General features: G+C 43.1%; 1 protein-coding gene across 1 annotated transcript; it reads right to left on the bottom strand.

Moving 5' to 3' along the window:
* Window positions 1-66,410: 66,410 nt before the first annotated feature.
* On the bottom strand, window positions 66,411-142,183 carry ATXN10 (ataxin 10). The gene is made up of 11 exons (XM_087722229.1): window positions 141,662-142,183; window positions 136,469-136,660; window positions 132,238-132,320; window positions 116,542-116,638; window positions 114,161-114,325; window positions 112,201-112,281; window positions 105,165-105,309; window positions 102,533-102,641; window positions 97,977-98,143; window positions 85,519-85,582; window positions 66,411-66,692 (listed from the first exon to the last, which is right to left on the bottom strand). Exons 1-11 carry the CDS (start codon window positions 141,805-141,807, stop codon window positions 66,502-66,504), a joined length of 1,440 nt encoding a protein of 479 aa, XP_087578355.1. The 5' UTR covers window positions 141,808-142,183; the 3' UTR covers window positions 66,411-66,501.
* Window positions 142,184-144,179: the final 1,996 nt, after the last annotated feature.

Genomic DNA, 144,179 nt, shown 5'->3' with positions numbered 1-144,179 from the left:
TATGAGTTTGCAAACTTTGCTCGCACGCGCCCCATCCGTGCATGCACTTTGGTTTGAAAATGTGCCTAAATGGGAGGTCATATATCTGGGGGAAAGTGGGTGGCAAGTGGGTGGCCACGATTTCCACTACTGGTTCGGGGGAGCTGGTCTGAACCGGCAGAATACCATCTCTGTACTGGACCCTCCATATCTCACCCTCAAGATCTCTCTCAACTCAAGAATGGACATTGAAAGTTACAAACTTAGCCGAGATGGCTAAAATATCGGCATATCTTAAAGATCACTCAAATGAGAGATATAAATGAGACTGGAAAAAATTGATTGACTATATACAAAATAAATACGGGACCAAGAAATTCCAGTTAGCCTATGCTTAAGATCAGAAATGATTTAAATTGTTTAAAGTTAGTTCAGCAAGAAGAAGCTAAGGTCAATGTAGAATGTCATTAATTTCTTTATTTCTTTTTTTCAATAGATTTTAGACTGTGTTTGTTAAAAATCCATGCCGTGTACGGGTTCTGGGAAGTCGGAGGGGGGGAAGGAGGAGGGGGGTTGGGGGGTGGAGGGAGGGAGAGGCATACAAAAAAATTTTTTTACTTTGATGTTTTATTGATTGAGGAATGATGAAATATTTGTATTTTAAAAGAAATAAAACTTTTGAATTGAAGATCTCTCCGTCCTTTTTATCTCTTCTCTATGAGCATTGCACCTAATGTTTTTTTTAATACTGTTGAAATCAGCTTTCTTAAAATCTAAGTTGCATGTCTGACCATGTTCCCTTTTCATTTATCTCACTATCCTAGGAGATTTTATTAATTATTTATTAATTAGACTTCTATAGTCTATACCGCTTAATAGGGCTTTCACCCTCTCTAAGCGGTTAACAAATTTTTTAGCAAATTGAGTCAGCAACTTGCCCCCACAGTCTGGGTCCTCATTTCACCCACCTCGGAAGGATGGAAGGCTGAGTCGACCTTGAGCCGGTGAGATTTGAACCGCTGAACTGCAGATCACAGTCAGCTGAAGTGGCCTGCAGTACTGCACCCTAACCACTGCGCCACCTCGGCTCTTAAGATTGGAGCTCATTCCACCCGAAGCTCCCATCACTTTTTGTTTGGCAACGATGAGACGATCTCATCTTTTCTTTTGCCTTATTCTGGAAAATCTAAATACCAGCAAAGCAAACAATTTATGACAGTTTCCTCATTCGCCTAATGCTAGAGTTCCAATAGAGTCCAATTAACCTTTGAGCTTCTTCCTTCCTTCCCTCCCTCCCTCCCCCCTTTCCCTTTCCCTTATTCTCCTTCCTTCCTTTTCCTTTCTCTTCCTCTCCTCCTTTCTCTTCCCAATCATCTTCTTTTCTTCCTTTCTTCTTTCCTTCCTCCTGAACGCCCAAGTGAAAATTTCAATATTCTTACAAGATGTTGTTGTTTTCAGTTGCGAAGTCGTGTCTAACCCATCGCGACCCCAGGACAACATTCCTCCAGGCCTTCCTGTCCTCTACCATCCGCCGTAGTCCACTTAAGCTCATGCCTACTGCTTTGGTGACGCCATCCAGCCACTCCTTCTCTGCCATTCCATTCTTCTTTTGCCCTCCATCGTTCCCAGAATGAGGCTCTTCTCCAGTGAGTCCTTCCATCTCATCAAGTGGCCAAAGTCTTTGAGTTTCATCTTCAGGATCTGGCCTTCTAAAGAGCAGCAGTTGATCTCCTCTAGGACTGGTTTAATCACCTGAGCAGGGGGTTGGACTAGAAGACCTCCAAGGTCCCTTCCAACTCTATTATTCTATTCTATTCCTTCCTTCCTTCCTTCCTTCCTTCCTTCCTTCCTTCCTTCCTTCCTTCCTTCCTTCCTTCCTTCTCCCAGGATATAGACGAAAGCAAGGACTGGATTTGCGCCTGGGGAGGCCATCCTGGGCTTTCCCAGCAGACAAGAATGGCCAGCCAAGCTCTCTGATTGGCAGCTGGGCTTTTCCTCTTCCTGCATGTGAAAAAACATAGCAGGGGAGCAGCAGAGCAGAAGTAAGAGGGGTTTTGTTAGTTGTTTGAAGCCCTGGGGTCCGGAACCGGATAAGTCCTGATATTACGCCTGGATTGAGCAAAAATAAATCCATTTTGTTTCCCTACAAACATTTAGCCAGAAAGAAAGAAAGAAAAGGGAAAAGAAAAGGGAGGAAAGCAAAGGGAGAAAAAACAGCCCGGGCTGTCTGCGTGGCCTCCTTGCAAAGCTTGTATTGTGGAGGTGTCAGAATCATTAGCTCATTTGGCATATATTTCGCAAGTTAATGCTTCTCCGTTAATTCTCCCTGGGGACAACGTGTCTGCCTCTCCAAGGGGAGGGGGCAACCAGGCTGAAGGCAGCGGGGTGGTGAAAGCAGCGCCACAGCAGCGCCAGCGACAAGCTCAGTGGCGTTTGGGACCAAGAATTTACTGATGAAATATGATGACTGATTCAAGCAAAAAGGGAGGGGGGGGGAAGGGAAGAAAAATACATACCTATTCTAATCCAATGTACCCAGAGACATGTGGGAGTGTTTAAAATGCCCTTAGACATTCTTTGGGTGTGGTTGAAATACATACCTTTACAGTAAGAGCTCTTCTGCACCTCTTAGACAGATTTCGTTTTGTTTTTTTTTTGAAAAAGAAAAGTGATTAGGATTCTGGGCATTCCGCGTGCGAGTGCAGATTGGAGACATTTTCTAAAATGAACATTGTCTTTCTTTTAAAAAAAAGAACCTTACTTGTATTTTTCGGAGTATAAGACCCACCTTTCCCCCCCCCCCAAAAAAGAGGGCGAAAATCTGGGTGCGTCTTATACACTGAATATAGGAGGTTTGGCCTCCCAAAACCCCACCCTCTTCAACAAAATGGACGTGCAGAGGGTTTGGGAGGCCTGCAAAGTGTTTCTGGGGACTGGGGAGGGCAAAAAGGAGCGGAAAACGGGCCATTTTTTGCTCGTTTATACCACCACCACCCAGACCCCCAGGAGCACTCTACAAGGCTCCTAAAGGCTATGCATGCCTATTTTTGGCAAAAAGGTGAGCCAGTTTTTGCAAAAAACTGGCCATTTCTTGATCATTCATACCACCACCACCCCATAGCCCAGAGGTGGGTTCCTACCAGTTTGCACCTATTTGGTAGAACCGGTTCATCAAATCTACCGAACCGGTTAGAAGAGGTTCCACCAGTGGACCCGGAAAGCAGGCCACACCTACAGAAGAGGCTCCAAAAAATTTTGAAACCCACCACTGGTCCTTGGATATGATTATTCTACACTATCAGGCTCATATTTATAAAACTCAGTGCCTCTGTGAAAGGTAAGGATGACTACTGTGTTTGTGGTGCAATCAGAACATTGCGTGTGTTGAAGTTGTTTTAAGGCAAACCAAAGATGCCTTTTAAAAAACAAGTTTACATCCTATTCTTATGCATGCCAGTGCTGTGTGTGAGGTAAGTTAAGGTGGTTCTGACAAGTGTCGTCGGCATTTTCATATCCGGTCACATGGGCGGCAAGCCACTCCCACAAAGGAGGCCACACCCACAGAGTAGGTTCGAACAATTTTTGAAACCCACCACTGCCACAGCCCCCCAGGAGCACTCTACACGCCTCCTAAAGGCTATGCATGCCCTTTTTTGGCAAAAAAAATGAACTCATTTTTGCAAAAAACTAGCCATTTTTGCTTGTTTATACCACCACCACCACCACCCAGGCCCCAGGAGTACTTTACAAGCCTCTCAAACTCTCTGCATGCCCCCTTTTTCACAAAAAATGAGGCGTGCAGAGGGTTTGGGAGGCCAGCAGTGTGGAAAAACGTTTCTGCGACCGGTTCTCCGGTACTGGTCAGAACCTGCTGAATACCACTTCTGAACCATACTCATTCTTTATCTGCTCATGACTTACTGTATTTTTCAGAGTATAAGATGCACCGGAGTATAAGACGCACCAAGGTTTTGAAGAGGCAAATTAAAAAAGGTTTTTGCACTCTGCAGACCTCCCAAAAATGGCCCATTTTTCATGAAAACGGGCCCTTTTTTCATAAAAAGGCATAGCCTTTAGGAGGCTTATAGAGTGCTCCTGAGTCCAGGGGGGAGCTAAATTGAGCAAAAAAGGGCCCATTTTTAACTCATTTCTGCCCTCCCCAGCCCCAGGAGCACTCTGAAAGCCTCCTACAGGCTGTTCATGGCCATTTTGTTGAATGGGGTGGGGTTTCAGAAGGCAAAAAATACTGTATTCAGTGTATAAGATGCACCCAGATTTTCAGCCTCTTTTCTGAGGGAAAAAGGTGTGTCTTATACTGAAAAATACTGTAATACTGATATACATAGCATATCTGATACTATAACAATCCTTTTCTTAAATTATTTAATTCTATTAATATATTTTCTATATTTCACTAATCTACTTTCATTTCTAACTTTCTTATTTGTTCTCTAACCATCGGTAGAATAGTTCCCATAGGCTATAATATTCGGTTTGCTTTGCTCCTTCTCTTTAATTGCACGTGTTAACCTATTCATTTCTGAACATTCTAATATTTTCCTAATCACATTCTCATCCGTGGGAATCTCATCACTTTTCCAGTGTTGTGCAAATACAATCCTGGCTGCTGTTATTATATGGATAATCAAATAGTGCTCTGGTCTTTCTTGAAGGCTGATCTCCATCAGGAAAAAAAAATCCTAGCTCAGAAGAAGCTGAAAGTTCAGTTAGAAAGTGTTGGTGTTGACTCGGTTGAAGACAGCAGCACAATGTGGAAACCACATAACATTTGCCACAGCTCTATAAATCACCCCCAACGTATGCTGAAACACTTCCCAAAGTCAGCCGAAAGAAGTCTACAAATCCCTCTGGATGAAGAATCTCTTTGTTTTCTGACTTTAGAAGCGCATTTGCCAAACCAGGCATGATTCACATGGTTTCTGGTTTAGTACCAAACCTATTATTCCACCCGAAAGTGTTTGGGACCTTCTGTGCCGCGAATTGACATAGGAGTCCCTGTTCTCCCTTCTGAGGAAGATGCCCAGACTGGCTTTCAAGTCCATCAGCTCTTAACTCAGGAAATATCCCTGCAAGTCCAGCTTTTCACAACAAAAGATTTGCCCCTGATCAGATCCGGAGTAGCAGCCAACAAGTGGAACCTGCAAAGCATCCTTCTATCACACTCACTTTTAATGCTGGTTGCAAATGTAAATATGCAGTATAGGCCTATAGTTTGTAGACAGGCTTGTAGTTCTTCCAGTCTCCCAGAACCTTCAAACAAGTCAAGAAAATATGGATATATACCAGGTGGTATTTAGCCGGTTTGGACCGGTTCGGGCAAACCGGCAGTGGAAATTTTGAGTAGTTTGGAGAACTAGCAAATACGAGCGCTGGTTGGCTCTGACCTCCCACCCCTGTCGTTTCCTGTCCTATATTCCCTTATTTTTTTTAGTTCAGCTGATTCACGTGGCACAGAGGATTGCCACACCTCAGCTGAGCTTAAAAAAAAACAGCTCAGCTCACCAGCGCTGACACCGAGGGCGGTCTTTGAGTGCTGTGCACACGTGTGCGAAGCGCGAGTGAGCGTGCGAAGTGCTCTCTCATAGGACCGGTAGGAAAAGCTTTGTAATCCCACCACTGATGTATACAAACCATGATTTAGAAGCCAACTTGAAACTAAGGCTTGAGAAACCAACAATAACTACTTTCTGGGTTTCATACGATAGGAAGCAACAATTAAATGTTTCAGTGCTGGCAATTTCATTTCCCTTTTAGTATATTATCTCATTTCTGAAGGAAGGAAGTATGTGTGGCTTCAAGGAGCCTGCACATTGCCTGACTCCTTAGAGCAGGATTTAATGATCCAGCCCATCCCAATTTGCAAAGAGGCCCTAAAAGACTAATGATAAAGCCATCTTTTTAGCTGTACACATCTAGGACATTTTTTTTCACACCAGCAGTGATATTTTTGACAGGACTCCAATCATGGCAGGGACATTCCGATCTAACTTGTGATAACCAGATAGTTATCTAGACAAGGAAGCACAAATGCAGAGTACGTCAACACACAACTACTTTCAATGCCCCAGATAAGGAGCAGTGAGAAAAAAGATTATTCTCCTTTGGGACAGTGCAGTAAAAGAAAACCAAGGTTATAAAGTATGTATTTTGAACCATCTCACCCACCTGATAGCAAATCGTTAACTGTTTGCTGGGATGAATAAGGCCACCATATTCTGTAATAATTAGAAACAAGTATCCTAGCTGAGACATTCTTGTCTCTAGAAGGAACCTGAATATTTTAAATTTGTGTTCTTGCTACACTCAAGTCAACCAAGCTATAATCTATCATCTGCCATCTATCATCTATCAACTATCATCCATCATCTATCAACCATCATCTATCATCTATCTATCATCTATCATCTATCTATCAACTATCATTATCAATCATCTATCATCCATCATCTATCTATCAACCAACTATCATCTATCATCTATCTATCATCTATCATCTATCATCTATCATCTATCATCTATCTATCATCTATCATCTATCATCTATCATCTATCATCTATCATCTATCATCTATCATCTATCATCTATCATCTATCTATCAACTATCATTATCAATCATCTATCATCCATCATCTATCTATCAACCAACTATCATCTATCTATCATCTATCAACTATCAACTATCATCTATCAACTATCATTATCAATCATCTATCATCCATCATCCATCATCCATCATCTATCAACCAACTATCATCTATCATCTATCAACTATATCTATCATCTATCTATCAACTATCATTATCAATCATCTATCATCCATCATCTATCTATCAACCAACTATCATCTATCATCTATCTATCAACATCAACTATCATCTATCTATCAACCAACGATCATCTATCATCTATCATTTCTATCTATCATCTATCATCTCTATCATCTATCATCTATCTTCTATCTATCATCTATCTATCAACCATCAACTATCATCTCTCATCTATCATCTATCTATCATCTATCAACTATCATCTATCATCTATCAACCAACTATCATCTCTCATCTCTCATCTATCTATCATCTCTCATCTATCAACTATCTATCTATCATCTATCTATCAACTATCATTTATCTATCATCTATCTATCAACCAACTATCAACTATCATCTATCATCTATCATCATCATTATCAAATGCATAGGGCCACACATCTCACAAGAAGTGACTATGGGTGGCATTAAAAAAACCTATGATGATTAAATAGGATAGAATAGATTATAGAAGGAAACTTTAAAATATAATTGTACTTATAACTCCTGCAAAGGAGATTGTAAAGTACTTCTTCATTTTTCTTTATATCCTTCTTCCTTCTATTTTCCTTCTATTTTTCTTCTTTTGGCACTTCTAGCTTTCGTTTCCCCCTTTCACTCTTTTTGTTTGCATTAAGTTATTATTATTATTATTATGAAAAATTTCAATAAAAATCAGACAATAGAGGCCTTTCCAAGAGAAGGGAGATATTTCTTCCCGGGATTTACTCTATACAGCCACCTGTCTGGGATGATTTCCTTCAGATTCCTGCATAGAGCAGTGGATTAAACTCAGATCTAATGGATCAAGTATTATTGTAGCATCTAGATGGATACCCACGGTAAAAAAATCCACCTTTGTGTGTTGACAATATTTGTTAATCCTGGCGTAATCCTCGGAATTGCACAACGGTTTAAGGAAACACAAGAGCTGGGTACTAGGCCAACTTTGACTTCTTTGGAATCAATCAATAATTTTAGCTGCGGCTGCTCCTTTCTCTCAAGGCAGAGGGGCGAAAACCTGGATGCTTTCCATTTGGCAAATAGTTGCTCTTGGCATCCAGCCAGATGTCAACCCTTCCCACCAAACTTTGTGGCTAGGAAAACATAACATAACAAACATTTCCCCGCTGCTGAAAATTACAGTGGCTGCCACTTTATCATGTTTTACTGCCTAATTGAATGTTCAGCGTACGAGGCCTAAGCATTTTCCTGGCAATCTAATCCCTTCTTTCTAAGGGTTAGTTAGTAGTCCTTTAGGAAAAAAACTACTATTAAACCATGGTTTCTGATCTGACAGATTAAATACTCAGAACGAGGAAATTGGGCAGATGACCCAAGCTGGCTGGAGAAACGCAGTTTTGTAATTGGATTTGATTAAGCAAAGAACTTGTTCTTTGAAAAGAGATGTAATCCAAGATACTCACGACGTCTTCAGACAAACTCCGGAGGGAATGTAATGGGAAGGAGGACCTTGGGGTTTATTTGGGGTTTTTTGGAAAAATGAAGCATGAAGGTTTCACAGAGAAAGATAGAGGGAAAACAGTGGACTTTTGGGAGCCCAGTGAGGTCAAAAAAATCAAGAGATCAGCTCTAATTATGCAAGGCTGGCTGGTGCGTTCTAGGAGTTGAAGTCTTCAAATCTTAAACTTGCCAAGTTTGGTGACCCCCCCATTTTAGAGAAATTGTCAAACTCTGCACAATACCAGTTACAATATGCTAGACAGCGTGACCCATCAAAACCGCGGTCCACTAAAGCGTGCCCGATCAAAGCGCGTACGTGACGTCATCAGCAGCGCGACAAATAAAATAAAAATAAATTAAATTAAAATTAAAATTAAATTAAAGCAAGCCGATTCACATAAAGGTAAGGGTTAGGTTTAGGGTTAGGGTTAGGGTTAGGGTTAGGGTTAGGTTAAGGGTTAGGGTTAGATTTAGGGTTACGTTAAGCGTTAGGGTTAGGTTTAGGGTTAGGTTAAGGGTTAGCGTTAGGTTTAGCGTTAGGTTAAGGGTTAGGTTTAGGGTTAGGGTTAGGGTTAGGGTTAGGTTAAGGGTTAGGGTTAGGGTTAGGGTTAGGGTTAGGTTTGGGGGGGTTAGGGTAAGGTTTTCACTTTAATTTTAAATTTACCGCTCACAGCGTGCCGTTTTCGTCGCGCTGTGATGACATCACGTACGTGCTTTCATCGAGCGCGCTTTAGTCTACCACGGATTTGTGGTGGAACCGCTAGACAGAGAGTTGGGTGGCATATAAATTTAATAAATACCCTGTTTCCCTGAAAATAAGACCTCCCCGGAGAATAAGCCCATTTGGGATTTTGAGTGTATGCACTAAAATAAGCCCTCCCTGAAAATATTGCATCACAGCAGCAGCCATGAGGTGACCACACTCACCGCCTCCTGCACCTCAAAAATAGTAAGACCTCCCCAAAAATAAGGCTGTGATTATTTCAGGGGTCAAGAGAAAATAAGACCTTGTCACAGTAATAACTCAGCATTTTAACTGACCTCAAAGGTGAAATAAAAATAATTGGGATGAGTTGCATAGAATAGTAACGTTATTGGAATGAATGAATGAATGAATGAATGAATGAATGAATGAATGAATGAATGAATGAATGAATGGTTTACTCATATCCTGCCATTATTATTTTTGACAAATAACTCAAGGCGGAGAATATAATAATCTGCCAAATATAATAATCCGACAAACAAGATTAATTCACAAGACCGTGATTAATCCTGGTGCCATCCTTGTTTAATGGCTGCATCTTTCTCTTCTCCTATTTACACTGGGATTCCAGCAAATATTATGATCAATCAGGCAGAAACTCAACAGGTTCTCTGTCCATTCACAACCATTTCCTAGAATTACACCTACTGGATGTTTTTTGTTGTCATGGATGCTCTTAGTACGGTGTTCAACAGTATTTCAGGTATGAACACAATATGTCATGGGTAGATTAAAAGATGTTTGTGGTCTCTGTTGAAGTGGCCATGGATGGAAACCTGTCCCAGCACGTAGCTCCTCAATTTCTCTTGTACACCAATGAATTTCTGCTGGTGCTACGTAGAGTTAAATTGTTATTCCTAAGTGATAGTTGGACTGGGCCCACTATGTTTGCAGCCATAGTAAATCATGACTTTTTAGAACACGTTGTTGTTAGTTGTGAAGTCATGTCTGACCCCTCGTGATCCCATGGACAACGTTCCTCCAAGCCTTCCTGTCTTCCATCATCCTCTGGAGTCCATTGAAGCTCACACTGACTGCTTCGGTGACTCCATCCAGCCACCTCATTCTCTGCCGTCCGCTTCTTCTTTTGCCCTCAATCTTTCCCAGCATTAGGCTCTTCTCCAGTGAATCCTTCCTTCTCATTAGGTGGCCAAAGTATTTGAGTTTCCTCTTCAGGATCTGGCCTTCTAAAGAGCAGTCAGGGTTGATCTCCTCTAGGACTGATCGGTTTGATCACCTCGCAGTCCAAGGGACTTGCAGGAGTCTTCTCCAGCACCAGAGTTCAAAGGACTCATAGAGCATCTAGGCAAGCAGAAATTATACCAAATCAGCTCCTAGCAAATTTGGACTCTGATTTCTCAAATTGTAAAGCATCCAGTACAGTAATTAACTTGTAGCCAATCATCTGGAAGGGGAGGGGGAATGCAATCCAGCATTGGATGGTTCCTTTGATTCTACAAGAGGGGTGTGATGGCTCAGCAGCTAAAACCCTGAGCTTGTTGATCATAAAGGTCAGCAGTTCAACGGTTCGAATCCCGTAATGGAGTGAGCTCCCATTAATTCTCCCAGCTTCTGCCAACCTAGCAGTTTGAAAGCATGTAAAAATGCAAGTAGAAAAATAGGAACCACCTTTGTTGGGAAGGTAACAGCATTCTGTGCACCTTCGGCCTTCAGTCATGCCGGCCTCACGACCACGGAGACGTCTTTGAACAGCGCTGGCTCTTTGGCTTTGAAACGGAGATGAGCACCGCCCCCTAGAGTCGGGATCGACTAGCACATATGTGCGAGGGGGAACCTTTACCTTGATTCTAAGATGCAAAAGGTTATAAAGTACAATTCCTGGAACTGCCTAAACTGCCTTTTGAGGGTATTAAGGGTAAGGAAGTTATATCTGTGAATTGATAAAGGATAATCAGCATGTATCGAACAATTGAGAGTCCGCCTGCTGCCAATTACCTCCCACAGACCCATTAGATCTCACAGGGTTGGCCTCCTCCGGGTGCCATCTACCAGCCAATGCCACCTGGCTATTACCCGGGGGGAGGGCCTTCTCTGTGGCAGCTCCGGCCCTCTGGAATGAACTCCCCGCAGGGATTCGGACCCTCACCTCTCTCCAGGCCTTCCGAAAAGCCGTCAAAACCTGGCTTTGTCGGCAGGCCTGGGGGTGATGAGTTCCCTCCCCTCTCGACATGTATGGTTGTGCGACTGTTGCCTACTTTTATTATTTGTATTTTGTCTTTTATGTTCCCCCCTTTTTTCCCCCTTTGAATTGTTCGCCGCCCTGAGTCCTCCCGGAGAAGGGCGGCATACAAATAATAAAATACCAATACCAATACCAATTAATCAGTGGAACAGTTTACTGTCACAAGTTGTGAGTGCTCCATCACAGGAGGTTTTTAAGAAAAGATTAGCTAACCATCTGTCTGAGATACAAGGTCTCCTTATACAAGCTGTGAGACATGGAAGTACCTTTTCTGATGGAGGTTCTATTAACTTAACAATAAATATTTTGGGGTCCATCTAAAGGCAGATTGACCCGCTGAACTTTGTTGTGCCTGCCACTTTTCTTTAATACCTTGTTACAGACAGTGAAACTGCTAAAAGCTCATTAAACCAGTTAATGTTCCTTTAGTTAATTCCAGCCATTGCTTGGTAATCTCATTCTTAATAGGTGTCTACAAACACCAGTCTCTGAGGATGTGTGCACTTTTGAGGCCAGAATGTCTCAAGCACCCCCTTGAGTGGTAGGGCAATTCAAAGAACACATTAAATAGATAAAGTAGAATAAATAAAGAGCTATCCAAACTCACTTGACCACTTTGGAGAGGCTAAGAAACCTCCGGCTGACTGCACACCCAATTTGTCTCAACCGCAGGTTATTCCTTCAGGTTTCACAACCTGGTCCTTGATGCCTCATTAAGGTGGTTGAGTTCTTTGAAAGTGTCAACAAGCGTGTGGGATGGAAGTGATCCGGAAGATATTGTGCACTTGGACTTTCAAAGGCTTTCAACAAAGACCCTCAACAAAGACTCCTGAACAAACGTAGTAGCCGTGGCATAAGAAGAATAGTCCTCTTACAGGCCTGGTACTGATTAAAAGGGGGATGGGAACCAGGAGGAGGAATAAAAGGACAGGCTTGCAAGAGAAAGAGACTAGAGCAAGGGTCTCCAACCTTGGCAACGTTAAGCCTGGCGGACTGCAATTCTGGGAGTTGAGGTCCACCAGGCTTAACGTTGCCAAGGTTGGAGACCCCTGGATTAGGGGACTGCATACAGCAGGGTGAAACAGCTGCTTTTAAAATCATGAGTTAGGAGATGGTCAAACTGGAGATAATTCTCCGTGTTGATGAACAGAAACCATCACGAAGACTTTCTCCACCACCAAAAGAATGAGACCAATCACTGTTTGATGAGACCAATCACTGTTGTATCGTCTGCAAACTTCAGTAGTTTAACAGATGGATAGTTTGAGATGCAGTCATTGGTATAGAGAGAGAAGTGGAGAGCGCACACAACCCTGGGGGGGGGCTCCTGTGCTAATTGTACAGGTATCTGATGTGGTTTTGCCTAGCTTCACCTGCTGCTTCCTGTCTGTTAGGAAGCTTGTGATCCACTTACAAGTATGTTCAGCTCCTGCTAGCTGATTTAGTTTAGTTAGAAGAATGTCCGGTATGATGGTATTGAATGCTGAACTAGAGTCCACAGAGAGGGCCCTTGCGCCGGTCTTTGGAGATTCAAGATGTTGTAGGATGTAGTGCGGTGCATTATCTGTCGATCTATTTGCTCGGTATGCAAATTGCAGGGGGGTCTAACAGCGGATCCGTGATGGTTTTCAAGTGGGACAACACTAGTCTTTCAAAGGTTTCGTAACTACAGATGTTAGAGCAACTGGCCTGTAGTGATTCAATTCCTTGATGGAGGATATTAGGGTTCAGCAAAACATTGGAAAGAAGGGTGAGACACCAGTCCTTGACCCATTAAAACAGCCGCCTCTTTTGAAAGACCAACGCCATCATTTCCAAGTTCAAGAATTCCCATGGGTTGACTAATATGCTAACAAGCCTTCCAAAGGAGGTGTCTGCTTTAATTTTTTTCAGATGCCTCAAGAAGTCTATAAGTTGCCATGAACTCACTTCAGCTTGGTGGTAAACCCTCACATGCTTGGGGCAGAGGTGGTATTCAGCCAGTTCTGACTGGTTCTGGCGAACAGGTAGTGGAAATTTTGAGTCGTTTGGAGAACCGGCATATACCACCTCCGACTGGCCCCGCCCCATCTATTCGCTGCCTCCTGAGTCCCAGTTGATTGGAGTCCCAGCTGATTGGCTGGGTCTTCTTCTGTTGCCCTGCACAGGAGAACAGAGCTGGAAAACTGGTCAGTGGGGTGGGGAAGGAAGGGAGATTTTACGGTAACCTTCCCCCAGGAGTGGGGAGGGAATGGGGAAGGGCCAAGTGTGATTGGACACACAAGGAATTTGTCTTTGGTGCATAAGCTCTCAGGGTACATAAAAAGACAAGATATATTCGTCAAGAATCATAAGGTACAACACTTAATGATAGTCATAGAGTACAAATAAGCAATCAGGAAACAATCAATGTCAATATAAATCGTAAGGATACAAGCAACAAAGTTACAGTCCTGCAGTCTTAAGTGGGAGGAGATGGGTGCTAGCAAAGATGAGAATAATAATAGTAATAGTAATGCAACCTTAGTGAATAGTTTGACAGTGGTGAGCGAATTTGCAGTATCCTTCCCCCAGGAGTGGAGTGGGAAAGGAGATTTTACAGTATCCTTTATCTGGAGTGGGGTGGGAAGGGAAGGGAGATTTTACAGTATCCTTCCCCTGCTATGCCCACCAAGCAATGCCATGCCCACAGACCCAGCAGTAAAAAAAATCGAATCCCACCACTGGCTTGGGGTATGTTCTTGCTGTATCATCCTTCTCTACAAACATTGTCAGAGGTATTTGCAACATATGAACATTGTGGACTCAGCTGGGACGATTGAAAATTGTGTGCCCTCTTGTTAAACTGTCTACAAAAAAGAAAGTTCTAATACGTCGCCACATTCAGATATATCTTCTTATATCCAGTGTGTCTCAACCTTGGCAGTTTTAAGATGGTGGACTTCAATTCCTAGAATTTCCTAGTCAGCATACCTGACTGGGGAATTCTGGGAGTTAAAGCCCACCCATCTTAAAGCTGCCAAATTTGAGAAACACTGCTATAAGACAGTCTAAATTCATGTGCTGAAAGCAACAGCCGAAAAATGTCTATCCATCCTGACATTTCAATTACTGTATTTTTCAGAGTATAAGATGCACTGGAGTATAAGATGCACCAAGATTTTGAAGAGGCAAATTTTTCAAAAAAGTTTTTACACTCTGCAGATCTCCCCAAAATAGCCTGTTTTTCATGAAAATGGGCCCGTTTTTTGTCAAAAAAGGGCATGCATAGCCTTTAGGAGGCTTATAGAGTGCTCCTGGGGACTGGGGGGCAAAACCGGCCTGTTTTTCACTCATTTTTGCCCTCTCCAGCCCACAGGAGCACTCTGGAATCCTCCTAAAGGCTATGCATGACCATTTTGGTGAAGGGGGTAGGGTTTTGGGAGGCTAAAAAAATGCTGTATTCAGTGTATAAGACGCACCCAGATTTTCAGCCTCTTTTTTGAGGGAAAAGGGTGCGTCTTATACTCCGAAAAATATGGTAAATGTTTATGTTTTTAAAGTTGAAATATTTTTAATACTTTTCAAGGTATAAATGGAAAGTATTCTATTTTTTGTTGGTTTTTCTGCTTTTATTGTACTGAGGATCTGATTTTTGTATATATCATGTGTAATTTTTCAAGCTAACCTTTGGCTGCTGCTCAAAGGATCCAGGTTTTTAGACACTCTGGCTGACTTCTCCACAACTCAAAAGTCCAACAAAAATGTTTGATGGCCATAAACACGTCTGACTGGTGGCTGGGTTCTTGGCAAATTTGTAATTGCATCATGGTGTGTTTAAAAGCTGTGCAAATAACTTGGTCACCTTTTCAACTATTCCTTTAAATGCTGTAAAGTCAACTTCTGATGATGAATGTCATAATCCTTAAAATTTTCACATTAAAACAAGAGAAGAACTCAGAATATTTTAGTTCCCCGAGGCCTGGTAATACTAAAAATATTTACTATTTTAATAATATTGGTAACAATAAGAGAACGACTCCAATTCATTTACCGCAGTCTGTATTTAGAAATTCCATAGTTGGCTGTGCAAACTCCAATTACAAAATGGCTGCAATAAAAAAATTGCAAGTAGCATTATAGTCCAGCTTTCCATACAATATTCCCTATAGTGTTTAAAAAGAAAATGTTCTGAAGACACAAAGGTCAGTTGTTCCCAATTGGTTTTGCTACAGCGGTGTTTTCAAGCTAGCAATAACAATAGCACTTAGACTTATATACCACTTCACAGTGCTTTTCAGCCCTCTCTAAGCAGTTTATAGAGTCAGCCTATTGGCCCCAACAATCTGGGTCCTCATTTGATCCACCTCGGAAGGATGGAAGGCTGAGTCAACCTTGAGCCAATAAGAATTGAACTGCTGGCAGTCAGCAGAATTAGCTTGCAATAATGTATTTCAACCACTGTGCCACCAGGAAGGAGAGAAGGAAGGAAAGAAGGAAGGAAGGAAGGAAGGAAGGAAGGAAGGAAGGAAGGAAGGAGAGGGAGGGAGGGAGGGAGGGAGGGAGGGAGGAAGGAAGGAAGGAAGGAAGGAAGGAAGGAAGGAAGGAAGGAAGGAAGGAAGGAAGGAAGGAAGGAAGGAAGGAAGGAATAACAATAGCACTTAGACCAGCCTACCCATCCATCCATCTAGCTATAAATAAATTAATATTAATATATATTAAATATTATTTAATACAAATTTGGTGTGTTCAGTTTTAGTAAACCTAGAAATCATCTGAAGCTGTGCTAGACCTTCTTTAAAAAAACTGAAAATATAATTAGAATCAAAGGGATTCCTTTAATTTATAAAATAAAAAGATGAAATCTCAGAGAATCAGAACACCAAATACAAGTTGGGCGGAAACAACCTCATAGATGACCCTCACTCTGTCAAGGATTTAGGAGTACTCATCTCAAACGATCTAAGCCCTAGAGCTCACTGTAACAGCAAAGGCACTAAGAGTTGTTAACCTAATTTTGCAAAGCTTCTCCGGTAACATTGTACTGCTTAACCAAGGCATACAAAACCTTTGCCAGACCAATTCTCGAATACAGCTCGTCTGTCCGTATATCAGATATTAATACAATTGAACGGGTCCAGGGGTATTTCACGAGAAGAGTCTTCCACTCCTCTGCTCGCAACAGAATCCCTTATGCCACCAGGCTCTAAATTTTGGGCTTGGACAATCTGGAAATACGCCGTCTACAGACTGACCTAAGCATAGTACACAAAATTGTCTGCTACAGCATCCTACCTGTCAACGGCTACTTCAGCTTCAACCTCAACATGGGCAAACAATCAATACAAACTCAAGGTAAACCGCTCCAAACTCGATTGCAGAAAATACGACTTCAGCAACAAAGTGGTCAATGCCTGGAATGCTCTACCCAACTCCGTGGTCAAAACCCCACAGCTTCAGCCTCAAACTGTCTACTGTGGATCTCACCCCATTCCTAAGAGGTCCGTAAAGGGGGGCGTGCAAACGCGCAACAGCGTGCCTTCCGTCCCTGTCTTACTGTTCCCATTTATCTCTTTTTATTTCCTTTGTTCATGTCCATGTTCATACTTACACCTGCTATCTTGTACATGTTTGACAAACTAATAAACAAACAAACAAATAAAATAAAAACCCAGTTTAAGGTAGCCTACAATCCTCATTTATCTAATGTAGATTTTAAACATGCAACGTCCATCAAATTTACATTCATATGATCTGGAGGGGGGGCGATTAATTGCAAATATTTACAGATTCTCAGCCGTGCTTGATGTGCCTTCTATTTCTCAGCCAACTCAAGAGGACCACATGGGATCAAATTCAAATTAAATGAATGTATTTAAAAACAGAATTAAGAGAAGAGTTGGGAAATGTGTGGAACACCCTATCCGATCCTATTGTTAGTTCCTCTAACCCCTTTACTTTAAGCTGTCTACCGTGGACTTTACGCATTGCTTAAGAGGTCCCTAAGGGAGTGTGCATAAGCGCACCAGAATGCCTACCGTCCTGTGTCCTACTATCCCCATTTATATGTACTCTTTTTATGTGTTTATGGCTATGTTTTGATTATTTATATCCATTTATTTGTGCCATTTTTTTCTTGCTTTACGTGTTTCTTTGTACTTGTTGACAAACAAATCAATAGCAATAGCAATAGCAGTTAGACTTATATACCGCTTCATAGGGCTTTCAGCCCTCTCTAAGCGGTTTACAGAGTCAGCATATAGCCCCCACAGTCTGGGTCCTCATTTCACCCACCTCGGAAGGATGGAAGGCTGAGTCAACCTTGAGCCAGTGAGATTAGAACCGCTGAACTGCAGATAACAGTCAGCTGAAGTGGCCTGCAGTACTGCACCCTAACCACTGCGCCACCTCGGCTCTCAATCTCAATCAATCGATAAAATAAATCAATAAATTGAATTGCTTTTACACAGTCCAAGCGGCCTTTTTTAAAATCTATTTTCTTTAGAAAAAGTTTTTTATCGTTTTAATTGAACAAAATAAAATAAAAAGAATCATCTTTTCATTGCATCTTGTAGAAAGCATGTCGATTGGTTACAAATAGTTTTCGTGCATTTCTACCACAATCATTACATATACTTCCTTCATATCGACTTGTACAATTTACATCTGAAATCTTCATGTATTTTACTACTATCAATGTACCACAATTCTCATTCAACTAAAATTATTTAAACGTGCTTTTTATCTGAAACCCTTTGTATTTTAAAAACATAACAACCTACTAGCATTTATTAGCAATTTCAATAAACCTCCTGTAATATTACATCTTGTGACATATTGTAACAAAGAAATCAGTTAATAAAATATCTAAGCATTACCCCCCACTACTGCCAGCACATGTAGTGGCCTTTTGAAACCCAACATTGGAAGCATAACTAAGGCAGAGTCATTTCTTCTTTTTCCCTGCTGCAAAGCTTTTGAAAACTGAATTGCAAAAAGAATGGAAATACTTAAAAGACGGCTTCTCGAGGCCATTCCTTTTCCTGTGGTGTTTCTCTTCTCTGATCATCTGATGACATCATCGGCTGTTATTCCCCTCAGTCTCTCCCCCCCCTTCTCCATCTTCTACGCCCTGTTTTCCCCTGTCTGTCTTAGATGCAACATCTTCCTGTTGGCTTTGGATCTGATTTGTATTTTTATTGGCCAGAACCTGCAACCTTCAAAATCGGAGGCTATTTCAGGCAAGAGTGCTCTCTTTTTTCCCAATGTTTTTTCAGAGCCTGCAGCCACACCCCTGACCTTTTCTTCCAGGCGTCCCATTTAATAAACAAGCGGAAGGAATTTTTGCTTCTGGTCGCAGTGCTCTGGAAAGGTTGCTCATGATCATAGGATCGAGGTGAGACCAAGCTTGGATGGCACCAAGAAAGTCACAAGGAGTCAAAAAACAAAGGCAATCTCATCAATTACATTCTTCATGGCTTTGAAGAGTAGGCAGAGGTGGTATTCAGCAGGTTCTGACCAGTTCTGGAGAACCGGTAGCAGAAATTTTGAGTAGTTCAGAGAACTGGTAAATACCACCTCTGGCTGGCCTCGCCCCCATCTATTCTCTGCTTCCCAAGTCCCAGTTGATTGGGAGGGAATGGGGATTATGCAGTATCCTTCCCCTGCCATGCTCACCAAGCCATGCTCACCAAGCTGTGCCATGCCCACCAAGCCACGCCCACAGTAAAAAAAATTGAATCCCACCACTGCGTGCATTTGTCGGGTCACGATAATTAATATAATAATATAATATAACATAACATAACATAAAAAGCCAGCACACCCCATCTGCGTCTAAACTGAGGAGGTTTCCTAATCTGGGAACAAAACATTTGGAAGAAAACACCCAAAATCAGAAAACATCAAAACCTCAACAATTCAATCCTCAGTTGGCATATATTCTCCACCCTCTAAATATTGGTCTCCATGTCTATGGAGATTCTCAGTCATCCAGGTCATGGTTGTCTCAAGAAGGCTGCACATCCATTTACACTACTCAGGTGATCCTGAGGACAGAGATAAACCTCCAAGTGGCCTCAACGACTCTCTAAAAACAATGCAAATGACCAGTTGTCTTCAAGGAATATAAATCTTCCATTCCCCACCATCTAGTCAGAGCTGAAGAAGCTTCTTTGATGAGAAGCGAAAATGTCTTCAAAGAAAACCAAGAAAGTCCAGTGGCCTCTTGAAAAAGCACTCTTAGGATATATTGGTGTGCATGGCATTATATTTATTCATATAATGTACCCTGCTTTTTCTAGTTAAAAATAATAACTATGTTGGCCATTACAAATATATTAGAAGCCAAATAATCATTCAAGTTGCACAATAAAATGGGCAGAAAAAATCCCACTCCCTCCCACTCCAGGGGAAGGATACTGCAAAATCTCCATTCCCACCTCACTCCAGGAGAAGGATATTGCAAAATCTCCATTCCCACCTCACTCCAGGGGAAGGATACTGCAAAATCCCCATTCCCAACCCACTCCAGGGGAAGGATACTGCAAAATCCCCATTCCCAACCCACTCCAGGGGAAGGATACTGCAAAATCTCCATTCCCAACCCACTCCAGGGGAAGGATACTGCAAAATCCCCATTCCCAACCCACTCCAGGGGAAGGATACTGCAAAATCTCCATTCCCAACCCACTCCAGGGGAAGGATACTGCAAAATCCCCATTCCCAACCCACTCCAGGGGAAGGATACTGCAAAATCCCCATTCCCAACCCACTCCAGGGGAAGGATACTGCAAAATCTCCATTCCCACCTCACTCCAGGGGAAGGATACTGCAAAATCCCCATTCCCAACCCACTCCAGGGGAAGGATACTGCAAAATCCCTATTCCCAACCCACTCCAGGGGAAGGATACTGCAAAATCCCCATTCCCAACCCACTCCAGGGGAAGGATACTGCAAAATCTCCATTCCCAACCCACTCCAGGGGAAGGATACTGCAAAATCCCCATTCCCAACCCACTCCAGGGGAAGGATACTGCAAAATCCCCATTCCCAACCCACTCCAGGGGAAGGATACTGCAAAATCCCCATTCCCAACCCACTCCAGGGGAAGGATACTGCAAAATCTCCATTCCCACCTCACTCCAGGGGAAGGATACTGCAAAATCCCCATTCCCTCCCCACTCCAGGGGAAGGATACTGCAAAATCTCCACTCCCTCCCCACTCCAGGGGAAGGATATTGGAAAATCTCCATTCCCTCCCCACTCCAGGGGAAGGATACTGCAAAATCTCCACTCCCTCCCCACTCCAGGGGAAGGATACTGCAAAATCCCCATTCCCTCCCCACTCCAGGGGAAGGATACTGCAAAATCCCCATTTCCTCCCAATCAGCTGGGACTCAGGAGGCAGAGAATAGGTGGGGTGGGGCCAGTCAGAGGTGGTATTTGCCAGTTCTCTGAACTACTCAAAATTTCTGCTACCGGTTCTCCAGAACCTGTCAGAACCTGCTGGATTTCACCCCTGGAATACAAATATTTGAATGGGTGGTTTTAATATGCGCATATCTCTAAGATGTGTATTCTAAGGTTTGGTTCCCTATAGCAACACTGCCTGAAAAAGATACTCCCTCCAATTTTACATTCAAGAGCTCTCTCTTTAGCATTGATCAGGAGTGATGGAAGAAGCTGAGTTTATGCCCTGTTTTATCCTCCAGCATCTGCCACCCAAAGCAGTTATCCTGTTGTGGCCTGTCAGCGGCTTGCTCCTCCAGCAGTCAAATCAGAGGAGGAGGAGGCATGGGAGTCTGCGTCAGCATCAAGGCAACCTGAGAGCTCCGTGGGGGAAGAGGGAATGGAGCTGGCAGAGAGAGACAGAGGCGGAGCCTGGGACATCGTCAGCCCTCAGATGAAGAGTCAACAGCCCCCAGGTCTGGAGGTGGTGGATGAGGAAGAGGAGGAACAGCTGGGTCCAGTGCCTGACACACGGGTGCGCAGGAAGCAGAGGAGAGGAGAGCAGTGGAAATCTATGGGCCAGTCCTTGGGAAGGAAGTGCCATCATTGCTAGCAAAGCCCCACCCTAGCTCTAGGAATAAAAGGCAGGGGGCGGAGATGAATAGATGTGGCAGACAACTATTCATCTCCCCTGCCGGACAGACTTATTAATCTGCGTTGAGAGAGAAACTTTTTTGTCGGGGCTGCTGGCGCTCCTAATAAAGGAATCTTGGAGTTAATTTCATAGGATTTGTCATGTTTGGGGAACTGGGTCAGAACACATCCCCGTGCCCAACACTCTGGCCAGCCCTTTTGAAGGCAGCAGATTTCAGGAGCCATTAACGTATCGCACAAAGGGATATTTCATCTTGAATCTTCTGATGATGATAGACCTCTAGGCCGATGACCATCTCTTAGCTTCCTTACTAATTGCTTATTTCTCAAATAGAATTGGTGTGGAGCAGAGGTGGGTTCCTACCAGTTCGCACCTATTCGGTAGAACCGGTTCGTCAAATCTACCGAACCGGTTAGAAGAGGTTCCACCAATGGACCTGGAAAGCAGGCCACACCTACAGAAGAGGTTCCAATTTTTTTTTGAAACCCACCACTGGTCCTTGGATATGATTATTCTACACTATCATGCTCATATTTATAAAACTCAGTGCCTCTGTGAAAGGTAAGGATGACTGCTGCGTTTGTGGTGCAATCAGAACATTGCGTGTGTTGAAGTTGTTTTAACGCAAACCAAAGATGCCTTTTAAAAAACAAGTTTACATCATATTCTTATGCATGCCAGTGCTGTGTGTGAGGTAATTTAAGGTGGTTCTGACAAGTGTCGTCGGCATCTTCATATCCGGTCACATGGGCGGCAAGCCACTCCCATCCGGTCACATGGATGGCAAGCCACTCCCACAAAGGAGGCCACACCCACAAAGTAGGTTCGAACAATTTTTGAAACTCACCACTGGTGTGGAGATAAACACTAGAGCACAGCAAACACTATTAGCTTTTCTAGTTTCTCCACTTTGTAGGATGGTTCAAAATGGATTTTGAGAAGAGATCCCAAAGTTCCTGACGCTTTGATGTCTCGCTTTCCAATGCCAACACAAAGGTCAAATTGGGCCCCTTGATCCTTAGGTGCCTACACCTCGCTGGCTACCAAGAAAGCGAGGAAGCCAAAGATAGATTTCACCTGGTTCTCCTCAGCATCTGGTATTCTGAACGCGGGGAGCTGCTTCGCCCTTATTACAATGAGGCAGCTGTCCAAAGATAATACACCACGATGAGTTCTTGCAAAGAGATGTTGGGTTTTGTGGCAGGGGAATACTAACAACCACAAGCTGTGATCTCTAAAAATCTTCCTCTTGCGTCTTTCCTTCTGGGCACACTTCCACCAGTCACCCATGGCTGTCGTAAGTAAAAGTTGCAGTATTAAGCTCTGGATTTTGGGAAGTGGAGCCTCGCTTTTATCACAGAATGAAGCAGGATACGAATATTCAAGAGCATTTTTCCTTCCACTGTATTTTTATTGACTTTGAAAGCCTTTAATGGGTATCTGAATGGTTCACCGACAAAAGGGCGACCGACAAAAGGACGACCGACAAAAGGGCGACCGACAAAAGCGCGCCCGACTAAACCGCGGTGACAAAACCATGAGTTCTAAACCGCGCCGACGAATGAGCACTGAAGCGCACCAACAACAGCGTGCCGACAAAAGCGCACTCTAAATCTAACCCTAACCCTAACCCTAACCCTTACCTTAAATCGTGCTTCTGTCTGGGCGCTGTTGTCAGCGTGCTGTTGTCGGCGCGTCAATGACGTCGTGGTTTTAGCGCTGCGGTTTTAGCGCTGCAGTTTTGTCAGCGCGCTTTTGTCGTGCGCGCATTTGTCGGGTCACATATCTGAATGGGTCAACGTTTTCTCCTTAGGAAAATATGCTCCTAAGCATATTCTACTGCAGTGGTGTCAAACTCAAGGCCTGGGGGCCACATCTTGCATGCGGGGTACTTAGATCTTGCCACTGGGGCCACTCTAGAAACAGCAAAGGACCGGCCCACGGTGCCTCTGTCAGTGAAAATGGTGCTTGGGAGGGCCACATGCACCCCTCCCAGGCTCTGTTTTCAGCCGCAGCTGCCCTCTGTCAGCCCAAGCTCCATTTTTGCTAACAGAAAGCAGCAGGAGGCCGTCGCAGCTGAAAACGGAGCTTAGGAGCCCGTTTTCATTGGCAGAGCACTCAGGCCACCAGAGACTCCTGACACAAGTGATGTCAAGCTGGCCATGCCCACCCCGGCCCCCGAGGTCAAACACGACTCTGATGTGGCCCTCAATGAAATTGAGTTTGACACCCCTGTTCTACTGAAATATATTCCTGATTTCTCTCTCTTTTTCAATTTTACACAAGGTTGCTTACCAGTGGTGAAATTCATTTTTTTTAAACTACCGGTTCTGTGGGCGTAGCTTAGAGGGCGTGGCAGGGGAAGGATACTGCAAAATCCCCATTCCCATCCCACTCGGGGTCCAGCCAGAGGTGGTATTTGCCGGTTCTCCGAACTACTCAAAATTTCCGCTACCGGTTCTCCAGAACCTGTCAGAACCTGCTGAATTTCACCCCTGTTGCTTACCCCTTACAAAAGGGAATAATATGATGTGGGACAGGATAAAAAAACATCAAAGTGTCTGCCGTACACAGTACATATGCAAACATTCATTAAATGAATTATTTGGCTCAACTAAAGGACAAATAAATACCACAAGATATTTAATATTGTTAAAACCTGCACAGAATAAGAAAATAGGAACTTGAGTTGATGCAAAAGCTGACCATTCTGGTTTTTATTGTACCCATATCTAAAAGGAGATACTTTCAGCTGAAGGGAAAAACTGTATGTGTGAAGAGTCTCACACTCATAGAACTTAGTTCATAGGAACTAAGAGAAAAGAACATTTGAGCAGGAAATACATCAAGGTAGATGGGGTCGCCTCTGTGCAATACAGAATAACCTTTGAGGCACACGAGTGGTTCCATTGAACAATTAACATCCTACACTGGACTCCTACCTCAGTTAAGCCACCATTCCCCCTCCTTTCTGCAATGCTTGGTTCTTTGCAATTGCACAAGCCAACATGTCACTGTCATGCACAGATGTTTTTAATGTGGAAAAAGAACCGTCTTGATTTATTTGTCCACTTGGAGTTAAGTCCATTCCTCTTGGAGTGTAGTAGGATTAGTACCTTATCTACAAAGCTAGATGTTTGCTTTGGTTCTTTGCTGCTCTGTTTAGTCCTGCTGTTTTTGTCAACCTTTGGTAGATGTCTACAAGTTCTGCAAAGCACGTAAAAGACAGATGCCAAAATCCCGAATTCCTCACAGTGAACTTGATTTATGCAGGGCGTAAAACTCCATAGCAGCACAATCTCTTCCTTTCAGGGAATCAAAGCCAAAGACCAACTTTCCACTGGAGACACTTGTGGTTAAGAAGCAAAGATCTTGTTGGTAAAGCAGTGTTCCTCAGCCTCAGCCAAAGGTCTACAGAGATTCTCAGTCATCCAGGTCCTGGTTGTCCCAAAGGTGCTTTTTCAAGAGGCAACTGGATTTTCTGGTTTTTCGCTTCTCGCCCAAGAAACGTCTTCAGCACTTTTGGGTGAACCACAGCCATTTGAAGAAGTGTGGACTTCAACTCCCAGAATTCCTCAGCCAGCATGCCATGTAATAGATCAGGGGTGTCAAACTGCGGCCCGCAAGCCGGATGCATCACGCACAGGCCACACCTACCCCAGTGCCACAAAGGCAAAAAATGTCGAGTGACGTCATGTGATGTGATCAAGTTTGACACCCTTGTACTAGATCAATAATCTGTTGGAGGAAACCATGTAATGTCTTCCTCCAACAGGTTTTTGATTTCGTGTATGGCATAACATAAGTAGATTTGCAATGCATATTAATGTTTCACCTAAGTTAAAAACACAATAAAATATGAATATTAGAAAAAAACTATATTCAATGTCTAGGCCATCTAACCACTGAAGTGCAGCATTGTTTACCTAGAAGAAATCAGAAACTGGTCCTGTGATGCTCTTGGCATACAGCCAGTCACAATGTGATCTACAATTTAATGTGGGACCCCACAGTGACAAATATACCCTACTAGGTGATAACCTGGCATTGCCTGGGTATTTATTTATAGGGAGGGAAAGGTCCGGAACAAACATAATTTCTAATGTTGATTTTTCCCCGCTTACCCCTTGTGAAGTACTGTGAAGCCATTACCATGGCAACTCCACTGCGCTGTACAGTAGAAGCCATTTTATGACAGTTACAGTAGAAGCTGTTTTAAGGTAAAACAGGCTGTATCTTCACCAAACACACACTCTGGGGTGTGTTAGGGGTGCCTTACCCCCGCAGTATTTTTTTCCAGAGAGTAAGTCAGCTATGTACCAAGTTTGGTTAAAATTGTTCAAGGCATTCCAGAGTTATGTTGGAACATACACCCACCCATACATACATTTTTAAGCCGAGGTGGCGCAGTGGGTAGAGTGCAGTACTGCAGGCCATTTCAGCTGACTGCTAGTTCGGCAGTTCGGCGGTTCAAATCTCACCGGCTCAGGGTTGACTCAGCCTTCCATCCTTCCGAGGTGGGTAAAATGAGGACCCGGATTGTTGGGGGCAATATGCTGACTCTGTAAACCGCTTAGAGAGGGCTGAAAACCCTATGAAGCGGTATATAAGTCTAACTGCTATTGCTATTAATATATATCTAGATTTGTACAGCAAATCCCAGCAGATGCCATGTGAGGTGTGAATCCACTTTAGGATTGTCCAGGGCTGGCGAGGTGATTCAGAGATCGGCACCTTTTGCATGGGATCATTTGTTTCTTATTTTTTTTTTTTTTTTTTTTTTTAAATGTATATTTTATTATGTTTTCATTCTATACAATCACATATTCACTGTGCTTGATCAGGGCATATAACATTGAATAATAAACACGGCCCTCACTTATATAGAAAATGCCCTCTACAATACAAACCCAGTATACCCCCTTGGCCCTCCATACACCCTCTTTCAACCCCCTCCAACTTTCATTCTTCCTTCTCACACACCCCTCTACGCCTACTTCCCCTCCCCTTCTTTCTAACCCTATCACTCCCTCTCCATTCCCTCCCTCCCTTCTCCTCCTCCTCTCTCTCACCCTCTCCACCCTCCTTCTTCTTTCACTCGACTCTTTCCTTCGGTATCTATTACCTTCCAGTATATTCGGTTTGTACTATTTTCGCACTAACATTGAAAAGCCACAGTATACAAATACAATCATGGAATTTAACACATATTGTATTTCCCCCCTCCCCCCTCCCCCTAAATCCCCACCTCCCTTCCCTCCCCCCGACTTCCCAAAGACCACACGTGGTATAATTTTTGAGCAATCACAGTCTGAAATATCTCTACATTGAACTCAGCTTCCTACTGTTACCCAAATTTTAAACAATTTAAATTATTACTGATACCAAGCATAAGCTATCTGGAGTTTTTTAGTCCCATATTTACTTTTTATGTAATCAATCCACCTTCTCCAGTCTCTTTTGTATCTCTCGTTTGAATGTTCTTTGAGATATGCCGAGATTTTGGCCATTTCGGCTAAGTTCATAACTTTCAAAGTCCATTCTTGAATTGTGGGCATGGGATCATTTATATGTCTTCCTATGCCTGGGCATTCAGCTACCGAACAGGGGTTGACTCATCACCAGGGGTTTCTGAGTCCATACAAATCTTTCCTACAGAGCAAGGATATTGGTGCATAACTAGTCAAAGGCCAAGCCAGAAGGCTGTTTTCTGGCCCACCGTCAAACTTCCCTTTCTCCGAAAGACATAAATATATCAAAGAGCGCTTCCTGAACAGAGGCTACCAGGATAGAAACCACGGAATGCCCTGAGCTGCATCCAAAATTTGGATTTTTTTTAAAAAAAATTATTCTTAATGGAGTTCAGCAAAAACATCGCATCCTGTTGCCGAGATAGCATTAACAAGAGACAGGTGCAAAGTGGAAATGGCTTTATTTCTTGCTTTATCCGCTTCTGGTTCCTTATTATTATTGTTGCTTTTTTAATGTGGCAGCTGAGTATTGATAGTTTAACATCAGAATTTTGAAGGTATCCTGATCCCCCCGTTTCTTCTTACCCTGCTTACACCCAACAACCTGATTGAGCCAAGTGCACAGCTGGAGGAAAACCATGGAAACAACTTTGGTTTGCTGCTGCAATTTGATTAATGCCCGACGTTGGATCTTGGAGGTCATTTACATCTAACACCCTGTTCTTCATAGGTACTCCTCACTCTATGGAATTCCTGGTGTTTTGCCGCTCTACATGGGGCAGCCCTTGAAGAGCATTCGGAGACTTCAGCTTGTCCAGAATGCAGCCGCGCAAGTGATTGTGGGTGCACCAAGGTACACCCATGTCACACCTATGCTCCGCGAGCTGCACTGGCTGCCTATCGGTCTTCGGATACGCTTCAAGGTGCTAGTCGTCACTTATAAAGCCCTTCATGGTATTGGACCTGGGTACTTGAGAGACCGCCTGCTGCCAATTACCTCCACTAGACCGATTAGATCCCACAGATTAGGCCTCCTCCGAATTCCATCCGCTGGCCAATGCCGATTGGCTACCACCCAGAGGAGGGCCTTCTCTGTGGCTGCTCCGGCCCTCTGGAACGAGCTCCCTGTGGAGATTCGGACCCTCACCACCCTTCAGGCTTTCTGCAAAGCCCTTAAAACCTGGTTTTTCCGACAGTTCTGGGGCTGACGGGTTCCCCGCCCCCGCTCGAATTGTGTGGTTGTTGAGTGTTTTTTTTAATTGTTTGTAGTTGTTTGTCTGTTGTTTTTCCTCCTGTTTGTATTCCCCCCCCCTTACTTTGGTTTGTGAGCCGCCCTGAGTCCCTCTGGGAATAGGGCAGCATAGAAATGTAATAAATCAAATCAAATCAAATCAATCACCTTCTTCCTGAAATGGTTTGCTCCACTCTACTCAGCCCCTTAAGAGACTCTTCTGAATACAGATGCTTCACGTTGACCTGGCCATGCTTACCCACCCATGCCTACCTAGCAGCACTCAGATGGCCATACCCACTGGGTTACACCCACCTGCAGAGGTGGGTTCCTACCAGTTCGCACCCGTTCGGTAGAACTGGTTCGTCAAATCTACCGAACCGGTTAGAAGAGGTTCCACCAGTGGACCCGGAAAGCAGGTCGCACCTGCAGAAGAGGTTCCAACATTTTTTGAAACTCACCACTCACACACACACACATACACACACACACATAGATTCACACAGAGAGAGAAAGAGAAAGAGAAAGGAAGGAAGAAAGAAATAAAAAAAGAAAAAAGAAAGAAAAAGTGATGAAAGAAAAAAGGAAAAAGGGACAGAGAAACAAAAGAAAGGAAAGAGAGAGAGAGAGAACACATGGCCGGCAAGCCACTCCCACCAGGTCACATGGCTAGCAAGCCACTCCCACAAAGGAGGCCACACCCACAGAGTAGGTTCAAAAAAAATTTGAAACCCACCACTGCCCACCTGGCTGTAGTGAGTCGTCATAGACTCCCAAGATCTGAATCCTTATAATTTGAGATGCTATTTCTTGTCCGATTCTTTGGACCGGTGAGATTAGAACCGCTGAACTGCAGATAACAGTCAGCTGAAGTGGCCTGCAGTACTGCACCCTAACCACTACGCCACCTCGGCTCTGTTGGTAGACACCCATTTGCATAAAGGTTTGGCCAGCCACTATTACCTATGTTAACCGAGCCTTCACATTCAAACAGAATAGCAGCAATAGCAATAGCACTTAGACTTATATACCGCTTTCCAGTGCTTTACAGCCCTCTCTAAGTGGTTTTATGGAGTCAGCATATTTTCCCCAACAATCTATGTCCTCATTTTACCCACCTAGGAAGGATGGAAGGCTGAGTCAACCTTGAGCCTGGTGAGATTTGAACTGCTAAACTGCAGGCAGCCGAAGTAGCCTGCAGTACTGCACTCTAACGAGAGGTGGGCTTCAAAAATGTTAGCAATGGGTTCTCTGCCTGGTTGCTGGGTGGGCGTGGCCATGGTGGGTGTGGCATAGTCAGCCTTCTGCACCATGGGGGGGAGGGGAGTTTTCACTTTCCCCATGCTCCAGAGGCCTTCTGGGAGGCCTCCCCAAGCCTCCGTGCGGGCCCAGCACTTACCTTGCATCCAAAACGGGCTGCATGGAGACTCCTAGGAGGGGAGGAGTGGGAGGGGTAGGGCCAGCCAGGGGGTGGAATTTGGAGGTTCTCTGAACTGGCCATAACGTTAGCTACGTGTTCTGGCCACCCTCCGTCTGGTAATGAATGCAGACACAGGCTTAGCTGTTTGCCGCTCTTTATTCACAGCAATTATAATCCTGTTGGCTGAAAGCGACTCACTGGTAAGACATTGGCAGCAACCCAGACTTCAACAGACACGGGAACACAAGGCAGACCCGACAAGGAGTTCTCCAGATTAGTATGAATGGTTGTGTTCTACCAAAGGACTCCTCCCAAAGTCTCTTCTTATATACTCTCTTGGGAGGGGCCAAGCCACAACCACCTGGGCTTGATTATCTCTTATGAGTCTGTCTCCGTAACTGCTGCCTCCATTTCTCCACCCTCCATTGCCTGGCGTCAGGGACAAACTCCCTTTCATCTTCCCCACTGCTCCATGCCTCAGGTGCCTCCTGGTGGCCAACCAGCCTCTCTGGTCTGTCCAGGGTCTGGCCAACCAGCTCTGAGTCTGTCCAGGGTCCACCACATCTTCCATAGCAGACTCATAGGGATCCTCACTATCGGAGTCCATCGGCAGCTCCAATGGCTCCTGCTGGGCCACAACAGCTATGGAACCCGGGCAACCCATAGCAGCCTACCCCGAACTCTAACCACTGCACCACTTAATAAGAATAAGCCTTCAGATCGGAGTTTCTGGGAAATAAACAGAAAACAGGAAGTAGTGTTGACTTTGTACTCTCTTGTCAGCATCTGCATGGCCAAATCAGGAAGCTGGTTGTTGAATGAGACGAGCCTTTGGCCTAATCTACTAGGCACTGTTCTTATGATTTGCATTGCTTTCAACTGTCCATGTTTACTTCCTCGGGATTTAACTCTCCCGCTTGCTAATGCATTCAACATTTTTTTTTGGTGTAAATAGACGTCAGCATTTCAAAGCAAGGTCAGCTTCCTTCCCTTGGATGCACACAGAGACGGATGCCTGGGCCTTGGGTATGGCAAGGAATCACACAAGGGACCAGTTGCTATGGTTGGGTTGCACTGAGGTTAGCCTGATGTGTGCCTAGATGTCTTCCAAACCCTCATTAGTCATACGGACACACTGTAAACCCCATCTTTAAAACTGAACCTTGCTTTTAAATCAATTCATTCTGTGGTGGAAGCCGCAGTGGCAGCTGAGATTCTGCTGATACGGCTTTCAGTTGGCTCTTCATGAAAGCAAAGAGAAGCCTTTGGGGTGGCAAGGAAGAAGAGATATTAAGCCGGGGTGGGGTGGGGGGAGCATGGACTCCAGTTCTTAAGCCGAGTTGAATCAAACGTAGCCCAAATGTGTGGAAATGGGAACGTGTTGGGTCTTTCTCTCCCCACCCAACTCGCAAGCTTTAGATGCTGTTCTTAACAAAAGGGGGCATGGGAATAGAGTGGGAAAGGGCCCCCGAATGCTTCCGCCATGAAGAATCTTGGTGTAGAATCAGGACTTTCCCTATTGCAGGCTGATAGGAGAACTGTAGGAAGAGAAGAGAGCAAGATGTATGGGGCACCAAATCCAAGGAACAAAAGGCAGAAGAACAGAATTGGAAGGAACCTTGGAGGTCATCTAGTCCAACCCCCTGCTCAGGCAGGAAACCCTATAGCATTTCAGACAAATGGTTATCCAACATCTTCTTAAAAACGTCCAGTATTGGAACACACAACATCTGGAGGCAAGTTGTTCCACTGATTAATTGTTCTCACAGTCAGGAAAATTCTCCTTAGTTTTAGGTTGCTTCTCTCCTTGATTAGTATCCATCCATTGCTTCTTGTCCTGCCCTCAGGTGCTTTGGAGAATAGGTTGATCCTTCACCTTCTCCAAAGCACCTCAAGGCAAGGCAAGGACCAATGGATGGACACTAATCAAAGAGAGAAGCAAACCAGAACTAAGGAGAATTTTCCTGACAGTGAGAACAATTAATCAGTGGAACAACTTGAATGGAAAAGTTCTTAAAAACTCAAGGTAATATTCAGAGATACATCTGTCTTGGAAGTGGTCCAAGTTGAACACAGTCAAATATAAGGAGTCAATGCTTTATAATAATTTTTAGGTCATAAAATATTTGTTAAAATTTGCCAAATTTCAATTCCACAGAAGTCATGGGTTCTGGTTTTTTGAACCATTCTGTAAGTTCGCACATTTGAGGTACTCTGGTTGAAAAAGGTTTGTCCTACAAAGCCCCATTTTATCCAGAAAAAAACTAAGAGTAAATTAAATTAGTGGGGAAAAGGTGGGGGAAGAGAAAGAGAGAGAGAAAATATAAAGAAGCGGATTCTGATCTTTTACAGCAGCTACAAATAAATTTATAATGTAACCTCCTTCTTTAAGATTACATCACCAAATCAATATTTATTTTATTTGTAAAGGTAAAGGTTCCCCTCGAACATATGTCCTAGCTGTTCTCCGTTTCAAAGCTGAAGAGCCAGCGCTGTCCGAAGACGTCTCCGTGGTCATGTGGCCAGCATGACTAAACGCCAAAGGTGCATGGAACGCTGTTACCTTCCCACCAAAGATGCTCCCTATTTTTCTACTTCCATTTTTACATGCTTTCGAACTGCTAAGTTGGCAGAAGCTGGGACAAGTAACAGGAGCTCACTCTGTTACGTGGTGCTAGGAATTCAAACCGCCAAACTGGCGACCTTTCTGATCGACAAGCTCAGCATCTTCTTAGCCTCTGAGCCACCGTTTCCCTAAATTTTTTATTTTATTTTATTTGTATCCCACCTTTATTGTTTTTACAAATTACTCAAAGGGGCAAACACATCCAGTGCACCTTCCTCCTTCTATTTTACCCCCAAAACAATAACCCTGTGAGGTGGATTGGGCTAAGAGGGGGTACCTGGCCTAGTGTCACCCAGCTGGCTTTCATGGTTAAGGCAGGACTTGAACTCAGGATCTCCTGCTTTGAATTCAGAGTTTTTCATCTACCAATTCTGCCTTAATTTGACCTAAGAATGAAATCATGCTTCTTTTGTGGCATGAATTCCAGACATATCCTGCGCTAAGGCAACTCTCCTCTTTCCATGTATTTTTCAAGAGCATAAATATCCCGCCCTAATCTTTGTAGGCAAGCATCAATGCAGCAGTACCAGCCCTGCTAATTTTTCATTTTAGGGCACTTGTTATCTCTTGTTTCTGCAGATTGAGGGAATTACTGTTTTCATATTTTGCCCTATTGTATGTTGCTTTCAAAAGATGAGTCTTCAAATGAATTGTGAGATTAGAAGTTACCGCTACTGTGTGACTTGGGACATCTGTGAAGCATGGAAAATTGGAAGTCCAGGCAGTTCAAATGAATGTTGTTATTGTTGTTAGTTGCAAAGTCATGTCCAACCCATCGCGACCCATGGACAACGTTCCTCCAGGCCTTCCTGTCCTCTACCATCCTCTGGAGTCCATTTAAGCTCACGCCGACTGCTTCAGTGACTCCATCCAGCCACCTCATTCTCTGCCGTTCCCTTCTTTTTCCCTCAATCGTTCCCAGCATTAGGCTCTTCTCCAGTGAGTCCTTCCTTCTCATTAGATGACAAAAGTATTGGAGTTTCCTCTTCAGGATCTGGCCTCCTAAAGAGCACTCAAGGTTGATCTCCTCTAGGACTGACTGGTTTGATCGCCTTGCAGTGCAAGGGACTCGCAGGAGTCTTTTCCAGCACCAGAGTTCAAAGGCCTCCATTCTTTGGCGCTCAGCTTTCCTTATGGTCCAACTTTCTTATGGTCCAACTTGCCGTACATTGCAACCGGGAGAATACAATGCAACTTTATATGAATATAAAGGTTTATTGCAAACTCCTATTCTTTACAAGAATCCGAACTACTAATAGTTAAGGCAAATCTCTTCAGCGATCAGCCCTGGTGCACCTGTGATAAAAGCTGGATCTAATCTGGGGAGGGCAGGATTTTTGGAGGCCTTGCCAGCTTTCAAATGCCCCACCCACACGATCTGAAATCCGCAAAGTACTTGAACATGTCAGAAAGGAAAGAACAATCTGACTCTGTGGGTTGAGAATATATGTCCCCTTTGGTCAAAGTTCTGACTAGAGAAGAAACGAAAAGGGAGGGACAGAGGGGCAGAGAGAAAGAAGGAAATCCCAATTTTGTTACAAATTACGGCATTGGATCGGAACTGCTGTCAACACACATACCTGTATTCCTAATGCATACCTGTGTTAGGAAAATGCAGAAAAATTAGAGACAAGAGGCAACTAAGGGAAGAAAATAAAAGCCACACCTAGATAACTGGTTAGATGCTATCCTGTCACAGTGGCTTCTAGAGCAAATCTGCCTCCATTTTATTCCCACATCAACAATTCTGAGTGCGAGGAGAATATGTAAACACAACAACGGTTAGAGTGGATGGAGGGAGGAGTAGAAGGAAAGATAGGAAGGAGAGGAGAAAGGAGAGGAATAGGAGAAAGGGAAAGGCAGAGGAAGAATGGGAGGGAATGTAAGAGTAGGAAAGAGGGGAGGAATGGGAAGAAGAGGGGAAGGGTAAAGGGGAGGAAGGGGAAGGAGAGAAGGGAAAGGAGAGGAGGAAGGAAGGAAGGAGAGAAGAAAGAGAAGAAAGGGGGGTAGGAAGGAGGGAGGGAAGGAGGGAGGGAAGCAAGGAGGGAAGGAAGTAGGGAAGGAAGGAGAGAAGGAGAGAAGAAAGGAGGGAAGGAAGGAGGGAAGGAAGGAGAGAAGAAAGGAGGGAAGGAAGGAGGGAAGGAAGGAGGGAACGTAGGAGAGAAGGAAGCGGGGAAGGAAGGAGGAAAGGAAGGGGGAAAGGAAGGAGAGAAGAAAGGAGGGAAGGAAGGAAGGAGGGAAGGAAGGAGGGAAGGAGAGAAGGAGGGAAGGGGAAGGAGGGAGGGAAGGAAGGGGAGTAGGAGAGAAGAAACGAGGGAAGGAAAGAGGGAGGGAGGGAAGAAGAAGTAGGACCGTTGTAAGATAAGATGGATCTATGGGATGATAAAAAAGCAATCTTCAAGTATATTGTCAACAGTAGGGAAAAATTGTTATAAATACATATTATTAATAACAGTTATGAGATTATATAATTGTGAATGTATATATGAAATTGATAAAATAAAAAAAACAATTCTGAGTGCTTAGTGAGGCTGAAAGGGAAGAGTTGGTCACAGCTGACCTTGGACTTGGTCTTACTGCTGTTGGGCCCACCCTTCCCCTTTAGACCACATTGGCTTTCCACTCCCATCCATTCCACCTCATCGTATCGTTACTCACTCCAACCCCAATCACGACAGCCTTCTGACCTTACAAACCATTCTTGCTTTCATCACTTCCATACAAAAGACACTCACAGCCTTTTATCCCCCTCAACTTTTCACCTCTTCCTGTTTGAGGATCTCAACTCGATCCAACCACAGCCTTCCCCTTGCTCTTCCCTGATATATTTGTTTTGAAATTCAATCCTCACCCATTCGCTCGACCAGATCAAACCGACCTCAGTGTCCTCTGTCTGTAGCGGTCGCTCACTTTCACACGGAAACGGAATCCACATTTTTTTCAGGCCTATTGGTGTTCTGTCCCCCCCAATCGCAGGGCAGTTCTGTTGCCAGGAAGATTTCCAGGGTCATTGTCCAAAGCAGCTTCGTGATGGTGAAAGATGGACGACTGACCCCAGAACACAAAGTTAAAACTGTGTGTAAACAAACAAATATTTTAAGCCGGTGCCCTTTCATTATACAATAACTTTTATTCCTGGAGATTTATTACTAAATTCACAGCAATCCCACTAACGTTGACCTCATTGTTGAGGTCCAGCCCCGATCATAATGAATGTATGTGTGTTGATTTTAACCTGTTTTTATTTTTCATTTTTATTATTTCTTTTTTCCTTCGTTGTAAGCCGCCCGGAGTCCTCCGGGATTGGGCGGCCTATAAATCGTACAAATAAATAAATAAAATAAATAAACGTAAGGATCTGAGGGGGATGAGCCATGGTCCATAAAATACATAACAGATAAAACAAGGAATATACCCTAAAGCAGGGGTGTCAAACTCAATCTCATTGAGGGTTGCATCAGGGCTGGAGTTGACCTCGGGAGGTGGGTGTGGCGTGACTGGGTGGGTGTGGCCAGCTTGGTGGGCATGGCCAACCAGGTTGGTGTGGCCAGTTTGACACCACTCCCCAAACTGCTGTCATATGTCCTCTTCGCATTGGGTAGACTGAGCTGAAGCTACGCTGGCCTGATCTTTCCTCTTCACATTGGGTAGACTGGGCAAAAGTCACACTGGCCAGTTCCGACCACATTAGGCCCGTGAGTCTTGAGTTTGACACCCCTGCTGTAAAGAATTTAAGGAGCAATAAGAGTATTGCAGCTCCCCAATATGTCTGAATGCCAGCATGAGGATCTTTTCCTGGGGATGAAAACCAGCAGTACTGCGGCCACCCCAGATTCTGGGGGAAAGGAATTTCAAAATTAAATACCAATTTTTTTGGAGTATAAGACCCACCTTTTTCCTCCCTAAAAGAGGGTGAAAATTAGGGTGTGTCTTATATACTGAATGTACCCATCCCCCCCCCCAGCCACTGCCCCAACCCTTTGGCCTCTGCCTCCCAGCAATTTACCTCCTTGCAGCAAACAGGGGCTTGCTGAGGCTGCAATAGGCTATAGCAATCCCTGCAGCCTGAAACAGCTGATGATCGGGAGAAATTGAAAGTGAAACTTGCTCTTTGCTTTACCAGGCAAATTGCTGGGAGGCTAGGCAGGCTGTTTGCTGCAAGGAGGCAAGTCAATAATTATAAATGCCTATAGAATGTTCAAATTATTAGACTTACTTTTTAAAGACTGCTTTATTATTGTTCTAGACAGCTTAACAAAATGAAGAAGCTTTTTAAAAATAAATGCTTGATCTGAAGAGACCCAGTGTGGCGCAGTGGTTAGAGTGCCGTACTGCAGGCTACTTCAGCTGACTGCTAGCTGCAGTTCGGCAGTTCAAATCCCACCGGCTCAAGGTTGACTCAGCCTTCCATCCTTCCGAAGTGGGTAAAATGAGGACCCAGATTGTGGGGGCAATATGCTGACTTTGTAAACTGCTTAGAGAGGGCTAAAAGCCCTATGAAGCGGTATATAAGTCTAACTGCTATTGCTATAGTGTTATTGTATCTTCTTTTAAATAGCAGAGAATAACTATACTTTCAGAAAGCACATCAATTTTAACAGCATCTGAAATGTAATACTACAAACAGTCTGTATTGTTTGCTGTTTGTTGCAAGGAAGCAAATTGGTGAGACACAGGGGCAGATTTTTTCCCTTGTTTTTGTCCCCAAAAGCTAGGTGCGTCTTATACCTCGGAGCGTCTTATACTCCGAAAAATACTGTACTATAACCAAAAAGTCCCTTTTACATTATATATTCTTCCTAGCTATAAGCTTCTGAGGGCCTCCCATCCCAAAGAGCTTTGAGGCGTTCTTCAAATATTGGCATCCTAAACTAGGATTACATTTTGAAGTCCAAATGGTGGTTTGTAGGCAGTGTTGATGATGATCTGGTCTCCAGAAGAGAAAACCCAACATTTGCATCTCCTGCAGCTTCAAAATCATCTTCAAGGGCAAGCTGAGTTATGGTACACTTGTCCAATGTCTTGAGAACAGCAAAAGCTTGAGAATTCGTGAAACTTCCTAACTTCAACTCAACTCCCCCACAACTTCAACCTTTAGTAAACTTATACTGACTGTTACATTTTGATCAACTCTGTCTAACATAAGACATGGTCCTTAATTTGGTCTCTGTTCTGGGCTGATTCCAAAGTACCTTCTCTGCAGGCAGAATCCAGGCATTTTCAGACATTTGCAAATATTAGTCATGGATTCATTTTGCTGATGACATGTCCCCGGCAGCTGCTGTAAACATCTGGAACGATGAGCACCCCTGAGGTTTCAATCCAAACCAATTGTTTCTTTTTCACAACGCGGAGTAAGTTGATTTTGACCTTGTTTTAGCTACTTTTTTTAAGGGGAAAAAAGTAAATGTTCTTTTTAATTTCTATTCTAGCTGTTCTAACTCCTATTCTACCACCTCTTCCAATACTAGACAACACAGTGTCAATAGTAAAGAGCTTCAAGTTTCTAGGTTCTTCTCCAGACATAAAATAGACACCTAGCCCCAAAAATGTTATCAAAAAAGCACAGCAAAGAATGTCCTTCCTGCATCAACTCAGAAAGCTCAGACAGCCACCACTCACACACACACACACACACACACACACACACACACACACACACACACACACACACACACACAGAGTGAGAGTGAGTGTGTGTGAGAGAGAGAGAGAGACAGGCTCACACAGAGAGAGAAAGAGAAAGGAAGGAAGAAAGGAATAAATAAAAAAGAAAAAAGAAAGAAAAAGTGAGAGAGAGATGAAAGAAAAAAAGGAAAAAGGGACAGAGACAAAAGGAAGGAAAGGAAGAGAGAGAGAGAGGGAGAGAGAGATAACACATGGCTGGCAAGGCACTCCCATCCGTGGCACGACAAAACCGCGGTCCACTAAAGCGCGCCCGATTAAAGCGCGTACCTGACGTCATCAGCAGCACGACAAATACGACCGCGGAGAAAAAAGGGCGCTTTAAAAAGCGCTTTTAAAGCAAGCCGATTCACGTAAAGGTAAGGGTTAGGTTTAGGGTTAGGGTTAGGGTTAGGGTTAGGTTAAGGGTTAGGGTTAGGGTTAGGGTTACGTTAAGCGTTAGGGTTAGGTTTAGGGTTAGGTTAAGGGTTAGCGTTAGGTTTAGCGTTAGGTTAAGGGTTAGGTTTAGGGTTAGGTTTAGGGTTAGGTTAAGGGTTAGGTTTAGGGTTAGGTTTGGGGGGGGTTAGGGTAAGGTTTTTGCGTTAATTTTAACTTTACCGCTCACAGCGTGATGTTTTCGTCGCGCTGTGATGACGTCAGGTACGCGCTTTCGTCGAGCGCGCTTTAGTCTACCGCGGTTTTGTGGTGGAACCCTCCCACCAGGTCACATGGCCGGCAAACCACTCCCACAAAGGAGGCCACACCCACAGAGTAGGTTCGAAAATTTTTTGAAACCCACCACTGGATAAGGACCACGCATCCTTCATGTGGTTGCCATCTAAATGTACAAGAAAATTGGGGGCGGGGGATAAAAAGGGAGAATATTGCAGCTGTCGACTAAGTTCTTTTCCTTTGTTCATAAACATATGGACTATTGGAGCTCAAGTAGTTGCTACAATGGTAAACCTGCTAATCTAGTTTTCTCCTGATTTAACATCTAATTTTAGACAGCCAGTTCCACATAGATAAGTCCACATTTTTACTTGATGCTGGGGAGGAATCCTGCTCCTGGGTGTGTGGTTGTCAACCAGTGTGGGGCCACACAGGTGGGATCTACAGGACAGAGGCCCAGCATCTGACTTGACAGACAGAGAAGAAGGCCCTCAAATTTAGCAAAGCTGACATTCCACATTTTTTGCAGCAAGGGAGCCACACATGTGAACACTTCAAAACATAGCAGGAGTACAAGATCACCTCACTGCAAGATTAGGACCCATTCATCCTTGTCTGCATAAAGGCTGAGCTTCAAAAAAATCTTTTTTTTCTACTGCTTTCCATTCACTTGTTGGGATTTATTTCCGTTTCATTTTAAACTCTCTCACTGAAGAATAAATCCTGTTTCAGTGGAAATGCACTTATTTTTGCATTAATTTTTATGATGTCTATCAATCAAATATTTCTTATGGTCATGGACCAGCATAAGAAGGATGAAATGCAAACAACTACTAATTTAAAAACATTTTTAAAAGCACACACAAACACACTTTTTTTTTACAACCCAGTAATGGCTATTCCCAATAAAATTTTACTTTGAGGAAACGCCAGGCCTCAGAGTTTTGATTTCGTTGGGTCTGTTACTTGGAACCCTGACATGTAACTCCCTTTAGAGTTAGGGCAATTAAATGTCGCTGAGCATTTACTGGCTGGTTGCCCTTTCTGACACCTACCAAGAGTTGACAGCAGATATTTTTTCTTTGTGCCCTGATACAGAAACATCTGTCGTTGCCTAGGATTGAACTCTCAGCTTTCCAGGTGGGAGGCAAGTGTCTTCCCCACTAGGCCACCACATCGCTCATATACACAGTTAAAAAGTCTTTAAAAACCCTTAAAAAGGGTAAAACCTAATTATTGTTCGTATTCCAATTACGGTGGCTATGACTGTAATAAAAATTTGATTGACTATCGCCTTGATGGCAAACCTATGGCATACATGCCACAGGTGGTACACAGAGCCATATTTGCTGCCATGGCAGCCCTCTGCTCCAGTGCGCATGTGCGTGACGGCCAGCTGATTTTCGAACTTCCAGTTGGCCCGCTGGGCCTGTTTTTCGCCCACTCTAGGCTCTGGAGGCTTTCCTAAAGCTTGGGGAGGGCAAAAAACAGCTCAACGGGCAAACCGGAAGTTTGTTTCTGAACTTCTGGTTGGGCCGTTTTTTGCACTTCCCAAACTCTGGAGGCTTTCCTGGGGAGGGTGAAAACGTGTGCGTGCAGGGTTTGCGTGCCCATGTGCGTGGGGGGGGGGTCGCTCGTGAATGCACAGGTTAGCCATCACTGGATTATAGCGTCATTTATTTATTTTATCTTCCACATTTAGTATTTGTCTTTTTAAAAAAATATTTACTGTCACAATGGGGCATATCCATCGGTTCCACCACAAAACCGCGAAGCCCTTATCCGCGCCGACATAAGTGCGGAGGCAAATCCGCACCATCCGAAGCGCTAAGGAAAACGCGACCCTACCGCGATGACATAACCGCGGAGGGCAAATCCGCCCCTTCCGAAGCACTTAGCACCCTAAACCAGGGGTGGGTTTCAACCGGTTCGCGGTGGTCCCCGCGAACCGGTTGGTCAGCGAACCCGGAAGTAAGTAACTTCCGGGAACGGCGAAGGGCCCACCCGCCCGCCTGCGTTCCTTACCCGGTTTTGACGAGTTCTGCGCTTCCGCATGCGCAGGACGCATACAGCGCCTGCGCGATCCTCCAGGAGCAGCTGGAGCATCGCACAGACGCTAGTACGCATGCGTGTGCTGCGCGCGTGCACAAGGACGCCGCCGGCCCCGTTCCAACCGAACCGGTTGGAACGGGGCAAGAAACCCACCCCTGCCCTAAACCTAACCCTAAACCTAACCCTAAACCTAACCCTAAACCTAACCCTAATCCTAACCCTTACCTTAATTTAAATCGGCTTTCTGCCGCCGCGCTGTTTTAAAGCGCCCTTCTGTCGCCGCGCTGTTGTCGCGGTGGTGATGACGCACGGTGATGACGTCGCGGCTTTAGCGACGTGGTTTTATCACTGCTATTTTGACGAGCGGGGTTTTGTCGTCCCACATATCCATCATGTTGGAAAATACGGGCGAATGGATGGTTGACCATAGTTTTACCGGTCTGCAAACTGCGCGATTTCCAGATAAATCTCCAAAGTGGTTCAGCAGTCCCCAAGCTTCATTTTGAGACAGCTGCTTTAGATGAAGGCGTAAAACTGTCTGATTTAGGAAACGGGTGTCACTGAAATCAGGTTGCTTGTACAGCTTTTGTGTATTAGATTTGCTGGACTTGATATTTTTTTTTCTCCTCAGCCTTGATTCTCTGGGTATCATTTATGTCATTTTATACATTTTGGAGAAATCATCTGGATCTGGGATTGGCAGCCGAAAAGACAAGAAAAAGCCAGCAGAATGAAGCAGTTATCTAGTTTTCAAAGATTTCTTTGGGAGGCCAAAATGTGAAATGGAATCATTAACAAAATTAGCAATTGCCCTCATCCTTGGATTATCCTTAGTAATGAGAAAGAGGGAAGAGGAAAAAATGCCCTTTTAAGATGGGCTGCCAAGAACAACTCGAGATGACGGACTGGAAAAAAAAAATCCAAACCAAATTAACATGCCATCTCTTGTGGCTGAACCGCTGTACCTCGCTGGCATTTTGCTTGTGTAGTGATTCCACTGGTGTTTTGCATTACATGGCAAAATCATTGGTTTCCTCAGAAAAGAACGGGGTAATGTGCCAGATGGTGCATCTGGAGAGAAGAACAAGCCGCCTCAAACCATACAAGTGAGGATTCTGAGGCACGCTGGCTGGCTTTCCAAAAGATGACACTCCTCACCGCCTTTCTGTTGGAAAGAAAAGGTCATTCTAAATTCAGTGGGAAGGCAGGCAAAGTCTTACACTTTTAAGATGTGCCGTGTCTTCTTTATTAGGTTCAATGATGCTAAACTCCAGATCTGGAGTTTGATACTGGATAAAACATGCAGATCTGAGACCGCCTACTGCCAATTACCTCCACTAGGCCAATAAGATCCCATAGATTAGGCCTCCTCCGAATTCCATCTGCCGGTCAATGTCGACTGGCAACTACCCGGAGGAGAGCCTTCTCGGTGGCTGCTCCGACCCTCTGGAACGAACTCCCTGTGGAGATTCGTACCCTCACCACCCTTCAGACCTTCCGCGTAGCCCTTAAAACCTGGCTGTCCCGACAGGCCTGGGGCTAAAGACTTCAACCCCACCCGAATAGTATGACTGTTGTGCTTTTTAACGATGTATTGTCTTCATGTGTGTAACTTGTTTTGTACTTCCCTCCCCCTGAATTGTGAGCCGCCCTGAGTCCCCTCAGGGAAAAGGGCGGCATACAAATAAAGTTAAATCCTAAATCCTAAATCCTGTCTACTAAGACCTAGATCAGGGGTGTCAAACTCAAGGCCCGGGGGTGGGATCTTGCCCATGGGGTGCTTAGATCTGGCCCATGGGGCTGCTCTGGAAACAGTGAAGGACCGGCCCGCAGTGCCTCTGCCACAGCGAAAACGGAGCTCACAAAGGCCGCATTCAGACCTCCCGAGCTCCGATTTTGATGGCAGAGGGTTGCAGGAGGCCATCTCAGCCGAAAATGGAGCTCGGGAGCCCGTTTCCGCTGGCAGAGCACTCGGCCCACTAAAGGCATCCCTATCATGAGTGATGTTGAGCTGGCCACACACAACCCAGCCACGGCCACCAGCTCCCCCACCCCTCAAGGTCAAACACAACCCTGATACATCCCTCAGTGAAATCAAGGTTGACACCCCTGACCTAGAGTGTGGCATTGCTCTCTCAAAGATTTGACTTTCCAGGTTTGGGTCCTTCAACAGTCTAAATGTTGTGGCTGGGGATGGAATGCGGCTGTGTTAATGTTACCTATGACCAGAAACTGGCCCTGAGACAGCCTGAGATAACAATGCTTTAGCAATAGCAATAGCAGTTAGACTTATATACCGCTTCATAGGGTTTTCAGCAGGCTTTGGTGTTAAATTGAGCTGAAGGTTCAGACGAGGCATTCTGCTGCTCAATCCCTCCTTGTGGTAATTTTGAGGTTAGTCACCTTGCCTTCCAGTGTAGGTGACTCCAATATCCATCCTCCCAGAATTGGTTCAGATTAAAAGAGTAACAGAGAGCAGGGGACCCTACACCATTTCGGACAGATGGCAGTCCAGTCTCTTCTTGAAAGTCTCAAGTGATGAAGCTCCCACAACTTCTGAAGGCAACTTCTGTTCCATGGGTTGATTGTTCTCACTGTCAGAAAGTTCCTCCTTATTTCTAGGTTGAATCTCTCCTTGTTTAGTTTCCATCCATTATTCCTTGTCTGGTCTTCGGGTGCTTTGGAAAATAGCTTGACCCCTCCTCTCTATAGGTCAAGTAGAGGTTCATGGCTTCATTTATTTATTTGTTTGTTTGTTTGTTTGTTTGTCTTGTATGCCGCCCACTCCCGGAGGACTCCGGGCGGCTCACAAAAGACAAGGGAAAGGGGGGAACGAGACAAAGACAACATATTAAAAACAAAACCAACATTCACAATTTCCGTGGAGGTAGATGCTTCTCAGCTCCCCCCAGCCTGCTGGAGCAGCCAGGACTTGGTGGCTTTGCAGAAGGCCGGGAGGGTAGTAAGGATCCGGATCTCAACAGGGAGCTCATTCCAGAGGGCCGGAGCTGCAACAGAGAAGGCCCTCCCCCGGGGAATCGCCAGCCGACATTGGCTGGCAGATGGAATCCGGAGGAGACCCAACCTGTGCGATCTAATTGGTCTGAGAGAGGTAATCGGCAGGAGGCGGTCTCTCAGGTAATCGGTCTCTTCATGGCAACCAGGGTCCTGTCCCAACACCTACAGTAGGCAAAGTTAAACCATGTATTTGTCCCAGAGCCAATGGGATAAAAGAGAATAAAATTGAATCCAAGTAAACAGTTAGTGTTTGTCCATTGTAAGTTCCTGATATCTTCTGGGTTTTCTCTTGATGGAGTGGCTGGAAGGAACAGGTTCGTGGCTTGATGATCTTCCTGGACTTCTGGCTACCCTGCCACTAGTTGGAAGATAAAGGTTATGGTGATGTGAACCAACTATAGCTTTACCAGAAATGAAATGATCTCATTACAATGACTTATCACAATTCATTTGGACGACTGTAACGTATTCTCCATAGGACTTCCCTTTAAAAAAAGAGATAGGAATCTTCAACTGGTCCAGAATTCAGCAGGCCATCTTTTGGCTGCTACATACCAACATCTGGAGACTAGGATATATGAAGAACGGCTACAGAGTTTGGATTTGGCTAGTCTAAAGAAAAGAAGAATTAGGGATGACATGATAGGAGTATTCCAGTATTTGAAGGGCTGCCACAAAGAAGAGGGGGTCGAATTATTCTGCAAAGTACCAGAGGGCAGGACAAGAAATAATGGTTAGTAACTAACTAAAGAGAGAATCAACCTGGAATTAAGGAGAAACTTCCCAACAGTGAGGACAGTTAACCAGTGGAACAGCTGGCATTCAGAAATTGTAGGTGCTCCATCACTGGACGTTTTTAAGAAGAGACTGGACAGTGGTATATCTGAAATAGTACAGGTTCTCCTGCTTGAACAGGCGGCTGGACTAGAAGACCTCCAAGGTCCTTTCCAACTCTGTTTATTTAATTCTATTCTGTTTTTGCTAGTACACACCAACGTGAGCCTGTCACACCTTTGCTCCCGGTACCGCATTGCTTGCCTGTTGCTTTCCAAATGTGTTTCAAAGGCTGTTTTTGGCTTCTGGACCCCTTCCTTGGTAGGTATCTTCAGATCCGTTTCCTCTAGCCAGTCTCACCTAGTGGAATGTGGATAAGCCAGGAGAATTTTGTACACTTTCACAGGGTCAAGAGAATGGAAGCTGACAGGTGTGACTTCTCCGTGGCTGGGCTTGTTTGCGGAACTGCCTTTACCATCTCCCCCCATTTATTACCTTTTCAGAAATGGTTCAAAGCAGTGTTATGTAAGAGTGTATATGAACTGTGCCAGCTACTCATGTCATAATTGGTTGTTGCTTTTCATGCATTTTGTGATGGGCTTTCCCCCCCAAGATTTACCTTTATTTAAGTCGTATTAGGTTGTAGATGTTTTAATGGATCCAAACGTATTGTAAGCTGCCAGGTGTCAGAGGATTACAGGGGTGGGGTGACAAATTTCAAAAATAAAAAGTCATTCTGTCTCCGTCTCTCTCTCTCTCTCTCCCTCCCTCCCTCCCTCTCTCTCTCTCTCTCTCTCTCCCTCCCTCCCTCCCTCTCTCTCTGTCTCTCTCTTTCTTTCTTTCTTTTTGGGAACAGAAGCCAAGAAGGTGTTACATTAAGAGGCAGAAGCCACAACTGATGTAGCCAAGTTTACGCCTTTTAATGAAATGTGTTAGTTTGAAAAGACAATAACAGATTCCTCCTGATTTTTGGCTATCATAGACTAACAAGGCAAGTTCTTAAAGAGATGGGAGTACCAGTCCATCTGATTTGTCTCTTGAGAAACCTATATGCGGGTCAAGAAGCAACAGTGAGAACTGGACACGGAACCACTGATTGGTTCAAAATTGGGAAAGGAGTCTAGCAAAGCTGAATACTTTCGCCCTGTCTATTTAACTTTTATGCAGAGCACATCATGAGAAAGGCGGGGCTAGATGAATCTAAAGTTGGAATTAAGATTGCCAGGAGAAATATCAACAACCTGAGATATGCAGGTGATACCACTCTAACAGCAGAAAGTGAAGAGGAACTAAAGAGCCTCCTGATGTGGGTGAAGAAGGAGAGTGCAAAAGTTGGCTTGAAACTCAACATTAAGAAAACTAAGATCATGGCATCTGGCCCACATTTCCCGGCAAATAGATGAGGAAGAAATGGAGGTAGTGACCAATTTTATTTTCCTGGGCTCCAAGATCACCACAGATGGGGACGGCAGCCAAGAAATTAAAAGACGCTTGCTCCTGGGGAGGAAAGCTATGGCAAATCTAGACAGCATACCAAAAAGCAGAGACATCACCCTGCCAACAAAAGGGCGTATAGCCAAGGCTATGGTTTTCCCAGTTGCAATGGATGGCTGTGAAGGTTGGACCATAAAGACTGAGCACCAAAGAATTGAGGCCTTTGAACTCTGGTGCTGGAGAAGACTCCTGTGAGTTCCTTGGACTGCAAGGAGATCAAACCGGTCAATCCTAGAGGAGATCAACCCTGACTGCTCTTTAGAAGGCCAGATCCTGAAGATGAAACTCAAATGCTTTGGCCACCTAATGAGAAGGAAGGACTCCCTGGAGAAGAGCCTAATGCTGGGAAAGATGGACGGCAAAAGAAAAAGGGGACGGCAGAGAATGAGGTGGCTGGATGGAGTCACTGAAGCAGTTGGCATGAGCTTAAATGGACCCCAGAGGATGGTAGAGGACAGGAAGGCCTGGAGGAACATTGTCCATGGGGTTGGAACATTGTCCCAATCCGGCAGGAAAAAATGTTTTTAAAAATGCTGATCCGCATGATCATTGGAACCTCTCTTTTTTTCCTTCACTTTGTAAAGCATTTATTCCTCCCTATTTGAACCGGCAGGAAAAAAATTCTTTAAAAAGTGGAAAAATGTCGGCCATGGCCACCTGGTCACATGACCCCAGAACCTGTGGCCGGCCACACCCACAGAATCTGTGGCCCCCAAAAAAAAATTAGATTACACCACCGGAAAGCGGCCTTCTCCTTCCCTTATGCCAGCCACTCTGTTGCCCGTTTCTCCATTGCAGCGCAGCCCTCCCCCCCCACACACACTGATAGTATGTGTGTGAGAGAGGGGAGGGGAGAGAGAGAGAGAGAGAGATTTAACAACCGGTTCGGTTGAACCGATGCAAACCAGCTGAACCACTTGATTCTAGCTTTCAAAATCATGGCAATGTTCACTTGCAGTGATAGTGGCCTCAGCCATTTTGAATCCGATCACCAACCTCACGAGGACCACATAATCCTGGATTCTGCTTCTTCCTTGGCCAAGTTACTGTATCTACACCTTGCAGAGACCCAGAAATATGTATATACATCCATGCCTGCAGGTTCTACTCCTTCCCCTGCAGAACTTCAAAGCAGGGGGGAAATGAGCACAGATCATACATTAGTGGCTTGGAAAGCCGAGAAGAGTGAGGAGACAACGTGAAAGTGGCCAACTCAATCTTCAAGCTGGTCTCCACAGCAGCTTTCACCTCCTCCTCCTCCTCCACCAAGCACGCACACGCCCTTGAGAAACTCCTGTCCCCAGCATGACCCACACATTTCCAGCTGGCAAAGCCTTCCCTGGCCTTCCCCACCATGTCAAGAAGGCAACTGCAGAGAGCACGTCGAAAAGGAAAATATCGTATCGCCCTAACTTAGCTTCAACATAAACAAAGGCAAACTAAATAACACAAACATGTGGAGCAGAGGAGGAGGAGGAGGAGGAGGAGGAGGAAAAAGCCCAAACCACTTGAAAAGCCAGTGATGTTTCCAATAAAGGCCCTCGTTGAAATTCAGGAACCCAAAACCCCCAACAGGGTAAAATTTCCCCCAGCCTCCTCCTCATCTCCACTGCTCGTCCCCTCCACTCCCAACTATGGGTTTCCCCATCTTGTCCCTTACCCCAACTGTTGTGGTGTGGTAAGGAGTATGAAACAGCCTTGCCCTAACCACCAAAGGGAGCTTTCTGTCTAGCTGCAGAAGGAAGGCTTTTGGAGTTCTCCAGAAGTTGCTCAAAGTTTTCGGGGACCAGCAGGGCGCTGGACTGGAAGATACCCACAGGCTGAAGATGTTGAAGGGAGTAAGGAATAATGTGGCTGGCTTCCCCCCCCCCCCTCCCCTCGAGAGAAAGCTGTGAGGAGAAAGGTGATTAAGCACAGCTGGAATGGCTATTTCAGAACAGGACCGAGGGGAGTGGGGAAAGCAAGTCCCACATCATGGAGAAGAAGTCTAGCCTGACCTCTCTTAGGCTTCTTATGCATCAAGACTCTTTCCTGGCTCATTATAAACAGTTAGTCATGGCCTCCAACCTGTTTGTCTTGGAAACCTATTCATTGTATTTCTCCCCTTGGCTCCCAATGGAGGTTGCTGCTGGGATGAGACACTGGAGGGCAGGTTCCCTTCTTATTCTTGAACAAACCATCAAGGCTCATCCCTGCTGTGCAAGGGAGTAAAGGCAGGGTTGCTTCACAATTTATGCTCTGCTTCAAGCGGAAGGTTTTCTTTGAGTTTGAGTTTTATTGAGCTTGTATGCCGCCCTACTCCCGGGAGACTCAGGGCGGCTAACAATAAGAAGGGAAGGGGGGTACAAAAATAAAAACAACAGTTAAAAATTCAGCAACAGTCATAACATAGGATGGAGCTGGATAATTCAACAGCCCCAGGCCTGCCGGAACAGCCAGGTCTTAGTTGCTTTGCGGAAGGCCGGAAGGGATCTCAACGGGAAGATCGTTCCATAGGGCCAGAGCAGCTACAGAGAAGGCCCTCCCCCAGGGGGTCGCCAGCCGACATTGGCCGGCAGATGGAATCCGGAGGAGGCCTAGTCTGTGGGATCTAACAGGTCTTTGGGAGGTGACTGGCAGGAGGCGGTCTCTCAGGTAACCAGTTCCGATACCGTGTAGGGCTTTAAAAGTAACGATTGGTGCTGCCTAACTAGGTAGGTGCATGGGACCGGGGATCTTGCCCCAAATAATTTATAGAGATCTCTGGGCCAGCGGATACACCAAGGAGGACAAAAAGTCAAGGTGATTGTGACTGTGTGCATCAAAGCCCTTGTTGTGGCCCACCGGCAGCCAGCAGAGCTGGCAGCAGATTCGGACAGTGAGGAGGTTGGGGAGGAACATGGGCCAGTCCTGGAATCTGGGGAAGGCTCTGATGAGGGCTCTGTGTCGGAGACAGAGGGGAGGCCAGGGCCATATGCCAGTTATCAGCTACCTTCAAAGTCAGACATCAGTGAGGAAGATGAACAGCTGGAGCCTGTTCCCATGGTGCGCATGCGCAGAGTTGCCAGATGAAGGCACAGCTAAAGAACAGGGGTCGACTTGGGAATAAGGCTACAGGTGGACACTGAATGGCCCCTCCCAGAGGAAATAAAAGAGGAGCAAAGGGGGACTGGAGTTTGCAGGAGACAATTAGTTCGCTTAATTGGTTTGTGACCCTCCAAGTTGCCAAGTTTTGCAGATATCGGCCTGTCAGCTCTCCAAGTCAGATAAGGTCTGTGACTGTAAATCCTCCCTTGAAAGACTTTGCTGGATGTGAATGAGCAGAATTCGCAGTCAATTAATAAAAGGGTTTTTTGTCAGGACAAGGAGTTTGCTTCATGCTGTTGAGAAGCCTAGATCAGAACAGCCCTATCCCTTTTTATTCACCTTGATAGATATAACAATGGGTGAGGTTTTGATCATATGACTAGAGTCACCATTTTGACTTCTTTAACATCCTTCCCCCATGAATGGTCCCATCTGGACTATACAGAAAATGTCCCATGTTGTGAGAGAACCACCTAAGGCAGGGATGCCTCCAGAGGTGGGTTCCTACCAGTTCGCACCTATTCGGTAGAACCGGTTCGTCAAATCTACCGAACCGGTTAGAAGAGGTTCCACCAGTGGACCCGGAAAGCAGGCCACACCTACAGAAGAGATTCCAAAAATTTTGAAACCCACCACTGGATGCCTCACAATGTTTTCTAACTGATCAAAATCCACAAAATTTTTAGAGAAGTGGCCAGATTCGTGCACAATTCCCAGTAGAACAGACAGCCATGGAAAAAGGGAATATTTAGAAGCTATTACAGAAAGAACAAAGGTAGAAACACTCCTTGAGTGAGAGAGCCATGGTGGCGCAGTGGTTAGGATGCAGGACTGCAGGCTAACTCACTGCTCATTCTAGGAGTTCAATTCTCACCGGATCAAGGTTGACTCATTTTTCCGGGTTCAGTAAAATGAGGATCCAGATCATTGGGGCGACTCTGTAAACTGCTTAGAGAAGGCTGTGAAGCCTTGTGAAGCGGTATATAAGCCTAAGTGCTATTTCCTATTGAGCCCCAGGAGAGGAGAGGGTGTTAAGAAGCAGTTCAGGCTCCTTCTTTCTGGTTCAAGGAAGTATAAAAGGGAGGGCAGTTAAAACACAAGCCATATTTGCAACACTCTTCGTAAAGCCAAGCTCAAGAGAGTCTACTCATCCTACTTATGAAGGTCAGTTTCATAATCTGATGTACTTCATACTGCTGACAATAAGGCATCAATAAGAGCCGGTGGTGGAGCAGTGGTTAGAGTGCAGTATTGCAGGCTACTTCTGCTGATCACCGGCTGCCAGCAGTCCGACAGTTCGATTCTCACCAGCTCAAGGTTGACTCAGCCTTCTACCCTTCCGAGGTGGGTAAAATGAGGACCCAGATTGTTGGGGGTGATAGGCTGACTCTGTAAACCGCTTAGAGAGGGCTGTAAAAGCACTGTGAAGCGGTCTATAAGTCTACATGCTATTACTAAGTACTAAGCCACATTAAGATAGAATAAGAATAACTGGAGTGAATTGTTTGGGATTTTTTCTCTCTCTCTTTCTTTCATTTAATCATGTCCAATTCTCAGAGAATACCTGAGCAAGTCCCTGCTGTTTTCTTGGCAAGGTTTTTCACAAGTGGCTTGTTACTGCCTCTTCCTTAGGGCTGAGATAATGTGACTGGCCCAAGGTCACCCAGCTAGTCTTGCGCCCAAGAGTGGGGGGATTAGAATTTATGGCCTCCTGATTTCTAGTCTGGGGTCTTAACCACTACACCAAACTACTTGTCTGGGATAAATTTAACAGACTGTCAAAACAAGATGAATTCAGGAGATCCCAGACAGATCCTGAAGCCCATCCCTGTCAATGGCTGCCTTCTCTTGGATAGAAATGAGAAGGAAAAAGTAGTCTATATACAATATATAAAAATGGCTGTGTGTGTGTGTGTGTGTGCTTTTTTCCAGCATAACTCTGGAATGCCTCCAGCAATTTCAACCAAACTTGGTACACAGATGGCTTACTTTTTGGAAACAAATACTGTAGGGTAAGACATCCCTACTAAAACCCCTTGGAGTGTGTATTCTGTTAAGATACAGCATGTTGTGCTGTAAAACGGCTTCTACTGTACTGCTGTAAAATGGCTGCTATTGTGCAGCACAGTGGAGTTGCTGTGGTAATGGCTTCACAGTACTCCACAAGGGGGCTCCCTCCAACATTAGAAATTATGTTTGGTCTGGACATTTCCCCCCTATAAATAAATACCCGGGCAATGCAGGGTTATCAGCTAGTAACCTACAATAAAGAAGCTTTACAGACTGAAATCAGGACTTCAGTTTTTACCCAGGTGCGCTAAACAATTAAAAAGTAAGGCTCATGAGAATATACTGTAATCTAAGGCTGCTGTTGCTGGTTCGTTGTACTTTCATTTTAATTGGGTGAGGATTTTGAGTCCTTCTACTGTTCCAATAACCACGAGGACTCACAAAATGCAAAACCTTCACAACAGGAGTGAGATTCAGCCGGTTCAGACCGATTCGAGCAAACCGGTGAGCAATTGGCCCGTCTCACCTGCCCCTGCTTTTTCCTGTCCTATATTTCCTATCCTGTACCAGAGCCGAGGTGGCGCAGTGGTTAAATGCAGCACTGCAGGCTACTTCAGCTGACTGCAGTTCTGCAGTTCGGCTGTTCAAATCTCACCGGCTCACGGTTGACTCAGCCTTCCATCCTTCCGAGGTGGGTAAAATGAGGACCCGGATTGTTGTTGGGGGCAATATGCTGACTCTGTAAACCGCTTAGAGAGGGCTGAAAGCCCTATGAAGCGGTATATAAGTCTAACTGCTATTGCTATTGCTATTTCCCTGTTTTTTAGCTTAGCTGATTTGCGTGGCACAGTGGATTGCTGTGCATCAGCTGTTTTACTCACCGGCACTGACGTAGAATGCAAGTTTTTTAAATGGACGGTTTTTGAATGCGAGCGCGCAAAGCACACATTAGGGGCACACACGTGCAAAGTGCACATGCATGTGCTCCATGTACCGGTTGTTAAACCGGTTGCATTCCACTACTGCTTCACAACATCGTTCACTTTCAAGATTAATGAAAAATTTAAGATTTTTGTCGTAACGCGTATTGTGTTTTGCAACGCTCCGGGGTCTCAAAATGGCTCTAAAGTTAATTAAGGCTTACAGGACATGTGGAGAAGAGCTGAATGTGAAGACTCTTCATTTCTTGTGATAGTCAGGGAGGCCAGTTCTCTGATGACTGCAGTTTGGCAGGCTGCAGAAATTTCAAAGGTAGCAAAAGGGAGAGAGATGCAGGATTTTTCTCCTCTATGAAGACAGTGCCAAAGAAATACATCAAAGAACGAGGGCAATGGGCAAGAATTCTATCAATGCTATTATATTTATGCCAATGTTTTATGGTTGGAACTTGAAAGAACATTACTTTAAAGACTCAGAATACTTCTTATTTGCAGCTACCGTGGGCTCCTCCTCTTCCTTAGGACAATAGCTGTCATTGACAGGAGATATAAAAGTTTCTCTAAACAGAGGCAAGCCATAAAATCAGTTGCCAAGAAAAGAATGCAACAAAACTACAGAAAAGGGTCAGAGAAGATGTCTTAAGGATTTTTCTTTATGCTGGTTCTAAAAAGCAAAGCAGATTTCTTTGCGATATAATTGGCTCTGCAATCAAGATTGGAGAAAGACAACCGAATTGTTGACACACCTGGACAAAATGGGAAAATGTATTCCCCACCCCACCCCAGCAAGTTATAAGAAATAAACATTATCTGCCCAGAACAAAATGGCATTCATTGGTTCTCATCTGCTTTCTTGCCCCTTGAAGTATCGAACGTCCAAGGCAAAGAAGCCTAGGGGAATAGTTATTAAGAACAAAAGTATAAAACATTTCCCCACACACACACAAGATCTCTAGTACCAAAGTAAGGGTGTTTACCACCAGGAGAGGGGCATGATAGCTCTGGCAAACAAACCTAATCTGTAAGAAATGTGCTTTTACTCCTTTATCTTGATCATAAAAAATATCTAGATTATGTGCACCTTTGCTCATAGTGGCCCAGTTAAGTCAAAGATGAAGCAGAGCTGCCCTATTTAATCGTCATCGTTAAATCCTGCAAGACTTGGAAATGTAGAAGGAACATTAACAGGAGAGGTTGGGCAATCACTTCTTGGAGGTCGAGGCAAATCGTTCTCCTGCTCCCTGTAAAACAAGGGTGTCAAACTTACGGTAATTTCATTGAGGGACACATCGGGGTTGTGTTTGACCGGGGGGGGGGGCAGGGTGAGTGTGGCCAGGGTGGGGATGGCCAGCTCGAGATCACTCGTGTTGGCGGTGCCTGTGGTGGCCTGAGGGCTCTGCTAGAGAAAATGGGCTCCTGAGCTCCGTTTTCAGCTGCGATGGTTTCCTGCAACCCTCTGCCAGTAACAACGGAAGTTGGGAGGGCCGCCTGCAGCCCTCCCCAGCTCTGTTTTCACTGGCAGACGCACCCCCGGCTGGTCCTTTGCTGTTTCCATGGCAGCCCCGTGGGCCAGACCTAAGCACCCTGTGGGTCAGATCCGGCCCGCACGCCTTGAGTTTGACACCCCTGCTGTAAAGGGTTAGATCAGATGATTCTTGTGGTCCTTTCTATTCCACAATTCTTTTCTTCTATAAAAACAGGTTCTCTTCGGTGGTCCTTACAACCTCGCCCACCTCCCTCATCCTCTCAGAGAGAGAAAAATGAAAAGGTCAGTCAGAGATGGCAGATCAGGACTGATCATTAGAAAAACAGAAAGAGCTGTAGAACACTGGAAAAGATGACGATCAAGATCATGTGAAGTGTTACTACCGCTTTATAAGGCCTTGGTAAGGCCACACTTGGAATACTGCATTCAGTTTTGGTCGTCACAATGTAGAAAAGATGTGGAGACTCTAGAAAGAGTGCAGAGAAGAGCAACAAAGAGGATTAGGGGTCTGGAGGCTAAAACATATGAGGAACGGTTGCAGGAACTGGGTATGTCTAATTTAATAAAAAGGACTAGGGGAGACATGATAGCAGTGTTCCAATCTCTCAGGGGTTGCCACAAAGAAGAGGGAGTCAAACTATTCTCCAAGGCACCTGAGGGCAGGACAAGAATCAATGGGTGGAAACTAATGAAGGAGAGAAGCAACTTAGAACTGAGGAGAAATTTCTTGACAGTTAGAACAATTAATCAGTGGAACAACTTGCCTCCAGAAGTTGTGAATGCCCCAACACTGCAAGTCTTTAAGAAGATGTTGGATAGCATAGCTATCTGTCTGAAACAGTATAGGGTTTCCTTCCTAGGGAGGGGGTTGGACTAGAAGACCTCCAAGGTCCCTTCCAACTCTGCTATTGTATTGTATTGTATTGTAATAGTACAGACTATAGTATGTTGAATTGACTATGACTATGTTAAACATTGTTATAATAGTAACTGAAGAGTAATACTAAACTGTATTGTTATAGACATAGCAGTAGAATAAAATATATAGGAAGCAGTGTGGTGGACCCAGAAATGTAGTAGCTTCCAGATCAGGATTTGGCAGTACAGCCCAGATCCTCCAACACTTCACAATTTAGCTTGACTCCTCAACTAAAGTTGGCAGAAGGATTCCAGACAAACATCCACAGAAAGGAATCCTCAACAAGAGATTGCCACTAGAAGGGTGGGAGGGTGCAAATCGCTTTCACAGAATACAGAATAACAAGAGTTGGAAGGGACCTTGGAGGTCTTCTAGTCCTGCTCGAGAATCTTCTCCTCTTGTCCTCTCAGATTTGGCATCATGCTCATGTGGCTTTGAAGAGAAACTCCTATAGCATATTTACAATACAATACAATAGCAGAGTTGGAAGGGACCTTGGAGGTCTTCTAGTCCAACCCCCTGCCTAGGCAGGAAACCCTACACTGTTTCAGACAAATGGCTATCCAACATCTTCTTAAAGACTTCCAGTGTTGGGGCATTCACAACTTCTGGAGGCAAGCTGTTCCACTGATTCATTGTTCTAACTGTCAGGAAATTTCTCCTCAGTTCTAAGTTGCTTCTCTCCTTGATTAGTTTCCACCCATTGTTTCTTGTTCTGCCCTCAGGTGCCTTGGAGAATAGTTTGACTCCCTCTTCTTTGTGGCAACCTCTGAGATATCGGAAGACTGCTATCATGTCTCCCCTAGTCCTTCTTTCTCTTAAACTAGACATGCCCAGTTCCTCCAACCGTTCTTCATATGTTTTATTCTCCAGTCCCCTAATTATTTACATTATGACCATTGCTGTCCTGGGAACTGCTGGCTCCCATCACATCTCTCTCAGTTTGGCAGCCCACTCTGGAACGCTTGCTTGGATTCCTATGCTCAGCAGATCAATGGATGGAGGCATCCAGTTCTAGGACTTCCAGCAATATTAGGATGTTGAGGGGGACATTTTCTCATGCAAATCACTGTGAATGTTACCAGCCCCTGGAGTCTTTGGCTCCATTAATTCCTGTATTTTTCAAAGTATAAGACGCACCGGAGTATAAGACACACAAAGATTTTGAAGAGGCAATTTTTTTTAAAAAGGGTTTGCACTCTGCAGACCTCCCCAAAACGCCCCATTTTTCACGAAAATGGGCTGGGTTTTTGTCCAAAAAAGAGCATGCATAGTCTTTAGGAGGCTTATAGAGTGCTCCTGGGGGCTGGGGGGGGGGGCAAAAACAAGCAAAAAATGACCCATTTTTTGCTCATTTCTGCCCTCCCTGGCCCCCAGGAGCACTCTGCAAGCCTCCTAAAGACTATGCACGGCTATTTTGGTGAAGGGGCAGGGTTTCGGGAAGCCAAAAATGCTGTATTCAGTGTATAAGATGCACCCAGATTTTCAGCCTCTTTTTTGAGGGGAAAAAAAGGTGTGTCTTATACTCCGAAAAATATGGTACTAATCATCAATTTAGTTATATAGGTCTATGGAGATTCTCAGTCATCCAGGTCATGGTTGTCCCAAAGGTGCTTTTTTCAACTGGACTTTCCAACTGGACTTTGGGACATTAATTACACAAGCTTTTGTGGGGTACAGTCCAACTTATATCTGCCCATAAATGTTACCAATCCATCAGCGGTGGGTTCCTAACCAGTTTACTATGGTTGCTCATGGCCACGCACGATGCTTCTGCGCATGCAGGGATGAACAGAGCCTCCCGCCACCATTACTACCGGTTCGTCCGATCTGGGCTGAACCGAGAGCAACCCACCTCTGCAATCCATGCATTTTAGGATCAATTCAGAGATTATATTCAACAGGCTCAAACCAGAAATCATGATCAATCTTTTTTTAAAAAAAAAACCTGTTATTCCAAATAAGCTTGATATATTCAGGAGAAACAGACTTCCTCAAGGGTCTATTCATCATTTGTATTAAAAAAATTTTTTTTGATAAGCCACATTTGCTGAACTATTTTATAGGTCACCACTAATATTGCAAGTCACAGATTTGAGCCTTCTAAAGATGTTAAGATGCCTTTTACGACCTCATCAACAAGAATTATCTCCTCATGTAAGTCCAGTTGAAATTAAGGGGACAAAGTTGGACAGAAATTATAACATCTCCCTGTCAATATTTGTATACATTATCACCAAACAGACTAATCATTTTTTGCCAAGTAATTTCTTCAGTGTGTATTGTGCCAAAATGGCTGAATATATACATAGCAAGAGATAGTAACCTGATCTGCAATAATAGTCTTATAAGTAAATATTTTTAGAACCTAACTCCAAAAGGACTAGGAAATATGTAGGAAGTACTTTAGCTTTCCAAACTATAGTACAGATGCATAAGACTATTCCCAGAAAATGGCATTCAATTCAAAAAGCAAATTTATTTGACAGCTAAGTAACCCCCCCACACAAACACAATTTAATCAGATTATTTTTTCTATTTTACTCATTAAAAACTATCTAAATATTTTCCAAGAAACACTTTCTATACTTTCATAGTATTAGCCCCATGTCTGAAGACTATTCAAGAAGGATCTTAATTGCAGGTAAAATCAACATTCATTCAAATATTGTCTCAGAGAGACTGACTGGAACACGGTCTTCAAAACCTGAAATGGTTTTGAAATGGAAAAAAAAATCCTGGAAATGAAAAATGTTTTATTTATGTTTTAATTGAAGGAGTTAAGTGATAATACAATTATGTTGTTAAATAGATTAATAACTATACAACGAAAGACTGATATATATATATATAAATTGAATAATTTAGAACTTTTTGTTTTAAAACAAATAAGGATAATAATGAATTTATGTATACTTGATAGAGGATTGGTGATAAAATGTATAACTCTATATATTATAAAGATGTCCTGTTGTTTATAAATAATTTTAATAAGGAAGTAATTAAAAATTGGTATATATATGAAGTGAGTATTTAGAATACCTTGTTGAAAAATGAAGGAATAACATCTTTGTTTGAATGTATGATGTACAAGGACAATAATGAACGAGCATACTTGATAGATGATAGGTGGGATTATACATAATTGAAAAAAGTGATATACAAATATAAATAGTTGGTAAAAAAAATTATATTGTAAAAATATTCAGAATGGGATAAGTGATTATATATAGGTATGTTGTTATTAAACAGGCAATGAAGAATGGAAGGGAATTGGGTTTATTGAAAAGAAAGAAATATTAATCGTAATTGAATATATGTTGTACAAAGAAAGTGAGGTATTTAGTTATATTAGACGTAAAATCTGTGATTGTATATGTAATTGAAAATATGGATTCAAAAACACTTGTAACCAAATGACATGCTGTATGTAATGGATGAGAATTTTTTTTTTATGTTTTTTATGTTTAAAAATAAAAATAAAAATTGCAAAAAAACCACCTTGAAATGGTTTTTTAAATTCCATTTATTTCCAATGCAGTTTGAGATTCAGGTTCCCTCTGCTCCATGATTCTGCCAAAACAGAACATTCCATTATTAAAATGCTCTCTTCACAACTTCAGATATGAAGATGTTTTCACCCGCAGCTTCTGAAACTTCGAGCCTTTTATTTACCTATTTATTAAATATCTATCCCTTCCATCTCAGTGATATAGCAACTCTAATTCTGAGATTTCAGCTAGGTTTTTTTTTTCAAATTAATCTGTTTTAGTCTATAAGTGTTAGACTAAATAGGAAATAAGAATTTTTTGAAATGACTACGTCCAGTGAAGAAATGCTGCATTGATGTACTTAAGTCATTTCAAAAATTTCTTGTTTCCTATTAGGTCTAACCTTTAGACTAAAGCTTAGATATATATCTATTAATCTAGATATATAGATTAATATATCTTCCGTAATCTATTCAGTACAAAATAATTGTGATTTCAACCTATCTTTTTTAACTTTGCTTCTTTATTCATTTTACTGTAATTTATTTTGACTGTTGTAAGTTATGTGTTGAAAGTTTGAGTGGCATACAAGTTTGCTTTATTATTATTATATGGGTAATTTACAATTAATTCACAAAGAATAGTGAAAACTTAATAATTCAGGTTCTAATCAAAGATCTAAGAAACATTAAAGTAGTGTCTGTGGATATAGAAAGTTCAAAGTAGGATTTATTTTTGTAAAAGTATGTGTTCAGAGTTGATAAATTCAAAATTTCTAAATACTGGAGTCCTTTTTAATTTTTTAATTCTTTTAAAATGTATTTTCTGTAAGCCGCCCGGAGTCCTTCGGGATTGAGCGGCCTATAAATTTATTAAATACTTAAATACTAAATATTTAAATACTTTTGGTATTGTTCCAAAAGTTCCAGTCACAACTGGCATAACGGCGGATTTGTTTTTGCATACGGATTCAGTTTTTTATCTCAAAATTCCAGTATTTCACAATTATTAATACTATTTAATACACTGAAGTACGGTAAATCACGTAAAATCTGTGCAGCATGCAGATGCAAATTAATAAATCAACTAGGTGGAGGAAAGTGATTTGCGAGGTAAAAAAATTATCCGATGGCTCCAAGCATATGGAAACAGCGTTCATGAATAAGCCATCCAACCGTTTGCGGTGAATTGGAGAGCAAACCTCCTTCTGTTAGCCATAATGAAAGGGGCATTTGAACACACAGTGTGATTGTTCGAGGACAGACAAGGAAGACAAAAAGAATATCCATTCCTCCAAAAAGAGAGAAAGGCAGGCTGGGACCAACATTGGGTCTTCTGTGGGATGACATTAACCTTTCCTCACTGAAGAACCAGTCAGTCACAATGCAACCCGCTTGGCTCTGGGCTCTCTCTTTTACTACCGATTCTTGGAATCTCCCCAGGAGATCGGCTAAACAAGGCTCAAGTTTTTAAACAAACCAAGAGTTTAATTGAGGAGCCCACGCAGAAAGAGAAAAGCCGTCCCAATGGAACAAATAATTAGAAAGAAGCATATTTAGACGTTGGCCTTCAAAGTGAGGCAGGAGGAGCTGAAGAATACGTCACACCTGTAGCCTCAATATTCCTCCTTTCATAAGATCTCTTGATGAACTGTGTAGGATTTGACTGCACCCTGTGAAGAGTCTTTTTCCCAACAAGCTGTTCCCAGGGTGTTGAAAAGCTATCATTCATAAAAAATTATTGAGGGGGAAGGAGGAGTTCAGAAGGCCACTGGCTGCAATGGAAGAGGCGGAACAAGGCCCTATGCAGAGCGGGCACCTGTTTGGGCTCCCCTCATAAGCGCTTGAGAGGTCCTAAGCCGAGAGGGAGGGAGGAAGAAAAACAGAAAATAAACAAGAACTTGTTCTTCTTATTGAAAAAGACATTTTAACCAAGAATTCCTGCATTATCCATTATGCTCCAGAAGGAAAGGATATCGCTCAAACTTCCAATATGTGTAAATCCATACATGTTTATACAGTCGGTGTCTCTTCGCACTTCTACCATCGGGCAGAAGACATCGGAGCATAGCCACCTATTTTTTAAAAATAGGTTTTTATCCTTGGGCTGTCAGACTCTTAAACACAACCACAATCACTCCATGCACACGCGGAAATGAATGACTAGTTTTTCTTTTTTCCTAATTACTTATAGGGATTATTCTTTATACTATTTATGTTGTTTGTATTTTTGGTCATGGATTGCACCGGTGAGGCTAAAACCAATTTCGTTGTATACATAGTGTACAATGACAATTAAAGTTCTATATATACTATACTATCTATATGGGGGGAAAGGGATTGGATCCAGATTTTAAAGATCCCTTCATTTCACAAACATCAGTTTAGATCCAACCCAGGACTTTAACAACCGTCAATTATGGTCTTATTTTTTTAAAAAAAAAATCTTTAATTTTCAAGCCTTGCAAATACGGTTCTTTCCCTAATTTTAAATATAAACAGAAAAAAAAGGATGGGATATGGGACAGTCTCCTGATTAGTTGTATGACCTTGTATAATTTTGTGCAATTACCCTAATTTGATTTTTTGTGGGGGAAAAAATATACTGATATTAGAGTGTTGTACTGAATTATTGATACTTTTCAACTTTGGTGTTGGAAAAGACCCCTGAGAATAACAGGGGCAGCCAAGAAAAAGAAGCAAAAGGGGTCATTGTGGTGGGGATGTCCCTAACTCCTAGTGTTGGGTAGGCAATATAGATGCATATACAATACCAAATGGTTAATGTTGCTTTAAATGGGTGAATGTACTTATCAGCTGTAATTAACTTTGCAATAAGGAGGAGTCAGGAAAGCTCTCTCTCTCTTTCTCTCTGCTTGTCCTATGTTTGATAACTACTTGCTCTCTTGATGACTGGAAGGTGAACTGTGACTGTAAGCAATTGTTTGTTTTTTGAATTGTGTTTGGATGAATATCTACTATCACTGCTTGTGAAACTATTAGTAGTAGTAAAGCTACTTGTTTTTACTGGCAGTGTCTGAGACTCTGTTCGTGTGTTTTTTCTTCTACTAGCAACGTTCCTTCTCTCTAGCTGTACATCCCGCTGTGCTACTTTCTGTCTCCCAACGGAGATACCCCTAACAGGGGAGAATCAATCCAGAGCTCTCACTTGAGGCACAAATGACAAAACTCAAGTTATTTTTGGGACACCTTATATAAAGCACTCACTCTCTGGAGCAGGCTGTAATGATGGGAAAGGTGGAAGAAGAGAGAAGGGGATGACAAGCAGCGAGATGGGTGGATTTGGTTATAGTGGTGATTTTGGAAGTCCTGAAGATTCTATCCATGTGAAGGAGACCCTATAGCAGGGGTCGGCAACCTGCGGTTCTGGAGCCACATGTGGCTCTTTCATTCCTCTGCTGCGGCTCCTTGTCGCCTGCTCCACAATTGATAGGGCTTTTGGTTAGGGAAAAAGGACACTACGCTAGGAGGAGACACTATGGTGGAACAACTGGACTTCCAGTCAGAGAGGAAAAGGATGCTGCACTAGGCGGGGACTTTATAGTGAGGGAACCGGACTTCCGGTTGGCTACAGAATTGAACGGGTGGGGGGCCTTCTGGTTAGGACCTTTGTGGCTCTTTGAGTGTTTAAGGTTGCCAACCCCTGCCTTATACCATTCCTGACAGCCATTTGATGGAAATGGTAAGGTCGCCTGCTTGAGCAGGGGGTTGGATTAGAAGATCTCGAAGGTCCCTTTGAACTCTGTTACTCTGTTTGCTAAGAGTTAACATCAACTTGACAACATGTAATCTATCAATCAATCAATCCCCCAATTCATCACACCTTTGTTGTGATGAGAAAGTTTCCAAGAAAAGAAATGGTTTCCCAAAGATACAGTAATTTTTAAAGTCTATCCAAACCTTGGATCCATAATGCGAAAACCTATTCATCTTTAACTTAGTGGCTTAGGTTTCATTTGCTTAATGAAACCTAGAGTTCAAATCAGTGTGATTCAGTTGTTGTTGTTTTTTTGTGGGTATGGCTTGGTGGGCCTGGCAAGGCTTGGTGGCCGTGGCAGAGGAAGGAGCCGAGGTGGCACAGTGGTTAAATGCAGCACTACAAGCTACTTCAGCTGACTGCAGTTCTGCAGTTCGGCTGTTCAAATCTCACCGGCTCAGGGTTGACTCAGCCTTCCATCCTTCCGAGGTGGGTAAAATGAGGAGCCGGATTGTTGTTGGGGGCAATATGCTGACTCTGTAAACCGTTTAGAGAGAGCTGAAAGCCCTATGAAGCGGTATATAAGTCTAACTGCTATTGCTATATTGTAATATCCCCATTCCCTCCCCACTCCAGGGGAAGGATACTGCAAAATCCCCATTCCCTCCCGATCAGCTGGGAATCAGAAGGCAGAGAATAGATGGGGGCAGAACCAGTCAGAGGTGGTATTTACTGGTTCTCTGAACTACTCAAAATTTCCACTACCGGTTCTCCAAAACTGGTCAGAACTTGCTGAATACCACCTCTGGTTCAGATACAATCCATGTAGAATAGAGTTAGAGAAACTGACATAAAAACGAATAAAAGCAGTTGTGATCAAGACTTAACCTTCACTAGGGAAAGATGGGAAGAGACGGATAGGAGAGAGGGTAAGGGGGGAAGATGAGGAGGATGAGGATAAGGAGGAGTGGAGTGTAGAGAGAGGAGAAGGAGAAAGGAAGGGGAAGTAGAGTAGGAAAGGATGATGGAGGGAAGATAGGAAGTTGGAGAGAGGTAGAAGAAAGAGGTGTATGGAGAGCAGAAGAGCTATAATGGGTTTTTATTTTTCTGGGCATTGTTGACAAGAGGAACTGATGTAATTATTATTCAATACTATATGATACTGGCTATGTTTAGTATACATGTGATTGTATGTTATGAAAATGGAAATAAAAATATTTCAAAAAAATAATAATACTAAAAACAAGACTTAACCTTCACTGAACAGTTCATTCTGGTTTTAGTGAAGATACAACCTTCACCAATGTTAGCGGAGGAATTCTGGGACTTGAAGTCCACGCATCTTTAAGCTGCCAAGGTTGAGAGACGAAGTGGATGTAACCCAACCAACCAGAAATCTATCAGCAGGGTGTCCCTAACGTTTCTCTACTGGCGAGACAGAGCTGCTTGGTCTACGGACCCGCACAAATCCCAGCGCAATTCATGAGCTACTAAAAAGCACAGCATCCAATTCAACTGGAATGGATTCATACCTTCCTCTTGGCAAATTAAAGCTTGCGCCCGGGAGAATTCCGCAGCCATTGTCATGAAAATCTGACCCTCATTGAGGCTTCAAGAAAAAAGGGGAGCGCTTTTGTTTACATGCTCTTGAAAGCCATCAGATTGCCACAAGACTTGAGCCAACTATTGGGGCGGGGGGGGGGGGGGAAGAGCTTTTCAGACTCACCCATGGATGGCCAGTTTTAATCCCCTAGCATGGAAAACACAGCCCTTTCAACACACAACCTCACTAAGGAGAGACAGGGGAACTGTTGTGCTGAGAGAATTCGCCCATTCTGGGGAAATCAAAAGGCAGCTCCTCTCAATACAGTAATCAGCATGTTTTCCACTATGAAAGCCTCAGGTCACCCTTTCAGATCTCACCTCTTATCCATTACAATCGTCAACAAATAACCAAATCAATACAAGCCAGAACACAAAAACAGTACCTCTCCCACCCACCCCCCACCCGCCAGCCCCCACCTCCTCCGTTCACTTATTACTGCTTTACTCCTTCCTTGAAATCTCTTTCGAAAGAGGAAAGCAGATTTTCAACATTCTTCTTAAGCCGGGCAGACATTACGTGCATCATTTTAATACCTTGAATTTTGATTTCAGCCTTCAGAACTGACTTGAGCAGGAAGGTATCTTCAAATACAAAGGGTTTTGAACTGGTAGCTATCAAAGCTGTTAGTGTGGTAAGTTATTCCCTCAGTGGAGTTGGGCCCAAAGTCATGAAGAATTTAAGAGCACAGACAACACCCAATATTGTCTTTAGATTTAGAACGTTATCAATAGCAATAGCAGTAGACTTATATACCGCTTCATAGGCCTTTCAGGCCTCTCTAAGCGGTTTACAGAGAGTCAGCATATTGCCCCCAACAATCTGGGTCCTCATTTTACCCACCTCGGAAGGATGGAAGGCTGAGTCAACCCTGAGCCGGTGAGATTTGAACCGCTGACCTGCTGATCTAGCAGTAGCCTGCAGTGCTGCATTTAACCACTGCGCCACCTTGGCTCTTATCAAACGTATTTATATTTATATCAATATATTTATATCGATGTGGTATGCATAAAAATAATCCTGCAAAACGCACCATTCCTTTTTCTTTTTTAATGCAAATAACACAAACATAGCCATATACATCTAAATACAAAAAGAAAGAAAGAAAAAGGAAAAAAACCTTAATATTACAGTGCACCCCCACCCCCTTGGAGACCATTTTCCCCCCTTTATATTTCTTCGTCTATAACAACTAAAAGATATACAATATATTCCAAACGTGTCCTTAACCCCTCCAAAACAACATATATTCTTGAGTAGGTTTATTCCCTTTGCCTTCCACCAACACTGATTTTATAAAATCCCCCCCCCCACATTTCATTATAATTGTTTGCCTTAATCATCCTTTTAAATTTAATTTCCGTTGTTAATTTATCATTTGTTGCACATACTCCAAATTTCATTCTACCACTCATTTCTTTGAAAACGCACCATTCTTCAAGAAATGTACATCTATTTTGTTAAACCAGATTTCTTTTCTGTTTTACTTAGGGGAGTGAAGGAATATTTGCAAGAGGACAATTTTAAACCAGCAGTGTATCCATTTAAAAGGAACTATGTTTTATAACGGGTATGTCCATCCTAGTTTAGATAGAACGAGGACAACGGAGAAAAATTAGTGTCTTGAAATAACCCTTATCTTGAATAAGACTTGACCTCCTGTATTTTGAGCACACCATTGGATATATGAAAATCACAAAATTGGATATATGAAATCAGTTAAAATCAAAAGCAACACACACACATATACACAAAACTCTAGAGGCAAACAGTTTGGGGGCATGGGAAGTTAATTGACTGCTGCCTCTCTCACCCCAATTCATTTCCACCACCACCCCTCCTTCCAAAGTGGCTCAGTTCAGTAACAATACAGGAGGGTCTCCAAACTAAGAAAGGGGCAGCTTCCATTCTTCTAGCTCTCTTGAATTAATTAACTGGAAATGGGTTTTGTCAATGTTTTGGAAAGGCAGGGGGCGAAAAGAAACGGGTAGAATTAATCACAGTGAGAAACTACCACTTAAGACTTCCAGAGTTCAGAAACAGCCCATGAGAAGCAAAAATTAAGAAAAGGGGAAGTGGGCTTCCTTACCAAGGAAACTAATAAAATTCAAACAAGCATCCAGTTCTCTAAAAAACAGATAAGGCCCCCAAGCTGCCTGCCTGCCTGCCGCAACACAGTTTCGGCACTTAATTCCCTTCGGAAAAGATAAATAATGCTCCCCAAATGCAAGTGGTACTTATTGCTGTTCTGTCTTTTTTAAAAAAAATACGCTTTTTTTGCATTCGTCAAACAAGTACTGAGAAATAGTTGGCGGCAAAAGGAACCAGAGCGTATTTCATCCCTTCGGGCAGCCGCTTTTTCGACTCGTCCAAATGGCCACGAAAGAAAAAAATCGATGAGTGAATCTAATGGCCTTTATTTCTGTTTCTAAATCTTTTGCAAAATGAGAGCTTGTGTTTTGGGCATGTAGGGTCTCCCATTCGCTCAAAAAAGACTTGGGGGAAACTTACATAGGAGTTAAATGCAAATATTTTTCTCGAGCAAGTACTTAAATGCAGGCCACAAACACTTGTAGATCTGGTACAATTTTTATTTAGGTGTAGTTTTGTTCACACTGGAAGGGATGAAGAAGTCTTCATTTGTGTCCATATTTCTCCCTCACTGAGTGAGCACTGTAGGAGTAAAAGGTAAAGGTTCCCCTTGCACATATGTGCTAGCTGTCCCCGACTGTAGGGGGCAGTGTTCATCTCCCTTTCAAAGCCGAAGAGCCAGCGCTGTCCGAAGATGTCTCCATGGTCATGCGGCCAGCATCACTCAATGCCGAAGGTGCATGGAACGCTGTTACCTTCCCACTAAAGATGGTTCCTATTTTTCTACTTGCATTTTTACATGCTTTCGAACTGCTAGGTTGGCAGAAGCTGGGACAAGTAACGGGAGCTCACTCCATTACGCGGCTCTAGGGATTCGAACCACCAAACTGCCGACCTTTCTGATCGACAAGGTCAACATTTTAGGCATTAAGCGACCACGTCCCTATTGTAAGAGTACAGCAGAGTTAATCTCTTGCAGCCAAAATTGCAGCCAATAACACATTTTATTAAAAGGCAGAAGCCTTAGAAAGTTGCAGCTCCCTTCATTGGAAGCACAGTGTGTCTCAGCCAATGTAGGATTAATTTGAGAAGAGGGAAGAGGGGAAAGGAAGGGAAAGAAGAGAGTGGTTATGGAGTTGCAAGCACCACATCAATCACAAATTGTATTGTGTTACCAGTAGAATCTCTCCTGACTACAGAAAACGACTGAGTGATGGACGCTGTAAAGCCTATAGTTGCAAATAGATGTTTCAGAAGCAAACCACAATTTCCATGTTTCTTGACTCCAAGACTCCCATAATACCAATGGATTCTTTTTGATTTATTTTTTAAACAAAAAAAAAGGCCCCAAAACACTATTTAAAAGTTCGTTTGATCTTTTATTGATCTCGCATCTAGAACAAAATATGTTTCCTTTACGGGAGGGGAAAAAGTCTTTTGCAGGTAGCAACTTATGGATCTGGCATCTGTTTCACAGATTTTAGAATCAGCTTCTGATCTCTCGACTCGATTTTCAGCCCCAGGCTCTCAAGGACCGGATTATCCGCAGGGCCGTGCTGTTCCATCCGGGCAATGAATTCCTGGTTCCTCTCGTTTTCTTCTGTCAGGTTACGGATGGCGTAAACTGCCCACTGGTTTATAACTGTTCAACAGTGTCAAGGAATTTCTGCAAGGTCATTTTGATGTAAGCTAAAGTCTAAATATGGAGGAAAGCATAACATACATGCACCCTGACAGGCCTGCAGCCATCTTTTCTTTTGGATCTTTGGCCTGCCACACTTTCTATTATTCTACTCTGCATTTTCTATTGTGGGAAAATGAGAGGGGGGATTGTACGGAGTTAGATGCTATGTAGCCACAACAAAATTCTTTCTAGAAAGTCATGGTCATCCTTTGTCTCTGCACCTCTGCACCTGACCAGAACTGGATGGGTCCAATCTCCCACCAGCATCGCAGTGGGAGATTGGACCATGGGATGGGCTTGTGGGTGTGGGGGCAAGATCATGAACTTTCAACTGGGTGGGGAAAACCAGGAAGCTTTCAGATTTGGGTTTTCCCAAGATGTGCCAACATGGCTCTCTTAATAAATTGGAACTTTGAGCAATACTTTGTCTCGGATTCCGATTTAATTTTGGATGCTATTTGGAACCCTGACATTAACCCAAATCCCATTTTCCCACAATAGAAAATGCAGAGTAGAATAATAGAAAGCAAGTATTATTTATTTCAACTGTTTTTTTAAAAACTCATTTGCTTGTGTTTTGGGGGGGGGGACCCCAAAAGGTTAGAATTAGAGGCTGATTTGAGCACAGGTAGGCCAGCTCTGAAAAGGTGCATTGCAGAATTCAGATCAATATCATATATTTATATGTACGTATATGTAGCCATAAAAGAAAACCTTTAGGAAACAGGAATCCCTCCGTATCTTTAAAGGATCGATTTAAGCACAAGCTACTAGAAGGATGTCAAAGTTTATGCTAACCCTCCAGAGCCCAAAATGAAGAGAGACTTAGAGCATGATCCTATATATGTCAACAGAAATGTAAACACCACTCTACTTAAAACACGATTTACTTTAAATGTCTGCAAGATCACAGCTGCAGAACAATAAACCCAGATGTAGATAAGTGTTTTTTTCCTCTTAAAATTTAATGGCTTTTTCCTCTTACTCTGCATCATTTCAATCAGAATAGAGCTGGAAGGAACCTTGGAGGTCTTCTAGTCAAGCCTCTTGTTTAATCAGGAGACCCTATCCCTTTTCAGACAGTTGACTGTCCAGTCTTTTCTTAAAAAGCACCCACAACATCTGAAGGCAACTTCTGTTCCACTGGTTAACTATCCTCACTGTTAGGAAGTTACTCTTTAATTCAAGGTTACTTCTCTCCTTGATTAGTTTCCATCCGTTGTTTCTTGTCCTGCCTTCTTGTGCTTTGAAAAATAAATTGTCCCCCTCTTCTTTGTGGCAGCCTCTCAAATACTGGAATGCTTCCATCATGTCAACCCTAGTCCTTCTTTTCTCTCTTACTGGCCAGACCCAATTCCTGCAACTGTTCTTCATAAGTTTTAGTCTCCAGGCCCTTAATCATCTTAGTTCTTCTTCTCTGCACTTTTTCCAAAGTCTCAACATCTTTTTTGTAACGTGGTAACCAAAACTGGGTGCTGTATTCTAGGTATGGTCTTACTAAGGATATATAAAGGTAAAGGTTCCCCTCTCATGTATGTGCTAGTCGTTCCCAACTTTACGTAGGGTGCTCATCTCCATTTCAAAGTCAAAGAGCCAGCGCTCTCCGAAGACGTCTCCGTGATCATGTGGCCAGCATGACTCAACGCCGAAGGCACACGGAATGCTGTTACCTTCCCACTAAGGTGGTCCCTATTTTTCTACTTGCATTTTTACATGCTTTCAAACTGCTAGGGAAAAGTAATGGGAGCTCAGTCTGTTATGCAGCATTAGGGATGCGAACCGCTGAACTGCTGACCTTCTGATCGACACACTCAGCATCTTAGCCCCTGAGCCACCGCATCCCTTAGTACCCACGATACTAATACTTCACGTGATTTGGATTCTAAGCCTCTGTTTATTACATTGGTTCTACTTTATATGAAGAGCCAAGGTGGCGCAGTGGTTAAATGCAGCACTGCAGGCTACTGCTAGATCAGCAGGTCAGCGGTTCAAATCTCACCGGCTCAGGGTTGACTCAGCCTTCCATCCTTCCGAGGTGGGTAAAATGAGGACCCAGATTGTTGGGGGCAATATGCTGACTCTCTGTAAACTGCTTAGAGAGGCCTGAAAGGCCTATGAAGCGGTATATAAGTCCACTGCTATTGCTTAGTTATAGCTTGAAACATATTCCTGTAAAATAAAATATGTAAAATATGAGTGTTTTTTTTAAAATATCAAGACTCAGGATGCTAAGAAGCAAGATAGCCTTGAACAATCCTTTCATGGTGGTCCCCTCTGAGCAAAGTTGAAGGCAAACATTAGACAGAGGTTTAATCATTTCCATTATCATCGATAGAAACTATTTTCTGAACATATCCATTAAAACTACTTACGGAAACGCTGGAAGGGGAAATGTTATGTCACAAAATATAATTGCTCTCAATGCACCGACAGAAGGAGGAATTCTGACTCACAAAGCACAATGCCTGTAGGGCACCAATTATTTGCTACGTGTAGCTTCACATCTAGGAGAAAGCTATGCATAATTCACTCGGAGCCTTCATATTTTCTTGCAAAGTTTCATATGGCCATTTGCCCGCAGGGAGACTTAGGAAAAGCAAGGCTGCCTGGGTGGGGCAAGAATGCCAACTAAAATTAGGATAAAACCTATAGAAATTTTGGAGAACGTGGAGGGTGAATATTGCTTGTAAATCTGACAAATCCAAGTTAGAACAAAGTTGGATCTTTGAACGAATGAGACTATTTATTTATTGGGTTTGTTTCCTGTACTCCAAGAGCAGAATACCAGTGAAATATAAATAACTTGTTTACAGACAAAGAGATATAGTTTTTAGCACCTTCAAAACTTTAATGTTGAGCTATTAACCTATCTAATTTTTTTAGATAGATTTTTTTTTTAAGTGTCACAAGGGCCTTTGGTTTGGTCGTGAGAGATTAGCACCATTTCTTGCAATAAATTGAGAATGCAGTTCACCTTAAAAACTGAATAACGCCAATCTGATGTGGCACATAGTAAAAAAAAAAAATAGAATGGATGAGAAATCACTTGAGAGAAAGTCAATTGCATTTCAGTGATTATGTCTAACATAATTTAAGAATAGCTCGGCAAATCATTTAGCAATTCAAAGAGGAAGAGTTTTTAAATAAATTTATTTGTGCTGGTCCATGACCATAATACAGATTTGATGATGAGATAGATTTTCAAGAAAGAGTCATCACTGAAATCCAAGATGGGGGAAAGAGTCCAATTTGGGTACTCTCTGAGCTTGGCTGTTTTCTTGCAAGAATTTCATTACCTTAATACTGATGGTGTTACCTAGCTGGGTAATGAAACATCTGTAAAAAAAAACAACCAAGCTCAGAGTATACCAAGGACCCAGAGTTCAACTCTGAGCTACAAATACTCTCTTCTAGACTCCCACATATTTCAATCCTAATCAATACAATAGCAGAGTTGGAAGGGACCTTGGAGGTCTTCTAGTCTAACCCCCTGCCTAGGCAGGAAACCCTATACCATTTCAGACAAATGGCTATCCAACATCTTCTTAAAGACTTCCAGTGTTGGGGCATTCACTACTTCTGGAGGCAAATTGTTCCCCTGATTAATTATTCTAACTGTCAGGAAATTTCTCCTCAGTTCTAAGTTGCTTCTCTCCTTGATTAGTTTCCATCCATTGCTTCTTGTTCTGCCCTCAGATGCTTTGGAGAATAGTTTGACTCCCTCTTCTTTGTGGCAACCCCTGAGATATTGGAAGACTGCTATCATGTCTCCCCTAGTCCTTCTTTTCATTAAACTAGACATACCCAGATCCTGCAACCGTTCTTCGTATGTTTTAGCCTCCAGTCCCCTAATCATCTTTGTTGATCTTCTCTGCACTCATTCTAGAGTTTCTACATCTTTTCTACATCGTGGTGACCAAAACTGGATGCCGTATTCCAAGTGTGGCCTTACTAAGGCCTTATAAAGTGGCATTAACACTTCACGTGATCTTGATTCTATCCCCCTGTTTATGTAGCCTAGAACTGTGTTGGCTTTTTTGGCAACTGCTGCACACGGCTGGCTCCACCAGGACTCCAAGATCCCTCTCACAGTTACTACTAATCCTCTGAGCATTCACTGCCATTATTTCACTGGCTTGAGTACAGCTTTCAGAATGATCTTTTATTGTGACTTTTTCAAAAAGTCACTATTGACAATAGTTGCAATATTAGTACTGTCATCTTTAATTTAAAATGAGAGAACATTAGCCGAGATAATAAGGTATATGTCAAACAGGTGATTTAATGCACACTGAATTTCCATTTATATAACGTCAATGATTATTAAACAAGAAATAAGAGATAAATCTCTCACCAACATCTAATATAGGCTCTTACTGCTTCAATGTCGACTTAGATCCTACTTTAAAAGGCATACAAGGAGCATCATAATAAGGAGCATATTATTTCAATTACACTTAGAATTGGATTATAAATCAGCTTTAGATATACATGAATTGATCCTTCTTCATAACAATCACTCAAAGTGCCATCATTTAGCCAGAAATTGCAAAACGCCATATATTGCCACTACACAGCATAAAGTAAAAATAACCCCTGTGTAAACTAGTCCTATAATTAAGAAGAAAAACCTTCTGAATATTTGTAAAGCCCGAAATCCTAACTCAAGGGCACTGTGAGTAATATTGTGAAATAATATAGATGCTAACAATAGAAAACGTAGGGAATAGGCTATCTGTTCATGTTATATTCTCTTTAGCTTACGCCAAAGAAATTTGCCAAGTTTCTTTTTTTTTTAAAAAAAGGATTGGGGTGTTGTAGTGGGTTTATAGCTTTCATTCTTTCTTTTCTTGTGCAACTTTCCAATTCAATGCCATGAATATGCATGGTTTTCCTTAATCCACTGCGTGAGCCGTGAGCCAGAGACCTCTGGATGGCACATAGGACACAAGTGTCACAGGAGATTAAACAAAGCCCTCGGTTAATATTCACATTACCCTCTTGTTCTTTTTCAAAAGAGAGATAGAAGATTGGACATATTCTGAAGTCTATAATCCAACCAACACTTTAAGCCCTTTATTGTATATGCTGCATTTAAAAGGGTGCTTCTGAAGTTTCCATAGTTACGACAAACAGGAGCCTGTTTGTTGCCAAATGCAACAAAAGAAAATAAAACATGGCAATCACTGTAGCTCCAATTTGACCCATTCGCTTTGGGTTCCTTAAAAAACAGGAACACAATGCAGAATTACGATGAACCTGTTTAATGGTATGATAAACTGACTGTTCCCCCGCAAAAAAATACTGGATGCTCTCTGCAAATAAAGGAGAGAAGGCAGCCCAAATTCATGTCTCTGGCTTAAACTACAATCTTAATAATACCGTAGAGTGAAATGTAATGCTAATTTGCACCATTCAGAAGAACCCTTTCGGTATTTTTTTAATTGTTTCTTAGGATTGTATTTTCCTTACTTAAAGTAAGCTAGAAAAAAACTTTCAGCCTCTGTATATCTGGCCAACTCAAAACTTGGGGAGAAGAGATCATTATTAAGTGTGGCAAAGCAATTACAGAAAAGGCAAAACTGCCGATCATACAAAACTTTTGCCAGACCAATTCTCGAATACACGCCGTACATCGGACATTAATATGATTGAGCGGGCCCAGAGGTACTTCACGAGACGATTCCTCTACTCCTCTATTCACAATAGCATTCCCTATGCCACCAGGCTTGAAATTTTGGGCTTGGACAATCTGGAACCGCGCCGCCTACGGTATGATCTAAGCACAGTACACAAAATTGTCTGCTATCACGTCTTACCTGTCAATGACATCTTCAACTTCAACCTCAGTATAGGCGGGCAAACAATCGATACAAACTCAAAGTAAACCGCTCCAAACTCGATTGCAGAAAATACGACTTCAGCAACAGAGTGGTCGATGCCTGGAATGCTCTACCTGACTCTGTTGTGACATCCTCAAACCTCCATAACTTTAACCTTAAATTGTCTACCATGGACCTCACTCCATTCCTGAGAGGTCCGTAAAGGGGGCGTGCGTAAGCGCATAAGCGTGCCTAACATACCTGTCCTACTCTCCCCCATTTATTTATACTCATTTCTTTCGTTTATATCCATGTTTATATTAATACCTGCTATCTTGTACATGTTTGACAAACTAATAAATACAAATATTACAAGAAAGATGGAAAAAATAAAACGGCAAATACTTTCCTATTTTATAGAAGTTATAGGTGGCCACACTCGGAACATGTCCAATCCTGGAGAAAACAAGAAATGGATCCCAAACTATCAGATTATAAGGGCTCCTCTGTAAAAACCTATTTAACTCAGAAAAAAGTTTTCTTTTCACTTTCAGCCAAATTATTCTCTTCCATTATTTTCCATCTTTATAGTTATTTTTTCTTAACACATAAACAACATCTTCGATTGCCCCTTCAAAGTTACACCAAATTTTCATTTCTCATTTTCTCCATTGATGCCAGCCCATTTTTTCTGCGGCTGCTTGCTGCTGCTCGTGTGAGTCGCCCTCCCTGCTCCCCCGGTCTCCTTTTCACCATCAGAGGCCCTTCCGAAGCTGTGTTATCAACCGCAGAGGGCTTTCCAGAAGGCCTCTGATAGCAAAACAGAAGCCAGAGGGCACCACACGCATCTATCCGGAGCCTGTTTCTCAGTTGCAGAGGCCTTTCCAGAAGGCCTCGGATGGCAAAACGGAGGACGAGGGCAACATGTGCAAGCAATAGCAAGTGGCCGCAGAAGAAGTGGGCTGGCACCGGGCTGCTGCTGGGCGGGAGATATATATATAGATATAGATATATAGATATATAGATATATAGATATATAGATATATAGATATATAGATATATAGATATATAGATATATAGATATATAGATATATAGATATATAGATATATAGATATATAGATATATAGATATATAGATATATAGATATATAGATATATAGATATATAGATATATAGATATATAGATATATAGATATATAGATATATAGATATAGATATATAGATATACAGATAGACAGACAGGCAGGCAGACAGACAGACAGACAGATAGATATAGAGATAGAGATATATAGATATAGAAATAGATATAGATATATATATTGTGTTATATTTGTGCTGATAAATAAATAAAGGGAGACTAGTATAGATCTATTTCAAGCTATTTAGCTCTCATCAGCTAGCCATACCCTTACTGAGATTCGAACCTGTGCTATATTACATCTTAGGCAAATGTCTTAGCCATTAAGCCACAAGTTCTCCTCCTTATCAGCTGAAGCCAGGGAAGAAGGTATATATTTAGTGTCACAACCCCTGGTAAGCCCCAATTATGGGACGAAGCTAACAGCTTCCATTATCTGTCAATCGGCTCCTCACAAGAGTCCATCACGACAGAAACCCAATATTTTTACCGTTGCCAGGGGTTGTGACACTAAATATATATCTTCTTCCCTGGCTTCAGCTGATAAGGAGGAGAACTTGTGGCTTAATGGCTAAGACATTTGCCTAAGATGTAATATAACACAGGTTCGAATCCCAGTAAGGGTATGGCTAGCTGATGAGAGCTAAATAGCTTGAAATAGATCTATACTAGTCTCCCTTTATTTATTTATCAGCACAAATATAACACAAAATGTGTAACAAAGGCAACAGTAAAAATATTGGGTTTCTGTCGTGATGCCTCTCATCACCACCCAAAAAATAACACCTGACTGCTTACACAGAAACTGCATGTGGCTTTCAACAAGGGTATATCATCTATAAGGATAATCTAGGTTTATGTCTTTGGTTCAGTTAGGGTTATTTCAATTTGGAAAGAGTGATGTTAATAATAATTCGAGGTTAACCGAACACTTGGAAAGAATGATTCATCGTGATAGTTCAGAACAATTAATTGTTTTTCATCTCCTAGATGAAGGCAACTTTAGATATGAAGAGGTTTCTTTGAAGCTCTGTCAAATTTGTAACTTTTAAGAGGAAAGTCAAGCCTATAATGCTAGCTTAAAACCAAAAAAATGGTGCACATACTATCTTGCCACAGCAGCTGCCCATATTTTCAAGTGACATTTTTAATCGAAACCTATAATTTATATGTAACTGAAAATCCTTTGCGTTTAAAAATAGGGAAGAAAAATCACACTCTTGGACAATATAAAGCCAAACATTCCATGCCTATGATATTCAGTTTTAAAAGCTATTTTTATTTCAACCAGCCCTTCTTTAATGTTCTGGAGGACTGTGCCCAGATAGGTTCTGCTACCAAAAATTCTGCACATTGCTACATTTTTCAATAAAAGAAAACACCCTTCAACTATTATTGCTTAACCATCTGAAATGCAACACTTAAAAAACATAATGATGTAAAATGGCATTGAAATGCCAGCTAATGCAACATGGCTATCTCCAGATCCAGCAAGATCCTACGTGCCCCTTTTGTTCACACTTCCCAGATAGACACAACTCCGACTGGGCTGTTCTTTCTGTACTATAACATTGACCTAAACCAGGGGTCACGAACTCGCGGCTCTGGAGCCGCATGTGGCTCTTTCATCCCTCTGCTGCGGCTCCCTGTCACCGGTGGGCTCTACAATTGATGGGGCTTTCAGTTAGGACACGTAGAGGAAAAAGAAGCGCTAGAAAGAGACTCTGTGGTGGGGGAACCAGACTTCTGGCTGGCTCCAGAAATGAAAGGGGGGTTCCAGTTAGGACCTTTGTGGCTCTTCAAGTGTTTAAGGTTGCCGACCCCTGACCTAAACCCAGATTTCAAATACATTTTTTTCAAAATCTGTGGGAAAGCATCAGAACTGTCCCTTGTTACATGTTAAATAGTTGCCTGCCCAGACAGATGGGGCTAGGAACAAAACTGTTTCAAATGACTGTCATGATATCAAACGAGTGTTTTAGGCATTTCAATACCGCCAGAACAAAAATAACGGCCCAAGATGATTTAATAAAAGGCAAAGGAATACAAGAGAAACTTCTGTAATACAGATTCTTTGGGGGAAATATCTGCAGAGTTATGAAGGCAATGTGCAGATTACAACTGATCTTTGGATGTTAGTTTTTCTAATTTTTGTATTGTTTAATACTATATGCCTCCGGGTTGGTTGGATTTAATTAGCATTATTATTCTGCAGATGCTGTTTCAGAAATGGCTGCTTGACCAAACGACAAATGTATTGGCCTTCTAATACACATCCCTCTTGGAAGTGCATTTTATTCCTTCTCTACTTTCAGAAAGGACCTCAACACGGATGTAAATCTGTCCTTTTCAATGTCCTTAGTGGTTTCTTTTTTCAAATTGTAATTTTTTTTTAGAATATTAACATTATTAACTTTGCATGATGCAGCTTCAGTGGAAAAAACGTACTTAATCCAAAGATCTCACACTACTAATTGTGTGAGAAGAAGGACAAGGGGAGACATGATAGCAGTGCTCCAATATCTCAGGGGCTGCCACAGAGGAGAGGGAGTCAAGCTATTCTCCAAGGCACCTGAAGGCAAGACATGAAGCAATGGGTGGAAACTAATCAAGGAGAGAAGCAACTTAGAACTAAGGAGAAATTTCCTGACAGTTAGAACAATTAATCAGTGGAACAACTTGCCTCCAGAAGTTGTGAATGCTCCAACACTGGAAGTCTTTAAGAAGATGTTGAATAACCATTTGTCTGAAGTGGTTTAGGATTTCCTGACTAAGCAGGGGGTTGGACTAGAAGACCTCCAAGGTCCCTTCCAACTCTGTTATTCTATTCTTAACTGGGTAAAAACAAACCGAACAATAAAACAAAAATAATATAAAGTACTTAATTTTAAAAACCCTTTCCAAACCTTGGTGACAGCCTAGCCCTGAGTGGATAGTCACATATAAGAGAGCCGAGGTGGCACAGTGGTTAGGGTGCAGTACTGCAGGCCACTTCAGCTGACTGTTATCTGCAGTTCAGCGGTTCAAATCTCACCAGCTCAGGGTTAACTCAGCCTTCCATCCTTCCGAGGTGGGTGAAATGAGGACCCAGACTGTGGGGGCGATATGCTGACTCTGTAAACCGCTTAGAGAGGGCTGGAAGCCCTATGAAGCGGTATATAAGTCTAACTGCTATATATTGTCTGAAGCAGGGACTGACAATACTGGAGCTACCATGAAGCCTCAGGGACTAAATCTTTTGAGTGCCAAGTGGCATTTGTTTATCATCTGAAGCTAAAATGGTTCAACAAGAAGGACCACCAAACGAAGGCCATACATTCATGCCTCTTCCACCAAAAAAGAAGTGCTGTCTTCATTTTCCAGCTAACAAAGAAATGGATTCTTCCAAAGTCAATAATCTGTTAAGAGTCTCAAGTTAAGTTCTCTTAACTTGACTCTTTAACTCTTGCTGTATTTTCTTATATCTTTACCAGGGATAAGAAACACCTGTACCCCAGCTGTAGGATAGGTAAAGGTAAAAGTTTTCCCGCACATGTGTGATAGTCGTCTCCAGCTCTAGGGGGCGGTGCTCATCTCCGTTTCAAAGCCGAATAGCTAGCGCTATCGGAAGACGTCTCCATGGTCATGTGGCCGGCATGACTAAATGCCAAAGCCGCACGGAGCACTGTTACCTTCCCACCAAAGGTGGTCCCTATTTTTCCACTTGCATTTTTTACCTGCTTTCGAACTGCCAGGTTGGCAGAAGCTGGGACAAGTAACGGGAGCTCGCTCCGTTACGCGGCGCTGGGGATTCAAACCGCCAAACTGCCAACCTTTCTGATTGACAAGCTCACTGAGCCACCACGACCCTATAATGTGGCCTTGGTAGCCTTTTAAATTATTAAATTGCAACTCTAACTGTTCCCCCGCCTGCCCCCCCAAAAAAATAATGCTGTCCCTGTATTTGAAAAATGCTGTCATAGTAACATCGTGATCCTGAATAAATAAAGCAAAATGGTTGGTAAAATGGTTTCTGGGTGATTCTGCCTGAGACAATGAACACAGCTGAATATTTGCTGGAAATGTCAGCACCTCTTCATTTTCTCAAATGGGAGGACCATTTCGCCAATAAAGAGCTGCCCTGAAATCCTATACTTTATGATTAAACTAACATTGTATTTTAATTTTTTATTCATTTTATTAATTAACTGGTAAAAAGACAAATGACTCAGCAACTGAAACATTCTTTCAATTGAGACAGGTTTAACCCATTCTCGCATGTGGCTGTTCTCCATTCCTGTTATCCTTTTCAGATCAGATCAGGAGAATTTGTGAACTACTCCCGAGGCTCCATCGGTGTATTTTGCGTGGCACAACAAAACCGCGCTCGACTAAAGCGCGCCCGATTAAACCGCGTCGCTGACATCATCAACAGGGCGACAACAGCGAGCGCGGAGAAAGAAGGGCGCTTTAAACAGCGCTTTGAAAGCAAGCCGATTCAAGTTAAGGTAAGGGTTAGGTTTAGGGTTAGGTTTAGGGTTAGGTTTAGGGTTAGGTTTAGGTTTAGGGTTAGGTTTAGGTTTAGGTTAAGGGTTAGGTTTAGGGTTAGGTTTAGGGTTAGGTTAAGGGTTAGGATTAGGTTTAGGGTTAGGTTAAGGGTTAGGATTAGGTTTAGGGTTAGGTTTAGGATTAGGTTTAGGGGGGTTAGGTTTAGGTGTTAATTTTAGGTTTAGCGTTTACAGCGTGCTTCTGTCTCCGCGCTGTTGTCGCCCTGTGATGATGTCAGCTACGCGGTTTCGTCGAGCGTGCTTTAGTCGAACGCGATTTTGTGGTGGAACCGTATTTTGCAACAGGCAAACTCTGCCAGGCAATGTAAGTATTACAACAATTTCCACGTATTCAACTTGCTTTGGTACAGACAAGTTACTTTATTTCTTATCAATGACATTTTAATTTTGCTGTTATTTGCCTTTTTTATTCAAATCCATTTTGAATATTTGGATCCCAGAAATGTGTAACATACTGTGTTGTCTCTTGCTACGATGGTGTGTCTGACTTCCAACATCAGCACCTGATTGTTGTTTTGAAATTATTCCACTGTACTAAATAGAAAGACCGCAAAAGGCATTCACACCTTTAAAATATAACACACCTGTGTTTTCCTTTTCATTGGCCCAGATGGATTTTGTTCTGACCGAGGCTTCCCAAGAGTATGAAGCAAACTTCCCGTTCCGACAAAAAATCCCTTTATTAATTGACTGTGAATTCTGCTCATTCACATCCAGCAAAGTCTTTCGAGGGAGAATTTACAGTCACAGACCTTATCTGGCTTGGAGAGCTGCCAGGCCAATATCTGCAAAACCTGGCAAGGAGTCTCGGAGAGTCATAAACTAATTAAGCGAACTAATTGTCTCCTGCGAACTCCACTCCCCTTTCGCTCCTCTATTATTTCCTCTGGGAGGGGTCATTCACCATCCACCTGTGGCCTTACTCCCAAGTCGACCCCTGTTCGTCTGGCAACGCTGCGCATGCACACACTGGGAAAAGGCTCTAGCTGTTCATCTGCCTCACTGATGTCTGACTCTGGAGGCGATAACTGTCAGACGGCTCTGGCCCCCTCTCTGCCTCCGACACAAGAGCCCTCATCAGAGCCTTCCCCAGACTCTAGGACTGGCCCATGTTCCTCCCCAACCTCCTCACTGTCCGAATCTGCTGCCAACACCGCTGGCCGCTGGCGGGCCACAGCAGATTTCCCCACACATAGCTGTACTATAACGATCTATTAAAAACGGGTTGCTTTCCCCAGGGAAGTCTTTCCTGGCACAACACAAAATAACCTGCCATTGTTGCGCACCGCAGCTACTTGATTTCTCTTAGATTTAACCTGAGGTTTCACAAACCACAATTATACTAATCACTGCCATGAGGTCAGAGAAAGTGTTTCGCTTCCACCTCCGAGATGATTGGCAGATGGAATAAAATGACGGGAAACGCTCTTCAAATGGAGATCTGCAAAATTAGCTTTTAAAATAGATTTTCAGCATTCTCTCCAAGGGGAAACCGTCGGTGTGCTGATCTCCGATAACCAATGCAGAAGGGAAAAAACCACAGATTTTCCTTGTGCAAGTGCTATCAATTTTGGTTGCTTCTTCGCTCCGAGAAGACAGCCCCATTTCTCCTCTTTTAAGTATTCCCAATATTTCAGTTGGGGGAAAGTTGGCCAACTGATGTTAACACAACACAGAAGCTTTTACTACAGGTCAGAAGCCACTTCCTTTCAATCAACCAGACATTAAACTGTCTATCATCCGAATTGTCTGCTACCAGCTAACCCAAAACCATGTGTGCAAAAACTGAAGGCAGTTATGGAAGATCATCCTGGCTGAAATCCTGAATCCACTTATTCCGAAGTAGTTCCAGAGATGCCGGGTGACTACTCTACAGTAAGGGGATCCTCTTTTTCCCAGCTAATGCAGAACAGATTTTCTTTTTCAGGAGGAGGAATCGAGGAAGGAAATTATCGGATTGTAAGGAAAGGTTTTGTTACAAGGCCCATAAATTGGACAGAAACTGAGTTTATGTAAAAATGTCTATCTCAACTTTTTAATGCATATGCGTCAGTTTAAGTTACCGATTCTTAAAAATTACTAGTTGGAATAGGATAAAGGTCTTATGAGTTATGGGGGGGAGGACTGGAGAAGAGGAACAGTTACTGCCTAGTGCAGGGGTGTCAAATTTGATTTCATTGAGGGCCGCATCAGGGTTGCGTTTGACCTTGGGGGTGGTGGGAGGTGGCCACGGTGGGCATAGCCAGCTCAATGCCACTTGTGTTGGGGACACCTGTGGTGGCCAAGTGCTAAGGCAGGACTTCCCTCAGACCCTCCCACACTCTCATTATAATCTCCTTCCTTTCTTCCCTTTTCATTCTCCTTTCTTCTTCCTTCCCCTCTTTCCTTATTTTTCCTTCCTTGCTCTCTTCCCATCTTCCCTTCTTTTTCCTTGTCTTTCCCCTTTCCTGTCCCTTTTTGCATGCTCAAAGGGAAACATTTCTCCTTTTGTTTTGTTTTTAGTTTGATTTGCCCCGTTTTCACTGGCAGAGGGCTGCAGGAGGCTGTCGCGGCTGAAAACAGAGCTCAGTTTTCAGTAAAAGAGGCTCCACGGGCAGGTCCTTTGCTGTTTCCTGGGCGGCCCCATGGGCCACATCTAAGCACCCTGCAGCCGGATCTGGCCCACAAGCCTTGAGTTTGACACCCCTATCTACCCTGAAGAAGCCTCCTATGGATCTATGCCATAGGTGGTTTCTTCAGGATAGATACAAGTAGGTTACTCTTCTGATCTGCCCTCCAGGTCAGAGAGCAAGCTAAAGAGGAATGGTGAAAGGTGGGAGGGCTCATGGCCCTTTGAACTGTTGATGTTGAGGAGCCGAGGTGGCGCAGTGGTTAGGGTGCAGTACTGCAGGCCACTTCAGCTGACTGTTATTTGCAATTCAGCGGTTCTAATCTCACCGGCTCAGGGTTGACTCAGCCTTCCATCCTTCCGAGGTGGGTAAAATGAGGACCCGGATTGTTGGGGGCAATATGCTGACTCTGTAAACCGCTTAGAGAGGGCTGAAAGCCCTATGAAGCGGTATATAAGTCTAATTGCTATTGCTATGTGATTTTTGCATGATTTGGGGAAGATTTCTCATATCTTTGACTATCTTTGAAGGTTCCCCTGCTTTGGGGTTGGGGTGGGGAGTTATCTGAAAGCTTTCAAGTGTTTTGAACACATAAATAAAAGCTTCCCCTTTATTTACTTACATTATGATCACTGGCAGTAATTAGTGATGACAAATTGATCTAAAACAATCATATCAATAGATCCAGATGATTGAGATTCAAAACTTTTTAGAAACGAAGGAGGAAGTCCTTGATCTTCCTATAAAAAACCATGTAAAACATCCTTAGTTCCTAAGATAATAAAAACAAGGACAAATAGGCTGAAAAACAGCTTCTATCCCAGGGAAGTAACTATATTGAATTCGACGGTATAGTGCAATATTAATGCAATCTCGAGTTTTCAATTTCAATTATATAGCATGTGAAACAGTAGTGAAATTCAAATTTTTTTACTACCGATTATGTGGGCATGGCAGGGGAAGGATACTACAAAATCTCCATTTCCACCCCACTCTGGGGTCAGCCAGAGGTGATATTTGCCAGTTCTCCAAACTACTCAAAATTTCCGCTACCGGTTCTCCAGAATCTGTCGGAACCTGCTGAATTTTACCCCTGATGTGAAGGATGTTTTTGTTTTTATAGTTATAATGTACACTGAAGATGGCATTTAATTTCATTGTATGATGTGCAATGAAGTAAACTAAACTAAGTTAGGCTGTGGTAGAAGAGGACTGAAAATTGTATGTATGTATGCTGTGTGCATGTGTGTGTCTGTGTCTGTGTGTGTGTGTCTGTGTGTATTATATATATAGGTCCCACTCGCCATCTTCAGACTGGTGCCTTCGGCTCATGCGAGCAAAGCGTGATTAGAGCTGCCGTCTTTCTATAAATATGTTACAAAACAGCCGACTAATCTGCATACATCAACTCCATCAACTAATCAAGATATAACAACACAGCCAACCAACCTGCTTACAGCAACAAAGCCAGCACTCCACACAGCCCCACCAATATTTATAGGAAGACGGCAGCTCCGATCACGCTTTGCTTGCACAAGCACAAAGCCGAAGGCACCAGCCTGAAGATAGCGAGTGGGACCTCGTCGAAACGTCGCCAAGATACTCTCAATCGTAGACGGGAAAAGACCCGAATATGCCAAGACCTGCATACACACACACACACAAATATAATTTGTGCTGATAAATAAATAAAGGGAGACTAGAATAGATCTATTTCAAGCTACAGTATTTAGCTGTCATCATACCCTTACTGGGATTCGAACCTGCACTGTTTTTATGTTAGGCAGTTGTATTAGCCTCTAAGCCACAAGCTCTCCTCCCTTATCAGCTGAGCCAAGGAAATGATTAAGTGTTATGTCAAAGCACTTGGTATGCCCAAATATGGGAAGGAACACACTGCTTCCCTTATTTATCAGCACAAATGCAACACAAAAATGTTTTTCTGTCTGGAAAGTTCCTAGGGTGGAGCTGAAAGGCAAAAGGGAAGCAGTATTCTCCCTCCCATATTTGGGCATACCAAGTGCTTTGACATAACACTATATGTGTGTGTGTGCATGTGTGTGTGTATAAAATAATATAATAATATGAATTATGTTAAGTTTTCAAAAATCAAGCTGAGAGGTCATTGACTCAAAAGCTTTATTCAAGAAAAAAACGAGCCAACGAGGGTCTTATGCAGACAAATCAAGGTTAACCCTGCCTCACTAACCCCTTTTGCCTTGAAACGGATGTTAAAAACCCTGCAGGCAGATCTGGAAGATCGGGGAGGCAAATTCTGTCCCTTTCTCTAACTCAAGAGAAGCCGAATCGCTGAGCAGAGAGAAAAGTCCATAATTAACACATCATCAAACAATGGAGGGATGACCACCAACTGAGAGAGCTTTAAAAGGGGATTAGACAAATTCATTGAGGTTATTCATGGCTGCCTCCTAGCTATCGCTCCCTTCCTTCATATCTTAAGACGCCATTCCTCCCAATTTTACTGTCAAGGGAATATAAAACAGTTGTTAAAAGAATAAGCTCTAAATCCCCCAGATCATGTTTGGGGGGGCGATAAATGGCTCAAGGCTACTTAGGTGGAAAGATCAGTGGAAGATGGGACCTTGTTGGCCAGTAGGGGAACAGAATAGAGGCCACGGGTGTTCAAAGGAGGAATGATGTCATGGGCACCACGAAATCACCACACAAATGACTTCATGGCACAATGACATCCAAGGGGCTTCTAACGGGCAACCATGTATGAGGCTAAATGGACCTTATTCCAGCTCTAATTCAGTTTATCTTGCCACATACTGTAGGAAGTTAGCACCCACCCCTCGCCTAGAAAAATGAAATAATTTAGGGAATATTAAAAAGGCAGAATATTTCCCCTAAAAGGGAGGCAGAAACAGCCCCCACACACACCTTTGTCAATGGGCCATTAAGGCCTGAGCCAGTCTATTCTACATAACAAAGATCCACCTCCTTCAGGCAGAGCCATAATAGGAATCCCAAAGCCCTTTCATTACATCATCACCCAGCAAAGGTTCAACCAAGCCTGGGACTTGGGACAGCCTGCAGAACTGCCCCTGCATGGCCCCATGGGAGTCTGACAACCAATCAGAATGCAAGCTCAAATTCAGAAGCCCAGAGAGGGCATAAAACTAGGGCGCTCTCAGCATCTCTTCCCTTCTCTCAAACCATGTGGTCCTCTCCATCATCAATAAACCTTCTTTCCAAGCAAATTCCATGAATCCATCGTCTTTTTCCCCACTTGGAACTTAACCCAGAAGGACATTTCTTCCAACAATACGCACTTCATTTTTTCCATTTTGGGGATAAAAGCTGAATCCAACTAAATTAAAATGAATTATATTAGAATGTTTGCTATTTTTTTTTTGTAACACAAAATGCTTTCAAACCAACATCAAAATAAAACTGGTTCAAGGAGGCCCCAGTTGGTTCTCATTTAATAAGAAGACATGAAGCTTAGAGGTAAGTCTTTCTTGGTGGTAATCACTGAGGACGCCCTACTCCCAGTACTCTGATTTTTTGAGGGCATGCTAAGATTCCTTCAGCCCAAGAGGTGTGAAATCAGGATCCAGACACATAAATTCTCCAGTTCTCAGGAATAAGATCACCTAAGATCTAAAGGACCACATGCTCATCTCCTATCAGGGTTTATCTTTACCTTGTCTCTTCTGGATCATTGGCACATTTATCACAAACACTTTAGAAAACACATATGTTCCTGTGGAGCTTTCCATTCAAACCCTCTTACTTTGATTAACAAAAACCTTTCTTTAAAAAAAAAAGCAAAGAATACCAGATGTTTATATTAAATATATATTTCACTAGTCAAATGTAATAAAGTATGCGGGCTAACCTATTTGGTTCAGATGACTGATCTGATGTTAGCTGATGCAAAAAAATCCAGGATGAACTGCAATGACCAAATTTGGTTAGGTAAGATTACTAATCCTAATTTCATGTGACAACAATGAACCTAGGATATTCAGAAAGTTAAGAGAACAAAATATAATGAGCTACAACTGAACTCTTTTCTTTAAAAGCTGTCCAAAAAGATATAGTTTCTCTCTTTGATTGTTACCCATCAAAAGAGATAAGGCCATCCCAGCATAAGAGATTCAAAACTCGGTCAAGTAGAATATAGGGAGGGAGAAAGGAACTACAATTTATTTTTTAACTTTTCTGAGAGAGATTGTGTGAAATCTTACCTCTTGCTGTTTTCCAGCACCTTCTTTTGCTGTAAAGAAATTATAACCCAGAATAAAAAGCAAAGTGGAAAATTAATACCTTGTGTTAAAAATGTATTGTTACTTTGTTGTGGGTAAAAAATAATAATAAAGATGGAGGAAAATTCTGAAATAGTGCAACTCACCACATTAAAAAACAGCTTTAACGCCATTAGGAAATGGAGTTACTTTCAATTATTAAAAGAGTAGATCAAAATATTTTATTTGTTTGTATCCCACCTTTATTACTTTTACAAATAAGGCAGTAACATACATACCTTCCTCCTCCCTTACGCCTTTTCATTGATCTTTATTGAGAAAGGGGTTTTACAACACTTTTCAAGGCAACAGAACAATTCTGTATTATTCCCAAAGATCTGAGCCCCACTAATGAATATTTAGCTTAAAATTATGATGCTAATAAAAAGGATACAAGGATTGTTGTCATCAATGCTGCAGTTATCCAGGATCAATGGGATGCCATTTAACTCATACACCTAGGTGAAGAAGAAAAAGGCGTATTTAATACAATTTGAATTGATTTACAATATTTATATGTTCCTATTCATTAAGACTCTGGGTAATGTGCAACAGTCAAAACTACAAAATAAAAATTATTATATGATTATTATAAAATAATCATGGATGCAGTCATAAAATAAGCAGTGATGTCCAACAACCATATCGTGGATCAAAGTAATCACAATAAAGCAATTTTAAGGGTCTTCCTAAGAGTTCCAGTGGAGCAGTGTCTAGAATGCAGTATTGCAGGCTAAATTCTGCCAACTGGCAGCAGTTTGATCCTGACCGTCTCGAGGCTGACTCAGCCTTCCATCTTTCCAAGGTTGGTAAAATGAGGAGCCAGATTTTGGGGGCAATATGCTGATTCTGTAAACTGCTTAGAGCGGGATGTAAAGAACTATGAAGCGGGATATAAGTCTAAGTGCTATTGCTAAAGAAAAGAAGCCAAGTACATGAGTACTTCAGAATGGCTGTTACCAAGATGGACTGATGTTTTGCCTCAACACCATCAACCACCCAATGGGGCAGCTCCCTCAACAGAATTTCTCTAGATGAAAGGTGGAATCCGGCTGGAGTTTCTTCAAGCAAACACTCTGTAAAACATTTATCTAAAATGTACTATTGTCTAGGCAAGTTTCCATTCTATCCCATCCCATCCTCTTCTCCATTCCATTTCATTCTATCCCATCCCATCCCATTCTTCCTCTTCCCCATTCCATTGCATACATTTCCATTCCATCCCGTCTCATCCCATCCCATTCTTCCTCTTCCCCATTTCATCCCATCCCATCCTTCAAGAAATGGGCCTCCCGCACCACGGTGGGGAGGGAGGGGGGCATTTTTTATTTCTCCAGGCTCTGGAGGCTTTCCTTGAGCCTTTGGGAGGACGAATACTGCTTCCCCCAGGCTCCGTAAGCCCTCCGGAGACCGGAAACAGGCCCGTTTCCAGTCATCCGGAGGACCTGTATTTCCCTCACCCCGAATCTCAGTGCGGGCCCTGCACTTACTTCGCATCCAAAATGGGCCGCGTGGAGACTCCTGGGAGAGGCCGGGTGGGAGGGGCGGGGTGGGATTTATGGCCAGATCTCTGAACCGGCCATAAGGTTAGCTACGGGTTCTCCTGAACCGGGACAAACCCATAGCAGCCCACCCCTGCATCTTTCATCTTCTCTATTCCTTTCCATTCCATTCTATCCCATCCTATTCTTTCTCTTTCCCATTCCATTCTTCCTCTTTCCCATTTCCACTCAACTCCTGGTTCCTAGCAGCTTCCCTGCCTGAGTCTGTGAGTCTGTGGCTGCCAGTAGAATTCCCCAGGCCTATACTCCTGCTTTCCTTGATGTTCAAGTCCAGAATGGCCCTGGTCCAGGTTACTGAAGGCCCCACTCACAGCGAGAGGGTCATATAGTAGATTTGGTTTTTGATCTGGACTACTGCAACGTGCTCTACATGGGGCAGCCCTTGAAGAGCATTCGGAGACTTCAGCTTGTCCAAAATGCAGCCGCGCGAGCGATCATGGGTGCACCTCGGTTCACCCACGTAACACCTATCCTCCGCGAGCTGCACTGGCTGCCTATTGGTCTCCGGATACGCTTCAAGGCACTAGTCGTCACTTATAAAGCCCTTCATGGTATTGGACCTGGGTACTTGAGAGACCGCCTGCTGCCAATCACCTCCACTAGACCGATTAGATCCCACAGATTAGGCCTCCTCCGAATTCCATCCGCCGGCCAATGCCGACTGGCGACTACCCGGAGAAGAGACTTCCCTGTGGCTGCTCCGACCCTCTGGAACAAACTCCCCGTGGAGATTCGAACCCTCACCACCCTCCAGGCCTTCCGCAAAGCCCTTAAAACCTGGCTGTTCCGACAGGCCTGGGGCTAAAGAGCTGTTGCCCCCGTCTCGAATGGTATGACTGTTGTGTGTTTTAAATTATGTATTGTTATGTTTTGTCTTTTTATTTTCTGTCTGTACCCCCCTTCCCTGATTTGAATTGTGAGCCGCCCTGAGTCCCCTTCGGGGGGAAAAGGGCGGCATATAAATATAATCAAATCAAATCAAATCAAACAGTGGAGACAGGATTTGGACTTGGGGGTACTGTCCTCAGTGCCTTGTCATGAACCGGTCATCCCCTGCCAGAATTCTTCACACACCTTAAATTTGCCAAGATTGAGGAAACATTACATTATAGATTCAGTCGCGCATTTGGCTGAGCATCCTCGGAGGAAATATATTTGAATATATTTCAATGCCTTCCTCGTTGCCTTTCAGATTAATTAATTCCGTTTCGCAAAATCACAGTACAGATTGCCCTCAAGGTACGGATACAGGCTTTCCAAAAGTGCATTTCTGGAATAGCAATCTCACGACAACTTCTTTCAGAACTTATTTTTTAATTATATTATTAACGATAAGAATGGAAATACATCACCCATTTTATATAACGGATTTTGCATTAATCGTAAGATGTCAATTATTCTTTGTTGTGCAAATGAATTGAGTTCCGGCCAAGCCAGGTTCCTGGAACCAAAATGATCTTTTGTTGCAACTGAGTACAATTACATCACGAGTCAAGAGCTAAAGTCACTTTCTTCCTTCTCCCCCCCCCCCCCAAAAAAAAGTAAAGAATAGTCACATATTGGTTTTAAATGTTCGGGTATGTCCAGACATGCAAACGCTCGGCGTAAAAGCTCTTGCTGTGACGACGTAATTACTGATTCTGACAGTTTTCATTCCAGAAGGCATACATGAGAAATCAGTCAATTTTTGGCAGCAACTTCAGCAACAATGGAAAAGTGAGTACTGCTAATATTGGATATACTTCCCAACTGAAGTATTCAGCTCGGCAAGTAATATCGGCTTTAATTCAAAAAGGAAAACCATTGGCTACTAGATGTTCTTCACTGCTGAGTTATAGCTGAGTAACCAATAGAATAGAATAGAATTCTTTATCGGCCAAGTGTGATTGGACACACAAGGGATTTGTCTTTGGTGCATTATGCTCTCAGTGTACATAAAAAGTAAAGATGCACTCATGAAGAATCATAAGGTACAACACTTAACGATAGCTCATTGGGTACAAATAAGCAATCAGGAAACGATCAATATCAATATAAATCGTAAGGATACAAGCAACAAAATTATAGTCATGCAGTCCTAAGTGGGAGGAGATGGGTGATAGGAATGATGAGAAGACTAACAGTAATAGTAAGACAGCCTTAGTGAATCGTTTGACAGTGGTGAGGGAATTATTTGTTTAGCAGAGTGATGGCGTTCAGGAAACCAAGTCAACTCTTATCTGTCTCTTCCCTCCCTTATAATATTTTCTGATTCGTTTTATCACAGTAATATTGATTAAGCGCTGGACTTACCGTTCCAGTGTCCTCTACATAAATTCATTGGGAGTCTAATGTCAGAGACTAGTTCTTGGCTTCAGAACTTTTCTACACACACACACACACACACACACACACACACACACACATTATGGGATGGCGAAGTTAAGTTTCATTTCTAGAGGTGGAAACGCTTTTAAGGAGAGACTGGAATGGTTAAGAGCAATGTTAAGGGAGCAAGTCGGTAGAGTTGAACAGGTTGGGAAGATGATGATATGCCCCCTGGTCATCCCTACTGGACAGTTAAAAGTGTCCAAATGTTGTGAAGCCCACAGATGTCCCACAGGCGCTTTTTCAAGAGGCAACTATAATTTTTGATAGAGCCTCAAAGAAATAAGGAGAGTTAACTCACACCTTTAATTCAAGTTGGCTTGAAACTTAACATTAAGAAAACTAAGATCATGGCATCTGAGCCGCTCAATTCCTGGCAAATAGATGGGGAAGAAATGGAGGTAGTGACAGATTTTATTTTCCTGGGTTCCAAGATCACCGCAGATGGGGACTGCAGCCAAGAAATCAAAAGAGGCTTGCTCCTGGGGAGGAAAGCTATGGCAAATCTAGACAGCAGACTAAAAAGCAGAGACCTCACCCTGCCAACAAAAGGGCGTATAGTCAAGGCTGTGGTTTCCCAGTTGCAATGGATGGCTCTGAAAGTTGGACCATAAGAAAGGCCGAGCGTCAAAGAATTGAGGCCTTAGAACTATGGTGCTGGAGAAGACTCCTGCGAGTCCCTTGGACTGCAAGGGGATCAAACTGGTCAGTCCTAGAGGAGATCAACCCTGACTGCTCTTTAGAAGGCCAAATCCTGAAGTAGAAACTCAAACACATAATGAGAAGGAAGGACTCACTGCAGAAGAGCCTAAGGCTGGGAAAGATTGAGGGCAAAAGAAGGAGGCCACAGATAATGAGGTGGCTGGATGGAGTCACTAAAGCAATAGGCATGAGCTTAAATGGACTCCAGAGGATGGTAGAGGACAGGAAGGCCTGGAGGAATGTTGTCCATGGGGTCACGATGGGTCGGACATGACTTCGCAACTAACAACAACAAAGATTTTTTAGATTTTAGATTTTATTTAGCATTTATAGGCCGCCCTTTTCCCTGAGGGGACTCAGGGCGGCTTACAATAATAAGGGAAGGGGAGTGAAGACAAATATAGAAAAAAAATGTGAAATAACTAAAAAATACTAAAACACAACATTCACTCATCATTCGGGAGGAGCAGAAGAGTTTATCCCCAGGCCTGACGGGCTAGCCAGATCTTAAGGGCTGTACGGAAGGCCTGGACTGTGGTCAGGGTACGAATCTCCACGGGGAGATTGTTCCATAGCGTCGGAGCAGCAACTGAGAAGGCTCTCCTCCGGGTAGTCGCCAGTCGGCACTGGCTGGCGGATGGAATACGGAGGAGGCCCGCTCTATGCGATCTGATGGGACGCAGGGAGGTTATTGGCAGAAGGCGGTCTCTCAATAGTCAGATCCACTACCAGGCACACCTGAAAGAGCAAATCATTCCAAAATTTCCCCCTTACCAAAGCCCACTTGCTTGTTGACCGTCTAAGTACTACCCCCTACATCCCACCTTCAGACACCTCCCTAATCGTTGCTTCCATCAAAAGAAGGGAGCTCCTACAATGTTCGAAACTGGAACACGTTTGAGCACCATCATGTTGCTGGGCCAGCCTGCACGATCCCAGCATTCAGAAATTCTCCCCATGTAAGAATGGTCTGTTCAGGGGAAGGAGGTGATTCTGAGAAAAGGAAAAGGATAGGAGAACATCTCACGAACCTGCACCATCTCCAATTTCCCCTTGTCTACCTGAACGATACTGAATTAAGGTCTTATTTCTGGCATTTAGGTTACTGAGAAATTCAGGAGGTTGAGGACTACGTATATCCTTACTTGGGTTTTTAAAAATTGCCACGAAGTATCTTAATAGAAACTTCTTTGGGAGTTGCAAGTCAGCTACTGATAAATTAGCCCAAGCTGTCGTTGCTTGTCATGAGAACAAGCCTGAATCCCACCCCCACCCACCCAAAAAAATAACCCCACCTACTTAAGAGGGAGGAAAGCAGCTGGAGTTAATTTTTTTTTTTTTTTAAAGTTGGCTCTCGATCTCTCTCAAAGCAAGGTGCAAATTTCCATCTGGTTTTTCTGGTAAATCGAGAGGAAGAAGGCTCATGCATTCTCTTAACGCAGATCTCGGTGCCATTGCTATAGGCACTTTGGCTTGTAAAAGATGGAACTGTGGTTGTGGCAAAAATGTCTATTATCAGAAACCACCACATCCTGCAAATCTGCTGAAAATTTATGGAAGGAGGCTCCTTTCCCCTGACGTCTGCTGGGAGAGTAAAGATGTGACCCACAGCATTAAACCTTCCCATTAAACCCTTGCTTTCCACACAGGGCCCACAGATTCAAAGCAGCCTATCATTACCCTATTGATTTCTAAAGACCACATCACCCACCTAAGCGATCTCCCTAAATAGAACATCATCACATATTAGACTTGTAAGACTGCTCAGGGCAAAGATCGGGTTTTCTCCTATCTTATGTAATCAATGCTTCGTTTTAATTTTTTTTTGCGAGGGTTTTAATGAGATAATCAGCCTTCCACTACTCAGTTCAAATTCCCAGGTACCTTACCAGATTGGCTTCTCCGTGCAATGTTCACATTCGTTTTTAATTCTACATTTTAGAAATAGAATAACAGAGTTGGGAGGGATCTTGGAGGTCTTCTAGTCGAACCTCCTGCTTAGGCAGGAAACCCTACAGCACTACAGACAAATGGCTATCCAACATCTTCTTAAAGACTTCCAGTGTTGGGGCAGTCACAACTTCTGGAGGCAAGTTGTTCCACTGATTAATTGTTCTCGCTGTCAGGAAATTTCTCCTTAGTTCTAAGTGTCTTCTCTCCTTGATTACTTTCCACCCATTGCTTCTTGTCCTACCCTCGGATGCTTTGGAGAATATAGTTTGACTCCCTCTTCTTTGTGGCAACCCCTGGAGGTATTTGAACACTGTTATCATGTCTCTCCTAGTCCTTCTTTCCATTAAACTAGACATACCCAGTTCCTGCAACCATTCTTCATGTTTTAGCCTCCAGTCTCCTAATCATCTTTGTTGCTCTTTCCCCAAGCTTATTGTCAAATCAATTCTGTAAAGTTGAATTGGTGGAGAATGACTGATTTCCCCAAAGGAACCAGTAAATTTCAATCATAAATCATGATGTGTCTGATTTTAAGACCAGCTTCTAGCTATGACATCAGCTTGGCCCAGGGCCCATCTAAACATGACTGTAATTGCCTTAATATCATTAGGACTTTTGCCATCCGACTAACTGATTTGGGCAATCCAAAAACACTGTTAAAATCACGAGTGGAGAGAAGAAGAAATCAACACAGGATCATTTTCTTCTGGGATGGGGGTGGGTGGGAAATCATGTCTCTGAAGATGCTACTTGAATTTCGAGGGAACTGGCTACTGATAATAAATGAATGGGACTTCACCCAGATAGCTGTTTTGGGTAGACAATGATATTGTCCAGACAACTTTAAAGAATTAACCTCTCATATACTTTGAACTTTTATTCAGTCTTCTGAGAACTGGATTTCTGTCTTCAAAATACATTAAAAATAATGTGCTGTAATTTATTTACACTATGTAAAGATGAGGAAAGTTAAAATAATCTCCAGAAGGGTACTCATAATAGTAGATCAAATGGTCAGTACTGATGACTTATGTCTAAGAAGAACTCCATCTCATGCTGAGATTGTAATTCCCAGGGTTCAGAGTTGGGTACCACAACCTCCCAAGTAGTGGCAATTTCCCAGAATGACACACCCTACATCCTATCCCAATTATAATTTCAGTTTCCATAAACAATTCACGGAAACCCATCTAGCATCTAAACCCAACCAACTCCCCAAAATATCTCTTTTGACAACTGAAGAGTAAACATTCATACCAACACCCCCAATGCTCCACCGTGAAGAACTGATGGGCTACATCTTCAATAATTTTCCCAAGAAATCTTGAGGCAAGAAATCTTCCACTTAGGACTGATGGACAAATATAATGGCAGCAAGGTTATTTGTATGTACAAAGATGGAAAGATTTCACAATACCTCCAATGCACGAATGGTTGGGGAAAAATTTGGTGAGATGACCAATTTGACTTGTTTGATCAGATAAAATACGCTACCTATGTTTTCTGGTAACTGGAAACCGCTTATGGACTTCCATCAGGAAAAAAGTGAACTTATAATTTATGGTTTTTGTAATTAGATACGATAGAATATGGAAAGAGGGGGTCACAATGAAAATTTAGAGAAAAAGGTAAATATATAATTGTTCTTACAATTGCAATAAAGAAGAACGGATATCACTTCTTTGTATCTTTTTTGTTTCATTTCTTTCTTGAGCTGCACTGCTAGCTCTGCTTTTGATTTTTTTTCCCTTAGTATGTATTAGTTTACGTCAGTGTTTCCCAAACTTGGCATTCGAATGCTGGCTGGGGAATTCTGGGAGTTGAAGTCCGGACATCTTCAAGTTGCCAAGTTTGGGAAACACTGGTTTACGTTATTTTTCATCTGTGTTCTTAAAATGTGAAAATTAAAAAATGAATTATTCCCCCCCCCCCCACAACAAATAACAAATTTATTGGGAAATTAATCTAATGTATGAAAAAAATGACCAAAGCACATTTTACATTGATGTCTAGCAATGACAAACTTATCGATACACATTTTAAGATTTTTAAAAAGTCATGTTCTACAGTAGGCACCAAATTGCCATGATTATTCCACATGGGAAAGTGAGAAGCTGACTCAGTTTCTCCTCAGCCTGCTCTTTTCTAGATACTACTACTAATTAATCTTTAGAAATTCTAGATCCATGATGCCAAAACCCTATGGCACGCGTGCCAGAAGTGGCACGCAGAGCCACCTCTCCAGGCACATGACCCATCGCTTGTTGCTCTTCCGGGATCCGGCGTGCTGTTAGCTAGTCTTCACACGCGTGGGAGCGCCCAAAACTGGCCGGGGCGCATGCAAGCGCTACAAAGATAATCTTCCGGTTTCCGACATGCGCCGGCACCTAGTCTTCCGGTTCACCAACACTGTTCTAGATACTAAATTCAATTTCATGAATCTTAGTTGAATTATTTCTTAATTCAATAGACCTTTTAGGCTGGATTGCTAAGACTAGTAAATTTTGCGGAAGGCTGCAATTTGCCATTCTGAATCAAGTGTCCAAGAAAAAGCATACAGTTACTGTGGAAAAGAGCTATAAGAACCAAAGTATGTATCTGGCAGAGATGAATTCTGCCTCGGGCGTCTCTCAACAAGATAATACATGAAGCAACCTATCATGAGATTTCATAGTGCTTTCTGCAGTCACAATTAAAGCAAGCAAGGCTTAAAGATATACTTGGTTCCTCCAGATAGTTCAGTGCTTAGCAACAAGCAAACACAGCAAAATAAAAGCAAAAAATAAAATAAATCCATAGGGGATAAGAGCATTCTGTTTAGACAGAAAATATGGGAGCAAGTTTATTAGCAATTATTTAGCATATCATTAAACTCCGTAGGGCTTTTTAAAGTTTTTTTTTTCCATTTGGGATAATTACCAAACAATTCAAAATAATTCTGATCTACTTAAATATTTTTCTTTTCCAACGTCTGACTTCCGGCAAAGGATAGGGTGGGGCCCACCAGGTTCATACATGGTCCCAAACTGTAGGAGGGTTCAACTGTTTTTGACTTATAACTAGGAGAATGTAGCCACCGTGATTCATAAACAATGATCTGTGAGAACCAGGAATCTTTGACTTAAATTTAGAAACCATGCTTAAGCACACCAAGACATGGCGAGATATGTAAATCTAGTCCCATCAATTCATCTGTCCATCCCTCGATCCATCCCTGCATCCAACTCACTTTATATCGCTGTCCATCTAGCTAAGAAACTCTGGGAAGCAACCAAAAAATGCAAATAAGGTACTCTAGGACCCTGATGGCGAACCTATGGCACACATGCCAGAGAGGGCAGCCACATCTCTCTCTGTGGGCACGCGTGCCGTCACCAACTGGTCTTCTGGTTTCCGGCGAGAACGTGCACGTTGGCCAGCTGGTCTTCGTGGGTGCCGGAGTTCCGGAAAATGGCCTGAAAATGGCCCAAAGAACAGCAAAAAAAACAGACCATTTTGGGGGGTATTTTCAGGCTGTTTTCCAGGCCCTTTTCAGACCGTTTTCTGAGCCTGAAAATGGCCCAAATAACAGCCAGAAAACGTCCAAACAACAGGTATGCTCACACTGTCCAGGTGATCTTCAGGTTTCCGGCGCTCCAACATACACATGTGCACACACATGCACACGTATTCCAGTATGGGCACTCGACATCACTGCTCTAGAGCCGAGGTGGCGCAGTGGTTAGAGTGCAGTACTGCAGGCCACTTCAGCTGACTGCTATCTGCAGTTCGGCGGTTCAAATCTCTCCGGCTGAAGGTTGACTCAGCCTTCCATCCTTCCAAGGTGGGTGAAATGAGGACCCAGATTGTGGGGGCAATATGCTGACTCTGTAAACCGCTTAGAGAGGGCTGAAAGCCCTATGAAGCGGCATATAAGTCTAACTGCTGTTGCTATTGCTCTAGGATCACGAAATCAGACACACTCCCCCGCTTGGTCCTAAGAGGACTACAAGTATTTGCTTCCCCTGTTAAATTTGCAATCCAAACTGGAGGATGCTAACGACACTGCTGGTGAAAAATGCAGTATTATACATTGGTCCTGCCCTGTTTCCACCAACTAGGATCTCCAGAAAGGAATTCTGAATAATCATAGATGTCCAATTCCTTCTTGGTAGGTTTTCATGAGCCAAGGTGGCGCAGTGGTTAAATGCAGCACTGCAGGCTACTGCTAGATCAGCAGTTCAGCGGTTCAAATCTCACCGGCTCAGGGTTGACTCAGCCTTCCATCCTTCCGAGGTGGGTAAAATGAGGACCCAGATTGTTGGGGGCAATATGTTGACTCTCTGTAAACCGCTTAGAGAGGGCTGAAAGCCCTATGAAGCAGTATATAAGTCCACTGCTATTTCAGACCCAGGAACAATATTCCAGCCAAAGTTGCAACGCTTCGTGCCTGATTAGGCTTTATCCTAAAACTGCCTACTTAGCAGCCTGTCTTTGAAAACTAAAAGAACAAACACAACAGTGACTAATGGTTTTCGACATTCAGAAGGCGAGGTCATGCTAACCTCTAGGAGTTAGCTGGCATGTAGGGTCCAAAGTAAATGGGACATTAAAGGCTTCTTTGCTTGTAATCCCCAAAATATTTAAAATGGGACTAGGAAGGAACATGAATTAATAAGGTTAATAACTAAAAGTCCTTCTTCTCCTGCAACCAGTATCTGTATTATGAGGAAACTCTCAATCAGCGTGAAACCACCAAGCTGCCGTTCATCAAGAAACACATCTCATTATCCTATGGACAATATACCGTTAATGGCTTTTCATCCCATTATAACCTTAAATATTAATGGTCCCTCTCCCAGGGATTCAAGGGGTCATATAGGTTCTGGGCTAGTGTTAAGTCAATGACCTTAACACAATGGCTTCCACCAGGGGTCTATGACAATTCGCCAGGGACAACTAGCCATGGCCTACCTGTCACAAGACAACTCACTGCAGAACAAAAATCACACTAATATCAAAGAAATGGTGGACCAGACTCATTAAAGAAAAGATGCAAAAGGAAGGACAGAATGAAATGGGAATGGCAAAAATTAAAAAAAAGAATAATTTATTTCAAATAATTAGATAGAATTGTTAAATTGTCCTGCAGCGAGTTGGCCGTGGTGATTTGGCCACGGCAAATTGTCATAGAGCCCTGGTGGAAGCCATTGTTTGCAAGTTGTCCCATTCCATCCACCAGAAGATATGGCCGGCTCCCTCATCAAATGGGGGGGGGGTGTCTGTCCAGGAGTGGGTTCCGGCTTCTGTTACTGCCAGTTCGCTCAGGGATGCGCTACATGTGCATGCGCAGCAGTAAAAAAAATGCTTTTGTGCATGAGCAGAAGCAAAAAACAATATGGCGGCAAATGGAACCGGTTCAGGGGCGTGGCCGTCCGAGTTACTACCTACTGGCCTGAAACAGCCTGAACCGGTAGGAACCGACCTTTGGGGTCTGCTGCAAAAGGCCCATTCAGAAAAATATATTTTCCCATGCCTTACTGAGTCTTGAAGATGTTCCTTTCAGGGGAATGAGGACCACTTTCAACAGTTAGCAGCGTCAAAGCCAACTTTGGCTGATCTCAGAAAGTTAAGGAGGAGCAATCCTGAAAGGTGGGGATGAGAAACTATGAAAAATACAAGGGATTAAGTAAAAAAATAATAATAATAATCTCGAAGAACAGGACACTATTCCCATTTTGATGCCAGAAGAACTTCATGGTTGTTCTTCTGCTATTTTTATTCTGTTTTATGTTTGGTTTACATTCATACATCTTACGATGGCATGAAAACCATGTAAAGAATCTTTCATTATTCAATGATATATAAACACAAATGAATATTGTGAAACCTACCGGATGATTATTAGCATAAAACAGCAGTTTTTAAAAAAAGTGCTCCAAATCCCAGCTTGGATAGCAGAAGATTAAATGGTTTGAAGCAAAGGTGGTATTCAGCTGGTTCGGACCAGTTCACCAAAACTGGTAGTGGAAATGGCGGGTGGGCCCGTTCACCCATTCCAGCTCTATGCTGTCCTATTTAGGCACCTTTTTGAGCGGGTGCATGCGCGGAAGGCGCGTGTGTGTGAAGCGGGTGGATGCGAACATGGTGAATCAGTGGTCACTAAGTGTGCAACCTAGTTCTGGTTTGAAGCCTTTTGGGAATGAGGAAGAACATCATATTGGTATAGTGTCATTATATATTTCAAGTGTCATTGGCCCTCCAAGGTGTTTCGATTCTCTTAGCTTACCTTGTCTTGGTTACCCTTATTCCTGTAGCATAAATTTCCAATCAGACGAATCAGATGTGATTTAAAGCCCACAGCTGGATGGGAAATTTCTTCCTGCTCTCTGGAATAAGTGACGGTGAAGATATTTGTGGTCTGCTTCCCAGCAAGTTGTATGAGCTTCAAAAGGCCTAAACGAAGAAGGTAATTTTTGCAGGTAGTAACATCAAAGAAAATCAATCTGGCTCCCCTTACAATTCAAAGGAACACTGAAATAGTCTGTTTCAAGGTGGGGGAAGAAGGAGAAGGGAAAGAATCTGGGGTTCCGGAATGATTTGCCTCAATCAAGGAGGGAGATTACATATTTTGAACTCGACAAGTGGCCTTGTCAAAAAGGAGAGGCCAAGTTCTCCGGCGTGTCACTTCAGAAGTCAAAAAACAACAACCCAACAACATAATAATACAAAACAAGATAGAAAGTAAGAAATAGAAAATGAAAACACAATCAATTAAATGTATTTCGATTCTCTCTGTGACCTCTAGGCTGGAGTACTGCAATGTGCTCTACATGGGGCTGCCCTTGAAGAGTATTCGGCGACTTCAGCTGGTCCAGAATGCGGCCGCGCGAGCAATAGTGGGTGCACCGCATTTCACCCACGTAACACCTATCCTCCGCGAGCTGCACTGGCTGCCTGTTGGTCTCTGGGTGCGCTTCAAGGTGCTGGTTGTCACCTATAAAGCCCTTCATGGTATTGGACCTGGGTACTTGAGAGACCGCCTGCTGCCAATTACCTCCACTAGACCGATAAGATCGCATAGATTAGGCCTCCTCCGAATTCCATCAGCCAGCCAGTGTAGACTGGCAACTACTCGGAGGAGAGCCTTCTCAGTGGCTGCTCCGACCCTCTGGAACGAACTCCCCATGGAGATTCGTACCCTCACCACCCTTCAGACCTTCCGCACCGCCCTTAAAATCTGGCTGTCCCAGCAGGCCTGGGGCTAAAGACCCTAACCCCGCCCGAATGGTATGACTGTTGTGCTTTCTTTTAATAATGTATTGTCTTATGTCTATAACTTGTTTGTCATCCCCTCCCCCCTGAATTGTGAGCCGCCCTGAGTCCCCTCAGGGAGAAGGGCGGCATACAAATAAACTAATTCCAATTCCAACATGAAGCATCTATTTGTAGAACTAGTTTCATGACAGCAGGGGGCCATGAGTTCTAGTTCTGCTTTGGGCCAGATGAGCGCCTTTGAGCCAGCCCCACTCTGATAGCCCAAGGAAGAAGGCAACGACAAACCACAGCCAAAATCTAGCCAAGAAAAGTGCAGGGACTCATTGTGGTCCACCGGCAACCTGCGGAGCTGGCAGCAACTGACAGTGAGAAGGTTGGGGAGGAAGATGGAGTCTGGGGGAGGCTTGGACGAGGGCTCTGCCTCGGACGCAAAGAGGGGGCCAGGGAAATCTGGTAGGTGCGTGCTGCCTCCAGACCCTCCCGAGTCTGACCTCAGTGAGGCAGAAGAACAGTGTGAGCCTGTTCCCAGTGTGCGCATGCGCAAGAGCTGCCAGAAGAACAGTTAAGACAAAAAGGGCGACTCAGGAATAAGGCTTGGAGGTGATTGGCCCCTCCCATAGGACATAAAAGAGGAGCAAACGGACGTGGACCTTCGCAGGAAGCAATCAGTTCATCTAGTCTGTTCAAGCTCTGAGAAGTCCTGCTTGACTCTGTGCTACGTTTGGTCTTGCGAAACTAATTGGCAATTAGGTCTCTGGCAGTGTTTCAAGGGAGAGAAAGGTGGGTGCTTACTAACATCACCCTGAATGACTGCGGCAACTCGACCAGACATCTGTCGGACTCTTTACAGACTAAATGTGAATCATGATGGGCTGTGAATGGCCATAATTCACAGCTGTTTAAACAAAAGAGGGTTTGGGGGATTTATGCTTTCTCAGGAAGCCTAGGTCAGAACAGGACTAGTCTAGGTAATCCTCAGGAGCCAAGATGAACTCAAAGGTACTCATACACTCAAAGTCTTCCCTGTGGGAAGAGCCAGGTATCCCTGGTGAAAGGCTGAAAAGCAGAGATTCTAGGATGCTGACTCACAGTGACCCTGCCCCACGCTTTTTGTATTCTAACTACTTTTGACCGCAGGTAACAGGCTCTGTTGGAAGTATACTCCTAGTGTTGGGTAGGCAATATAGCTTCATATACAATACCAAATGGTCGATGTTGCTTTAAATGGGTGAATGTACTTATCAGCTGTAATTAACTTTACAATCAAATGTAATTAACTTTTCAATAAGAGGGAGTCGGGAAAGCTCTCTCTCTCTCTCTCTCTCTCTGCTTGTCCTATGCTTGATAACTACTTGCTCGACTGATGACTGGAACGTGAACTGCGACTGTAAGCAATTGTTTGTTCTTTGAATTGTGTTTGGACAAATACCTACTATCACTGCTTGTGAAGCTATTATTAGTAGTAAAGCTACTTGTTTTTACTAGCAGTGTCTGAGACTCTATTCGTGTGTTTCTTCTACTAGCAACGTTCCTTCTCTCCGTGGCACGACAAAACCGCGCTCGACTAAAGCGCGCCCGATTAAACCGCGTTGCTGACGTCATCAACAGGGCGACAACAGCGAGCGCGGAGAAAGAAGGGCGCTTTAAATAGCGCTTTGAAAGCAAGCCGATTCAAGTTAAGGTAAGGGTTAGGTTTAGGGTTAGGGTTAGGTTTAGGGTTAGGTTAAGGGTTAGGGTTAGGTTAAGGGTTAGGGTTAGGTTTAGGTTTAGGGTTAGGTTAAGGGTTAGGATTAGGTTTAGGGTTAGGTTAAGGGTTAGGTTTAGGGTTAGGTTTAGGGGGGTTAGGTTTAGGTTTAGGGGTTAATTTTAGGTTTAGCATTTACAGCGTGCTTTTTCCTCCGCGCTGTTGTCGCGCTGTGATGACGTCAGCTACGCGGTTTCATCGAGCGCCCTTTAGTCAAACACGGTTTTGTGGTGGAACCCCTTCTCTCTAGCTGTACCTTCCGCTGCACTACTTTCTGTCTCCCAACAGAGATACCCCTAACAGGCTCCCATTTAAGAAAGTCTCCTGCAGACATAAAATGCAACTCTTTATAGCGTGTTAAAAAAAATGTTCAAAGGTCTTGTAAATAAAGGGGCAGAAATAATGCCCCCTGCTATTGCTCAGTACAGATTATCTTTGACTTACAATCACGATTGAGCCCAAAATTCATACTGCTAAGGGAGAAGTGTGTTGAGTGAGTTTTGCCCAATTTTACGACTTCTCTTGCCACGTATGTTAAGCGAATCACTGCAGGAGTCTAAAGAAAAGAATGACTAGGGTTGACATGGTAGCAGTATTCCAGTATTTGAGGGACTGCCACAAAGAAATGGGGGGGGGGGGTTTAACTTATTTTCCAAAGCACCAGAAGGCAAGACAAGAAACGATGGATAAAAACTAAGCAAGGAGAGAAGCAACCTGGAATTAAGGAGAAACTTCCTAACAGTGAGGCCAATCAACCAGTGGAACAGAAGTTGCCTCCAGAAATCGTGGGTGCTCCATCACAGGAGGTTTTTAAGAAGAGACTGGATAATCACTTCTCTGAAATGGTATAGGGTCTCCTGCTTGAGCAGGGGGCTGGACTAGAAGACCTCTCTACATGGGGCTGCCCTTGAAGAGCACCTGGAGGCTTCAACTGGTCCAGAATGCGGCTGCGCGGGTTATCATGGGGGTACCTAGATGCTCCCATGTTACGCCCCTTTTAGGCAGCCTGCACTGGTTGCCGGTTGTCTTCCGGGTGTGATTCAAGGTACTAATTATGACCTTTAAAGCGCTCCATGGCTTAGGCCCAGGGTACCTGCGAGACCACCTACTGCCACCGGTAGCCTCCCACCGCCCAGTGCGATCCCACAGAGTTGGCCTCCTCAGGGTGCCGTTGGCCAGACAGTGTCGGCTAGCGACCCCCAGGGGGAGAGCCTTCTCTGTGGGAGCGCCTTCCCTCTGGAATGAGCTGCCCCCGGAGCTTCGCATAATCCCCGAACTCCGGTCCTTCCGACGCACCCTAAAAAGTTGGCTTTTCCAGCAAGCCGGCCTGGCCTGAACAAAATAAATAAATGATTGATTATTGTTAATTTTAATCGAATTTTTTAAACGTTATTGTTAATCTTAATTGGGTTTGTTTTTTGGATACTCTATCTAATTTTTTTTTAACTTTTGTAATATGTTTGTTTTTTTAAAAATTTTGTACGGCGCCCTGAGTCCTTTGGGAGAAGGGCGGCATATAAATCCAATAAACAAACAAACAAACCTCCAAGGTTCCTTCCAGCTCTGTTCTGATCCAAACGTAAATCACATGACCATGGGGATGCTGCAATGGTCGTAAGTGTGAAAAATGGCCCTAAGTCACATTTTTTCAGTCCTGCTGTAACTTTGAATGGTTACTAAATGAACTGTTGTAAGTCGAGGACTATCGGTATTTACTTACTTAGCAATGGTACAACTTTTATTTTCCAGCAAAATTAAAAACAAATGTTCCCTTTCAATGACACTGTTTTGAAATCATTAAGAAATAAAAAAATCCCACTTACTGATAGCTACTTCAAGCAAATTGGGACAAGCTTGGAAAGGCTGCAGTTCTCCAGGATTTGATGTCGCTTCACAAAGAACATCGAGGAGCCGAATTGCAACTAGGGCTTCCTACAGAAAAGAGGCAATCAGATAATGCACTTCTAATTCAATTATCTGCTTTAACTCCTCTTTGATGTTTAAATTCAGCAAGAATTTAATATAGACACTAAATTGTTTCTAAGATAATATACTGGAATTCTCGTTAAGATAACCCACAGATCCAAGTTCACAGTTTATGATCACTAAGAATCTGTATAGCTGAACTGCCATAATTTATATTAGGCTTCTAATAACTATTCAATTGGTATGTTGAAGAGTATTTTTGAATGAGAAGGCTTTTAAAAAAATATTTCTGTCTAACCAGTGTTAGAATATAGGAAACAGGATAAATTCTTATTTATTTACGCAACTGCTAAATCGTTCTTGGCATTGCCTAACCGCACCTGGACTAAAATATGCCAATTCTATCAATCGCCAAATTATCATTTGCAGGGGGGGGGGAAAAGACTTTTAAAAATAAAGGCTGAATTTGCACAGGATTATGCCACAGTATAGCTTTTATCCAATTTTATCTAATTATTAAGGACTTTTGTTATTTAATATTCCAAGAATTAGCTTGGGACTGATTAGCTAGTAACTAAAAAAAAGTTCGGTCCAACATTTTTTTTTAACCAAAGAAGGCAAGTTATACAGCTAGCATGTGATTTGATTAAATTATTCCTAAACTACACCCTTATTAAGCATACAGACAGCAAACAAAGTTACAAATTTTGGCCTCCCTAGCAATGCTATCCAAGGGGGCTTGGGTGCAGAGTTGGTATTCAGCAGGTTCTGACCAGTTCTGGAGAACCAGTAGCAGAATTTTTGAGTAGTTCAAAGAACCAAACCAGCCCCACCCACATTGATTCTCTGCCTCCCGAGTCCCAGCTGATCAGGAGGAAATGGAGATTTTACAGTATCCTTCCCGTGTCACGCCACCAAGCCACGCCCAGCAGGGTACACCACACCCACCAAGCCACGCCCACAGAAACGGTAGTAAAAAAAAATGAATTCCACCACTGCTTGGGGGAGATGTCAAGATGGCAGCCATGATCACACAACCAGAATGCCACTCCTTTTTTATGAGTCATAGACAACAAAGTGTCAGGCCTTGGATCAGGCAGTCACAACTGCATTTTTGTCCCCCCCAAAAATGTGAGTCTTCTAATCTTTTCCTTGGTTTCAGGGCCTCCTCGCTAGAAAGCAAGAAAACAAAGCAATTTCCCATTACTTGCAGTAAACATCAACATCTTTGCAATTGATGTGCGTTACTTTGTGACTTGAGTTGGCGTGAGCAAATTTAATTTTTAATTCAATTTAACTGACTGAGCAAATCGGTCACACAAATTTGACTGTACAGCAAAACTCCTCACTAGAGGACTTTTTTTTCCCCACACCAGACACACGATGGCTTAGACACCGTATTGTAAGTAGGTAAATATGTGCAAAGTACGTTTGTCTAACCACTTCACATTCCAAGAGAGCTCTGAGGGAAGAGAAAACTGGTGAAATATTTATCCACCGAAGTGTGGCTGGTGCAAGGGGTAGTTCTGAACTGCCACAAAGTCAGAGGTGGTCTTAGGGGGGGTAGGGTCAAAATCAATAAGATGGCAGGCGTAACGATGTGAATGAAGGGCTGCCCCTTTGCTATGTGGGCCCGTCACGCTGCCAGAATTTGGGCAGGTGTCCCAAGTAGAAGTCCAGGCTATATTTTACAATTCGCCTTTCAATGTGTTGGGGTTGAGGAGGAACAACGGATGAGGGCTCTGTGTCGGAGGAAGAGAAGGGGCCAGGGCCATCTGGGAGTTATGTGCTGCCTCCAGAGTCAGACATCAGCGAGGCAGAGAAACAGGCTCCCCCTGTTCCCAGTGCGTGCATGCGCAAAGCTGCCAGAGGGCAAGAACAGGTAAGACAAAAGGGACGGCTCCGGAGTAAGGCTTGGAGGTGATTGGCCCCTCCCATAAGACATAAAGGAGGAGCAAAGGCACGGGAGCCTTTGCAGGAAGCAACTTTGTTCGTTCTGTTCGGCTTACATTCTGAAGCTCCACTTTGACTCTGTGCTCCGTTTGACCTTGCAAAGCTAATTGGCAATGAGGTCTTTGGCAGCGTTTCAAGGGAGATAAAGGTGGGTGCTTATCAGCCTTATCCCAAAGGACTGTGGCAGACTTCTGCTGGACTCTTTACAAACTATTAAGTGACTCATTAAAGGCTGTGCATGAACATAATTCACAGCCTTTGAAATAAAAAGAGGGTTTTGGGGACTAAGCATGTGCTCTTTACTGTATCAGAGAGCCGAGGTGGCGCAGTGGTTAAATGCAGCACTGCAGGTTACTTCAGTTCGGCTGTTCAAATCTCACCGGCTCAGGGTTGACTCAGCCTTCCATCCTTCCGAGGTGGGTAAAATGAGGACCCGGATTGTTGTTGGGGGCAATATGCTGACTCTGTAAACCGCTTAGAGAGGGCTGAAAGCCCTATGAAGCGGTATATAAGTCTAACTGCTATTGCTATCAGGAAGCCAAGGTCAGAACATAATGTAAGAGTGGAGACATTTACCTCTTCATCATTTGTGGCAGAAACCAATGTTAGCACCGACTGACACTTCTTTTCAAAAGACACTGCAAGGAACATGGCCATCTCTTCATCGATGAGGACATTCCTTTCCTTCATTTCTGACAGGATGAGTTCTAACAAGAAAGTCCTAGGGAACAAAAAAGGGAAGTGTTGCTGATAAAGAGTTACAGAGCCTGAGGTACAAAGTCGGTTTGGATCGTCCTCAGTCTATGACCATTCGGTCAGCTATCATTCCTAGTTGCAATGGTACTGAAGAAATGGTTGTTATAGCTGGGCGTCAGAGTTCCAGCCATCCAAGCACTCTCATCGTCATGTGATCATGATCTGGGTGCTTGGCGATCTGTTTGCACGGACGATCGGTTGCCAAGCGCCCCACGATCATGGGATCCTATCTGCAAACATCCCTGATGGCCTTCCCCAAAGGCCAATGAGGAAGCCAACAGTAAAGATCACAAATCATTGGATTGAATCTCTCTCACCTCTGCATCCTCCCTCCAGCCCCTCACCCTGCACCAATTACCATATTTTTAGAGTATAAGACGCACCAAGATTTTGAAGAGGCGATTTTTTTAAAAAAAGTTTTTGCACTCTGCAGACCTCCCCCAAACAGTCCATTTTTTGCGAAAACAGACCTGTGGGGAAAAAAGGGCATGCATAGCCTTTAGGAGGCTTATAGAGTGCTCCTGGGAGCTGGGGAGGGGGGGGGAATGAGTGAAAAATGGGCCATTTTTCACTCATTTTTGCCCTCCCCAGCCCCCAGGAGCACTCTGGAAGTCTCTTAAAGGCTATGCATGGCCATTTTTGAAAAGGGGGGGGGGTTCAAAAGGCAAAAAATGCTGTATTCAATGTATAAGACGCACCCAGATTTTCACCCTCAGCAGATTCAGACAGTGGGGAGGTTGGAGAGGAAGATGGGCCAGTCCTGGAGTCTGGAGAAGGCTCTGATGAGGGCTCTGTGTCGGAGGCAGAGAGGGGGCCAGAGCCGTATGCTAGTTATCAGTTGCCTTCAGAATCAGACATCAGTGAGGCAGAAGAACAGCTGGAGCGTATTCCCAGTGTGCGCATGCACAAAGTTGCCAGACGAAGGGAACAACTAAAGAACAGAAGTCGACTTGTGAGTACGGCCACAGGCGGATGATGAATGGCCCCTCCCAGAGGGAATAAAAGAGGCGCAAAGGGGGAGTGGAGTTTGCAGGAGGTAATTAGTTCGCTTAATTGGTTCGTGACTCTCCGAGACTCCTTGCCAAGTTTTGCAGATATCGACCTGGCAGCTCTCCAAGCCAGATAAGGTTTGCCAGCTGTGAATGAGCAGAACTCCCGGTAAATTAATAAAAGAGTTTTTTGCCAGGAAAAGAAGTTTGTTTCATGCTCTTGGGAAGCCTCGGTCAAAACAAGCATTCTGGTGCAGTACGTAAGTCTAAATGCTATTACTATTGCTAAGGCCCCAGGAAAGAAAGACATGAATCCTGAACAACAATTCCTGCCACCAAGCGGAATGGATATCAGTTCCATAGTTAGAAGTAAGAGAGAAAACCTGATGCTGGTAGAACTGGGAGCTGATCAGCAGCTACAGCAAGACTCATAGGGCTGTATTAATCTAAGCATACCTTGGAGGGGATATACAACCTCAGTTCCAATTTACATTAAGAATACATTATGGTCTTTTTTAGTCTACTCTTCTAGACTTTTAGTCTTTTTAAAGACTAAAAGGGAACCTGCCCCACTGTAGATCGAGGGGGGCTGTGTGGAGAGGGTTTCCTCTTTTAAATTCTTGGGAGTGCTTACTAGTCAAGATCTCACCTGGAAAAACAACACGTCTCTGGTGATTGGAAAGGCCCAACAGAGACTTAATTTCTTTAGAGTCCTGCGAAAAAATGAGGTGGAACAACGGCTGATGACCTCTTTCTATCATTCCACCATAGAAAGTGTCCTCACATATTGTGTTACAATACGGTATGCTGGTTTAACAGTTGCGGACAGGAAGGCACTACAGAGAGTGATCAATTTGGCACAAGAAACCATTGGTTGCCCTCTGACACCACTGGATGACATAGCCAGATCTCGCTGCTTTGGCAGAGTAAGGAAGATACTCAGAAATGATTCACACCCTGGTCAGTGTCTCTTTGCACTTCTACCATCAGGCAGAAGGCATCAAAGTATAGCCAGTCGAACAAACAGGTTTAAAGATCGTTTCTATCCTTGGGCTGTGAGACTTTTAAATACAAGCACAATCACTCCATGCACACACTAGTTTTTTTTTTCTTTTTTCGTTTCTGTTATAATTTTGCACCAGTGAGGTTAAAACCAATTTCGTTGTATTTAAGTACAATGACAATAAAGATTATACTTATACTTTTAGTCAAGACTTAAGGAAACCTCTTATTCTTGCAAACATTTGTGTCTATTACATGATATCACTTTTTTTAACATGTACTCCTTTCAGCTGCTCTTTCCAACCTAACCTTCTGCCCACAAAGAAATTGTGAATGTACCCTGGGAGATGTCAGTGGTGGGATCTGAAAAGTAGCGGATGAATGTTCAGCAGCTTCAGTTTATAATAAGCACTTAAGAGAATTTCATGTAAAAATAGGAAGCTGAATATATTGATAGATAGTAGAAATACACCGAAGGGAGGAGCAGAAGGAAAGAAGAAAGAGGGGTAGAGAGGGTGGGAGAGAGGATCGGAGGGAGGGTGAGATGGAAGGGAGGGAGTGTATTGGGAGAGAGGAGTGATAGAGGGGGAGGGGAAATAGGGTAGAGGGGAATGTTGGAGGGGAGAAAGGAAAGTTGGAGGGGGGTGAAAGAAAGGGTGTATGGAGGGTTGAAGTGGTATATTGGGTTTGTATTTTGGGGAGTATTGTTGACAAGGATGGCTGTGTTTATTGCTCAATGTTATACGGCCCCGGTTATGCACAGTATATATGTGACCGTATGAAATGAAAATGAAAAATGAAATAAAACATATTTACAGAAATGTGTTGAAAAGCTCTGATCAAAGAGCTAATATAAAATTTCTGGAGGAAAAAAAAAAAGAGAATTTCATGTTTTTTGGAACTCGCGGAGTAAAAATATAAACTTTCTAATCCAAAATAATCATTGTATTAAAATAATGCTGGGAGTCAGGTAAGATATAAATTTAAAAAAATATATTATTATGACTTTAGGGAAATTTCTATTTGCACTGTCTGTTAGTTTCGAGGAGTCATATTGTTAAAATTGTTAACTTTTGAAACAATCATTCTTCCAAACAGAAACTGTTAAGCTTTTATATGATGAAAGAAGAACTATTCTGCTGTTATCAAAAGCTTAATAGGCAGGCTGGTGTATATACTAGTGGCCAAAATTGTGGAAGCCTTTTGGGAAAAGTGTACAGTATTTTTGAGATTTGATGGCTAATAGCACCACTTCGTTTGCAAGTAGTACCGTAAACTTATATATCAATGGAAAGATAATTTAATCAAGAATGTAATCCAATAACTTTTATGAAGGATTTGCTATTAGAATAGCAGCTATAAAGAAGAAAAGTGAAACACCTAGAAAAAAATGATATAAACAAAAATGATCACCATAGAAAAAAACGAGATATGCAAAAATTATCAGCATGTCAGTTAATACTTAGTTGGGTAACCTTTCGCATGAATTACGGCCTTACAACATCTTCCCATGGAGTGAACCAAATCTTTTAGTTCTGCAGCTGTTATAATGTGAAACCAAGATTGAATGATTGACTGGCTATATTTGGCTGTACCTTTTTATAGAATACAGATAATTGAACAGACTTTGTTGCATTACATTGTTGCTTAACTTATCTTTCCATTGATATATAATTTTATGGTACTACTCCAAAGAAACGTGGTGTTATTAGCCATCAAACGTCAAAAATACACTTTTCACAAAAGATTTCCACAATTTTGGCCACTATTGTACACCTTTGACAAGAGGTACGGAGGAATTTGATAATACAGGTAGCCCTTGTTTGCTACTGTAACCAGAAGGAAGTATAAATATTACTCAAGCTACCAAAAAAAAGCAATTAGCAGAGTAAGTTTTTAATGTTTTAATGAAATTAAATTATAATCGCCTATGGAAATTGTGGGTGCTCCATCAATGGAGGTTTTCAAGAAGAGATGGGAGAGCCATTTTGTCCAGAATAGTCTAAGATCTCCTGTCGTGGGCAAAGGGGTTGGACTAGAAGACCTCCGAGATCCCTTTCAACCCTATGATTCTATGTACCTAGTCTGTAACGAACCAAGCAAGCTCAGAGAGCATCAAGGATTCCATTAAACGAGATGTTAAGGTTGTGGACTACAGCAGTGTTTCTCAACCTTGGTGACTTTAAGTCCTATGGACTTCAACTCCCAGAATCCCCCAGCCAGCATAGCTGGCTGGGGAAATCTGGGAGTTGAAGTCCACAGGACTTAAAGTCACCAAGGTTGAGAAACACTGGACTACAGCATTCATCGTGAAAGGCGCAGAGCTACCGCTAATTTATAACTGATGAAATTTCTGTGGTGGTTAAAAAGTTCCCAATATTCAGAGAATACTGATTCTTTAAAAAAAAAAAAGAAATCAGAATAAATATTTTAACAAGAGCAATCCTACTGAGCACAGTAGGGAGATGTGAAGTGAACAAACCATTCCATCAAAGGCCCTTCTGGGTTTGTGCTGGCACAAAGAAAGGAAAACTAGTATTTTCCATCCCGTCTTTTATGTTTCGATTTGTTTGCGGAAATATTTTTTTTCCCTTTCACTGCAAGCGACAGGAGTGCACCAGCTGCAGAACTAGCATCCAACTCCTGCTTTATCATTAGGAGCACATCAGGGGATGGGGCGTGTTGCTCCAGAGCCAATCCCGGTCCGCCCACACCATTAGTCCCAATTTCCTTTTTGTAGAAACATTAACCAGGGTTGAATCTTGCAGAGGTAAGGAGGTCTGCACACAGACTTGGCATCAGAGTAAACGAGGGAGGTTGCAACCCTCTGCAGAAAGCCAAGGGAGAGGAGAAGGTATATGATGGGCTCCCCACCCACAAACACAGAGCATGCATCAATGATTTCCACACAAACAGTCCTAGGTAGGAAGGCTTTCTGACTACTTTTGGGTATCAGCAACCTATGGCTCTGGAGCCGCATGTGGCTCTTTCATCCCTCGGCTGCGGCTCCCTGTCACCGGTTCAGTTCCACAATTGATAGGGCTTTTTGGTTAGGACAGATAGAGGAAAAAGGATGCCGTGCTAGGAAGAGACTCTATGGTGAAGGAACCGGACTTCTGGTCAGCTCCAGAATTGAACGGGGGGCTTTTGGTTACGACCTTTGTGGCTCTTTTGAGTGTTTAAGGTTGCCGACCCCTGCCTCAGGTGAAGATGGTCATGAATGGGCTTGGCAACGTGACCATGGAAGCGCTTAGGTCTTCTAGTCCAAGCGTTGCAGGATTTTGAAAATAAGACCCCCACCTGGAGCTGTGCTCAGGTTATCCCCAATGTATCACACGGTACAGTTGCGTAGACCAAGGAACAAAGATACGTTATAGATTGTCATACCATATTTCTCTTACCGTATCTTCTCACTGGAGAAGAGCCTCATGCTGGGAACGATGGAGGGCAAAAGAAGAAGGGGACGACAGAGAATGAGGTGGTTGGATGGAGTCACTGAAGCAGTCGGTGTGGGCTTAAATGGAGTCCAGAGGTTGACAGAGGACAGGAAGGCCTGGAGGAGCATTGTCCAAGGGGTCGCAATAGGTCGGACATAACTTTGCAACTAACAATAACTGTATTTAAAATTTTAATTCTCTGGATGGTTAATGTTTTTTTAAGTATTTCCTCATTAAGATGCATCGTTTGGGATTCCCGTGTTTTTAACCACAGTTAAAGTTGCATATCACCATTTGCATGAACTAGAAGTGAAACCAGCATCTGGACAGTTTGCAAACCCTGGTTAGAAGCTAATGACTGGCTAAGTTAGGTTATGATGCTTTTATTTATTATTCGGTTCATGCTATCCCACAGTATGCGCTAATGATCCTAGTTAAAATCTGTGCACACTTATTGAACCAAAATCGCGATTTCCATTTCATTCCTTCAAACTATAATTACGAAATACTGATGGATAAGGAGAAGGATCCCTATCATGGTTTTTACTAAATCTGGTTTTTGCGATGGAGCTAGTCAGAGAAAAATACAATCACATTAGCAAAGCATGCACATTGTTGTTGTTAGTTGTGAAGTGGTGTCTGACCCATCGCAACCCCATGGACAATGTTCCTCCAGGCCTTCCTGTCCAGAGGATGGTAGAGGACAGGAAGCTTACACCGACTGCTTCGGTGACTCCATCCAGCCACCTCATTCTCTGTCGTCCCCTTTTTCTTTTGCCCTCAATCTTTCCCAGCATTAGGCTCTTCTCCAGTGAGGATGTACATTACTGATACCCAAAACATCCTATTTGATATTTCTTTTACTTTGCTAATATATCCTCTCAAATTTCATTTCATGTGCCAGCTTGTTTGTAAGGAGATATTGCTGATGGCAAGTGGGGGGGAGGTTCACCTTGCTCTTCATTTGGCTGGAGGGTTGAAGGTATCTGAAACGATTTGGCAGATACACACTTTATTGTGTCTTATTTTGGGGGGGGAGGGTGTTCCACTCTAGCTACGAAATGAGAGGTTAGGTTGAATCATTCGATGCAGCAGGGAACGATACTCTTATGAAATCAGGGCCCAAGCATGAAATCTTCTCTTCGTTTATCCCCAGCCTGCGCATTTCTTTAGAAAGTCAGGGCGCCAACCTGAATCCTGCGACTCCTTATCCACATCCTTGCCAGTTGCGGCTGGTTTGTAATGTTAACCAACCAATTTAAAACCATTACTGACACAGAAACATGTATTTAGGGATTCCGTGCCAACTATAAAACCACACCGTTTTTTTTCTCTCCCCCCACCCCCACCCCAAAAAATATATCACGTGAACAGGATACTCTAGATGGTATGCTAACTACTAAAACCCACACTGGTTTTTGGGGTTACCTTTCTGGATCGCTCAGTTTGGCATAGAGGGCTTTGACCAACTCGGGGCACTTCAGCAAATGGTTGGTAACAATCAAGGTCCTGGAATGAGGAAAAAGCGCACAAAAAGTAGGACATATTGTTGTTGGTTATAAATAAACAACAAAGTTAACACCTCTGCACTGTATTGATGTAGTTTACACCGATAGCAGTCAAGAGTAAGGTGCTACATTTAGGCAACAAAAACGAAATGCACAGGTACAGTATAGGTGGTACCTTGCTCAATAGTAGTGACTGTGAGAGGGATCTTGGAGCCCTAGTGGACAACCATTTAAATATGAGCCAGCCGTGTGCAGCAGCTGCCAAAAAAGCCAACACAATTCTAGGCTGCATCAACAGAGGGATAGAACAGAACCCCCAAACCCAAACCCAAGCTGTGCGATGGTCAAAGCTTTAAGATGTTACAGGATCCAATCCGAGTCGATCACCAGGACCAGAGGTTTATTATTCCAAGCTTTCGGACTCATGCTGGAGTCTATTCTCAGGGAATTTCTCACTCTCCAGAATATGTGCCTTAAGACGTGCCCAATATTTTGGAGTCTGAAAAGCCACTCCAAAATTTGTAAAGTGAATAAACTACATCGCTTGGGCTATAACCAGAGGTGGGCTTCACGTTATTTTACCACCGGTTCGCTGTGCGCCAAAAACTGTGAGCATGTGTTTGCACCTTCTGCTCATGTGCATAACCTTCCGTGCATGCACTTTGCTCGCGCACGGCTTGCAAGCATGCATGTGGCTTAGAAAATGTGGCTAAATAGGACAGCATAATGGACCACTACCCACAGATCGCCACTACCGGTTTACCCCAAACCGGCTGAATACCATCACTTGGCTATAACCTTTTTTGAGACTTTTGGGGACACTTGATGGTTCCGATGAAGCCTCATTGGTGTAATTCAAAAAGTGGCCCTTAATCTGAATCGCATTTCTGATCATAAGCTCCATCATTAGAATCCAGCTTCCTTTCAGATAAGTAAAATAGCTCTTCCATGAAGCAAAATGCTTCTCCGTGTTTTCTTCCCCCTCCCCATACCCGTGTCTGCAGTTGGCGGGACAGGGAAGAACAACAGAAGCACCTGGGAGCAGCGTAGCCAGGCGCTACTAATAAAAAGTCAGAAAATGCCAATATCACATGCGATTTGGGGTCTTATCTCTGACAAAAAGAGGCTGAATGGATGCAACTCAGTTACACGCTATCAATATAACATTTTTACAGTGCCTGGGTTAAAAAGAATGTAAAAAGAAGCTGTAACTTATACTCTGTAGAATGGAAGGTTATGTTGTGGCCCGCCAGCAGCCAGCAAAGCAGGCAGCAGGTTCGGACAGTGAGGAGGTTGAGGAGGAACATGGGCCAGTCCTGGAATCTGGGGAAGGCTCTGATGAGGGCTCTGTGTCGGAGGCAGAGAGGGGGCCAGAGCCGTATGCCAGTTATCAGCTGCCTTCAGAGTCAGACATCAGTGAGGCAGACGAACAGCTGGAGCCTGTTCCCAAGTGTGCGCATGCGCAGAGTTGCCAGACAAAGGGAACAGCTAAAGAACAGGGGTTGACTTGGGAGTAAGGCTACAGGTGTAAGATGAATGGCCCCTCCCAGAGGGAATAAAAGAGGAGCGAAAGGGGAGTGGAGTTTGCAGGAGACAATTAGTTCACTTAATTAGTTTGTGACTCTCCGAGACTCCTTGCCAAGTTTTGCAGATATCGGCCTGGCAGCTCTCCAAGCCAGATAAGGTCTGTGACTGTAATTCCTCCCTTGAAAGACTTTGCTGGATGCAAATGAGCAGAATTCACTGTTAATTAACAAAAGGGGCTTTTGTTGGGAGAAGGAATTCCTTCATGCTCTTGGGAAGTCTCGGTCAGAACAGGTTATCAAAAGCTAAACACGACCCCTTGTTACCGTTTTGAAAAAGCTGAACAGAATACATACATCCATTCCAATTCTGGGCATCTTCTAGAAGCTCGAAGAACACAGAGGGCAATGTTCAAGTTGTTTTGTTCCTGGAGTTGTTTGATTCGCTCCGGATTAAGGCACGTGAAAAGAACCATAGAGCAATAATCAATGATTTTCTCATCTTGATGATTTAAACAATTCCTTTAAAAGAAAGAAAGGAAAGGAAAAGGGACAGTCACTGGTGGCAGCGGTGGTTAAACTATAATATTTTTACAACCAAAGTTATTATGGAACATTTTGACCAAATGAGAGAGATGCAAATAAGGACAATGAAAATGATTGGAGGCTGGGAAATTGTCAGCAAAAAGAGACTGGGAGAGTTTAGCAGTAAGAAATATTGTTGAGGGCTGAACACCAATTTATCTATTTGCTAGGGTTATACATTGCTCCAATCCGTACCGACACTGAGTATTTCACAAACCCTACTTTTATAAATAGAGTTAACATATATGCAAATATCAATGACAACAGAATACTATAGTACAGGGCTGTCAAACTCGCAGCCCCGATGCGTCACAAGTTGGCCACGCCCATGCCCAGTTTAGCGAAGAGGAGGGAATTGTGATATATCATGTGACGCCGTGACAAAGCAAGTTTGATACCCCTGCTATAGTACAAAGCACAATTTAATTGAGATCAACGAAATAACTCAGTTTCAATCAACCACCAAATTATTAGAGGGAATAGTTCACAACGTCTCTGCTTCTAAGACCCACTTTAATTGCCTTTTAAAAACCCAACAGGCCTCGTAACACCGGGGTCCTCAAACTACGGCCCGTGGGCCGAATACGGCCCGCCGAAGCCATTAATCCGACCCGTGCAGGACCACGAGGCTGCCACACCCACATTGCCCCACCTACCCACCATCCCCCACCCACCTTCTGGAGGCCGAGGAGGCCAAAAACAGGGTGCACGGAGGTGTCAGGAGGCCAAAAATGGGCCCCCAGCCTAGAGAGAGACACAGAGAGAGGGAGGGAGAGAGGGAGACACATACACACACAAAAGGAAGTCCCTCACCCCAACCCAGGCAGCCACATCCCTGCTGCCTGCTTTCCACCAGGAGCAAAAAAAAATCAACATTTAATTTAGGTGTATTGTTTAATGGACTGCTAAATTCTTTATTTATTTATCTATTTATCTATTTATTTATCTATTTATCTATTTATTTATTTATTTATTTATTTATTTATTTATTTATTTATTTATTTATTTATTTATTAGACTTATATACCGCTTCATAGGGCTATCAGCCCTCTCTAAGTGGTTTACAGATTTTTTTAGCAAATTGAGTCAGCAACTTGCCCCCACAGTCTGGGTCCTCATTTCACCCACCTCGGAAGGATGGAAGGCTGAGTCGACCTTGAGCCGGTGAGATTTGAACCGCTGAACTGCAGATCACAGCCAGCTGAAGAGGCCTGCAGTACTGCACCCTAACCACTGCGCCACCTCGGCTCTTAAATTGTCTGAGGGGCCGTGAATTGGCCCCCGTTTTAAAAGTTTGAGGACAACACTCAACACTCTTCAAACATCTGAAAATGGGTCATCCGCATCTACCCTTCCTGAATGCAGGATGTGGGAGAACGAAGCGACAGGAGAGTAGATACCTGCTCAATGCCAGCTTGGGACAGCTATTAAGTGCATTGGGTTAGAAATTGGGAGTCTGTGCATTCCAATCCTGCCCTAGTAACGAAGCCAATTGAACGATGTTGAACCAATCCTTCTCTCTCTCTCAGCTCCAGGAAGAAAGCAAGGGAACCCCACTTCAGAAAAAGTTGCTGGGGATACAGCATGGACTTGTCTATAGATTGTTGCCTGGAATCAATGTTGACTCAAAGGCAACTCCAAAATGTCCCTGCTAACCAAGTACACTTGTTCCTTTTTCATCTGCAAATTAAAAGTCTTTTTTTAAAACAAAAAATCTGTTTTCTGTTGACATTTTTACTTATTTATTTAGTCCAGGTAATCCACTGGATACATCCAAACCTGAAGGAATTTCAACTTCTGCATCCGCAGATGATAGAAAGCAGATCTTGCCTAAGATGCGAGAAACCACCTACCTGAATTTGATTAAACATAAATCTTTTAAGCCGCAGAGAAAAGCTCGTGGTCCTGCAATCCAATTTAATCCAATCTAAAACAGAAACTCTCGTTTTGACTCTCGAAGTTAACGTGGAGGAAGAAAGCCACAGAATATATTCCCAAATCCCTTATTCCCCCAATTTTTTTTTCTTCTCCAAAAAAAATTGAAGACTTGCCAACGAGGACAGTGAAGCTTAAAATCAAGCGCAATTAAAGTATCTTCAAGCAACTCTACCCTTTTTGTGAGAAAAAAAAAGATGACACCTGCAAATGCTTACAAGAAAAGAGACGGGGAAGCAAGTTTCCATATTGAATTCTGGGACTCACGGTTCCCTGTTGCAATATTTCCGAGAAATTGGAGGCTACAACGAAAAGCTAGAAGAGAAAAAAAAAAAGATACGTGTCAAAGAAGAAAATTGTTTACATTAAGGAATTCTAAGCACTTCCCTAATATTAAAAAGGGAATTATTAGGACAGCCTGGGTACTTGAGAGACCGCCTGCTGCCAATTACCTCCACTAGACCGATTAGATCCCACAGATTAGGCCTCCTCCGAATTCCATCCGCCGGCCAGTGTCAACTGGCGACTACTCGAAGGAGAGCCTTCTCTGTGGCTGCTCCGACCCTCTGGAACGAACTCCCCGTAGAGATTCGCACCCTCACCACCCTCCAGGCCTTCCGCATAGCCCTTAAAACCTGGCTGTTCCGACAGGCCTGGGGCTAAAGAGTTGTTGCCCCCGTCTCGAATGGTATGACTGTCGTGTTTTAAATTATGTATTGTTATGTGTCATTTTTAATCTTTGTCTGTATCCCCCTTCCCTGGTTTGAGTTGTGAGCCGCCCTGAGTCCCCTTCGGGGGAAAAGGACGGCATATAAATATAATAAACAAACAAACAAACAAGCCTGGCCTAATAACCTTACCCCATTTACCAACCACAAGCCTTTGGCCTGTCACGCTTAGAAGCAAGTTCATCAACTACCGTATTTTTCAGACTATAAGACGCACCGAGATTTTGAAGAGGTAAATTTTAAAAGGAAGTTTTTGCACTCTGCAGGTCTTCCAAACCCTCTGCACACCTCATTTTTTTGTGATAAACAGGGCATGCAGAGAGTTTGAGAGGCCTGCAAAAGGCTCCTGGGGGCTGGCGGGGGCAAAAACGAGCAAAAAACCATCCTGTTTTTCGCTCATTTTTGCCCTCTGCAGCCCCCAGGAGCATTTTGCAGGTCTCGCAAACCCTCCATTTTTGGGAAGGGGGCGGGGTTTCAGGAGGCCAAAAATTCTGTCTTCAGCATATAAGACGCACCCAGATTTTCACCCTCTTTTTGGGGAGAAAAAGGTGCATCTTATACTCCGAAAAACACGGTATGTAATGCACAGAACCCACTTTTATACGTCATGAATTATTGGTCTGTCCTTATCAGACTAACTCATTGCCTCTTCTTCTTTCTTCCTGAAAAAGAAAGTAGAGGAATGGACTCAGTAAAAGGGATAATGGACAAACCCACTTTAAAATAGGAATGCAGTCAAGGATTGGGTTCCATTACAACAATTATAATTATAACAAAGGGATGTGCTGGCTCAGTGGCTAAGATGCTGAGCTTGTCGATCAGAAAGGTTGGCAGTTCGGTGGTTCAAATCCCTAGTGCCACGTAATGGAGTGAGCTCCCGCTTCTGCCAACCTAGCAGTTCGAAAGCATGTAAAAATGCAAGTAGAAAAATAGGAACCATCTTTGGTGGGAAGGTAACAGCATTCTGTGCACCTTTAGCGTTTAGTCATGCCGGCCACTTGACCACGGAGACGTCTTCAGACAGTGCTGGCTCTTCGGCTTTGAAATGGAGATGAGCCCTGCCCCCTAGAGTCGGGAACGACTAGCACATATTTGCGAGGGAACCTTTACCTTTACTTTTTATAACAATTCAAAGCTAATGCTAGGAGGGTCATCAAAACCAGTGCGCAGCTAGGTGGGATTACAATGAGAATTTCTTGAGAAGACAATCCTTGCAAGCCTGTGTTTTGATTCATGCTCAGGCTGACCCCAAAATACATCCTAAATGACTCCTTTTTTCAATGCCTAGAGGAGGGCTGTCAAACTCGTGGGCAAGATGCATCACGCGTTGGCCACGCCCACTCCGGTTTAGCGAAGGGGGGTGAAAGTCACAATACGAGCACGTGACGACAACATGACACCATGAGTTTGACACTCCTGGCCCAGAGAAAGAACTTGGAGCTGTTCTATTTCAAACATGTACTGCATATAACATATAACACGGTGACTCTCTCACATGGGTGCACGTAGATTTAAGTAATGCTAGATTTATTTAAAATTTATGCTAAGCAGAAGCTATTACTGCTGATTTATCTTAATAGAGATATTGCCTTAATTCAAGATTAGGTTGCAGGACATCTAGTTTAATGAAAAGAAGGACCAGGGGAGACATGATAGCAGTGTTCCGATATCTCAGGGGTTGCCACAAAGAAGAGGGAGTCAAACTATTCTCCAAGCCACCTGAGGGTAGAACAAGAAGCAATGGGTGGAAACTAATCAAGGAGAGAAGCAATTTAGAACTATGGAGAATTTGGTCGACAGTTAGAACAATTAATCAGTGGAACAACTTGCCTCCAGAAGTTGTGAATGCTCCAACACTGGAAGTTTTTAAGAAGAGATTGGACAACCATTTGCCTGAAGTGGTGCAGGGTTTTCTGCCTAAGCAGAGGGTTAGACTAGAAGACCTCAAAAATCCCTTCCAACTCTGTTATTCTATTCTATAAACATATGTTTTACTTGTAAAACAGCATCAGAAGTGACTCCTTTTTCATTTGAAAGGGGAGACTTGGGGGGGGGGGATTCTCAAGTTGAGCCAGGTAACAAAACATTGTGAAGTCTCTACACTGTATAATTTATCATTTTCTTAAAAGTTCCCCCCCTCCAATAAAAAATTGATACAACGAATTATTTAAATCAAGACAGAACGTTGACAGTCACGGTGACATGGACAAGTGAGCAAATAGACAATGGAAGGAAAGGAGAAATCCAATGCAGGAACAGGATCATTATAGGCTGCATGGTGTAAAATAAGCAATATTTTAAAAGGGAAAATATTGAAGTCACTCACTACCCTCTTTATTTTTAGACAGTTTGGCAAACCGCTGCAATTTGCAGTCAAGGAACTCAACACCCTTCAGATCTCCATACGGGGAAACTGAAGCCCGCATATTCCATCGCCAGGATTTGCCTTTCTTTCAAATGCATCCAGTATGCTACTTTCAGATATTACATACATTAATATAAATCTTCCTTTCTGTATGATTTGGGGTTTTTTTAAAAATTGATTTTCGGTTTTAAAAAAAAAAGGTTCATTCAGTAGCTTTGATCAATGAAAGGCCAATGGATTTAAAGTTAGGACGACAAGAAAAACTTCTAAAAATCAAACAAACAAGCAAACTTTGGAGACACCCACAACACTAACACAAAGGGCATTGCTGGGGGGGGGAAAAATCAATAAATCCTCAGTTTCTCCCTTGTTTCAGAGTGGCATTTAATTACCTATTAAAATATAGACAGCCAGATATTAGGGAAACAGTTGGACGTGTTGATTGCCAGGACCCGAAAACTGTAATGGGTATTATATACTCATTATATTTATAATGCCTTGGTAAGGTCACACTTGGAATACTGCATCCAGTGTAATGTTGAGACTCTATAAAGAGTGCAGAGAAGAGCAACAATGATGATTAGGGGACTGGAGGCTAAAACATATGAAGAACGGTTGCAGGAACTGGGTCTGTCTAGTTTAATGAAAAGAAGGACTAGGGGAGACACGATAGCAGTCTTCCAATATCTCAGGGGCTGCCAGAAAGAAGAGGGAATCAAGCTGTTCTCCAAAGCAACTGGGGGCAGGACAAGAAGCAATAGATGGAAAATAATCAAGGAGAGAAGCAACTTAGAACTAAAGAGAAATTTCCTGACAGTTAGAACAATTAACCAGTGGAACAACTTGCCTCCAGAAGTTGTAAATGCCCCAACAGTGGAAGTTTTGAAGATGATGTTGGATAACCATTTGTCTGAAGTGGTGTAGGGTTTCCTGCCTAAGCAGTGGGCTGGACTAGAAGACTTCCAAGATGCCTTCCAGCTCTATTTTATTCTATTCTAATTCTAATTTTAATTCCTATTCTCCAAAAGGTGTTAGCCACCAGAGTTGTAGTAGAAGGGCCTGGGTACCTTGCTTCTTGAAGCAAACACAAAGACAATTTAAAATTAGGGTACCAGGGATCCCATTGTGGGCTTGGTTATTCTTCGAATGAAGATGCCCCTTAAAAACATCTAAAGTCAGCTCTCAAGAGGAATGAGGAATGCAGGAAAGAATGAATCCTCAGTGTAGGCAGTGCTGAAGATTCCATCTTCCAACAGTCATAGAAATTATCTCCCTAAGACCCATTAGATCACATAGGGTTGGCCTCCTCCGGGTTCCGTCTACTAGCCAATGCCATCTGGCTACTACCCGGGGGAGGGCCTTCTCTGTGGCAGCTCCGGCCCTCTGGAACGAACTCCCCGCAGGGATTCGGACCCTCACCTCTCTCCAGGCCTTCCGAAAAGCCGTAAAAACCTGGCTTCGCCAGCAGGCTTGGGGTTGATGAGTTCCCCTCCCTTCTTGACTTGTGTGGTGGCGTGATTCTTGCTTATTTTAATTATCTGTATTCTGTTTTATGTTCCCCTTTTCCCTTTTTGAGTTGTTCGCTGCCCTGAGTCCCTCCCGGAGAAGGGCGGCATACAAATAATAAAATTCAATTCAATTCAATTCAATTCAAATGACAGAGGAAGAGGGGGCAAGGAGGAAGTAGAAGTAGGAGGCTACTTACTAAAGAATAGCAATATACAATATGAGGGGTCCTTGGTGTTCTCTGAACTTATTTTCTCGTGGACGTTTCATTACCCAAACTAGATAACATCATCATCAGTGTTTGTCTTAATATGCAATATAAAGTCATTTTGTTTACCTTTCACAAATAAGAGCCCCCCCAAAATATTTTGGCACCATGTAAAGACATTTTAAATCAAGTGCTTTGAAACACAGAAACTATGGGATATTTGTGTGCTGTTTAAAATAGCTACACAAGTAAAACTTTGAATAAAAGGAATATAGTCAATGTTCATTGTTGCCCAGATTTCCTAGTCTACAAATTATCTTTCGCCCCCCCCCCTTTTAAAAATATTTTGATTTTGTATTTTTCAAATATATCATTTTTTATAAGTTTGATTTTTTTTCTGAGTTTACTAGCTTAAAAACTTTGTTAATGCAGCCTAGGATTGCATTGGCTTTTTTTGATTGTTGCCACACACTCTTGGCTCATATTTAAGTGACTATCCACTTGGACGCCAAAATGCACATTCACACATATACTTGCAGTATGAAATTGAGCAAAAGTCAATATTCAAATAGATTTTAACTTAACTTTCATTTTGTGAATCTTGGCTCACTGTGTAGACAATTTTACCAACTAATCCTAATTTTGCTGAATTTAAATAATCCCAAAGCACAAGTTATGCTATTTAATTGAAACCACTCTGGAAATTATTGAAAGACTGAGAAATGAATTCTTACGAAACAAAAAGATTCATGAAGATCTACCCTTCTGATGGCTTGTTTTTACCCTGTTTCCCCCCAAAATAAGCCCTCCCTGGATAATAAGCTCAATTGGGCTTTTGAGTGCATGCGCTAAAATAAGCCCTCCCCCGAAAATAAGCCCTCCCCGAAAATATTGCAGCACAGCAGCAGCCATGAGGTGACCAAGCTCACCAACACCTGCACCCCAAAAATAATAAGACCTCCCTGAAAATGAGGCCAAGTGCTTATTTCGGGGGGTCAAAAGAAAATAAGACCCTGTCTTATGTTCGGGGAAACGCGGTATTCCAAGAAGTAATACAACAAATTACAGAAATCTTCTTTCCAAGAAAGTAATCTCATTTGGAAGAATTGTCCCAGAACCTACATTCAATCAGGCAACAACCCTTACAACTAGAAATTCATTGCTCAATACAGATATCGGACTAAGAAAGCAGAACCATCACAGGGGGAAGGTAATCGCTAACCCTGGATTACAAAACGTAGCATGGGAAAACCCAGTTTGTTTCCAATTCCAGAACAAGCCGCAACTAACCGCAGTTCAGTTGATAATAGGGAGTATGGATCCAGTACAAAGGTGGGAGGAATGGGTAATATGATCAACTGCTTTAAATGGTCTCTTTTTAAAAAAGAAAAAGTTAAATATCGCGTCTTAACCCTGTCCCGTTAAAAGGGCTGCAGAATTACAATTCATAGTAACTTAGGGGAGTGTTCTGAAACAGCATATCACAGTGCCCTCTAGTGGCCAAAGCTCCCAACTGGTCCCAATGACATGCAATCTTTTTTTTTTTTAAACTACAACATTAAACCATATAAAATCGACAAGTCTACATTTTAAAAGTAAATGGGGCAAATGGCCCTGTGGGGCAACTGGGGGTCAAACACAAAAACAAACCAAGTTGATTTGGTTGAAGGACTCGGTTCCAACTCCTGTGTTTGCATGGCATTTGCGGGGAAAATACAGATCTCTCTAAAAATAAGTATGCCGGTGTTATATCAGAGTCTTTCCCTCTTCCTTCTGGAACAAGTTCTCCCATTGATATCTCCCCATTCCAGATAGTGATGAAATCTGCAAGTTCACACATCCTAAGTAAGATTTATAATCAAGGTGTCACAAGTAGAAGTAAACAGCATTATTGCAACAGCTCTTCAGAATTATATTCTTTTAATATTTGTACCATTTTTAAAGGAAACAGTCACTTTTGCGCCTAATTTTTAAATGCAGTACAATGTGATGTAATAGCAAGGTGCATTCCAATAGGAGAAAGTCCTCTGGAGTAAATAGCACCATCTGGTGGCAACTCCTTAACACAACCACCTTACTTCTGTCCGTATACACACAGGTGGAAAGCTTGATTTTTATGGCAAAAGATAGGTAGTCCTTGACATATGACCACAATTTATGTTGTTGAGCGAGATATTTGTTAAGGGAGCTTCGCCCCACTTTACAATTTTTCTTGCCACAGTGGTTCAGTGAATCACTGCAGTTGATAAGCTAGTAACCCAGCTGTTAAGCGAATCTGGCTTCCCCATTGATTTTGCTTGTTAGAAGTTCGCAAAAGGAGATCACATGATCTCTCTTCTGCAACGGTCATAAGTATGTACCAGTTGCCGTGTGAATTCTGATCCCATGATCATGGGGAAGCTGCAAAGGTTGTAGCTGTGAAAAATGGACATAAGTTGCATTTTAGAATAGAATGAAATGGAATAGAATTATTTATTGGCCAACTGTAACTGGACACACAAGTGTCGTTGTAACTTTGAACATTCACTAAAGGAACTTGGCAGAATTTGCAGTGGTCATTTCACCAGGTATAATAAGGCTTTAGCTGTTGTAAATCAGTAAATCCTCAACTTTGGCAACTTTTTAAGACAAATTCTGAAAGTTGAAGCCCGCGCATCTTAAAAGTTGCCAAGGCTGAGAGACACCACTCTAAACCCAAGATACCTGGCAAAGGATTTGGCAGCCCAGCTATTGAAACAGCCGCTGGATAATTCACCAACGACAGGGGGAGGCGAAAACGTATAGAAGCATCCTTGATCTGCCTGTTGCTGGTTCTTAAAAATAAGATACCCAAACAAAAATCCACTTCACGTGCCATTCCGCCAGGAGACACAATAATCAGATCTGGTCTCATTTGCCAACAAAACTTTTAAAAGAAACAAGAAGGGGTGAACTTTGGGAAGTATAACGTAATGTATGCAGGAACATGTTTCACAGAATTATAATTAATATCATCTGCTGTCCAACCCTATTTCTATTTCAGCTAAAATGCTGGTACACCAGTTTGCTTCCATGTGAACACAAAGAAACTGTGTGTCTGCGTCTGTGTGTGTGTGTGTGTGTGTATACATACATACATACATACATACATACATAGGTTTTCATAGATTTTCACGGGTGTAGGTATGCTGGTATTGTTGTATTTGAGTCTTTTCCCGTGTAAGATTGAGATTGTCTTGGCAACGTTTCGGCGAGGTCTCACTCGCCATCTTCAGGCTGGTGTTTTTGGCTTAAAGCGTGGCCGGAGCTGCCGTCTTTCTATAAATCTTGGTGGGGGTTGTGTGGAGTGCTGGCTTTATTTCAGTAAGTGGATTGATTGGTTGTGTGGCTGTATCATGATTGATAGATTGGTGCTGGTTGTGTGTCCGTTGTTGTTTTATGTTGTAACGGCCTGGGTGGTGGGTGGGGCTCATTTGTTTACCAAGGCTGGGTTTCAGATGTCTGGTAAGCGAGAGGTATCGCCACAACATGAATGAACGTGACGATGCCTCCCGCCTGCCAGACATCTGGAAACCAGCCCTGGTAAACAAACGAGCCCCACCCACCACCCAGGCCGTTACAACACGAAACAACAACGGACACACAACCAGCAGCAATCAGCACCAATCTACCAATCATGATACAGCCACACAGTCAATCAATCCACTTACTGAAACAAAGCCAGCACTCCACACACCCCCACCAAGATTTATAGAAAGACGGCAGCTCCGACCACGCTTTAAGCCAAAAACACCAGCCTGAGGATGGTGAGTGAGACCTTGCCGAAACGTTGCCAAGACAATCTCAATCTTACACGGGAAAAGACCCAAATACAACAATATACTATACTTTAAAAACATCCTAACTGGTAAAACAAGTCCTGAGTCAATTAGAGCGAAATGTATGCAGAGGCACGTGATTCCCTGCCACTTAATTGTCAAGCAGCAGAATATTTTGCACCGTTCGAAGGCTTTACTTGCTGTTCGCAACTTTCTGCGACGCACAACGCACCAGAAATTTTGATTTATTGGCGGAGACATATGAAAACAATCACTCGGGAGTATTCCCAAAGTGATCCCATCAGATTTTTTTTTTTGCTAGTATTTCATTCAAAGAGTATATTACAAAATCGTGGTATGAAATCTTATGCTTTTTGATCAATTACTGAGCTACTGAAGGAAAAAAAAAACATTCACTAGTCTGAATAACTCCTTTTCTCCCTCACCCCAACACCAGGCTGTGGGTTTTATTGCGCCATTTCAAGAGGCAATCGTGTTAGGGGAACAGTGGGCAAAACGTTGGTTGACCACATTTGATTTAAATTTTGTTTTCATCAAAACCTGGGTAACTGCAGTCGTCCGTCACTTGCCAGTTTTAATCTACGGGGTGTGCTGAATGTTTTGAGTTCACAATATTTGTGGCCTGTGGTTAAATGTTCTCATGGCCCGTAATTTGCTTGCACCTTTGATCGATTTTTGAAGCCACAGAGAGTTCATATAATGCAATGGAACAGCAAGAATCTATCCCAAGCGAGCTGTCCATTATCTATTTTTCTTTTGATCCCCTTTTAATTGATTGAACATTTGCATTCTATGCGCCACACAAATATCCCTCTAAAACAGGGCTCAGAAACCTTAAACACTCAAAGAGCCACAAAGGTCCTAACCAGAAGCCGACCAGAAGTCCAGTTCCCCCACCATAGAGTCTCCTCCTAGCATGGCGTTCTTTTTCCTCTGGAGACCAGAAGTCTGGTTCCCCCACCATAGAGTCTCCTCCTAGCATGGCATTCTTTTTCCTCTGGCGACTGGAAGTCCAGTTCCCCTACCATAGAGTCTCCTCCTAGCATGGCATTCTTTTTCCTCTGGCGACTGGAAGTCCAGTTCCCCTACCATAGAGTCTCCTCCTAGCGTGGTGTTCTTTTTCCTCTGGAGACCAGAAGTCCAGTTCCCCCACCATAGAATCTCCTCCTAGCGTGGCATTCTTTTTCCTTTGGTGACCGGAAATCTGGTTCCCCCACCACCGTGTCCTAACACAATGTCATTTTTCTTCTACGTGTCCTAACCGAAAGCCCTATCAATTGTGGAGCCAACCAGCGACAGGGAGCCGCAGCAGAGGGATGAAAGAGCCACATGTGGCTCCAGACCTGCGGGTTGCTGACCCTTACTCTAAAATAAGGCCTGTCTATTTATTTCTCAAGAAACCTGAGACACGCAACTAGTACCTAAGTGGGTTGCATGGAACTTGGCACAGGCAAAGGCACACTTATTAAATAAGAATAAAACCTTGATTTTATCTTTATTTTATTTTCAAACTTACTTTTAAGGCTTATTTCCTTGACCCTTCTACATTCCTACGTGCAGAATATGCATTGTAAGTGCACCATCACAAACTGGAACTGCAAAAAAGAGCCCGTAGTTTGTCAGGTGTTTGCATCCCTTAGACCTCTGGAACTGGCCACAAAATCTGGCATGCATTATTGTGCAAATGAAGCTAATGAGACAATTTGGGTCAACTGCAACATGGCAGATAGAAATGCTCTAATGCACATCCTATACGTAAGAGCATCAGAATGCATAGGACCATGATGGCAAACCTATGGCATGCATGCCAGAATTGCATGGTGCAGAACCCTCTCTGTGGGCAAGTGCGCCATCCCCAGCTGCTCTTCCAGGTTCCGTTGCGCGCATGCGCGCCGGACTGCTGCTTGGTTCTGGCACGCACATGGCCAGCAGGCATGCACGCGATGGAATCCGGAAGAGCAGCTGGTCGCCGCATGCAAGTGCTGATAATCAGTGAAAAACAGAACAATTCAAAGCAATACTGCACAGTTCAGAGATCTTATTAAACCTGTTCGTTACAAGGTTGGCAGAAACACGTTCTCTATCAATTCCATGCTGGCAGTAAAACTCACTCCTCTTTCTATAGTCAAACAAGCATTTATTGCCAGGTGTTCCACTTGAAAATATGCCTGTACTGCAATAGTTTCTATGCTTAATTGGCCATTTCTTTACTACTGTTAAGTCACTGGTATAAATATAAAAAAAAGAGAATTGCAGTAATACCAGTTTTCATCCTTTGCTTTTCCCTCTCGTGCACAGAATAATCCAGTGTTTCTCAACCTTGTCAACTTGAAGATGTCTGGAATTCAACTCCCAGAATTCCCCAGCCAGCATTCGCTGGCTGGGGAATTCTGGGAGTTGAATTCCAGACATCTTCATGTTGACAAGGTTGAGAAACACTGGAATAATCACTTTGTTTAATAAATGCTCCAATAATGCTAGATTTTATTTGACGGTATTCAAAGCCTATAATAAATATAAAATTTCAAGAGGAAGTCTTTCATGGATTCCAGGAATAACTAACATTATTTTTCATTTGAAGTTGTGCAGTATGATAATGACTGATTTTGGCAACTAATTCAATGATAACCTGGTCGGGAGGTAAGAAACAAGCAACTCAAAAGCCAAATATTATTATTAGTGGACTTTATGGCAATTTATATAGTATTTGTAGTGTCAGGAGGCAAAAAAAAATTGAAAGAGTTTGGAAGATGAATCCAACAGTAAGTTAAATAAAACACATACATTTATTCAATATTTTGATGTATATAATATATATATGATGTATATAATATATAATATATAATATATAATATATATTTTGATGTATAATATATTCATCACATGTGCCATTATCCCCAGAAATGAATACTTTAATAATATCATCTTGACAATATAATTACACCCCTGATTGTAGTTGTAAAAAACTGGCAGCAATCCCTTTGAAAAGAACAAAAGCGAAAGTTGGAAATAAATTCAGGGCTATCCTTTTTAAGTAACTAAGAAAAAATTGATGCAGGCTTCATTATAGTTACTCTGCTGGTTATTTTTGTCTACTACAGCGGTGTCCAAATTTGGGAACTTTAAGACTTGTGGACTTAGTCTACAACAATGACAATAATATAATTTTCATCAGTTTTTTCTTTAGTTACTTTAAAAGGATTTGCTCTGAATTTTAGACTAGTAAGATGCACTATTTAAAGCATAATTCAAATTTAAATACAATAAATGCAGAAATCGGCAATGGAAAAGCTGACCATTAAATATTATATATCTTGAAGAATTTAGCAGAATGAATTAGCATTTCTTCTCAATTAAATATTGACTAGTATAATATCCTAGGAGATTTTTTTTCCAGAATCATCCTTTTGTAGAGAAGGAAAATATATTATTCTTATCATGCCCCAGTTCTATTTAGGGTTCCTCTCTCCAGCCAATGAAATGTGCATTTTTAAAAAATAATTTGTATGCTGGATGGAACTATTATTTAATGTTTGCCTGTAGTTATATAGCCCATCTCTAGTTTGTATAGAATAACAGACGACTTTCTGAAAAAAAATAGGAGGGGGGGGTAAGACACCCATAACATACCTCGGGGGGGGGTTCTGTTATGATACAGCTGTGCCTTCAAATGGCTTCTACTGTACAGCTGTAAAATGAATTCTACTGTACAACGCAGTGGAGTTGCCATGGTAACGGCTTCACAGTACTCCACAAGGGGGCTCCCTCTGGTAAATAAATACCTGGATAACACCGGGTTATCGGCTAGTGTTATGATAAAAATGGTAGACCTCAGGCAGGCTAACTGCTCCCATCATCCGCCTTGGCTCTTCCTATAAATAACCTTAAAAAGCATTCCTGCTGTGCCTTCAAATGGCTTCTACTGTACTGCTGTAAAATGAATTCTACTGTACAACGCAGTGGAGTTGCCATGGTAACGGCTTCACAGTACTCCACAAGGGGGCTCCCTCTGGTAAGGGGGAAAATCCAACATTAGAAATTACATTTGATCTGGACATTCCCCCCCCCCCCCCCCGATAAATAAATACCTGGATAACACCGGGTTATCGGCTAGTGTTATGATAAAAATGGTAGACCTCAGGCAGGCTAACTGCTCCCATCATCCGCCTTGGCTCTTCCTATAAATAACCTTAAAAAGCATTCCTGCCCTTCCCCATGACACCATCATATCACTAGATTACAGCCCTTGAGTTACAACCACAATAGAGCCCAAAAATTATGCGGCTAAGTGAAACATTTCCTAAGTGAGTTTGCCCCATTTTGGGACCGTTCTTGCCACAGCTGTCAGTGAACCATTGCATTTGTTAATTTGTGAAACTGGTTTCCCCATTGACTTTGCTTGTCAGGAGGTCGCAAAAGGAGATCACATGATCCCAGGATACTGCAGTCATCATAAATATGAACTGGATGCCAAGTATCTGGATTTTGATCATGTGACCCTGGGGATGCTACAAGTCTGAAAATGGTCATCATTCACTTTTCTTCAATGCCATTGTAACTTTGATCGGTCACAAAGTGAAATGTTGTAAAATAAGGAATACCCATACTTCCTGAGGTGCCTCCAGAAGAAGGGAAGCTGAATTGGACCCTTCAACCCCTAACGTTGCTCATCCCCGATTTATTTATTCATTTATTTAATTTATATTGCTGCCTATTCACCCATGGCAACTCAAAGCAGCTTACGGAATATAAAACCACATTTAAAACAATTAAAAACGAACAAAAAGAATCAAATAAATTAATACAGCACAATATGACAAAATCTGCCCCCATGTAGAGTGCCTTGCAATAGTCAAGACGGGAAGTGACTAAGGCATGAGTGACTGTAAGTAGGGACTGTTGATCCAGGGAAGGGCATAGCTGGCGCACGAGCCGCATTTGCGCAAAGGACTTTCTGGCCATGACTGCCACCTGCTCTTCCAGGAGGAGTCATGAGTCCAGGAAACCCCCTAGATTACGCACAGGGTCTGTTTAGGGCAGTGCCACCCATTCAAGACCAAAGGTGGCAATTCTCCCTGGCCCAATGAACCCCAAACCCACAGCCACTTGGTCTTGCAAGGGTTTGCCATATTTTTCGGAGTATAAGACGCAGAAAGGTTTTGAAGAGGAAAAAATTTTAAAAAAGGTTTTTGCACTCTGCAAACCTCCCAAAAACAGCCCAATTTTGCAAAAATGGACTGTTGGGTTTTTTTTTTTCAAAAAAAAGGGCATGAATAGCCCTTAGGAGGCTTACAGTGTTCCTGCGGGGGGGGGGGGAGAGGGGGGCAAAAACGAGCAAAAAAAGGGCATTTATAGCCTTTAAGAAGGGTGCTGCTGGGAGTGGGAAATGGGCCATTTTTCACTCATTTCCGCCCTCCCCAGCCCCCAGGAGCACTCTGGAAGCCTCCTAAAAGCTATGCATGGCCATTTTGGTGAAGGGGGCAGAGTTTCTGCAGGCAAAAAATGCTGTATTCAGTGTATAAGATGCACCCAGATTTTCAGCCTCTTTTTTGAGGTAAAGGTGGATCTTATACTCTGAAAAATACGGTAGTTTCAACCAATTGCTCCCCATCCAGCCCCTAACAGCCTCTAGGCACTGTAAGAGGGAGGACATGAAAGGGAGAGCCTGTAGCTTCTGGTTTGTTGGTAGAGAGGGGTAGAACAACGTGTGCCATGCTCTCTCAATGAGGAAGCCACTGACATTTCCATAGCACAACCCCTAATCAAGAAACATTCCCATAATATGTCCTGGAAAGCAATGCAAGCAGGTTGCACCCACAGCATCAAAGGGAGGGTGCTCCAGCTGTACAAATAGGGAGGTAAATGCATACATAAAAATACTTTTCTCACACTTAAGCAAATCAAAGGGATGACAGAAGGTTGGACATAGTAGATTATGCTCAGGCCTTCGAATAAGGAGGTGCTGGACATAAAAACGAGAGTGCTTTCCTTTTATCTTAGGATGAATGGAGAGAATAGTCTTCTCTTTCTTTATATTGGGAAGTTCAGAGTGACAAGCATCTCCATTTTGAAGAACCTGGTTTTCATCAGAACCTCCATAAAACATGTGCAAAGGTTCTTTTCAATATTTCTTACAGAACAGGCACCGCGTTTCCCTGAAAATAAGACAGGATCTTATTTTCTTTTGACCCCTGAAATAAGCGCTTGGCCTTATTTTCGGGGAGGTCTTATTATTTTTGAGGTCCAGGAGACTGCGGGTGTGGTCACCTCATGGCTGTTGCTGTGTGCAGTATTTTCAGGGAGGGCTTATTTTAGTGCAGGCGCTCAAAAGCCTGATTGGGCTTATTATTACAGGGAGGTCTTATTTTCGGGGAAACAGGGTAAAAAACAAGCCACAGCGTTTAAATCTACCACTAATACAATTTCTATGGAGATCCTCAGTCATCCAAGTCATGCTTGTCCCAAAGGTGCTTTTTCAAGAGGCAACTGGACTCTCTGGGGTTGTTTTTTTTTAAAATACTTTTTTATTTTCCATTTTCATAACATATAATCACATGTATACATAGCCAATATCATATTGTATTAATTAATAATTACATCAGTTCATCATGCCATCAACTCCCGGAAAAAAAAAACTAAAAAAGATAGAAACCAATTATTGGCTCTTCTGCTCTCCATTCACCACTTTCTTCTGCCTCTCTCCTCCCCCTCCTTACCTCCTTTCTTCCCTCCATCATCCTTTTCTACTTTACTTCCCCTTCCTTTCTCCTTCTCCTCTCTCTTCTTTCCACTCCTCCTTATTCTCCTCATCTTCCTCCTCTTGCCCTCTCTCCTATCCCTCCCTTCCTATCTTTCTTCTCGCCTCTGCTTCCCACTCTTCCTCTCATTCATTTGGTGTATTCCTGGGGAGGGTTTTGAAGACATTTTGGTTTTCATCCAAGACACTTCAGAGCTGAAGAAGCTTCTTGGATGAGAAGCAAAAAGTCTTCAAAGAAAAACCAGAAAGTCCCATTGCCTCTTGAAAAAGCACCTTTTTGGACACTAATAAAGTTCCATAAAGAATGTAATACATTTTAAGAGGAGGATTTGGTAGTTCTTAATGGTAAGAACACCGTCGAGGCTGCCAAGAAATGTTTTTGTAAAATGAAGCCGGCAGTATTTTTCCCCGCCACCTCCACAACAAAATTAACATTGTGAGTGCGTTCAGAAAGGCACAACAGCTTTTAGTAGAGAAGTTTGGGGGAAGCTGATTGATAAGACTGCAGTAACTACAGTTGACCAATACTTACCTATCAAGCGTGATTCCAGATCATTTTCTAATTTCTGTAACAACTGGATAATATGGATAGATGCATCAATCAGACCCAGGCTCCTATAAAGGTCCATTTACAAATGGAGAAATTAACATTATATGCAACATTATTATAGAGACACATTATAAAACTCTCAGAAAACACCATTATATACACTCTACAACAGGAAACACAGAGCAAAGCAATCCTCTACCACTGTTAACCTTTGTGGTAGCATCAAGTTGTTGGCAGAAAAAGATGGAATTGAAGAAAATGAGGAATTGGCTGAATGAGCCTCTATTACCTTCTCAACAAACCTATTAAATCTTAGGCTAATGGCCTGTGTTATATGATCATCCTGTGAGCTTCCTGGCTCAGGTGGGCTTGCCAGCATCCAGAATTGAGGATATCTCTTTAGCGCAGCGGTATGGCAAATTGGTGCTGAACGTGGACTCTTAAAATGCAGCCAGGCAGCTGCACAGAGAACCGGTTTAACCCTTTGGATGGTCTTTGAGGGCAGCCCCAGGTAGACCAAACTGCAACAGTCCAACCTTGAGATGGCAAGTATACAAATGACTACAAGTTACGCTTTCTAACCAAGGGATGCAACTGGCGTACAAAACATAATTGCTTAAGATTAATTGGCGATAGCCTCTTCCCTCTGTTCCAGCAGGATCAATGAGACCAGGAGAACCACCAGAGGTGGTATTCAGACGGTTCGGACTGGTTCGACTGAACCGGTAGCAATAAACTGCAGGTGAGCCGGCCCACTCGCCTTCTCTTCAAAACATCCTATGTAGCCTCGTTCTTGACGCTGTGCGCATGAGTGCATGCCATGCGTGTAAGTAAAGCGCATGGGCAGAAGACCACACACATGCACAGAAGGCACACGTGACACGAGTGTGTGAATGCTCACAGTGGCGAACCGGTGGTAAACCTAAGTGAATCCCACCACTGAGAATCACCAGATTGCAAATGGCTCTGAATATGGGAGGATGAACCATTTCTGGTTGCAAAACACTCTTTTTGCTACGATTCAGCTAAAGCTGTTCATCTCCATCCAGATCCTAACCAGTTCTAGGCATTCAAGTCATTTCAACTTTGACTAATGGCCAGATTCATTCAACACTATGAAAATGAATATTACTATGAGAGGTCCTATTCATAATATTGAAGAAAATATGTTACTTTGAGTCTTCAGACTCTCTCTGTGATTGAAGTACTATGGGTATTAAAATGAAATGGCTTCCACCACTGAATTGAGAACAATACTGTCCATAAAATGGAGAAAGTCTGAAATCTGCAACCACAAAACATTTTAAATATACAATTCCTAACTGTGGCCTGTTTCAGTTTATTAATGAGGCAATACAAATTATAGTTTATCGCCACATATGAACTACATCAATACATTCTTCTAGCTCATGCCCATTGTTTTCAGTAATGCCAGATTTTATATGTGTTAAAATATCTAGAGAAAACTCACCTCTCTCTAAAACCACAATATTCAATTATTATTTTTTTTAAGGTATGGCATTTAGTAAGAATTTTAAGAAATTAAATTGAATGGAATTTTAAGAAATTAAATTAAAAGAATCAAATGAGGCACTGCCTGTACTGTTCCAAAAAGTTATTATCCTTTCTAGTGGGTAAATCCAAATAGCTGAGCTGAGCCATATCTCATGATCATCTTTGCATGAAGAACTCACTGCATATTTTTTACACAAACTATTAAAGAAGCAGAAAACTAGGAAATCTTTTTTTACAAGAAGTAGTAATAAGAGATCATAAAAGTGGTCTCCACAATTGCTATTCTTTAGTGAAATTTTAGGTAATACCATAAAGAGTACATTGTGGCAAATATTGGCACATATTCCTGTTTTATAAGCTACTAGTGGATAACCCAGGATTGTCCGGCTATTTATTTATAGGGGGACCAAACGTAATTTCTAATGTTGGATTTTCCCCCTTACCAGAGGAGCCCCTTTGTGGAATACTGTGAAGCCATTACCAGGGCAACTACACTGCACTGCACAGTAGAAGACATTTTACGGCAGTACAGTAGAAGCCATTTTAAGGAACAACAGGCTGTATCTTAACAGAACACCACCACCACCCCGAGGTCCGAACCGGTAGAATCTCACCCCTGAGTACTTCTCAATCTTAGCGTGGCTGAAAAATTCTGAGAATTGTAGTCCACACATCTTAAAGTTGCTACGGTTGAGAAACACCAGTGTACCTTCTACACATCATGTATTTTGCAGAAGTGTGCACTGTATCTGTGCATATTTAACAAGACCTAATGGAGAGACAGTGGCAACTGAATGTAGCCTGAAAACCAGATATTTTAGGTTAATATGTTATTTCTGCTAGATTTCAACAAGTACCGTATTTTTCGGAGTATAAGACATACCCTTTTCCCTCAAAAAAGAGGCTGAAAATCTGGGTGCGTCTTATACACTGAATACAGCATTTTTTGCCTCCCGAAATCCCGCCACCTTCACCAAAATGGCCATGCATAGCCTTTAGGAAGCTTCCAGAGTGCTCCTGGAGGCTGGGGAGAACAGAAATGAGCAGTAACATAATCAAATCATTATCATGATCTGCCTTTGGTAGATAATAGCTCAGGCTCCTGTGGTAGGCTTCTAATAATTTTCAGTATAATATTTCATAGCTACTCAAGTACTATAAAAATAGTACAAAATTATGAATACCGTATTTTTCGGAGTATAAGACACACCGGAGTATAAAACGCACTGGACTATAAGACACACCAGAGTATAAGGCGCACCAAGGTTTTGAAGAGGCAAATTAATAAAAAAAGTAGGTAGGTAGGTAGGTAGGTAGAGGGATAGAGAGGGAGAGAGAGAGAAATACAGTAGGTAGGTAGGGAGAGAGAGAGTAGTTAGGTAGGTAGGTAGGTAGGTAGGTAGGTAAAGGGAGAGAGAGATAGAGATAGATAGATAGATAGATAGATAGATAGATAGATAGATAGATAGATAGATAGATAGATAGATAGATAGATATACAGTAGGTAGTAGGGAGAGAGAGAGTAGGTGGGTACATAGGTAACTAGAGGGGGGAAGAGAGAGAGAGAAATATAGTAGATAGGTAGGGAGAGAGAGAGTAGGTAGGTACATAGATAGATAGAGGGGGGAAGAGAGAGAGAGAAATACAGTAGAAAGGTAAGGAGAGAGAGAGAGTAGATAGACAGGTAGATGTTTCCAGGTGTCATGGGGTGGAGAAGGAAATCTCTGACAATCTGCAACATCAAAGATTCTGTTTCTGCTGGCACAGCACTTTATCAATCTAATTCTCATCAATCAATTAAAGAGCTTCCCAAAAGGGAAAAAAAAAGTTTTTGCACTCTGCAAACCTCCCAATAATGGCCCACTTTTTGCAAAAACGGGCCCATTTTTTAAAAACGCATGAATAGCTTTGGGGGGGCTTGCAGAGTGCTCCTGGGGGAAGGGGGCAAAAACAAACAAAAAAGGGCTCATTTTTCGCGAAAACAGGGCCGTTTTTTTGTCAAAAAAATTTCATGCTTAGCCTTATGGAGGCTTATAGAATGCTGCTGGGGGCTGCGGGGGGCAAAAAAACGACCCTTTTTTGCTCATTTCTGCCCTGCCCAGCCCCCAGGAGCTGTCTGAACGCCTCCATAAGGCTATGCACGGCCATTTTGGTGATGGGGGCGGGGCTTCGGGAGGCAAAAAATGCTGTATTCGGTGTATAAGCAGCACCCAGATTTTCAGCCTCTTTTTTGAGGGAAAAAGGTGCGTCTTATACTCCGAAAAATATGGTAGTTCACTGAACTTCCATCTCTGAATAGTTCCACTGTACAACATACTCAGACGGCATAAAAGAAGAAAATAACCGCCAAACACCCAAAAGGGGGGGGCACCAAGATTGCAAAATGAGGTCTAATCTAATACTTTTGAACAGAGTCAAACAAATACAATATTATGCATCGGTCCGTTAGCCTGACCTATGAATTCATTCACTCACAAGGTTTCATTCCAATGCCAGAGAAAAATCATCTCCTATTAATATGCTGGGAGTAGACAAAAGATGAAGTGAGTTAACAAAGAGAGAGATGGATTTCAAAGAGAGCAAGCTTCCCAAGTTAAATCCGATAAAAACTCAAGAAACATGAACAAAGGATGGAATTTAAGCATTACAAATAAAGCTATGCATGTATAGGCTTCACTCACAGGAGCCAAAACTATACCTCATAATATTTTGGCTATTTGCACTCTGCACGCAAGCATTCCGAAGGCACCGAAAACATTCAGATAACAGTTGTAGCCGTGAATCCAGATGTCCCAATGTACTGGCATCCTGGCAGGTCACTTCAATCTCATGTGAAACCTTTTTCAAAATCTGCAGGAGATCTTGGAACAAACTTTCCGTCGCTGTTTCCCTGAAATGAAAAACAAACACGAAATGAAGTAACGGTATTATCAAAGCAAACCTCTATAACAGGGGTGTGAAACTCAATGTCCGCAGGCCGGATCCGGCTTGTAGGGTGGTGCTTAAATCCAGCCCATGGAGCTGGCCTGGAAATATCAAAGTACCGGCCCCCAGTGCATTTGCTGGCCAAAACGGGTCACCTGCAACCCTTAAACGGCCCGTTTTCGGCCTCCCTGGCGTCCAGCAACACTCTGGAAGCCTCCTAAAGGCAACGCATGGCCATTTTGGTGAAGGGGGTGGGGTTTCAGGAGGCAAAAAAATCTGTATTCAGTGTATAAGACGCACCCAGTTTTTCAGCCTCTTTTTTGAGGGCGTTCAGCAACATTCTATCTGCCAAAAACAGGGGCCTCTGCGTGGTCAGTTTTAGGGAGGCAGAGTACCGCAGGAAGCCGGGCAGGCTGAAAATGGGCCGTGCAGGGGCTTCAGGAGCAGTGGTGGGTTTCAACCGGTTCGTGGCGGTCCCCGCGAACCGGTTGGTCGGCGAACCCGAAAGTAAGTAACTTCCGGGAACGGCGAAGGGCCCAGCCACATGCCCGCGCTCCTTACCCGGTTTTGACGAGTTCTGCGCTTCCACGCATGCGCAGGACACATACAGCGCCTGTGCGATCCTCCAGGAGCAGCTGGAGCATCGCACAGACGCTAGTACGCATGCTTGCACTGCGCGCGTGCACGAGGACGCCGCTGGCCCCGTTCCAACCGAACCGGTTGGAACGGGGTGAGAAACCCACCCCTGTTCAGGAGCCTCCAGGTGGCCCATTTTTGGCCAGCAGAATGCTGCAGGTGTCTGTCCAGTCTCCCCCTGTCCCCCCCCCCTCCGGCCCGCAGAGAACTACAAAGCTGATCTAGCCCTCGAAGAAATCCAGTTTGACACCCCTGTTCTATAACAAATTTGCCATAGGCTTTTTTAAAAACAAAATTGCTTATTTTGAGGGGAAGAAAGGAAAGGTCAAGAGGGAAATTTAGACATCTAGCAAATTTTTTTTTTCCTGGAGGGGATGTGGGGTTCACATTTCTATTCTAGTTATGTAGAAATTCGAAGAAATTCACGAGTCTCTGCCCACCTGATAAGATTTTAAAACTAGATTTAAATCTACCTTCCCTTTTATCTACCATAAACCGAGATCTACAGTGGTATAACCACACCTAGGAACACTTTGTGCAACTGGGACAAATATATCAGGCTTACTGGCTCCCAGAAAGCCATCTTAAGCTAATCTCCTGACACAGAACAAAAAGTTGTGAATATTTTTTTTCCGTGGCACGACAAAACCACGCTTGACTAAAGCGGGCCCAATTAAACCGCGTCGCTGACGTCATCAACAGGGCGACAACAGCCAGCGCAGAGAAAGAAGGACGCTTTAAATGGCGCTTTGAAAGCAAGCCGATTCAACTTAAGGTAAGGGTTAGGTTTAGGGTTAGCTTTAGGGTTAGCTTTAGGGTTAGGTTAAGGGTTAGGGTTAGGTTTAGGGTTACGTTAAGGGTTAGGGTTAGGTTTAAGGTTAGGTTAAGGGGTTAGGATTAGGTTTAGGGTTAGGTTAAGGGTTAGGGTTAGGTTTAGGATTAGGTTTAGGGGGGTTAGGTTTAGGTTTAGGGGTTAATTTTAGGTTTAGCGTTTACAGCGTGCTTCTGTCTCCGCGCTGTTGTCGCCCTGTGATGACATCAGCTACGTGGTTTCGTCGAGCGCGCTTTAGTCTAACACGGTTTTGTGGTGGAACCTTTTTTTTCCATCAGCCTTCATTTAAGAGCCCCATTTTCATCCAATCCAGTCAGGCTGTGCCTACTAGATGCTTGGTTTCAAAACCTGCCCAATCTGGCTTCTCCTGATCCAAGCAGCACGTCCTCCAAATTTATTTTAATAAAATAAATTCAGGTGCCCATCTATGCGTAGATTCATTTGGGGAGGGGGGGGGGTCTTACTGAACAAAATCTCATATAACAATATTCCTCTTAGTGAATCTGAATGTATGAACCAATGACGTGATGCAAAGCTTCAAAAGAAAATAAATAGAATGTAAACCCTAAGTGGCATCGACAGAAAGACATTGGCAAGATCGAGAGAAGTTGATGTTCCTCAACTGCTCCTAGAACATTGTTATGGCCATCGGTTTTGGAAAAGAGATTGCCAAACTGGAATTTATCTCAAGGAAAGGAATTGAGATGAACATGTCTAAAATTGTAGAGTCTCTTGATCGAGGGTGGGGTTGGAGTAGAAGACCTCTGAGGTCCCTTCCAACTCTGTTATCCTCTGTTCTATGGAACAGAGGTCCCCGTGGAGATTCGGACCCTCTCCACCGTTCGGGCCTTCCGGACGGCCGTGGAGACCTGGCTGTCCCAGCAAGCCTAGGGTTGAGTCCCCCCCCCCCCTACTCAAATTTGCTGTGTCTGTTGTGCTTTTAAATTGTTCGTATTGTCTGATTGTTTTGTCTTACTTTTGTAATTTCCCCTCCCTTGGCTTTTGTTCAGCCGCCCTGAGTCCCTTTGGGGAATAGGGCAGCCTACAAATTGAATAAACTCCAACTCCAAACTCCAAAAGTGGCCTGCAAGAAAAAGACTTGTAAGAAATAGCTGGAGGTTTGAACTTGTTCATCTCAAAGAGAAATCTAGAGAAGGGGGAACAGTGGGGAGATATGACCATTGTTTAAAGAAAATGGTAGAAAATGGAGAAGGCTAAACAGGTGAGCCTATTTTGATATACTGGTTAACCAGGAGTTGGAAACATCTCTTAGGTATGAAAGCTGACTGGTGACTTTGGGCCAAGCATGACTCTCAACCTAACCCACCTGACAGAGTTCTTGTTTGGGGCGGGGGGGACACGAGGCAGAGTCTAAATCAGTGTTGTTCACCCTCAACAATTTTAAGAGATAATTTATAGAATAACAGAGTTGGAAGGGACCTTGGAAGTCTGCTAGTCCACCACCCTGCTCAAGCAGGAGATCCTATACCCGTGATGGCAAACTTATGGTACGCGTGCCGGAAGTGGCATGCAGAGCCATCTCTTTGGGCACGCGAGCCGTTGCCCGTTGCTCTTCTGGGTTCTTCACACACCCGGGAGCACCGGAACCCGAAGAGCAGCCACCTGGTGTGCATGGGCGGCTGCCCTTCCGGTTTCGGTGTGTGCATGCGCACTGGCCATGCTGGTCTTCCGGTTTCTGGCACGCATGTGTGTGCCAAGAGCAGCTGGCCGGTGCCAGGAAGATGATCTTACAGTTTCCAGCATGAACATGTGGTGTACAGCCACCTCGTATTCACACACATGCACACGTGAAACCGTAAGACAAGTGGCTGTCCAGTCTCTTCTTAAAAGCCTCCGGTGATAAGGCACCTACAACCTCTGAAGGAAAGCTGTTCCACTGGTTGATCGTTCTCGCTGTCAGAAAATGTATCCTTCTTTCTAGGCTGAATCTCCCTTGATCCATTTCCATCCGTTGTTCCTTGCCTGCCCTGCGGGTGCTTTGGAAAATAAGTTGTCTCACTCCGCTTTCTAACAGCCCGTCAAATACCGGAACGCACAGACATGTATAGAAATACACATAGATGTGTGGATTTCAACACCCAGGATTTCTCAGCTAGCCGGACTGGCTAGGGAATCTCGGCGATAAGTATTAATAAAGGAGAATATTTGTAGCTCGGGATTGACATGAGGGGTCCTTTGTGCTCTGAGCTTGTTTGTTATCTTGACAGACGTTTCATTACCCAAACTATGTAACATCATCAGCACTAGAAGGCAGTAGGTTTTGTGGGATGTAGGAGGAGGAGGATGACGACGACGACTGTGGGGTCCTTGGTGCTCTTTCAGCTTGTTTCTTTTCTTGCAGACATTTCATTACCCAAAGAAGGTAACATCATCTGTGGTAAAAGTCTGTAGAGTCTGTAGAGATTTTCAGCCATCCAGGTCACGGCTGAGCAAAAGGTGTTTTTTCAGGAGGCACCTGGACTTTCTGTTTTTTTCTTTTGAAGACGTTTCACTTCTCATCCAAGAAGCTTCTTCAGTTCTGACAGGACAATGGGGAATGAAAGGATTTATATTCCTTGCAGACAGCTGGTCCTTTGCATCCTTTTAGAGGGTCCTTGAAGCACTTGGGAGGCATAGCTGTGTCCTCAGGATCACCTGAATAGTGATAATAGTTCCTGTAGTGTGCAATTTTTTTCCCTCTGAAAATCCATTCCTACTACCCCTCCATTCCAAGGGTGCTCATCCCAAATTGTATAGCAAAAGGCTGTGGAGATTCTCCGTCCTCCAGGTCATGGTTGTCCCACAGGTGCTTTTTCAGGTGGCAACTGGGCTTTCTTGTTGTTTTTTTCTTTGAAGGTGTTTTGCTTCTCACCCAAGAAGCTCGATGGTGGGGAACGGAAGGATTTATACTCCTCCGTCATTTGCATTTGCTGTAGTCAAGACATCACCCAGACTAGCACAATGTTACCTGATTTGGGTAAAGAAACATCTGCAAGAAAACAAGCAAGCTCAGAGAGCACCAGGACTGCATAGTTATCTTCCTACTCCTACTCCTCCTCCTCCTTCCACAAACCCACTGCCTTTTAGTTTTGATGTTACCTTGCTTGGATAATGAAACTTCTGCGCGAAAACAAGCAAGCTGAGAGAGCACCAAGGACCCCACAGTCCTTGTCCTCCTCCTTTCCACAAGCCCTTCTGTCTTTTAGCTTTGATGATGTTACCTAGTTTGGTAATGAAATGTCTGCAAGAAAGCTCAGAGAGCACCAAAGAGTCCATAATTAACTCAATTTATCTTCAAACCAGGGGGAAAAAAACATTCCTAGTCCATGAGAAGACCTCAATGCCTAGGCAGCCTCTATTGCCTTGGGGATGGTGGTTGGGGTGGGGTGGGGTGAAATATAACCCCGTCCAGTAGCGACCACTCCCCCGTCGCCAACACGCATGCGCGCCTCCCCACGTGACACACACACACACACACCCCGCCGACGCCGTCCTCACCTTACTGCCGCCTCCCGGAAGAGGCTCGTAGCCCGCTTCAGCGTCGCCAGCCCGTCGTCCGGTAGCATCGCCGGCTCCGAAGCGCGTTCTGCAAAGCGCCTCAACTCCGCCGCCAGCCCGGGCAAATTTTCCCCGGCCGCCGTCATGGCGAAGGGAATGGGAGGGAGGGAGGGGGGGCGTCCGTCTCAACCCCCGGAGTTGCGTGCTCGGGTCAGAGGTCACGAGGGTTCCCTGGAGAGAAGCCGTGGGGCGCTCCGGGCACCTCTTTCTCTTTCGTTCTCGACGCGTGCGTCTCCCCTCCTGCACATGCGCAGAGAGTCGCGGTGGCCTTGCGTTACCGTGGTGTAACTGCGTCCATTGCGACGCTTAACTCGCCTGCTTTGGGCAGTGAAAGACGCGCATGCGTGGACTTCTTGCAGACGTTTAAGAATAGAATAAATTTAGAATAGAATAAGAATATAAAATAGAATAAGAATTTAGAATAGAACAGAAGAATAGAATAAGAATAAGAATTTGGAATAGAACAGAATAAGAGTAGAATAAGAATATAGAATAAGAATTTGGAATAGAACAGAATAAGAGTAGGATAGAATAAGAATTTAGAATAGAATAATAATATAGAATTAGAATTTAGAATTTAGACTAGAACAGTAGAATAGAATAAGAATATAGAATAGAATAACAATTTGGAATAGAACAGAAGAATAGAATAAGAATATAGAATAAGAATTTAGAATAAAATAATAATTTGGAATAGAATAGAATAAGTAGAATAGAATAAGAATATAGAATAGAATAACAATTTAGAATAGAACAGAAAAATAGAATAAGAGTATAGAATAAGAATTTAGAATAAAATAATAACAATTTGGAATAGAACAGAATAAGTGTAGAATAGAATAATAATATAGAATAGAATAAGAATTAAGAATAGAATAATATAGAATAAGAATTTGGAATAGAACAGAATAAGAAAAGAATAGAATAAGAATATAGAATAGAATAAGAATAAGAATTTAGAATAGAACAATAAGAATAGAATAGAATAAAAAAAATAGACTAGACTAGAATAAAAATTTAGACTAGAATAGAATGGAAAACTGCACAAAAATGAAGACATTTAAAGATACCGATTTAGTATTAGCAATCAAAATGCAAGCACAGAATAGAATAGGAATAGAAATAGAAACATAATTCTTTATTGGCCAAGTGTGATTAGGCACACAAGGAAATTGGTGAATAGGCTCTCAGTGTACATACCACAATAGTGGTAGAAATAGTCATTGTAAAAATACATTCACCGTAAAACATTAGATACGACGCTTATTTGAGTTATGTCGTCATCTCATGATGCCACGTGGCTTCCCAATGGAGCAGTTACCCCTCTTGCACCATCCTCTGCGCACCCAATAGAACTACAGTTGGAAGGAAATTTGCAGGTCACCTAGTCCAACACCATCACTCCGGCCACCCAAGCAGAAGACCCTATACCATCTCTGACAAATGGCAGTCCAGTCTCTTCTGGAAAGCGTCCAGTGATAGGGCAGCCACAACTTCTGAAGCTGTTCCATTGGTTGATTGTTCTCACTGTCAGAATATTCTTCCTTATTTCTAGGTTGAATCTCCTTGATCAACAGTGGTCAAAAGCCTGGGAATATTCAATGTGAAATAGTAAATATATTAAACAAGAATATTCCAATCTCAAGAGGAGGGGGTTGGGTGATCTGCTAAGGTGAAAATCCATGCAAATATCTTGCATTCCTTGGACATTTTATTCTCAGGTAAGGTAGAAATGATGCTGCCAGTTCAAACACTTTTGCACAACTATTCTGTTGGAATCCATTCCGGGTGTGTGTGTGCAGGGCTGGTTTTGCCTGCCTGAAACACACACACACACAGGGATGGAGAGATATCGTACCAGAAACATCTTTCCGGCCTAAACGGTCAGGACTCACTATGCAGCCTCATGAACTATGTGAGCCAGCTACTCCCACACCTCCCCCTTTCCCCTCCCAATGCAATGCTGCTTGTAACTTTCTATTCCCCCTTTGCCCACCCTTTGCCATGATGTGATTTTTCTATTGGTTTATTTGTAGAATGCTGTGAACTTTTCATTAGTTTACTTGTATCATGTGTGATTATATATGCCTTCTGATACGCTTCTTTTGATGACGCTGTAACTAACTTTTCTAATAAAAGAGACCTTCGATGTTCATTCGAAGCTCGCTCATCCCGAGGAATTCTGCCTGGTGTTTTCCTTTCAATTCGGCTAAGGACACATGAGCGGTCCTCCAGTGTGGCGACAACGCCGCACCATTTGGTATCGCACTACAATGATTCCATGTATTCTATATCACTGAAAGTAATAATATGCAATAACAATATGCAATAAAAAGCAATGCACTCTGAAATAATATGAAACACCAAACACCAAAAAGGCCCAGAAAGAGAAGCAAAGTAAAAATAATAATGGCAGCCTTCACTGTGCTGTAGTCTCATTTTTATACATGTGTACAAA

This window comes from Thamnophis sirtalis, unplaced genomic scaffold (assembly GCF_051295495.1).
Source record: "Thamnophis sirtalis isolate CommonGarterSnake01/CBP01778 unplaced genomic scaffold, rThaSir2_p1.2 scaffold_9, whole genome shotgun sequence".
NCBI classification, from domain to species: Eukaryota; Metazoa; Chordata; class Lepidosauria; order Squamata; family Natricidae; genus Thamnophis; species Thamnophis sirtalis.
This window is presented reverse-complemented; position numbering and strand designations above follow the sequence as displayed.

Bases quoted from the DNA above. Each gene is read 5' to 3' on its own strand.
- ATXN10 (XM_087722229.1), bottom strand. From the start codon at position 141,807: ATGACGGCGGCCGGGGAAAATTTGCCCGGGCTGGCGGCGGAGTTGAGG. The intron at 114,326-116,541 runs GTAAGCATTTGC...TTTCTTTTAAAG, and splicing joins GCTTCCCCGTCTCTTTTCTT to GAATTGTTTAAATCATCAAG. The intron at 98,144-102,532 runs GTAAGTGGGATT...TTCTTCGTTTAG, and splicing joins TTTGCTTGAAGTAGCTATCA to GCCTTTTGAAGCTCATACAA.